Below are 144,179 nucleotides of genomic sequence, written 5' to 3' on the forward strand. Positions count from 1 at the left end.
GCAGTAGTTGCATTAAACAAGCAGTAATTAGGAAAAAGCCCAAAGCAGTTATACATGTTCTCTGATTGCCACAGCAATTCCCAGTAGTGCTAAGACCTGCAAGAAAACAAAAATTCAAGACTTGCTTCTGTTTTTTTAATTCCCAACAGAGTTACTCAGTGGCATAAAGGCTAAAATAACGCTTGATTCAGCGTACTGTTTTCTACGTATTTTATAGAAAATGTAACACGTTATACAACTTTTTACTGATTTCTTTTTTCTTCTTTCTCTGCTCTGGAAGCGATGTGAAGAATTACATGCCAGGGTGTGCGAAGCAGTAAAGAAACGCACATACAGTATCTCTGTGGCTTTAACGGTGCATGTTGGGAGCACAACATGCTGGAACTGAATTTCCAGTTTCACTGGAAACCACACATCTTTTTTTTAAAGTTCATTCTCGTTTCATACTAAATGTTGGCTGCCTTCCTCATGCAGGCATTACAGTCCTTTCACATGTTTGGGGTTTCTTTAGAAGCAAACTATTTCTTTAAACTTAAGGGAATACAGGTGCAGAATCTGTGTCAAGGTCCTGTAGGAAATACACTTAATGGCACTCTAAATGTTCAAACTAAGCTCTGAATATGTGAAGGAACAGCATCAACAGTGCACGACAGTACTGAACAGAGTCACTGTATTATCACTGAAATAAAAAAAAAAATAACTGTCCAACCTTTGAAATAGTTGCATGTCCCATCTGGAAAACTTGGCTCCTTAATCCATCGGGGTTTAAACTCATCTGGTTTAGTGACCCACTCTATTGCTTCCTTTACTTCCCACTGTTGGTTTGCATCCAGCATCTGGGGACAAGGAAAATAAGAAACAAATATCCTGAATACTGAAGGATTCCATTAACTTTTTTCTGTCAAACTCTCATAAAAAGAGCAGAAAAATTCATATGAAGTGGTAGAAATTCAGGAAATAAAAAGGAAATGAAAAGCTGGAATTGCCATTCTGTATGTTTTGTGTTTTCGGCCACTCTTAACACTGAGTTGCAATGGCTATAGAAGTATCCAGACTAAGTTTGAACCAAGCAGATCAGGAGCTGTAGGAAGCAGAGCAGAGTCTTCTGTGTGAATGAGTATATATTGGCAGCAGATACTTGAGTAAAGCATCCTAAACCATGGACATGGCTGCCTGAAATTTTCTGCAGGAAAACTTCTTGACAAAAAAGTACAGTAGTTTAAATAAGATGAGTTTCTCAAGCATCAGTTCTTTCCCACACATGGGAGAATTCTTGCCCCTACAAAAAGTGAAACATCTGAAAAGGACACTGCCATTCCACTGCAGGCTCTTGCCATCCTGCATTCACAGAGACGGTTTGGCAGCTCACGATATATGGCATCCCATGAAAGCTCCGTGCTGCACTGCCATACCCAGAGTAGGTTGGCAGCTGTGGCCATGTCAGGGAACACATGGGGCAAAACATCCAGCCCATAGAAGTAACATTTCCAAATCAGAATGTATGACTTCCAATTAACTATTCCTTTTCATTCAAATATTTTAGTTTGAAAAACTTCTTTTCCAGTTTATTTTTGGCCAAACACCAGAGTAAAATATTAACAGGCCTCCCTCTGGAAACCTCCCTGGACATTAGAGGCACTTAAAATTTTCTAGAAGACAATCCTGGAAGTGGGGTTCCCCCAAAGACTTACATGGAGGCCTGGCACAGAAATATAGGATAAAATTCTTAGTAATGCATCTACTTGGGTCATGTCTATACTGCTTTTGTTGGCATATGTCAACATTTGTTGCCATCATTATTTAGGATTTGAAAAAGGAAGAAGAAAGTATTTGCCAAGAAATTTATATAATGATACTTCATCTAATAGTTTTAAATAGAAAATAACATAGTACAATAGCAAAAAGTGATATTCACCGTTATTTTCTATAAATCTGCATCTGCAAATATCATCCTACAGATCTGCACCCACCTTTACTTTGAACCTAGATGCATATTTGGAACAAGATATAGATCTCTTCTGAATGATTAATGCAGCAGTAAACTGGAATCCATCCACTGGATTGTAAACTAGAATATACAACTTCAGCATCACTGAAAAAATATTATTACTTCTCTTCCCTTGTGAGCAAGCTTCATCCTACACTGAAAATAAAACAGCAGTGTTTGGTGTTTTTTTTTTCATAAATCAATGGAAACATATTTATCTTCATTTATGATCAGCCCTCAGCTTTGCCATACCATTACTGCTTTCCTGCAATGCAGCATTATGCAGTAGTAGAAAGGGAAGTGTCTGAAAGAGAGATGGAAGCGAAGTCATCACTGTCCATATCATAGACCTGGAAAAGTTTGACTAGGTCTAGTCCATCTGTTCAAAGCATAAAACATAGAAGAATAACACTCAATACAAGTGCTTACTATACATTGCCCAGCCTTCTCTCAAGGCCTATGTGTGCAACAGCAAGCCAAGTTACATCAGTGATACATCTCCAAATAACTACCACACTGTATCTAGAATAATATTAATTTGCACATTTTCACAGTAAGAATAATCTTTTTTATTTCTTCCTAGGAGGTTGCAGAAAACCATCAGAAAATTGTATCAGGTATATCAATAATATCCAGCTGAACCAAACTCCTCAACCCAACTAACTGTAGCATATGATCAATTTTTCTAGTGCAGGTATATCCCATGACTTGGCAACACTATTTCTAGATAAACCAAGATATATATTTCCCAGAAGATAAATCCCAGCTGATTTAACTAAATCTGACACCAATAAACTGCCCAAAGCTTTCACAATATTTCACATAAATATTTCCTGGTGGAATACAAAGGGATTGGTGGTGTTATGAATTCTTTTTTGGTTGAAAGCCATAATTCTAATGAAATAGATAAATTTTGCTAAATTGGAGAATTTCCCAAGAGAAACAAGCATAAATATCAAATTACTGAACAACAACTTCTCCTCACCCTCAGATTTCATCATTACGATTGTCCCTCGGTCTTTCAGGCTTGTGGTGTATTCCTGAGTGAGCTACTTCCACTAAAACTAATGAGCCAGTTTAAGGATTAGGAAGATAGAGGGTACCAAAGTCAGATTTGAAGGAAAGAAGACTTACCGTAAACTTCTTCATTTGTTAGCACATCAGTGAATATATCTGAAATCCATGCAGAATACAAATTGTTTGGCATCCTGACTTAAGGAAGATATATAAAATTAAAAAAGAATAACATAATAAAACAGAGTTTAGTCTCTTCTTCCAAGTAACAAGCAATAGGACAAGAGGTAACAGCCTCAAGCTGCGCCAGGGGAGGTTTAGATTGGATTTAGGAACAATTTCTTCACCAAAAGAGTGCTCAGGCATTGAAACAGGCTGCCTAGGGAAGTGGTAGCATCACTGTCCCTGGAAGTGTTCAAAAACCATGTAGATGAGGCCCCCAGTGACATGGCTTAGGGTAGACTTTGCAGTCCTGGGGTGATGGTTGGACTTGATGACCCTGAAGGTCTTTTCCAACCTAGTTGATTCTATGCTTCTATGATGAAAAAAAGACAAAGTAATGCTAGTCACTTGAGGAATGGCTGTCAGTCTTTCTCCTATTTCTCTGAAGCAAGCAGGGATTTGAGAGACTTTGTATTTCTAACCTTTTCCCCTAGCAGCCCGCACTACCAAACTTAGGTGTGCCTGATTTCATTGCTGTAAGTAGTCGATAAGAAATTCTTTTCACCTTCCTTATAAACTCTATCCAAGCAGGAGTAAAAGATTAAACAGGAAAGCCAAGTCACACTTTTCAGCTGTCAAATTAAGACAGAGAAGCACCCCTGTTGTCACACCTCCTGCTCTCAGGAAAGGAAAAAACAGGTTATTTTAGAACAGGCTCTTTTAGATCTTAAACCGAATAGAATTCTCTTCAAATGACTCATCACTTCAGCAAGGAGATCAACACATAAGGCCTAAGCATTTGCTAGCAGACAATGGTAACATATACAGTTCAATTGCTGAGATTTTAACTGATTAAGGAGTTATTTTTGAGAAAAAGCCCCCAGCGACTGAAAAAAAAAACAAACCCAACCCCAAAAAACCAAACCCTCAGTTATACAGATTTAAAGGAAAGCAGCTCCTTGGCCAAATCATAAGCCTACAGATGAAAGCAAAATCTTTAAGTACACAGCTTCCTATTAGCAGTAGACATCGGTTCCCACTGTCCTCTGTGACATTAGAGCCAGACAAGACAAACAGTACAACTTCTCCAGAAGTTCATGTGGGATTCTACCAGGAAGGTCTCAGAAAGAGAGAGGCTCCATTTCAGATAAAAACTAAGTCGTTTTTATATCACAGACATTGGAGGAAGTAGGACATTGAGAGCAGCTAGAATATGCTATTAATTTCTGCTTTTCATCTGTAACAGACAATAGATGATGCTGTTTTCTGTTCCTTCAGGGCAGGGTTGGTTTTTTTTCAGACTGTTTTCCACCTTCTCAGGTGATAAATTGCTGTTACAGTCTGTTGTTTTGCACTTATCAGTGGTATCTGGATGCCTCTAGTTTCTAGGTACCCTGGCTGTACTTCAGAGAGGCCACCTGCACTTTTCAGGGATGTTTTCTTTATGGTTCACAGGGCTAGTTCCCAGCCTCACAGTTCCAAGGCAGCAGCCCTTTCTCTCTCAGTATTTTTGAGCAGACAATATCTTTTGCTCAGTAATTTCGCATTCTAACCAGGCCACCTTTGTGGCTGCTCACATCACTGCATAAATCAGTTATTTTTAATATCCAGTAACGTGTTAAGTGTATAAGATTTGGCTCCCAGATCAACAGCATGTTTGGTAAGGAAATGGTTAGAAGATTAAAAGCTCAGGTTAAAACCTCCAAGTCAGAAAGATGAAATCAAGAGAAGGACATACAGAGAAACATCAGATAGGCAAGGCTAGACAAAAATCTTTTCTTTCAGAAGTGCCATAACTCCAACAAAATGACTCTGAAAGGTTCCGACGAATTCCAAGCACTGTGCAGTTGCTACAATTTTTCATCCTGCAAAAATGAAGTGTATGCAGCATGTCCAAGAACTCCGCAATGCCTGTGCTTTATTTGATACTTTAAAGCTAAACATATGTATAAATTACTGAAAAATCAAGACCAGATGTGCAAATGGGAGCAACCAGGAGAGGGAATCATTCACTTTGCACCCAGGTCTGGGTGGTGACTGTCAGTTTAGTTGCATTACCATCTATGTTTCATCTTATACTTTCCTGTTTCCAGATGCTGATCCCTTCCTCAAAAAAAAAGAATTAGAATGGGTTTTCAAAATGAAGAGTTGCTCCTGCATCACCTCCGACTCCCTAGAGGAAATAAAAAGCCACCCTAGACCAACAGCCCAGAACACTGTCAAAGATCAGCAGCCATCAGATCACATCTCCTCTGCAGAAAAGAGCATTTCTATAAATGAGAGAGCCTCTGCATACTACTCCTTTCAAGCAACTGCTCTGTCTCCCGGAGTTGTTTTGGTACCTGAAATCATGTTCAGGTTCTCATTACCTCCGGCAGGGAGGTAAGCACTTGTGGTCCAGCTGTTTAAAGTCCCCAAGACTCAGGGCTGAGGCTAAATTCTGCTGCATACCACTTACTACCAAACATGAACATATAGTCCCAGCAAGGGTTTTTGTTAGGGTAAACCATACGCACATCATGTCCAGCAAACTGCAGAGTGCCAGAAAGAGGACAGACACAGTATGAAACCCCATGCCAATTGTGATTTTTTTTTAGTAACATGGAATAAAGAGAGTCTTCAGAAATATGAGACCATGAGTGCAGTTCTGTGAGGTCTCCCCTGCGCAGGGTATTTGCTTGAGATCTGAGAAACCAGTGTCTGAGCCTCAGTTTTGTAAGAACTTTTTTTGTATGATTCTAGCTAAGACACTTGCCTGTGTCTCAGGTCCTCTGCTGTTCCTAGCTACACTGGGTAAGAAATTCCATCCCACTTTCCTTGGATGTCATAAATCACATACTGGAGCGGCTGAGGTTAATTGTGTATCTAGGCAGGCTGGACCAAGCACATTTCAATCATGACAACAGAAGGGCATTCAGCATCTTATAACAGACCAGGTGATACACAGACTCCAGTCTTAGGGTGACTAAAGATAATGGCTTATGCTTAGAATAACTGAGTATGTAATTTCTGGATTGCCAAGTGATATAAAAAAAAAAAAAAGGAGAAAGAAAAAAGTAGAGCTTTCTGTGAGAAGCACTTGCAAAGGTAGATAAAAGGAGGAAAAAGCATGATATCAAGTCACCAGTTTTGTGCGTGTTCAGTTGACTGCTAGAGGGTTTTGACATATTCAGTTGCCTTGAATGGCAAAGAAGGAATTGCTCATTCTGTGGTCTAGGGCACTGGCTGGCTGAAAGGGCACTATAAAGCCGGTCTGCAAATGTATGGAAGTTACATCTGGTATGAGAAGGGAGCGATGAGAACCACAGAGGAACTCGTGCATGTGCTCACTGAGCGCTGCTCGTAGAACACCATCACAGCCACATCCTGCCATGACAAACGGCTTTGCCTAACAAAACGCTCCTCCCTGCAAGGCCGGTGTGTGCCATAGTGCCTGAGATGCAGCTGTCCGGCGAGCTGAGAAGGTGGATGCTGCTAACAGTTCCTGCCATCCTTAGAGGCCGAGGTCAAGCACTTACCCACACGTGTCTGCGTGGTGTCTAGCTGCACTCCTGGGCAACCTGGGCTAGCCCCAGGCTGAGCACGGTTTCCCAACTCAAGCTCCACACTGTCTGCACATAATGGTTGACACAGCAGTTTTGTGGGCCCACGGGTTTTATCCATGTTTTTACATTTTTTGGAGTAGCTCAGAGGTGGCCATTGTGTGACATAAGAGGAAATAACTGCTGACTTTTCTTCGGAAATCATGTAGACCAGGAGTTGAGGTTGCTAAGCAATTCTAAAAGCTGCCCATCCAAAAAGAAATTTCAGAAAAGATTCTGGCTATGGCTTGGTTATGGTCTTCCATTTCATCCTTAATGAGTCAAAATACCTCTTCTCCTCTTGCCTTAATTTGCGATCCAGAGATAATGAAACTGATCTCATTTGTGAGGAATTTGAGAGTGAGAAATGCTATATATTAGGCAAAACGAATTGTTAGGTAAGACAGCAGATGCCTTGGGAACCCCAAAGAGAGATGCTGTGCATCAGCAGGTTTCTGCCTATTGTCTGGCATAAGAATGTCTGTCTTGGGACTCAGAAGACATTGAGCTATTTTGTCGATAAATCAAGAGCACTTGCACAAGGCAGGCTGGCCTGTCGAGGTGGGTATGTATCCCACTACCTTCCTGAATGCCATTTGTCATTCCCAAGCTAGGGAGGGTTTTCCTTCTTACCTTAACAATCAGTTGACCTCAGGGAGCGTATCTATTGCTAAGTATACATACACTTGCTTCTCAAAACACTTAGTAGTAGTCTGAAAAGGCTCAGCCATTCTAATGGCAGTGGCGCCAGAGATTATATTTAGCCTATTAGTAATCTACTTATTATAACCTTAAACCACTGAAGCTATTGATTGAGATTCAGGTTCATATTGGAAAAAAATTTACCCTTGCAAGTGGCAGTCCTTAGATAAAGGCAGCATGATTAAATGCACAGACTTTGATGCAGTCACCTTAATAAATAACATTAAAGTGTAAATGATGGAAACTATTTCTATTATACTTGCAGTCTTTCAGCACAAAAGAATATACATTTTATGCTAGTCATAAGCCAAGAAAGACAGAGCCATTCCAGAAGTGAAGACAGTAATACAGAAGGAAATCAAAACTCCAGTGGAAGCATATGGTATGCATCTCACCTTGCCCTAATAAGGCTGCTCTGCTAGGAACCAGTTAGGGTGAGCTGACCAGAACCACCACAGAGAACACTGTAGCAGCGCTTGGCATTAGCCTTGCTCCATTTCCACTGTTCCACAAGGGAACAGATGTTCCTCGGTTCCCCTGCATTCCTACCTCCTTTTCAAACTATGACAGAGAGAACAGATGACACATGCTATGCCACATCCCACCTCACCACCTGCTTCCCTCTGCCCAGTGTTAGCACCTCAGCTGTTTACCTCCATACTCCTGTCTTTACGCTAAGGGAGAAGCAATGAAGTTGTTTATGTTTCTCCAGCTAATGCTCTCTCTGTGTCAGTAGGGAAAAGTGCAGAGGAACCCCAAAACACAGCCCTCAACCAAATGCTTAAGCCTTTGTCCTGCAATGGGTTCTGTTGCCCACTCTCAACAACCTCTTAAGGGTCTCTCACAGATGAGAACTGCCTGTGTAAGACCCACCAGCTATTCAGGATTTTTGATCAGAGCCCAGATTTTACACCAAAGGCCGCTGTAACAAAACCAGATAAAACCACCCCATTGCCATCTCCTGACTCTTCCCACCCTGCCCTGAAAAGGCACAGAGATGTGCATCATGGGGGTTCCCAGCCCTGCACTGACCTCCAGGCTCCTGCCATGCCAGGAAGCACAATGTCAGTCTCATTCCTGCATTAGGATGAGGCTGAAGGAGAAGCAAGGTGTGTGATTAGGAAGGCACTTGCACTTCTGGGCACTTAACACAAGGAGTCTAAGTACCTACTGCACAACACAATAGCTATTGGATGAATCACAATTCTGGACTCAGGCAGTTACCCACCCAGACCGCTTATGGCGCCCAAATCAGTTACTCAGATTTAGTCCTAAATTCCTTAGCAAGGTGTGAGAATATGAGTTTCCCATTTGCAATGTACTGTTCAGCTTAAATGAATGCTTCTGTGGTTTAAACCCAACATGACTGTGTAGCTCTAAGCAGTGTCGCATTTTGGAGGCAAGTTGGCACAAACGTCTAGAGCTTCTTCACAGAAAACTTAAAAACTAAGTTTATTGGATTGAACAGATTAAATAAATAACAAAAGTGGGGGCTCATTTAGTTGCTTATATTCATTTATACTCATTTCAGCTATGAATATGCATTTTAAAATAAACAGTATTGTAGGTGACGATGGGTGACATGGCATTCTGGCTTATTTCTACCCATCAGCAAACTCTAGGAGACTGAGGAGAAAAAAACCCCAAAACCTTTCCAAGGCTACTTTTCAGTGGCAAGAGCTGTTCATGAGCCCAGTGGCTGCAAGGGTAAGAACACATAAGGTTCTTTTCATGCTAAAATAGAGATGTATTCTATCTAAACAGTAGGATCATACACATTTTTATGTCTGCAAGGTTACTCAAAAACCAGTATGAAACAATTCTTACAGTACCACAGCTTGAAACAACACAGGACAGAAACAATCTGCAGGCCTAGCATGCAGAATGGGCATCACAGGGCTCTGACGGACACGGGAAGAGCACAGATTACCAGAAATAAAATGACTGTTGCATTAAAAAAATATGTAAAACATTATTACACTACAGGAAATACTAAAAATACAGTAAACTTTGCAGTCTGTAGTAAGAATGGTTTTACTGTTGTACTAGTTATTACTGAAACTCAAACTGTTCTAGCTTCTTAATCTACAGTGGCAACGTATATACACATGAGGATTTGCAGTTCGAGTTGGAGTGGTCACCGAGACAGGTTAACATTCAATGAAGATAAAAAAAATCAGCCATCAGAAGAACAAATGTGTAAAATTCCCTGAAAAACTGCACAGAAAAAGTCAGCAGTGTCTGCTAATGCCAGATAAAGCAAGAGGGAGGAAACGTGTCTGCCCTGCAGCATGGCACCGACTGCCAGCTGAGAGTCTATGTTGGACTTGCTCTCACAAGAATCTCAAGTCTGTGTGTCTGCCTGTCCATCATGGGGGTTAGTTCTAAGTCCAGACAGAATTGTTCTAGCCCATTCCTGCCAAGGACTTCTGCTCTAGAAAATGTCTCCCTTTTCACAGCAATAATACACCACAAACTCAGCATCTTGTATGGAAGTACATTAAAATAGTTTACAGAGGATAAAACCACACCCCAAACTCATGAAGGTTTAATTTCCCCCCTTTCCCCCTCAATATGAAAGCTACTCTGCTTTTGTCCCCCTCCCATCTCCCTCCTCCACCCCTCAAATAAGCAGATGCAATCAAGGAGAAATTTATTTTGAACCAATTCTGCAAAACAGTTCAACAATGCCATACTTTATAAAAATACTTAGTTACATAATTAAACTTATTACTATTTATATAAAAAGTGTGAATGTGAATTTTAAACTCTGTTAGGGTAAGAACCACATCAAGGTCTTCAGGTGAAACAAATTTTCATAAACATACAAACTCATTTGGAGCAGTTCTATAATACACAACCATTTACAATGAACACGTTCATTAAGTTAGTGTTTTATTCCTTTGCTATACAAGTGTTATTACAATGAACTGTTCCATTCATTAATTAAAAATCCAAACAATGCCAGTGTCATTTTTGGCATTTTTTGTTATAACTGTATTAATACATAAACTCATATGAATGTGTTATTAATTTTAAAATATTTAGAAAAATTAAAATTCCATCGTATTTTTGGGTTGATTTTTTTGGTGGGGTTTTTTTTTTGTTTGTTTTTCTTACATAAAGCCCTTTGAAAATGTGATAACCACAGATGTACAGGTGATGAGAGATGATGAAGGAAAATGACAAACGATGGCACTGTTCTCACAAAGATCTGTTTGGTAGTTGGATTCCACATAGTGTAAACCCATGAAGAATGTTAAGTTTAGTACCAGAACTATATTACCAGCTTTTCTGAAATTCATTTGTAGGATAGCTTTACGATGATAATATGAATTCCAACCTGGTAGCTAAGTAAGAGTTTAGTGTTTCAAAATTAAAGTACTTAAGCTTGATCAGAAATTCAAGAACCTCATGCAAATCATTGAGTAAAAGACATGATGTTATTGCTTGATATGTCAGTAGCCAAGGAAAATAAATCTAGATGTAGTGTTAGCTGGGCTGAATACCAGCAAATTTCAATGTCAGTATATTTGGACAATATTAAATACATTTTATCCCTTTAGTTTTTAAACTTTCACATTTTCTTTTGCTTGTTTTTATTTAAATAATTCCGTAGGAAGGGCAGAAGTGGGAAGAGCAACTGTGTGTAAGTGTGTCTTAATAGTCAAGAAAAGCAAAAGTGCAATCAAATCCCTGAACTTGTGACAGCTAGCATTTATGGCACCCACCCTTGTTAACACACATAAGCCACTTAAAACAGTACCAAACCTGTCTGAAAAAGGACCTTAAAGTGGCTGTTTACCAGCTTCAATCTTGCTTCCCTGGTGAGCTTTGTTCAGGTAGTCTTCCCATACAAAAGCTCGCTGTTGGACTGGAGCTTAAAAGTGAAAGGCTTTCCCCCCCTGATTGTATTACATAGCTTCAAATATCATCATACTTTATCAACACAATTTTATAAAATATTACCTCATTTTCTAGTTACCTTCATTATTCTTAATTAGCTATGCAGAAAGAATAAAAGAATATGCTACTTTCCAGTTACATTAATACAAGTATTAACACAGTGCATTATGCTCTCTAATTTCACTATTGAGGTCTACCATTTAGATCAAGTTCGTCATTCACTGTTCCAATTTCTCTTTTAACCTGCCTACCCTAATTAAGTCCATGCAAGAGGAAGCTTAAAGATCAAGACTATGTATCAAATACAGTGGTACCATCTTTTCCTGGGGGGTGGGGGGCACATATGTGTAATTTGAGCACAGGGGGTTTTACGGAACTGGAATAGAATTGCTTGGTCCCACAAAGTTCTTCTGCTTTAAAAATGTCTTACCCCAAGACGACCCATTCCAGACAATTCCCTCTTTAGTAGGATGATTATCAAATGTCAGCAACATAAAGGATTTGAAACACTGTTTTTTCTGCTATTGTTCACACCAACACTGGTTTTTCTACCCCGTATTTTCAGTAAGCTTCCTTTGGACCCTGAAAATAAGTTGGGAAAGAGGAAAAAATAAAAACATGTCATTGGTAAATTAGATTATAACACTTTAAAAGTGGTTTTGTGCAACTGCATTATGAAATTCCAGTTTGCCATTAAGAGCATGCAAAGTAGCGAAGATTTTCTTTCCTTTGATTCCTTATAGATGTCAGGAATTCTTTGCAAGTCTTTTACATTTGGCAGATTTGTGCATGTTATGTAGACTGTTGGCTTATAAATTGTCTCCAGGCTGGTACTGTGGTTCTGTAGCAGTAAAGTAGTCCTCCAAGAAAGACTGTATATATTCAAATGTTGGTCTCTCATCAGGGTCCTTCTTCCAACACAGTTTCATTAACTCATGGAGAGACTCTGGGCAGCCTTGTGGGCAAGGCATCCTATATCCACGTTCCACTTGTTCAAGAACTTCCCGATTTACCATCCCTAAAAGAAAAGCATTTTAGCTCTGAATGACATCATGCAAAGAACAGTTTCCCAAAGTAATGCAATGCACATGAATCTACCAGAACAGAACCTTTAATGAACGCACCTTATAGCAAATTAATTTTTCACATTTTGCATTAAATACATTTCTGAAAATTATTTTATCACACTGGTAATGCTTCAATACCTGATCCTTTGTCCATTTGTATGTTACCTCATTCATTTACTTTCCCACTGCCTTGGGCCTGTCCTTTCGAAAAGCAGACTCAAACAGAAATAACCTTCTGCCTGCCTCAGGTCCCATTCAAGGACTACTTAATTTGAAATCAGGCCCAGAAAAAGGCATTATATGAGCCTATCAGGACTGCCCTACAAATTCCATCACAGCAAAATATTTGACAAGATAGGCTACGTATGTTTAGTTCAAAATCCGGTCTAGCAGGTTCACTCTACTGATGCTCACTGTAGTCTGGGAAAATATCAAAAGCAGAAATTTCAGGGAAAGACAGATAGGAAAACATAAGGATACTTAATGACTTGAAGTGAATTATCAGTCACATTTACAAAGCTATTATCTTAAAACACTTATAAAAATATATATAATAGTTAATCTGTAAATAAACCAAGTAGCTTTGTGAACAAAGGAACCAGTGAAGCATGACTAAGTTTTTGTCTCTGCCTGTCAACTGTGGGCTCTGAATGAAGGCAAGAAGCACAAAAGGTAACCTCAGAAGCATAGAATACGACAAAGAGAAGGAAAAGCTATTACATTTGCTTCTTACCTGGATATGGCACTCTCCCTTTTGTCACCAGCTCTGTCAGTAAAATTCCAAATGACCACACATCCGACTTGATTGTAAACCGACCATACAACGCTGCTTCTGGAGCTGTCCATTTAATTGGAAATTTAGCTCCTACAAACATTGGAAAGACAGATACTTAATTTTCCCTTGCTTACGCTTCAAAATATTTCGAGAATACTGCACTCAAAAACTTCTTACATTTTGCTTTGTTGATAAAATTCAAGGTGGTTTAGTATTTTAATATTTCAAACTGGAAAGATGTTTCCAACTAGGGCAGCAACTACTGGCTACAATTTATGGAAGCACTTAAGCCATCTGGGATTCATAATTAAATATGTTTTAAAGTGGGATGACCTTCATAATGAGCAACCTCTCTGGAATCTGAGCTCTCTTCAAACTGTAGCAAGTTTTACCCTCCCAAAATACCTGATAACATTTTCTGAAAACATAAGCATAATTTTGACCTTTAAAAAGTTTACTAAAATTTCACTTAGGTGAGGGTGGCACCTAACTATAGCTGTAAAAGCAGTTTTATGCATAATCTTTATTCATGCCGCCAGAATACAGACACTTTCTGCTAAATGTAATAATTCTAAGTAATCTGAAGGTAACTGGTCATATTTATTCAGTAAATAAATAGGTCTTACCTTGTCTTGCAGTATACTCATTGTCCTCTATTAACCTTGCTAAACCAAAGTCTGCTATTTTACACACAAGATTGTCTCCTACGAGAATGTTAGCTGCCCGGAGATCCCTGTGGATGTAGTTCATTCTTTCAATGTAAGCCATGCCATCAGCAATCTTAAAAATAAAGTTTTATTAAAGATTACTTTTCATCACTATATCAATTTCTCCCAAGCATTAAGCTGTACCCCTTTATTTTAGCTCTATTCTCACTGTATAAGTATAGGATGTATAGCACAGCAAGAGCTTGTGACAGCAATGATTAGAGTGCAGGTGGCTATACAGTATCTCTAATTGGGAACTATACTGTTTCTTTTTGACAAATTCCAAACCTACAACAGAAAATGTTAGTCAGAACAGCACCCAATAGCCAGAGCATTCAGTATTTACATTTAGTTGATGTCTGATATAGTTTTAAATCTCTCCTCTAAGGACAAAATAAAGTTTTCTTGGTTTATACAATGTACCTGAGCAGCCATGTCGACCAGCTGTGGGAGTTTTAAGTATTTCCCTTCTCCTTCTTTAAGGAAGTCTAGCAAGCTGCCTGTAAAAGAGAACACATTTTGGGAGAAAAAAGAAAAAAAAAAAAAAGATGTGATCTGAAAACATGAATGAGATTTCTTTTCTTCGTAGACGTATGATTTACATATTCATCTCTCAAAGACTGTATTTGAAAAATCAGTCATTTACCAGAATACATGACTCAACGACTCCTGGTAGTTGTCTCTGTCCTGTAACTGTAGTGACTGTAACTAGTCAGTGCAAGTTTTATCCAAGTACTTTGAAATCCATTCCAATAATTCAGATAACTAAATACTAATGAAACAGACTGCTGCTTGATGACTATATGGCAATATGTAAGGATTGTTCCCAGTAGTCTTGGTATCAGTGCTTTTCCTAGCTGAATTTCTTTCCACAGTGAAATTTATAATTAAAGAACAAATAAACCTCCTATCTGTGATTTATTTCATTTCCTGACAGTTCCAATTATACAATAGGAAAATTATTCTTAAATTGTTGCTTTTATTTTATTGCAAGTGTATTCCATTCTTTATGATATATTATCTTTTCCCATTTATATAATGCAATCATGTCCAGAATGTTACAACATAAGCAGTACTTGAAATCAGTTCCAAGGATCTGCACTTCTTTCAAGACAGTAAAACTTTGATGTAATAGCTTTCTCTACAGGTGCTATTCTGCTATAAGGGTATAGGAACATGATCTCTTTCTTAGGAAACTGATGAAGAGTGGTAACTAATTAGTCTCATCTCAGTCATAATTACAATGACAAAAGTTACAAGTGTGATGCTGGGGAAAAAAAACTGATCTGCATACCGTGCACTGGATTCATAGCTGTAGCTGTGAATTGGATACCTCTGATGTGGTTACAGTCACTTGCTGTATTTTTGCAATGAAAGTTAAAGTATGGCAGGCCAGACCAACACTGATGCTGCTGTTTGACATGCGTGTTTGCACAGACTTTTCCCCATCTTGGCTCATGAGTTCAAAGGAACAAAGATTTCAAACTCATCTCTAGTAACCTGTTTATACCAGAAAAAGATTTTGGGTGCTGTGCAGTTTTCACCTCTTTTCCTCGTAAAAGCAGAAAGAAAGACAAAGAAAATACTTGTTCTACTAGCTTTCAAGTATGAACCACCAAAGAACCAAAGAGGTTTTGATCTTTGGTAAAATGTGAGAAGTTTTTCAAATTAAAACAGAGGCTTCCAATGACATTCTGAATTCATCATTTAGACAAACACTCAACTATTTCTCCAATTTTTCACTTCTGCTTTCGGAAGGTAACGTCCTGGTTCTGGTTTCAAACTTTATTTTTTCTTAGACAGAAATCTATAAAGCTTTTAATTATTTTTTATTTTTCTGATTGTCCTGCCAAACTTGATTTACGGACAATGAAAACTGATTTTACATTGCAGCTTTTAAGAGCTGACAGAAAAAGACTGTCTAGTGTTATTCAGGAATACCACCACCACAGAAGGAACTTCTTGGAACTTCTATTCTTTTCTACCTTTTCAAAAGTATACAACACCTAAAAAACCCCATGCAAACAGGACACCACCCCAGATAATTTTGGCAGAATACTGAACAAAAGTAGCCACTCTCTTTGGACTTTAATATTGCTTCTATTTCTTACCAGGATAGCAGAACTTCTCTGTGAGGTGAACAGAAGTCTGCATTTTTTAAAAACTGGAATAATTGACTTGAAAGTCTGCTGTTTCTTAACACGAATATGTTTATGTTTATTTCTACATTAAGTCTAAATCTCTGCATCTGTTTCAGCAGTGATGGGAGAGGGAAACAATACAGAGCAAGGAAAGAAGGATGAAAGACTAAAACCAAGGAAATAAATGAGGTAGTCTGGGAAAACCCCTCCACCTTCTTAAAATTTACTATTACACTGATGGAAAAGGAAAATTAAAACCAACAACAAACAAACAAAAAAACCAAACCCTACTGATTCTGCCATGGTGAGCTTGACCTTTCTACAGGCAGGCATATTCTCATATTACCAGCTATACCATCCAATTTAAATGTAACAGCGCACACTAAAATTGAGGACAGAAAAAGCCCAATCTTGTAAGATTAGCAAGGGTGACACAGATGTGCAAAAAAATCATGCCTCTACCCATGATCTAAATCAGATCTGCTTCAAGTAGGTCAAGCGTTGCTCATTTTAATTTAATCAAAATTACCACTTATACTCCAGTCAGCTTAAACCTAACATTAATTAAACATTTAATTTGCATCTGGTATCTTAAATAATATTTTAAATGTAGTATCTTCAAACTATTCTGTCACACACCTTTTGTCATGAATTCAGTGACGATGTAGATTGGTTCCTCGGAAACAACTGCATAGAGTGGAACAAGCTTGTCATGTCGTAATTTCTTCATTATCTGAGCCTCCTGCAGGAAAGCTTCTGGCATCATTGTACCAGGTTTTAGTGTCTTGATTGCTACTTTTGTGGTTCCATTCCATGTTCCTAGGGAAAAAAAAATCATATTCTAGTCTTCAGTATAATACCGAAGAGATTTTCTACTGAAACGTTTGCTTTTATTTTCTTAGCTAACGAAGTAATTACAATTATTTAATTATAATAACAGAATTATAATAACAGAATAAACTAGAACTATATTGAAAATTAATTTTACCTTTACATCTCTGATCATAAGCATCTGCCCCCTCCTCAATTCTTTATCAGATTATCTTAGAATGATAGATTCATAGAATAGTTAGGGCTGGAAAGGACCTTAAGATCATCTGGTTCCAACCCCCTTGCCATGGGCAAGGACACCTCACGCTAAACCATATCACCCAAGGCCTCATCCAACCTGGCCTTGAACACCGCCAGGGATGGAGCATTCACAACTTCCTTGGGCAACCCATTCCAGTACCTCACCACCCTCACAGGAAAGAATTTCCTTCTTATATCCAATCTAAACTTCCCCTGTTTAAGTTTTAACCCGTTACCCCTTGTCCTATCACTACAGTCTCTAATGAAGAGTGCCTCTCCAGCATCCCTATAGGCCCCCTTCAGATACTGGAAGGCTGCTATGAGGTCTCCACGCAGCCTTCTCTTCTCCAGGTTGAACAGCCCCAACTCCCTCAGCCTGTCTTCATATGGGAGGTGCTCCAGTCCCCTGATCATCCTTGTGGCCCTCCTCTGGACTTGTTCCAACAGTTCCATGTTCTTTTTATGTTGAGGACACCAGAACTGCACACAATACTCCAGGTGAAGTCTCACAAGAGCAGAGTAGAGGGGCAGGATCACCTCCTTCGACCTGCTGGTCACACTCCTTTTGATGCAGCCCAGGATACGGTTGGCTTTCTGGGCTGTGAGCGCACACTGAAGCTGGCTCATGTTCATTTTCTCATCAACCAACACCCCCAAGTCCTTCTTCCGCAGGGCTGCTCTGAATCTCTTCTCTGCCCAACCTGTAGCTGTGCCTGGGATTGCTCTGACCCAGGTGTAGGACCTTGCACTTGCCATGGTTAAACTTCATAAGGTTGGCATCAGCCCACCTCACAAGTGTGTTGAGGTCCCTCTGGATGGCATTCGTTCCCTCCAGCGTGTCAACTGAACCACACAGCTTGGTGTCATCGGCAAACTTGCTGAGGGCGCACTCAATCCCACTGTCCATGTCAGCGATGAAGATGTTAAAACAAGACCGGTCCCAAGATCTTCTCAGATCCTGATACTGATTTACTTAAAATACTACTACTGTGACATGTGCATCAACAACTGAAATGTGTTAAGCTCTTACCCATCCATACTTCACCAAAACATCCTTGGCCCAGCTTAACTTCCAGCCTCAAAGATTCTCTAGGGATTTCCCAGGCATCTTTTGCTAGTCCCTGTGTTTGTGGTTTCACAGTGGGACACACAGTTGTTAGCTTATGACACAGCCCATCAGCATGTTCTGGAAAACAGAAAAAAGCAGCTTAATTGTAAAAGAGGGGTAAGACCGTGACAAAACTAATATCCTAATGCTGATAAACAGAATTAGTCCATTTACTGTTTGTCAAAAATCAAGAGAAATATTATAGTTGTGAATTCTAAAAATAAGCTATGTACAGTTTTTCTTCCTTTCAATAGGCACAAGGTAGCATTAGGACACTAGAACTTGGGCTTACCTCTGTAGTGTTTCACAAGCTTCTGCAGAGATTCAAATTGTGCTCTGGTTGTGATATAGTATCCACCATTGTCAAGTTTTCTGATTTTGTAGTGTTTCACATTATCACCTCTGACCTCATCCCAGTCACGTATAGAAAGGGAGTAAGCACCTAGGAATCAAGTCATACTTGGTTCTTCACCAAAAATTTACAGATCTATTTAACATATCATAGAATCACAGAATGGTTTGGGTTGGAAGGGACCTTAAAGATCATCCAGTTCCACCCCCCCACCACAGGCAGGGACACCTTCCACTAGACCAGGTTGCTCAAAGCCCCATCCATCCTAGCCTATTACAAATACTTCTTTCATTAACCTAAATTAAACCCCATAAAAAATCATACCCCCCCCCCCCCCACTGTCATGATACACATACGTGTGTGCACATGCATACGTATAACGTGACAGACATAAAAATCATCATTACGTCCATCTTGGTGGTAGCGGAAACTGGAGAGAGCAGACACATACGTAAGTAGACTTACCTTTAGTGGTTTCACTCTCTCTTACTAAGAAAATACCACGCTGGTTCCCAGGATTTAAAAGTAGCCTTTCTGCATCCTTCCTGCCCATCTTACCAAAATACCACCTAAAAATGTCAAAGGAAACGTGTAAGTAAAAGCCTCCTACACTTTGGTAATCATATAAATACAAGATTCAGAAATCTCAAGCATTGACTGGACTACTAATATCCCAAAGCAGTTACAGATCAACAAAGGTAATGACAGCCAAATACTCAAAAGATGACCTAGCACTAAACGGCTTTCATTTCTGTTGTTTGTAAAATACATGTAAAGAGGCCTCTATCTATGGAATACCATGATTTTCTGATGGTTTAACAATGGACCTCAACAGTACTTAACATTGAAAGTAACACCCTCCTGGTTAAGAAGTTCACAGGTCAAGCACACTCAAACAGCACACTCAAAACACTGCAGCTGCTGAAACCACCTTCTATGTGTTAGAAAACAATATTTAGTACAAAGTGGGTGTGCATAAATATCATTCGATCATGGGTTCCTTCAAGTTGAAAAAGGCCCTCAGAAGGTCTTTGGTCCAGCCTCCTGCTGCAAGTAGGGTCAGGTGTGAGATCAGATCTGTTTGCTCAGGGCCTTGTCCACTCTGGTCCTGAAAACCTTGAAGGATGTATCCTGCACAGCCAATCTGGGGAACCTGTGCCACTGCCTAGCTGTCCTCAGGATAGAAAGGTTGCTTCTTACATACATGCAACTCTTATTGCATCCTATCCTTCTCTACCTCAGTAGACAGAGCACTTTTTTCTAGTGATCGTTTAGAAACAACCAGGTATCATTTACTTCTCCATCAGTAACACTCCACCTTTGTTGCATCATTCTGATACCAAAAAAGAATCTGCATTTTTTCTTGCCTTCAGTTCTCTCACAAAAAGGATTTCTTCTTTGACGTGCCCACAGAGCGCTCACCCTGATGAGCAGCCTGCACACAGTTCTGTCTTGAGCCAGTGATAACTTTAAGGTCCATCTCCCGGTGAATCCCCAGACTTTGGAATAACAGTTACTTCTAACTACATTTTATTTTGACTGCATGCCTCAGAAGTGTAAATTTCAAGAATTTCCATTTGGCACTGTCATAGTATCAAGTAAATCTGTCCTTCATGAATGCTGGGAGAAGAAAAGTAGCACTGGAAACTGCTACAACAATGGTTTTGTGGGAGAAATGTTTTGTGGGGGGAAAGTATAAGTACGAAGAAGGTCTGTGAAAAGAATGGCCTGTGTAACCACTTGGGAATTTGAAACTTACTCTTTATTGTATTTGCAGTTTGACTGCTTATGTAGATGTGCAAAGTTAGAACTGGAGAAAGTCTGGATGTAACCTATAATTTTACTGACGCAAACTTGAACCCTGCTTAATTACCTCACATCCTCCCCAGACTACTACAATTTACAAACTATATTGTAAAGTGCCATTTTATTTCATTACCTGTAAAATAACAGTAGGGGTTACTTGGGTTTTTTAATGAGTATTAAACATCTCTATTATGGTATCATTTAAAAGGCACATGGATAATATGGATCTTGTCACAAGCAGTTTGTGATATAAAATACCTTCAGGATTAGAAAAAAATCACTTAAAGAAAATCCTAGCAACTTGGGGCTGTGTATTGCTTTTGCTCTTGTAACTGCAACCCCAAAACAAAACCCGCAAACCCTATCAAGGCCTAGGGCTAACAAATGAACTCTAAACCAAATGAAATCTATTCCAAATGCAGTAGTCATGCTTTGCCAATCTTTAGGAGCCATACTTGCTTTGCAGAAACTTTGTGTTCTTAGTTTGCAAAGGGCTATCATTTCCATTTTACCACCATGCAGCTGTAATGGCAATATGCTTTTATTGCATAATTTAAAATAAAACAAAACCCCAACAAACCTCAACTTCTCTTCAAAAAACTCTGAAGTCAGTACGTTTAAAAGCAGGTGAAATTCAAGGGCATAAAAATAACAGTACATCTTTGATACCATCACTTATTAATAGCAAAGAGCCAGGTGAGAGCAGCAGCAACATGCTAGTCTCAGCTTGAGATTCAGCAAAAAACTTTGAAATCAGGCACTCTTCCCAGAAGTGCAGTAGCAAACATAGAATTGCGCATGTCAAGGAGCTGCTCATTGGCAGTACCATGCCTGTATATTGAAGCAAGAGGTGCAGAGGTTTATATTTCTAGTACAACAAATACAGTTAACCCCTTGGAACAAGTATAACCTGAAACTGTACTCCAAGTCACAACTCCCACACGAACTCTATGCAATTCTGCAAGTGCTCTGGGATCTTTGTAAATAAATGCAGGAAGTAGTGGTATCAAAAGCAAGACAATTTTCCCAATTCATAGTAGTCCAAAGAGTGCCTAACAACTTTGTCACCATGAAGTTATTACAGATTAGCAATAACCCAAATGGGTATTTTTAAAATATAATATTAGATGCTGCCAAGGATATAGTTGAACTTGAATTAGGTTTGGCAGTGTGTGCTTGCAGCCCAGAAAGCCAACCGTATCCTGGGCTGCATCAAAAGGAGCGTGACCAGCAGGCTGAAGCAGGTGATCCTGCCCCTCTACTCTGCTCTTGTGAGATCCCACCTGGAGTACTGTGTGCAGTTCTGGTGTCCTCAACATAAAAAGGACATGGAACTGTTGGAACAAGTCCAGAGGAGGGCCATGAGGATGATCAGGGGACTGGAGCACCTCCTGTATAAAGACAGGCTGAGAAAGTTGGGGCTGTTCAGCCTGGAGAAGAGAAGGCTGCACAGAGACCTCATAGCAGCCTTCCAGTACCTGAAGGGGGCCTACAAGGATGCCAGAAAGGGACTCTTCATCAGGGACTGTAGTAAGGGGTCATGGGTTCAAACTTAAACAGGGGAAGTTCAGGTTAGCAATAAGGAAGAAGTTCTTTACTGTGAGGGTGGTGAGGCACTGGAATTGGCTGCTCAAAGAAGTGGTAAATGCTCCATCCCTGGCAGTGTTCAAGGCCAGGTTAGACAGAGCCTTGGGCAACATGGTCTTGTGTGAGGCATCCCTCATGATGATGATCTTAAGGTCCTTTCAAACCCTAACCATTCTATGATTCTATAAGCAAAAATAAGAATAAAAACCTAGAGCTGGTGGTGTGTGAACTCTTTAACCCATTATTTTTGTGTTATATGAATCACAATGTTATGTTCCCCAATTCTCACCTTCATTATTGTATTCTCCTGTCCTTTTTCCTTTAGCCCATATATAGCAACAGGCATAAAACATTTGCATGAGTGTATCTCACACTTACTACTAATTACACCTTTGACATTATCCAAGTAGCATTGCTATCCTTTAATTAGTAGTATTACCCTACCTTACGCTTGCATGTTACACATACTGAATTAAGGGAATAGTGTCACCACAGGGCACAAAGGATAGAATGGATAAGAAGAGACTGAAAGGATGTGATGTCTTACTCTTCTGCTTGAATGGAGTCTGCAGGAGCTACATAATTGCTTGGGATGTAGCCTGTTTTTCCCGTAGCAATGGATCTTGCTTCCCACCAGTCTCCTTCTCTGCAATGAAATATCAGTTATTTCTTCCACATATAAATAATGCATCATTCCCTAGCACCTATAACATCCTCACATATGAGAAGTTAAATTTAGGTAACATGTTATTTTAATTATGAATGTACCTAAAGTAAGTTTGTCTGCACCTAAACACATTTTTCTTTTCATTGTAAGCAACACAAACGTCTCTTAGTGGAATTCTTAATTTTAAGGGTTTGGATTTTGGTTTTGTTGCTTTTTTTGTTTGTGTTATTTTTTTTGTTTCTAATATAAAAATAATTTATCAATATATGCAAAATGTAAATCTACAACAAAACATCTTATGGCAGACAAGTGTAAACAAACTTCCCCGTTCTCTGGTCTTCATCTGCCCCTCCCACATCATTCTGCCTGTATGCTGACAGTGAGCCATAAAGGAAGCAGGAGATCAGCTAATAAAATTAAGAGACCTGGACAAATCAAAACTTCTGCATGTATGAATTAGAACTATTACTGCAGCCCAAAGATGAGTGCAAAGAAATCTCCAAGGTGAACAAATTATTTCATTATCAGGAGACTTCTAGAAACCAGGCTGTAGTACTGTAACACTGCTGGAATCGAACTAGAACAGCAAACTACTCATAAACTATCTGAGCGTGGATTTACTGCAGAGGCCAGCTGGACCCACTTCCATGGTGAGATGTCCCTGCCTACAGGCTGCACGCTTGCCTCCAATGAATGTACTTGCTCCCCCAGAAGATACAGAAAACTGTCAGGTGCAGAGCCTGGGATGGGACAGTATGTGTCTCTGTATCTGCTGCCTGAAGTGGGTAGCTGTGTCTTGCTGGAGCAGGAAGTGGAAGGATACCACCTAACCCACTGCAGAGAGGAGGCTTGGGGCCACCCCAGTCACTACAGTTCTACACTTACATCCAAACCCTGACTTCAGCCTGAAGAGTATTGTCTTACCAGTACCGATATTTTAACCCCATGCTTGTTAGAGCACCATGTGCATCCAAGAAAAGAAAAAAACAACAAAAAACAATCTGCTCTTCACTGAACTAGGATACACAGATTTCAAGAAGAGGTGAGGATCTACTTATACCCAACAACCATCAAATGAAGTCTGTGAATGAGAACACTTACGTGTTATTTATTATCTGGAACCGTTCACCTTTCTTAAATGAAAGGTCATCTGTAGTTCTGGCTTCATAATCATATAAGGCCACAAATACAGTAACACCACCTTGGGAAAAAGAGAAAAAAAAAAAAGATATAGCAATAATGTTGCAACACTTGATTTAAGGACTTGTCTGTGAAACAGCTCATCAATTTTGAGTGGGAAGCAACTAAACACTCCAGGTTGCATCTCATTTTGAAAGCCGGACCAATAATCAGCTCATTTCTTAAAACAGAAGAAAGCCTGTAAATAAACACTCTAAAAATATGCTTTCACGCCACAAAAGGCAACTAAATACATCACTGGAAGTACATTAATATTTAGAGCAGTTATATACAGAAACCTGAACAGCACATCAGCAGTAAAAAAAGCCAGCTTCTTGGTAAGAAATGCAATTCTAGAAGATCCTACAACACCATAAGGGTGAACCGTGAGCCACTGATTTTTACAGAACTAGTTTCCTGTTGAACATAGTTATGACTGATTTATTCCTAACTTTCTGAGGTTAAATACATCAGATCCACTCAAGGAATTGAGCCAGAAATAAAAGTATTCTGCTGGGGACAAAGACATTTCTCTGGTTTAGGACTAATAATTCCATCAAGTTTCCCCATCAGCAAAGCAGACCCTTGATGAGGATAATCCAACAGCAGAAAACAAGGATCGAGATGACGTTACAGGACAAGCAGCTCCACTCCACCAACTCCAAGGGATTTGCTTCTCCATCCCACTTCTGGTACAGGGCATGTTGTTGAGCATGTCTGTGCTGGACTTGGCTGGGATAAAGTTAATTTTCTTCATAGTAGCTGGAACTATGTTTTGGATTTGTGCTGGAAACAGTCTTGATAATACAGAGATGTTTTTGTTATTGCTGAATGGTGCTTACAGAGTCAAGGCTTTTTCTGCTCCTCACACCACCAAACCATTGAGCAGGCTGTGGGTGCACAAGAAGTTGAGGGGGGGACACAGCCAGGACAGCTGACCCCAACTGACCACAGGGATATTCCACACCATATGGTGTCATGGTCGGCATACAGAACTGGGGGTAGAAGGAAGGGAGGATGTTGGGAGTGATGCTGCTTGTCTTCCCAGTAACCATTACATATGATGGAGTGCTGCTGTCCTAGAGATGGCTGAACACCTGCCTGACCATGGGAAGTGGTAAATGAACTCCTTATTGTGCACGCATGGCTTTTGCTCTACCTGTTAAACTGTCTTTCTTTATCTCAACCCATAAGTTTTCTCACTTTCACCCTTCTGATTCTCTCCCCCATTCCACTGTGAGGTGAATGAGCGAGCAGCTGTGTAGGGCTTAGTTGTCAGCTGGGGTTAAACCACAACAGTGTCCCACAAACGTGTGTGAGATGGATGGTAGGGAAGCTCCTATACTTATGATAGAAAAACTTACACTGTAGTTAAAAGGACTAATCTATGAAACTGGGCTAAAAGACAAAGAGGGAAAGGAAAGCAGGCTATATGAGACGTAAAAGATACAAGTGAAAATAAAGAAGTACGTACCATAACTAGGAGAAAGTTAAAATAGAAAACTGCAGACAGGCAATCCAGAAAGACTTTTTAAGCTCTAGAAATGCTATTTCACAGTCTAATGGACTTTTAGGAAGCATAATGATAATCTAAGCAATAACTTATTTTTAAATGTATGATATTACATCTCTAACATGTGCATATATGTACCAGAATATACACAGAAGACCAGCAACAGAAACATGCTGCATCTAGTTTCAGATTGCTTCTAATTTTAGATCTTATAATTAACATGACAGTGATCAGAAAGGAAGAATACATAATGAAATGGATATTGTCTACATCTAATATTCTTTTGCAATGTACACTTTCTGACATAAGAGCTTCTAATCATTTAAATATGTTAATTTGATTTAGAGTTGTCGTCTGATTACAGTCTCTCACTCAGCAGGTATCAGCCAGAAATGAATTTACAGTTCCTCTAGGAAAAACAGAACAAAAAATCCCTACAGGTGGTCAGAGTAATTAAGGGGGAGACGGGTTGAAGTGTGATTTACAAACTGAAAGTTAATTAGAATATTCCCAGAAGCTAACAGTTTCTAATCCAAGTTAAAAAAAAAAAAAAAAAAAAAAATCAATACAGTTCTATCGATTTTTGCCTGCATTACTACATCACTGTGTTATTTTGATGACACAAACTGCTACACAGAGCAAGAAAATTGTGGGGATACATACTACATTCGCACAAACAGAAATCAAGTGTTGTGGAAATAAACCATCTTCACAGAGTTGTTCAGCAGATGAAGAAAGTAAATACTCTTATGTCACAATATCACAAAAGTTTTTAACTGTATATAAAGAAACTGGGAGACTTCATGAACTTGGAAACAAACTGTACAACATCTAGAAAGATACTAACATGGGCACAAGAGAGAGAATAATTCTTCTAGAGTGTGTAGCACTAGCCAAAAGTAATGGATTCTAATGTAAACCATGCAACAGGAGAATTATCAGTAATTATCAATATTTGTGTACTCTTAATTATTTTAAAGAGATAATTGGAAAAGCTACCTTACAATACTTGGGAAGTTTTGATTTCAACACTTCAGCTATCATAAAATCTCTTATTATCCTCACACACAAGTGTTACCTATTTCATAGCAAATAATAAAGTACTTACAGAAAACAGCAACAGCACGGAGAGTTTTAAACAAACAGATACTGTTGAAATGATTTTGAAGTCTCTTGCAGCTGTTTTGTGATTTAGTTCAGCTGTTCAAACCATTTGTGGTCATAACATTTTCCCTTAAAGGTTATCCTTTCATTAGGTCAGTATTCCCATCCTCTTATCTGGAGGTAATTTTGGAGAGACTTTGCTTTTTTGTTCAGCATGAGGATTACAGAGTGTTAGTGTTTACATACCTTCCTAGAAGGCAAGAACAGTGGTCCAGTTTTGTCTGATTTTTCAGTAATATTCTATGAATTCAAAGTATCTGATGGTTGAGAATGTGTAATACAGGGGCAGTGTTGACTAACTCGGATTTATTTTCCTTTTCTGCTCTAGAGGAATAAAAGACGGCTCAACTCTTTTCAGCCTCACTACAGGCCACAATGACAACCATATCATCTTTCTGTCAGACATCACTGAAGGACTAAGTACTACTGACACTTATGTCCTGTTCAACAAGCCCATCTATTCTCCTCTCTTGCAAATCAAAGGGCCACAGAATGCAACCCAGTGTTTTATGTGTCACAAATACAAAAAGCTTACAGCCAGATGAAGTTTGTCATCTTACTCATTCACAAAACCACCCAATTTTGATTGATCTCAAAATTGGTACTGAATGTAACAAGCAATTGCTGGTGTATTTCTTATTTATCTACTTATTTTTCAAGTGTGTGTGTTTGTGGATAGGCTGGTTTTACAAACTGAGAAGGCATAATTACATATGCAGTATCATTTTACCTGATTGCAAAATGATGTCTGCTGATAACTGATTTCACACTGATGAGATATTAGACTATCTTTTTCCATGCAAAATCTCTCCTGTTGACTCTGGTCCAAGATGTAACATGCTTAACTACCAGTAGGAATACGAACAGGCAAGAGAACATCCCTTCTGGTCTCTACAGAGCAGGTTTGTGGTACCTGGTGGGGGGCTACTTCCCTGATGTCTGTTAATGCCCAGGAGTGCCTGCACACACTGCTGGAGACTCCCATGTAAATAAGGAACGAGATCTAGTAAGAAGACATGCACAGAGATTCTTGGGGGAGGTGAAGCCAAATAAATTTTCCTCAGTGGAGATAATGAATGTAAATAAATGCTGCCCTTATTTCATTTCTGTGTATGTTCATCCAAAACAGGGATTCTGAGCAGAGTCAAAATTCTGAGACAGGACAGATGCTCATTTTAATTATTTGATTTTTACTGGATTCCCAAACTGGGAATATGAGGTGATCATTACCTGTCAACTTATATTTAGTTTCCTGAATTACTTATTGTCAAGGTCACAGTAGGTTTTCATGGATCTCAAATTTCTTGTATTTAAAAGATTTTAAATGCCACTGTAATGAGACATTTAAGCACTGTAATTGTGCTACCATTAAAGGTCTGTGGGAAAACTAGAAATAGACTAATAAGAAATTATTTGCTGTTTTTTGTGAAGTGTCTGTGCAAATCTTCTAGAATAAATTACTCTTCTCTCTCAAAGCTTCCTCTCAAAAATATCTAGCAAAACTACCGAAATTAGCCATGTGCACAAAATCAGTATTTTTGTAATGAAGTTTTAAGACTCTGCTATAAAGGTAGGTTTATAACATCAAACTTGTATGTTGCTTATAAACTCTCTGAAGATACAGTATTTTAATCTTAGCTAAGGTCTCTGCACCTTGTAAATTCTATTTTTACATTTTCAACTCTGGATTTAATATGACCACCAACAATGAGAATTCTGATATTTGTTTCACACATATTGTTCATACAGTAAAATACACAGAATATACTGCATAATCTGTTTACCTTTATAAATGAAGAGATTCAATGCTACATTAATATAGGTAATTTACAGCTAATCAAGTAAATCTGAAATCGGTTAAAATCCCCCAATTTTTTGAATTTGAAGTTTTTTTCACTTTGCGCCTCTCTCCAAAAGTTAATGGCCATTATCCCATGTGCATTCCTTCAACAACCTAGAGCTTTCAACACAATTTGATCAACTATTCCCATTATTACTTTTAATAAGTCTTAAATTTCTCTGTGCTGTGATTGTAATCCCCCTCCAAACCAAAAGCCAGTCACTGCCGAATATGGGCTGAATTATTACCTGAGTAATAAAGATACTGAAAATCAGAAATCCCAAAAAGGTAATTTATTTTAAACTTGCAATTTATTTCTGTGTGGCAAGGGATCATATTATTTTTTAACATGACTGTCAAGCTTTAATAATAAATTATAATAACACCATTTTATGTAACACTCACCTGTTAAAGTACTAGGATATGGACTTGGCACAGCTGAAAATGAAGATGACGCTCCTCCAAAGGGTGTCATTCCTGAGGGCCCTCCAAAAGGAGTCATGGAATGACTATTAAAATTAACTGCTGATCCCTTTATTGATGGTGACTGTGTTGCTTGGCTGGAGTCTGATCCATAATGGCTGACATGGGAAATAACAGGTTCTGGAGTATTATCAGTTCTGTATTTCATGGCTGGACCTTTATCTTCTTTGCTTTTGATGCACCCCATGTTTGCTCCTGTAAGAAGGGAAAAAAAAACAAAAAAGAATTCACCTCCATGTTGTGTCGTTTGATAATCAACACAGAGGATTCCCAAAAGGTTACTAAAAATGCTGATTTATTACTGTTTAAAAAAGCACCAAACAACCCACAGCAATTGCTAATGCATGCAGACTATAAACTCCAATGAGTGATCTGGAACAAAATCTAAACCATTCCCAGAATAGAGACGACCCCATTATTTTCCCTTACAGCTTCACATACTAGCAGCACATTTGGATTATTCTTCATCCCAGTTCTTTGGTGGACTGCAAGTGGTAAAAGAGAAAAGAGGGGGAAGGGGGGAGAAAGAGGGAACTGGGCAACAGATGAGGTGAGGAAAAGACACTGAAGACTTCAATAGCAGGGTGAAGGGGGAACAGATGTGACAAATCCAGTCAATTATCCAAAGCAATTAAAGAAAAGAAGTGGGGCATTCCCACTTTCTTTTTTAAGCACCTGTACCATCAGGTCCTGACCAGCTGGTGGTATTACAACTAGGGCATCTGAAGATGCAGAGAAAAGTTTTCAGGTACTGCCAGCCCCCCAAAACGAAGCTCAAAACCAAACCTGGCATATTCATGACCACAGGAGAGCGTCACGCTTTAGTCTAATCCGAATTAGAAAAATAATTTAGAAAAGTAATTACAACATCCACAGTGGTTTAGAAACTGAACTCTACCAGGACAGGTGACAATTTATAGCTGACAACCCAAGACTGCCACCAGCTCCCACTGTGCCAGAGCTGTCTACTAGGGGGACACCTATTCCCTGCTGATGCAACTGATCAGAGAAGAGACATATCACCAACAATTAGAATTACTGAGTCTTAAGAAATCACCACCTGCCATTCATCAGCTGGTGACAATGGATGGCAGGCATTCTCTGGCTTATCTCAGACGGGAAACAAATCAGGAAGTAAGCAGGAGTCTCTATTAGATGCAGTGCTAGTGTGGCATGAAATTATTGTATTCTTGCAGGGGGAAAAGTTAAAACTCTAACTCTGAAAGGAGAACCCTCCACAAAACCAGGAAATCAGCTGCTCCACATTATCTAATGAAACAGACAAGAAAACCACAATTAAAACCAACCAACCACCACCAAAAACCAGTCTGAAAGCAATAAAACAAGTGTTCTGGTAACTATAACAACAGTTTCACATGGTCTAAATAACAATAAGGGAAACAGTGTTTCCCACTGTGTGTTTAACTATTTTTTTCCTTTTCAATTCCCTCTTACCTTGTTAACTATTACGCACACAAAAAAATGGAAGAAAGTAAATCTTTCTGAACAAATACTATCTTAACATTAAGTCACACTGAGAGAAATTAATACCCTTGTATAACCAACTGTTACAACAGAAAAGATACTCTAATTTCCTCAAGAACTGTGAATCAGAGTTACTGGAAAGAAGGAGGCCCATAGCTGGTGAAACATCATATGAAATTTACTGCTCATAAAGATTAAGAATATTCACTCTGCCAAGTCAGCCCCTAATGCTGCAATATAAAACCATTACTGGTGCTGAAACAAGCACGAACAAAGTCAAATAAAGGCATTTTTACAAATTTCACCTGAGAGTTTTACACAGAATAATGAATCATCACAAAAATAACACTTTTTTTTTTTTTCCACTTCTGATGCTACTATTGCCCATTTACTAATTGTGCAAAAACATCAATGGAACAAGACTCAACTGCATGCATGAAGAATGTAATGTGTCTAAATATCTTACAAAAGGCACCCTACACTCTACAGTAGAAAAGCCAGTTATCAATTCACGATACAAGTCGATCAAATGCCCAGTCACATGCTTTTAATCTCTCTACCACTACAAATAGATTCTGTAATTTGAGCCACTTCTTTTTCTTGCCATGTAGTTGCCTATGCTGAATGCTTGCTTCACTCAGAGGCCCATTTCTTTGGCTCTGTAAAACTGCCAAGTTTTCTGCTAACACTGAGTAAAAGTCCAATCACCTTTGCAAAAATGTCTTCGATAACAGCACCTACTCATTGCCTTTGGCTGAAACTTTAGCATCATGCATGACTGGGAAGTCCAGTACACTATTTATATTAATAAAGTAGATTAAAAGGGAAATGTATGGATATTTGTATGATTAAATGTTCATCACAAATATTTTTCCTCCCCTAGTTCTGGCATTTGGTTAACCTGTAACAGGCTGATAAGACTTCAAGATTAAAAATAAATAAATGAATGAATGAATGAAACCGTTTCCCAAGTCCAGTAAAACTGCTGGATTCTGCCCACGGTATTGCTTATTTGGCCAAATGGCCAATATCAAAGCTACCCTGCACTGCAATTACAACTGCTATTGACAGTTATGTGCTCACCCACACAAGCTGTGATTAGCAGCAAGAAGTTAGCATTGGTACACTTGAGTGCCACACAAAAAAGCCCTTACTGAAGACCTGAATTCATTCTACAGAAATAGCCTCTCCCTTGCTTCTCCCCTCCCCAGCCACTTCACTGTTAAAGTAATCTTCTTTCAGGGGTTAATGAGATTAACAACAGAGATTTAATCAGCACTTCAAAGAGAAAGACATTCAGAAATCCACAGAGAAAAATTTAAAAGCTCTACTTTTATAGCCACATACCCACAAAACAAAATTAAGGAAGCAAACTCCTTCGCTTTTAAAAGGAAAAAAAGTAGGTGGAATTACTACAAAATACTGCGTATGCATTTATAAAGAGAAATTAGAAGAATGAGGGGAGGGAAGATGACATAAACCAAACAAGACTGATTGGTAGGGAAGGGAAAAATGATTGCCCACCCTATGGGGGGAAAAACCCAAAGACTTATTACTGTTTAGTCTTGTAATACATTACTGGATAAGGAAAAAAAAATAATCCCTAAGCAGCTGGTATGGAATGTTGGATTTGATTATTCTGGTACTGCATTTGTTACGAAAAAATGTATGTAACTGAAATAAGTTTGTAACTATTTTTATCACCCTTTGTTTGACCAGCAACAAAATATAAATAATACATTTCTGTCATTTAATTTCATGGCACTCTTTCTAGAAACAGATACATATGACAAGCTCCTCTTTGCTCTGTAGAAGTCCATCTATTCAAAGAAACACTGGCCCAAGGTAAATTATTCCCAAGCCACTGATTTCCCATTAGTTAAGTCATTATTTTAGACCAGACTGGTGCCTGAATAAAACTACCTGATTAACTTCAGCACCTTGTTCTTTCTTTGAAACAAATACTCTTCTACTGATTCTCATCAGCATGTCTATGCGTTTGGTGAAGGGATTAGGAGTCAGCCTGCTTGAGGTCTACCAGGAAACCACGTTCAGAAAGCCATGGACTAAAAAGCACAGATCTTTTGTTCTGCTTTCTAGATGAAAACAATCACGTTAGAAGATTTTCAAGAAGAAACAGTAGTTGAAAGACTACTGGAAGGACATCTGAAGGTTAGCAGATTGCCCACAAAAATCAATGAAAGAATGACAGTACTCCAGGAAACAGTCATCAAATGAGACATCTAATTTGACTTGGGCTTTTTGGAAAAGTCATACAAAGGGCAAAAGTTCATTGTTGTTCAATACTCTACAAACACCTGAGACAATGCCAGAGGATACTTAATAAACCTTCTGCCAAACAAGAGATCTCCAAGAAAGTCAATGCTGCCCTCGTATCTTCCCAACTCCTTTTTTAGCAGTGCTACATCACATGAAAAGCTTTGTTCAGCAACAATTGAAAAGTGTACCCAGTAAAGTCTGTGTTTGTTTTTCTTTTCTCTTTCCTTTTAGAAGGATGACCTACCAGCCCACGAAAGTTAAGTTTTTCCTCAAGAGCCATCATATCCCAGGATACCAAAAACTCGGGGTGTCTGCAGACTCAGCCACCAAGGTCTGAGAGGTGGGTGTCACAAAGGAACCACTTGTTCATTCAGTGTGTGCTTGCTCTTTCCAGTCGATAGTTACAGAAGTTACCTACTCATTGGTTCTCCTTGGGACACAAAGAAAGATCTCCCACTGGCGTGAAGGAAGATGCTAGAGCTTTCTTTGAAAGAGGTGATTTTAACACAGGTGGATAAACTGGCAATCTGTAACAGCCACCTGCCTCAGAGCAAAGCAGTCTGCAAATGCCTCTAAACACCATATTCATTTCCTTACCTTACTCTACCCACCAGCATCAAGATTTTGAGGGCTAGATTTTAGCCACTGAAACTCTGAAGACCAAAAGCTGTGAGAGCCTCACATTTGTTTCACTTGCTGCAATTAATTTGGTAATAAAACCCCTTCACTAGGAAAACAAAACAAAACAAAAAGCCCCACAAACAAACAAAACCTACCAAAAACCCAACAAGCAAACCACCAAAAACAACACAAGAAAAATGAGGACTTTCCACTTGGGGCCAGCTGGAGATACTCTTTTGATCTTTCACTTCTGTCATGATAAAACATGTGCCCAGATGCTTCTGGAGACTTGGTCATGATGTAAGGCCAGAAACGGTGACCGCATGTAGCCATTCTGATATGCCATAAAGAGAAAGACACTCTAGGCAGTTGTTCTCCTTTCAGCCTCCAAACTAAACCAGGTACTAAAACTGTACATGAACTAAATGCAAGAGGAAGGGCAAAAGAAAAATCACTAAGGGGAAGGATGGGTTGCAACATTTTTTTTTTCCATTCCTTCTGACTACTGAAATTGTACACATATGGCCAAAAAGAGCACACAAGTAATTTTTCAGTATGATGAGTCGAGTTAAAAGAACAAGCAAGTCAAGTCTTTCTAGACAGATAAAGCAAGACTGCAAATATTCTCCTGCCTAAAAAAAAACAACAAAAAGCCAACCCTCCACGCTACATAATACAAAAAAGAATTTGAGAGTCAAAATTGATAATAAAAAGACAAAAAAAAAAAAAATTCAAGATTTCCACTACTCTACCTTCACTTCTCAGCATTAGCAAAAGTAAGTATTTCTTTTTTTCTGTCAAGAAAAGAGGCATCCTCACTTCTCAAGTGTGAAACGAATGTCTTCAAAAACTTTCAACTGAAGTCATGATAGAAAGTTATTAAAATTTCATGTAATGATGAGGACAGGATATCTGTGGAAAGTTAGCTAATGGATCCATTAGCCAACAGCTGACTACTTGCTCAAACAAGTGCGAGCTGACTCCATATGTCACTGGAGACATGCAACCTATATACCAGCTTTTTGAACACTAGGCAAACAATGCAGAGCATCTGCCAAACAGCTGGTTTCAGGCTGTGGTATTGGAAACTCATTTATTAAAAGTGACATAGACTGAAAGAAATTAAGATAACCAGAAAAGAGGCCAACAACCCCTCTGGCCAATACCATAATATACAGCTAATTCAGTCCATCTTTAACAGGTCACTGCTTTGGTATAAAAATATGGGTGAGCTTTCTTATCTACAAGGCAACCCAGCATGTTTTTAAAAGAAAATAAAGAATTGCCTTGTGTTCTCTGCAAAGCATATGCAATTTTAAAAAATGATGCAGTTTTTATCATGTGATATAATTTCAGAGCTGCCAAATTATAAAGTTTGCTTATTTTACCATGAACAACCTATGGCATTTCAAAGAATGATGTTCTACTGGATTCAGTTTTATACTTAGCGATAACATTAGTGTAATGAGACCTTAGAGAGTCTGTATCATTATGCATTTAAAGTGCAGCTGACATGACCTTGTAATCAATGATCTAGTAAGGAGCAAAAAAGTGAAGGAAGAAGCATTGAAAAAAAAAGCAAAAAACAAAGACACTGAAGCAAGGATTTAGGCCACCAGAATTTCAACATTTACCACACATCTTCAGTTCAACCCAGAAAAATATCTTCATCACCGACTAATGCAATCTGAGATTTTTGATCCCAATGTTTCTATAGACCAAACCATACTTTTATCATGACTATAGAAACATATTTAAGGAAAAATTCTGTGGCTGCTGTGGTAATGCTTTTCATTTCATAGAAGCATCACAAACCCCAGAATGTTTGCTAATCAAGCTACAGCTAGCAAACCCAGAGGACTCTGTACAAAGAGAAAAACGAGTATAAAATTGCTTTTCTAGTTGGACGTTTTGCATTTCAGAGTTAAAAGCTGTTGGAAAGATTACGAATTTCTGTTCAAGTTTTATACAGGAAACAGAATTTTAAATTGGCATTAGATTAGACATTGAGACTGATCTTTCAACTGAAGGAGCTAGCTACCTGGCTGACAAAATCAGTACAACTGTGCTCTGTAGGAACATCAGACCTCAAAACACTACCTGGAAAACAGGGTTAGCAGGAACTGCATTTAAGTGGTTAGTGGCAAATGGTAAGGAAAGACAGACTCCTACTACAGCAAGCGTACTGTAATTTTAAAGACTCTTCTAACCAAAGATGTTCTAGTTCAGTATCCTGTCTTTCAGAGTGGCCTTTGCCTATAAACAGGAGCTCTTCCGTCACCATTGGCATGAACTCTGACAATGAGTAAGGTTGTCTCTCTGTAGAATAAGTAACCAGCAGGAAATGCCTTAGAAGATGAGAGGAGCAGGATGAGCACAGATAGCTCCGACTTCCACCAATCTGTAGCTCAAAGTCCACAGCCAAATGGAGACTAAGGACTCAGTTGCTCAACACCAGCAATCTCCACCTCAGCTTGAAACTGCCTTCCCTGTGTGCAAGGCAACAGAAAACACAAAAGAAAAGTGATGCTGGGTAGAAAACAACCCCAAACCAGAACATTTTGCTCCCCACCAAAACCCTACACCCCAAACCCAACTGCAGTAGGCACAGCGCCTGCTGGGGGTACCTGACTGACAGCCGAAGGGAGCTGCTTCGAACTTCCAAAGCAGAACAGAGAAGATGAAATATGTAAAATTTAAATGGTTACACTTATTTTTTTTAAAAAAACCCTATCAATGGCTAAATAGAACTTCTATTTTAAGAAAGTTTGTTTTCGGGATCTGCTCTGGATTTTCAGTGAAGTTGGCACACTGTTCACATCCACAAAGAGTGAAAAATAATTTGTGCTTTTGTATATCCAAGAAAAACCCCACTGATGAATCTAAGGCAGATGATGCAAGATATACAACACTGATAAGATACACAACCTGATGGATTAATTTTCTTTATTCCAGCAATCAAGGTCACAAGGGAGGGATTAACTAAAATATCAGACTTGCAAAAGCAATTTTATGTGCTTATAATATATAATACATACACGTGAGACCATTTTTAAAGTTAGAGTTACAATGTCTAGCCATACAATTTCAAGCCTTTACCACACAAAGACATTTTCTCTGACAACAGATGATATCACAGACAAACAACCGATATATTGTCTAGACAGCATTACTGGTGCTCCATTGTCCTGAACAGTTTAGTACAGAGTCAATAAATAAATGTAAGCAGAAAAGGACAATTCTGGGTTTTTGTTTCAGTGTAATAGCCATTTTTAGTATTTTATAAATAATAATTATATTGAAAACTAAAAGGCTCATATATTCAAGAAGTCTTATACATTCAAGATTGTTTCAGATGACAGTAAGATGCATGTCATACCTTGCCAAAACTATCTAGCCCATTTCAGACAGGATTTAGGAACTAATTTATAAATAGAAAAATTTTGTTTCCATTAAATCCTATTAGGGAAACAACAAAATGTATGCTTGGTACCACAGAACATTTTCATACATTCAGCTTTCAACTGTTCTATTTCAGTGTATTATTTCCAAGAAAAGATAACTCCAAAAGTTATTCAAAGAGCAACTTCTATGTTCTGTTTTCTGGGTCTCACAGCAGCAGGAAGCATGCAAACTGCCTTCCCAAGGGACATCTGCATTACAGAAAAAGTGAAGTAAAACTTATATGGTAAAAGAAGAATTTGCTGCAATTTTTGTTCTGAAAAATTCTATGATAATTTAGGAAGCAATTTCTTTCAAAGTTCATCTGTGAAAACATATATGAAAAATGGACTACAACATCTGCCAACTTTCCAAAATTCAGAGATACTGAAATTAATATGAAACTATAGTATTTTTCATCTTTTCAGCTGGGGACAGAGCTGAAGTAGCAATTACATTTTAAGATGACAGAGGAATTCAGTATCAGCAAGAAACCAGTTGCAAATTCATTTAATCAACTCAGAAACACAAAGGAAAGGAACAGTCACAGGAATTGGGACGATTAATCAAAAAAAGACCTATAATAGATGATTTATATCCACCCACATTATAGCACAGGAATACTGCTAGGGAATCTCATGGAACTTCGAAGTAATTTATTTGGTGTTTGACATGCTGTTACTTAACATTCGCACATACCTGCTTTGTTGAGATGAATTTTCTCAGCTACTGTTTGCCAAATGTCACACTAAGTTGAAAGCAAATTCCCCTTTATTCTCAATGCTTTTTTTATCCGAATATAATTGACATTATTAGCAAGTAAAGAAAAATCAGTAATTAAAGTATTTAAATCCAATTACTGACAAAATGCTGCCACTCATTTATTCAAAGGCCACATACCCAGATCTCCTTCAGCAATTAGCTCTTTGCTGAACAACAGGAATTTCAAGAAGCCAGCTGGAAAATACCAGCTTTTTGACTAAAATAAAAAGTCAAAGTATGTATAAACAATTACAACCACACATGTACACTGTTCTTCACGATTCAATAGCTTGTGTTTTCCTTTTTACATAAAAAAACAAGTGAAAAGTACAATTAAATTGTAAAGAAATTCAAAACTAAACAAAAAAAAACCAAGTAAGACAACTGTTAAATAACATCCTTATTAAAATGGAAGAGCTGGATGATGTTTTAACTAAACAAGAATTATTACCCTAACAGCTATCATTACTGCTATTGCACTGCTTTCCATACTGACAGATATAATAGCATTCATAGACAAGAAGACCAGGAGAAATTACCTTAATTAGCTTGTCAGGCATCTTGCACAATAGAGGCCATATGGCTGCACTAAATTAATTTTTCTTTTCATGGTTTTGAATGTATGCACATGCTCAAATTCGTTCAAAGTGACCTGTATGAAAAGTTCACCCACACTGGGCAAGTCCACAGTAGCCACTAAAAGTACATGCCTTGTGTCCCATCTGAATTTAATGCAAATATCCAGCCAGCAGTCTTGTTACACCCTTGCCTTGGAGCCCTGACACCACCCTGTTTCTATTCCCTGTGTAAGCAGACCATGGGCATGGCCAGGGACATCTTTCACTGATCAGGTTGCTCAAAGTCCTGTCCAACTTGACCCTGAACACTTCCAATGACAGGGTATCCACAACTTCTCTGGCCTGTTCTGGGGCCTCACCACTCTCATCATAAAACATTTCTTCCTCATACCTAATGTAAATCTATTCTTTCAGTTTAGAACTATTACACTTGTCCTGTTACTACAGGCCCTGATAAAAGGTCTCTCTCCACCTCTTATGTGCTCTCTTTATATATTCAAAGGCCATAGTAAGTCTCCCTGGTGCCTCTTCTTCTCTAGGCTCTAGCAATCCAAGTTCTCTCAGCCTTTCTTCATACAAGGGGTGTTCTATCCCTCTGGTAATTTTTGTGGCCCTCTTCTGGATGTGCTCTAACATGTCCATGCCTTTCTTATACTGTGGACACTAGAGCTTTTGCAGTACTCCAGGTGGCATCTCCCAAGCAGAGGGGCTGCACCTCCCTGAACCTGGTGGCCACACTTCTTTTTATGTTCCCAGGATGCAGTTGGCTTTCTGGGCTGCAAGCGTACAGTTCTGGGTCAGGTCCGATTTTCCATCCACCAGTACCCACACTCCAGGTCCTCCTCTGCAGGGCTGATCTCAATTTGTTTCTCCTCCAGCCTGTATTGATACCTGGGATTGCTGTGACCCAGGTACAGAAGCTTGCCCTTTACCTTTTTCAACTTCATGATGTTCACATGGGCCCATCTGAACCTCTAGTATTTATTTTGGCAGCAGCCACTGTCCCTAGAACAGAAATTCCTACATCCTGAAAGCACAGTCCACATCCTTCTTGCTAGGAGTACAATAATTTCGCTGTATTAAGCAGGCATGACTTAACTAATCCAAATTAATCCAACAGTGGAGCTGTGAGACAAATTTTTGGGGGAAAAAAGCACCCCAACAGATCTATTGTTCATCTGAAAATAGAAACAACAGGACACAGTAACAGTCTCACCATTACCCTACCCAGGGTATAATTATCTCCAATACTCCATTCCCTGTTCATCATCTATGCTGCAAGCACTTGGCACTGTGTTTTGCAACATACACGGAGCAGCAGCTCTACCTACCAAGGTCATCTGCTTCTGCAGGAAAGAGACATTTCTGCTGCACCTCAGCAAACACATTGCAGAGGGAAAGCACCTGCTTTCTTCTTGTCTTGGGAAGCAAAACTGGCTTATTTGTAGGTTACAGTCAGAAAACTTTTGTTCTGAAGGTGGACATTTTGCAAGTGATTTTGTAAGCCTGCTTCTAAAAAAACCCCAAAAGTCAAGCCCAAACTAAATTTCATTATTTTTTTTCCAAAGCAAGGTGTTACTTTCTCTCACATTCCTGTTGTCTCATTTGCCTAAGGAATCATAAGACTGAACTCTTTCCAGTTCCAGACTAGCAATTAAAAGTGACATGTACTGGGTGTACCAAACCTGCAGTGATGGCATGTAATGGAAAACCACACTGCATTCCCTTCCTAGTGGCTTTCCTTTAGATTCTTCTTCCCTTGATTTTTCCTCTACCACTTAAAACTGCTGAAAGGGATTTAACCACAGCTCATAAAAGCATTCCTGAAAAAGAGGTGAAAGACAAACTTTTCCTGACGGATGGAGTGAAACAAAAGGGAACTATCTCAGCATTCCCTGTGATGGGAGGTTTATTAAATACAGCTTGAAAAACATCGAGGTCTTCAGACATCTACATTAAGGATGACATAATTTTTCTGTTCACCTTTTTTAAAGGTTTTCCATATTTGGCAATGGGCCTTCCCTCTGATTTAGCATTTTCTAGCTCATATTACTTCTTACCATACACACAATGCAATTCAAGCACGAATGAGCCAGCGGCATGTAAAACACATTATCAGTCACTACTCTCCACACAATCACACAACCAGTGAACACAACCAATAGCTTTGATAGTTAAGTCCCTCTACAGGATACAAAATAAAACATGAATAGATGAGAGAAGGGTGTGAAGAGGAAAGTGAAGAGATGCTAAGACAACAACTAGAGTGCTACAAGTTCTCTTTAAAGAAGGATCAGAATATCAAAGACCAAAGAAAAGAGCAACAGTTTTGTCATATTTCATGTAGGTAAAAACTGTTAACCTACAACAGGGTACAACCCAGTACAAAGACATCCTGCAGTTCTCATCGACAGGTTCAGATAATGCTGATGAAATAGGTATGCAAAATGCCTTGGCCGGTTCGTGTTCTCAATCATTCCGGTACTTTATTTTGAGGAGTACACAGTGTATACTTAAAGACTCTCTCTGGGGTAAATAACTGCCGTTTAGTAGCAGATCTTCTTGTTCCTGACCAGTAAGAGGAGCTTTTAGTAATACTCTTTTGACTCCAAAAGTATTGCCAGAAGGAAGCACAATTTCCATTTTAATTAAATGTTAAATTGAAGGGTGGGGGAAGATACTAGGGATTGAGCAGCAGTGTGCATATCAAACAACCTATTCTTCAGTAACTTCCACGAGTTATTCAAATTTTGGTCACATGTCAGAAGAATTTAGGTTATGAGTAATAATGAAAGAAACAACAAATTAACAATACTTAAATAGAATTGATGCTGCCTGATAGAACCATTACAATGGCAGAACTTATCTACAAAAATAAGCAGCATGCTTAAGCCAGCTAAAATACATACTTTGCTGAAGATCTGACAGTTCCAACTGAAAATTTCAATAAACCCAACTATTCACTGAAAACAAACTAAAAAAAAAAAAAAAAAAAAAAAAAAAAAATTATTTTACCATGTTGCCATAAAACAAGAGAAAGGGGAGAAAGCCTGGCTCCGCGTTTCTCCTGGAGGGTGGGGAGAGGTCTTTTAAGTCCTTTCACGTGGTTTTCCTATTCATTTGTGCTCTGGTTCATCTTATACTATCTAAACCAATGGTTTACAAACATGTTAAAACTCCTACTTCTCACTTTGCATAGGCTTAAATAGGAAGCTGTATCTGAGAGAAAGTTAAAGGTGCTCCCTATCTACCAGAAATTGGATTCCTTTGCTAATCTTCTAAACTTTAAAATTGCTCCAAGTCCTCACCAGTTTTATAAACTTAATGCTTCCAAATGTCATCTTTCCAGAAGGAAGCAATTCAATACGATCATCCCACAGGTTAGCTTTAAGAATCAATTTCGCATATTTTTAAACATTATTTTCTAGACTAAACACAAAATGAATCTGCTGAAAACCAGTTTCTGTTGTTTGGAGTAATTTGTGGACTCCTTGCTGCCAGAATCCACTGCTATCCACAAATAATACTACTAAGAGTGACAGCCACAAGGGTGAGTACAATTAGAATAAATACCTTTACCTTCGGCTACCAGAGTAAGGCAGAGTCCACCGGTGACTGGTGTAAAGACAGGTAAGATGTGCACAATACACAGTATATCCCAAATACACAGTAAAAAGACAAGAAAAAACAGCGGCAAGTAACTTCCTTGGGACAATCTTACAGGGAAGGAGTAGGTAGCACTTCATATTTCTACCAAATACTAGTTGTAACTAGTTGAACAAAGGGTATTGTCCCCAGGCAATGTTCAGTATCAAGTGTAGGGCTCAGCAATAGCTCCTTAACTCACAACCTGACAGGTTTGCATTTCCTGCTCCTACAATACCCAGCATTAAACTGTCAGAATAGCGGTGGGGAGAATTATTCAGCCATTCCCAACTGGTAAAAGACTCATAGGGTTCTTTATGTTCCTCTCTTGCAGGCAGGTGTTTTTTCTAGGAGTGCCTGGCAATTTCTATTTGACAAATGCTCTGCCAGTGTTAAGGGCTGACAATGTGCTTCATCCATCCTCCTGTCTTCCTGCAGCATGTCACAGCTGTGACTTCTGACTTTTACTGGTTTTGTTAGAGAGCTGAGAACTGTTTACATCCTTTTTGGAACAAGTGAAGAGTCCAAACAGTATCTGTACAGCATTCTCCCAGTTAGAAATCCCAGTTCCAAGTTTGCAACCATTGATTTCCCCGAAATTCCTAATGAGGAACTCCTTCTTATGTTTGTATCTGGTGGAGGAAAATGTTTGAAGGATACAGGTTTCTATGACACACATAACCTTGTTATTTTCTAATTCCATGCTATTTTTCCAGAATGTTCAGGCTGATATAGGAAATAAAAAAAATACTTTAATGTTTAAAAAAATCAGCCTTTGATATATAACTGAACATAAGCATAACAGGATAGAAAATAGGATAGAAAATACAGACAATATACAATACAATATGATACAAGAGAATTGGGATTGTAATAATTTCTTATTTTTAATTCAGGTGTAAGGATAGAGTCTGATAGCGGGATTTGATCAGTGTTATCAAGAGAATAATGTTGCCATGTATTATGACAAAAAAAGCAGAGTTCCCAAAAGAAAGAGGAAAGAGGAGGAGATTGCCACTGACAGGAATCAAAAACTATAAACAGGAAAAAGGGGGTGAGGGGGCTGGTGTGTGAAGCGTTTTCAAGCATGGCAGAGTGAGGAAGCATGGCACAGCATGGAAAGTACTTAAAAAGGATATCAGCCACTCCAAGTGCCTGCTCCAGACAAACAGAAGCAAAAATTAAGGAAGGTATCTAAACTGGTTGCCTTTTGGTCCTGAAAATGTGAAGGCTGGACCACCTTACACAGGTTTGCTGTACAACCAGTGGAAAGCCACAGGCTCCTCTAGAGGAGCAATGATTTTAAGGACACCAAAATTATATTTTTTATCCCTAACATTTAACAGAAAGTTAAGAGCAGAAAAAAAAATTGTGTTATATGCCCTGCTCTTCTCATTACACTAGTCTCTGTCGTCATCCCTGCATCCCAAAAATCAAACCAGTTGGCAACAAGACTAGTCAGCCTCACAGAGCTAGATGCTTGGAAATTGGGTAATGTGAATATATCCTACTTGTTAAGTTTCAAATCTGCTGTAAAAGAGCAACTTCAAACAACACAAAATATGAAACAGGCTAGAGTGCTGATTTTCAATGTCTGAAATACAACTTGTGGAAATAAAAAGTAGACTTCTACTCAACTGCTGTGCCAGTCAAGCTAGCGTCCTTTTAAATAATTCCCTAGTTTAAACTAATGACATTTATAGTTGGTAATGGACTTCAGGTGGAATTAATCTTCCAAATTTAGACATCCATCTGGGGGTGAGATGAATCATGCAGTGAAAGTGCTTATTTCTCTCCACTGACTATAAAGGGAGCCTACAGAACTAGCTCATGTATAGGCAGCCAAAGCTGCTAATGTTCAAGTTTACTTTGCATGGCATGCTTAATAGTTGTCATCTTCTATGACTGAATCAACAACAACAACAACAAAAAAAACTAGTAAAGTTTTCCTTCAACAAGGTGAGAAGCAGCACTGTTCTAAATCAGCATCTGGAATTAGCTTAAGTTGTGTGTGCAATCACTAGCACAGTTACTGTTTTCCCCTTGCACGACATTAGAAATGTTCATGGAAAAATAAGCACACCTTTTAAATACGCCCCCCCCCCCCCATCTTACATCTTTGTACAAATCTTAACAATGCAACCACACACAGAAAGCTATCCAGAATCCAATATTTTCATAAAATGATGCGTAACTGGATGAAAATATATTACTAAGTCTACTAACTGCCTATACTCAGCCTAAACTCTAATAATATTTCTACATAAAGAGGGGACTTAGAATTCAAAAATCAGTGACACAGTAAAGCATACTGCTAAATCAAAGTAATTATTAAGATTAAATCAAACAGTAAAACTTCCTCTGACTTGCACAGCTGACACCTTAAAAAAAAGGAGCAGGGCAGCAACATTAAATAGCAGCCTCTTGTTTCAAATAGCATGAATCTTCTCAAACACAGTATTTGTCCAGCACAATGTCCTCTTAATGTTACTTTCCATTTACAAGTAGAGAGGTATCCTGATTATTTCAATAATCTTACAGACACAAAGAAGTATATTTTAACCAATAATCTCGTCACATACAACAGAGAGATACAGGGTCTTAGATTGTCTGGGGTAGGGAAAGGCAATACAAAAATCACCTCAAAGGAGTCTGAAGGAAAAGCAGAAATTACCAGCCTACAGACAACCCAAACCATGCATTTGTTTGATAAAAATTCACTGAAAAAAACCTCTTTCCCTAAAGGCACTGTATTGCGTGAGGAGCACATGAGAGAAAGGCGATTGGAAATGCATCCATTACACGACCAAAAAAATACTATACATCAGTAAGAGGATGAGGTAATACAAAATTAAACCATCGACTTACACGTACCTGCAGTCCTATCCCTGCTCTGAACACAATCCTTTCCTCATGGATATTTTATACTTTGGTTTCATACACCAGCTCACAGAAAGAAAAGAATATGTAACCAGTGGATTTAAACACCCTCTAAATAGGTTAGCACCCCATTTGGGGCCAAAGTTTAAGTGCTACTGCTAGAAAGGATTCTGGAAAATGAGAAACAGAGAAATAAATTTAAAAAAGGGATGGGATTTACAACAAAGTAATGTCTGTAGTGAGCAAGACCCAAAGCTCCAAGTCCATTCAAATACCCTCTCACCAACAGCACCCAATAATAGATACCAAGTGAAGCATGTAAGAACACAATAAACATGTAGGAATATTTCCCCAGAATACTCCCTTAGCCCCCAACAGTTTGCAGAAGCAGGATTTCCTGAACAAGAAGAGGTATTTTCCTTTGATGATTCTTCTACCATGCAACAGCAGTTTCCCTCTGCACTGATGTAATGTTTAGCTTCCTTAAATTCCTGAGGCAAGAAATTCTATAGCTTAATAACATGTTCTGTCAAGAAACACCTTTTTTTGTCTGTTTTCAATTCATCAGCTGCTGTTTCATTAGATACCTCGTAGTGCGTGTGCACTAAAAAAAAGTGAATAAACACTTCCTATTTATGTCCCATTGACCTGCTGAACACTTTACAGGATTCTGTGACACTACTTCTTGGTCACTTTTTCTACAATAATGAATTCAGCTGCTTTTCTTACAGATAATTGCCACAGATTTACTCTTCCTTAAAACTTCAACTACATTCTTTTTGAGATGATGACAGGGAGAGGAGGGATCAGGGCAGAACTACATAAGATAATTCGAGTATAATCATTATTCTTTCTTTCATTCCTAACCAATTCTAGTGGAAACAGTCAGCTTCAAGCTCATTATTTTTTAGATGAGAAGGCAAGCTTGCTCCTCTGCACCTCAAAATATATCATGTGAAGCAATTTATGAGAAATTTCATCTGCCATTTTAACGACATTGCTCAGCAACTGGCCAAGTCCATGCGCAGTGGTCTGCCTTGCATCTGCTACCCATCACAGTAAAGGCTATGAGCTCACTTTTATTTAATATCCTTTATTAACTTGAACGTTCTCCACTAATATAACTCTGGAGAATTGTTACCCTCCACCCCTCTCTACTCTATTTACTCCAATTCACCCTTTCTTGCATTTTAGTCATTAATGTAACCACATGAAGTCCTCTTCCTCTATCCTATGGCTGCTTAGTTTCTCCAAAATTCTCTGGTGGGGGCTATTGTCAAATGCCTGTTGGACATCCAAGTAAACTATTTCTGTCAGATCTTAGTTAATTCATGTGCTTGCCTTCAAAAAAACCTCCAGCGAATTTGCAAAACGTGACATCCCTTCACAGCAGGCTCTTAAGTTTTCCTCAATACATCTTGTTTATCCACGTCATCTTCATTATTATTTTGACTGATTTACTTGGAACAGATGTCAGGCTTACTGATCTGTAGTTCCCCAGATATCTCCTGATGCCTTTTTTGTTTTAAATAAAAATAAAATCAGTGTCACATTCAAATTAAGACATTACAGACCATACCAAATGATTTTTTATCTTAGCTAGATGTTGCATTTGTTGCTTAGTATCTATGGTACAATAATCCTTACTTGCTATTTGTAAAGCCGTACTTCTTCATAAGTGCAAAAGCAAGCCTCTCTAAGTAAGTGGGTTTTGTTTCATTTCCCTAGAAGGTTTAAGCTGTGTCTTTGGGAAGATCAATAAATGATAAAGATTTACCACAAGAGTAATACTACAAATATTTAGTTGTAGTAAAAGAACTCTCTTATCTTTCCACTCAGTTCCACATATATATGCTCCTACGCAGTAGTAGCCATTCAACTGTTTAACAGCTGTCCTAATTACCAGAAAACACAAATGAGCTTGTGACAACATAGTTATTCATTTGCAAATGAGACAGTATTCAAAGGGAAGTATAACTTTTAACATCTTGCTAGACAACTGGAATTGATAACTTCTGTGGAAACTACAACCAGTGAGCAGACAACTTGAGACATGGACTAAATCAAACCAATTTTCAATATACATAGGTATTTTTATCCTCACCAATTGTATGAAGTTGCAGGCTTGTTTCACAAGGTTTCTAAGTGACCTGTAAATTTCATGTTCAAGTTCACACACTTTTTCCTCAGCACAGGACTGACTTTCATCTTATTTTTTACTCACAAGTCCAAAGACAAAGAGCTGAAAATGAGTCCTACCTTAGTAAACTGATCAGATGCTTTTCTGTGACACAAGCTCAAATTCTAGGTTTCATTATGACTATATTTCTATTGGTAAGATGTTAAACATAATAATGTGTTTAAATCCATAATCAACTGTTTCAGCTCCTTTTTCTCTTCTGTATTTTGTATTAGTCTAATGGAAGTCCTTATTTCTAACACCAACAGAACAGCATGAACTCATCAATTCAGTATGCTTAGTCAAACGTATGAGAGAAAAAAAAAAAAAACAACCAAAACACACCACCTTATCACCATTACTAAACAGACCATTGAAGCAAACATAGAGTTCACATCCTCAGGTTTTACAGCACTGAGAAAAAATGATCCTATTGCAGATGTTGAAAAAATATCTTTCCAAATAAGAAATTAAAACATTTCCTTGACTTAAAAGGCTCTGGTGCTGTTCAGTCTTCCAGGCAGCAGAGAACAGTATCCTCACCACTGCTGCCATGGGAGTGGGGAGAAGATGCAGCAGACAATAAAGCCAAACACATACTTGATATTAATAGCAGAAAGCTAGGAAACCAAGAGAACAATGCAGCTGGCTAAGAGTCATCTCCCCCCTTCCCAAGCTGTCATAAGAAAGCTGACAGAAAAAAAAAAATAAAACTCTGGCTGCCAAAACAAACATACAAAAATATTCTGCTTTTCATCACCTGTGTTTTGTTTCATTTCAAGTACCACGCTTACTGTAGTGGCCCTCTTAAATCCTTTCATGAAAATCACACAACAGCTGAAGTTGGAAAGGACTTCTGAAGGATGCCTACCTACTCCAACCCCCCTGTTCAAAGGCAAGTCAATGACAAAGTTGCTTAGGGCTGTGTCCAGTTTTTAGTTATTGCCAGGGACGGAAATTCCACAATGCTTTTGGATCACCTGTTCCAGCATCGTATCACCCTTACAATAAAAAACTCAACGCTTTCTCTTCTTATGTATTACAATTTGTACTCACTGCCTCTTGTCCTGTCAGCTGACAGTCCTGAGAGGAGCCTGGCTCTGTCCTCTTTATTCTACCCCATCAGGTATTTATACACGTAACATCCCCCTGACCCTTCTCTTTCCCAGGCTTAGCAGTTCCAGCTCTCTCAGGCTTTCCTCATAGAAGAGATGCTACAGACCTTTCAGTCTTCTTTGCAGCCCTCTGTTGGACTCTCCAGTATGTCCACTGTCTCTCATGTACTGGGAAGTAGAGAAGCAGACGCAGTAATGCAGGTGTGGCCTCACCAGGGGTGAGCAGAAGGATCACTTCCTAGACCTGCTGGTAACTCTTTTCCTAATGCACCTAGGACTTCTCTGGCCTTATTCATTGCAAACACACATTGCTGGTTCTTTTACATCTTTTCCACCAGAACCCCCAGGTCCTTTTCTCCAGAGCTGCTTTTCAGTTGGTTGGACACTATCACATTCTGGAGCCTCGGGCTGTTCCTCCCCAGGAACAGCACCAGGCTTTTTCCCTTTACCGAAATTCACGAGTTTCCCATCAATTTCTCCAGTCTGCTGAGGTCTGTGTGGATTGCAGCACAACCCTCTGGTCTATCAATCACTCTACAGTTTTGTATCCTCTGCAAACTTGCTGAGGGTGCACCTCTGTGTAACCACCTAGGTCAGTAATGAATGTGTTAAGCAGGACGGACACTAGTATTGAGCCCTGGGGTACACTAGTAGTGACTGGCCTCCAGCTGGACTATGTGCCACGGATGACAGCCTTTTGAGCCCAGCAGCTCAGCCCATTTCCAGCCACTCTCAGTGTTCAATCACCTGGCATGTACTTCATCAGTCTACGAGGATGGTACGGGAGAACATGCTGAAAGCCTTACCAAAATCAAGATAGCCAGTGCTCTGCTCCCATCCACCCAGCCAGTCACCTCATCACAGAAAGCCATTGAGCATGATTTCCTCCTCATAAATCCATGTTATGCTGACAGCTCCCAATCAACACCTAGTTTTTCATATTTGGAAATTATTCTAGCTCCTGCTCTTCACTTTTTCCAATATACTTACTCATTAATAACTGCACATCTACCAATTGGGATAGCCTTAAAACAACTAACAATTCCATGGCACTGCTTAACAAACTATTGATTCCAGCCAGGCACTGAAATAACAATGCTCCTCTTTTCTCCACAAATGTATCTAAACTAGTAGCAATGCTGTTGCAGCTGTAATAGCCTAATGATGTCAGAGAAGCAAGGAAAACACCCTCCTCCCCACCCCCAAATATACCCGCTACTTACTGTTGGCTGTGAAAATACAAGTTCACCAGACATACCATGTAACCATCTAGCCTATAAGAATTTTTCTCAGTTAAACTAAGCATTTTGTTAACAGCATCCTTTCTATGCATCTATTATAATCCCAGTATTTTGTCAGACTCTTGACAGAAGCAGCTCCTTCTCTCAGATTTCCCACCCTCCCTGGAACAGAGACAACAGGAACTTCAGGGAGCATCTTTTACTTAACTTTTTTCACTTTCTCTCTTCCTTTCAGAAGTGCAGTGAAGACTCATCAGATGCCAAACTATGCTAAGAAAAGGCCTGGGCTTACACTATTGCAGAAGAAAGAATACACAGCACCAAATCCTCTGCATTCAAGTGATCGTGTACCTAGAAGCCAGGGACCCTTTCAATCTCCATTAAAACCAGAAATGCATCAAAACATTTTGGCTAGCAAAGAAGTGATACAGCTTACCTGAATTCTGTTCGGTTCTAAACATTCCCAGGTAGTAGATAATCCAGTAGCTGGTTTGGCTAAATGGTTGTTCAGCTCTGTAAGTCTTACAGTAATGGCAGGTTGCAGTTGTGGTTTTACACTGTTTTATACATCTAAGTGCTTCAAACACACACTAGCATTAAACTGAACCGAAAGAGCACATTACAACAAGAATCCCATATTCTTTCACCAATTTAGTCATGTACTGCCAAAAAAAGAGTCCATTTTAAAAGCAGTTTTGTGCATTTGGCCAGGACACGTCCACTGTAGTTCCAACAGACCAAGGACAATCATCTGACAACAGTTTCTTGGATACTAATGCTCTCTGCAGCCAAGTGATTGACTAAAATACTTTAAACAAATTTGGACATACTCCCAATAAGATTATAACAATTTCCAGGCAGCTGAAGCCCTGGGCCAATGTTAGTCGACAGCATCCGTTTAAAAACTCTTTCACACTTGTGCAAAGTTAAATCAACTTGGCACTCTCTCTGGTAGGCAATTGTCTCCTTAAAGTATGAGCACTATTCATCCAAGTGAATTGCTGCATTAAGGGGACAGTTGGCTGGCATGGAGAGGACAGGACTGATTGACAATGCGCCTTAGTCACAAAGAAGTTGCAGCAAGACTTTCTAAAAACCAAAAAGCAGTTAAAACCATGATCAGACGAAGCTAGCTGAAGATGACAAAAGTACAGGATGTTTCCAGGAAGATGCTGGTGGTTCAATAAGCTTCCTAACTATGACTAATCTTAAAAAGTTCTTGCGTCTTGTTTTGTAAATTTAGCACCTCAAGTGTTTTGGAGAATTTCAGTTTAGTACTTAACCCGCCAACACCAGCTAAATACTGCAGTAGCAGTTATTTGTGGAGGGGATTTTTGCACAGCTATGTATGCTAAACAGCTAGGAGCTCTGTGGATCTGCATTCTTCCCAGGGAGAGGATTTTATTTCACATGCGAAATGTTAATAAAGAAACGTGGAGCAGCATTTAAGGACTCATTCTCAAATCATTCTAAGGAGATTACAATGTTCCAGCCCCACTTCCCTTTGTGAGAGTTCAAAGAGAAAGTACAAGAAAGCCATACAGTGCTTAGGTCAAAATAATCACAGGCTTGAATTACTTCATGATTCCAATACATATCAGGAGCACTGAAAGAAACATATGCTAGAGTGACAAATGATACGTTTTAAAGAAATACAGCAGACTATTATGTAAGTAATCACTGTATTTGAGTTAATTTTTCAAATACTATTTTTTCATCGTTTGTGTACACAGTACCACTGTGTAGAGCTTAAAAAAAAAGATGCCAAAGGAACTACTGTCTACTGTGGAGATCACTGGGATTACTCCAGGAGCAAACACACAGGATAAAATCCAGTCCAACTTCTGGTGTAAATGAATTGCCCTCTTCCACCTCAGCAAGGCTACAAAAAGCCACAGAGGATGCCAGCCTGATGCTGAAAATACAAAGACGTCCAAGCCCCATGCAATTTGTCATGTAAAGCCTAGTAAAATTTAAACTGCTTGTTGACCCCTTTCAGCTACTTAAGGATAAACTGCTTTAACATTTCTAACAGTGTATAAGGTGTTTGAGTTTTCTAATTCTTATGCCACAGACAAGAGAGTTTATAAACAGATTCGAGGTTCTGTAAAATATCTGTAGTAAAAAATAATCAACATCTTACTCCCTGTTCAATGCAGTGAATTAGTATAACTATACTATTGAGTTGGAAGAAGGGAAAAGTCTTTGATTCAACTAAACTACCCTAGCTGTTTGAGCTAACAGATCCAATTTCATCGCCTGTAAAGGCAAGCAACACTTCTTTGTCTTCATTTTATACTCTAATGAAGTCTACTTCAATAGAGTTGCCTCCCCTTATCCCAGAGGACAATTTGGTCTTTTTGTGTAAAACTAATCCAGCTCTCCCTGAAGTCAAGGGGAATTTTGCACTTGACTTTAGTGTGAAAAAGGATCAGGTCCTAGAACAGAAATGCTACAACTTCTGTGAATAAAAATAGGTTCTGATTTTCCACATCCTAGTTAGCTAAAAAAGAAAAAACAACAACAACAAAAAAACACACACCCCCACCCCCCCCAAACAATTTGATGAAACAAACATTTTTTAAAAATGGAAGTATAATTTCCATTTCAGGATAAAGCATGTGAAAAATTGTTTTATGTGGCAATTTTTCTAAAAATGATAATACAATTCTATTCAAATACTGTGACTGTAAAACTACACTATCTGTGGCATCTGTCTCATCTTTTCAGTTTCAGAGGAACTGAGGGGGAAAAGTATCAACTCCTCAGGTCTAGGAAATACTTTTAAGAGAAGCAACAGTATCGTTGCACGGTTTCCAAGCTGTAGAAATCATGTAGCAGTAACACAAACTTTTCAACTCTCCATCAGTGCTGTTAGGGTTCCCTCAAGAATTTCTTATTCTATGATCACTCCACTAGCTCAAAAGTTTTGGCAGGTTACTATGCCTAAATACAATTTGATTCTGTAACTGAAATTAACTGGTTACCTGGCTATAATATACTACCTATAGTGCAGTAAACAACATTTACTTCTAAGCTGTATAACAGCAAAAATAAAATACAGACCGGCACAGACTAATCATATGTTGACTGACCACGTGCATGTTACAATTGAAAATTACCCCTCTGATGGCGCTTTTTTTTAATATTTAAAGCGGGGGGGAGGGGGGGGAAACACCTATATATTGTTACATCAATTTTTATTTAGATCCAAATTTACTGTTTGTATAACCTATACTAAGACAAAAACCTATTCAAACTACATTGTTAGCTATGAAAATTTTAAACAAATTCAAATCGCCAAACAAGGAGAGCTCATTCAGAAACACCAGGAATCAGAATTTGAACACCAGAATACATAAAGAAATATAAGCTGTTACAAGTGTAGAGGATTGCCTTGCCCCCACTTAATATTATTTCTTATCTGTTCACTAGAATATGAGAAACATTTGGAGAATAAAAGACTAAAACACAGAGGATACGCATCGAGTGTCGTGCTTGTTAGTGTAAGTCACTTTGTATTAACTTGGCTATGGTTTCACAATGTATGCACTGAATTTCAATAGTCTTCTGAACCTAAGCTAAAGGGGGGATGAAGGAGCCCTAGATTCAATAGGCAATGCAAATTAATTCCAGAATATTTAAATACACCTACTTAGTATGAACAAGTCAAACGTTTCCAGGGAAATAACTTCTCATCTATAAACTACCACTTGTCTCATTTTACGTACATCACGATAGCCTGAATCAATTTGTTCTACAGGTTTCTACAGCACACAAGCTAAGAAATACTTCCTAAAATGAAAGGATCGATATCTTTGGCAAATTACATAATATATATAATTATCCAGTAAGCTATTTTGAAAGCTTATCACTTTAAATAACCTCAACCACTACGATTCATAAACTGTGTTTTAAGTGTATAACTGTACTTAAAATACAGTACAAAACTGTACCTGAGAGTAAAAAAAAAATTACTATTGCACCTTTGCTTCTAAAGCCATATAAAAATCAGCATTTATTATGTCTTCTGAAGTTGAGAATTTCGTACTTGCATTTTGCTCATTCATGTGAAAACCAAGGAACTAAAAAAATAAAAATCCCCATAAAACAAAACCAAACAAAACCCGAAAACATCCCAAACACATAACCCTTTTTTCAGCTCCTACAGAATATTATTACAATTCTGACTTTTCAGGCTTAAAAAAGTGTGGCTGCTGAGAAAGGGAATTTACTCAGGAAAATTTCCCCAACTGGTTAGTAGTAACAGCTCAGGAATTATCCTGGTTATCCCTTCGCTTTCCTTCATGAGTAATTGTATTCAAAATGAACAGTATATCTCTCCATGCTGTGTTTCTGAACAGTGTGTTTAACTTTACTATGAAACAGAATTAAACATGGATGTCCACAGTGAGACTAGTATACACTTTTTCTCTCTCCAATGCATGTTTTTCAGTTAGTTACAGATGAGCTGATCTGGCCAATACTATTAGAACCTTTAATAATATTTAATAACTTTTAATATTTATCGTTGGTATCAGTTAAACATCTCCCTCTCTCTGCTTTCAGGACTTGTCATTCTATTAATGTATCTTCTACCTAGAATTTATGGCAGGGGGAGGCTTAGGGGGATGAGCCCAGAAAAACCAAAATAAGGAACACATATTGGCAAAAATCCCAGATATCACACGCCTCAGAAACCAGAGAGCACACTTACATTTTCAGGTACTACTGCTGGAAGAAAACCTCAACACTTTTTATTTAAAACAAGCAGAATCAGAACTGCCATCTGTTGCTGAAAGAACCCATTCTGATACTTTCACTAGACTTCAAAAAACTTTTACTTCAGACATTAAAAATTTCTCCTGGATGGAGGGAGAAAAGAAGTCCTAGATGGACTTCTGGTCTGATTTACTACAGTTGTTCTTTTAGTAGGCTTTATTTAATGAACATGTGCATCAAACAGGAGAAGCCCTGTTAACATTTATGAGGAAAAACCTCAAACAAACAAGAAACCCACAAGCCTTCCATCTCCATGCAGTATGGGACAGCCTTCTCACAAGAATGATACACAGCTCACCTGGGTTAGTCACCACGAAAAGCAGAGAACGGCCTTTGCCCTACGGATCTTACCCAAGCCTTGCACAAATTTGCATTAGGAAAAAGAAAAAAAAACTTTATTTTTTTTTTCAGGTTCACTTATCACTGAAATATTGCAAGATTTTCTATTAAGAGAAATTAGCTACAAGTGTGTACACTGCACTATTATTACATGTTTTCAGCTTCATCATAGCGCCAATGTTAAGTTCATATCTCTAAGGATATGTGGAATGCTTCAGATGAACTACTGAAATCAGGGCTAATCACAAATACCAAATAAACACTATGTATCAACAAAAAGACCAGCAGCAGTAAAATATTCTGCTGGTACATTGTGTTTTCAGTGAGAGAAGTTAAGGGAAAGGGGACATAAACCACTCACTTTTATCACCATAAGCTTTCCTCCCATTTCATCGCACCCTTGCTTAGTCCTCACATGAATATAAATGTCATGTCCTTACAGATTTACAAAATGTGAAGTTTACTATTAGGTTTGGGCAGATTTTTAATTTTTAAGATGTTTTTAATTTTTTTTACCCGAAACACTACAAATTTTGGCTGTTAATATGCTTCTGAAGATCTTGGTTTGGAAATCAGTAAGGTAAGGTTTCAATCTCAAACTGCACTCATGCAGAAAACCAGAATCAGAATCAAGACAAAGAAAGGAGATACAAGAGAACTGAAAAAATAACTTGGAAGATGCACTACTAAACTTATTGGTTTATGTTACACACTTCACAATGAAATACAGATCTTTGTATTTATGTTTAAATTTCCTTCCTCAACCAGCTCTTTGTATAACATTTTCTTTCCCACAGTTTGGCAAATGAATGCTAGTTTCCAATAAATGTAATTTTGAAAACAAGAATACTTTTTAGACATTAATTCTACATTAATTTTTCAGTGAAGCATACTTTGACCAAAACCTTGATAGTGTTGTGCATCTCTGAGGCACATGTTCAGTAAGTTAAGCCTACTGGAAGACCAGTTGTTAAGAACTGGAGCAGAAGTCCATCTAACCCAAATACCTCTGAGTCAGAACAGAGGTTCACCACTGGTCCCTGCCATCCAAGATGCTGGGTAATACTCAATCCTCAGGAAGGGAGCCTAATAATTAGGAAAGCCTATGGCCACAGCCCTTGGCACAGTCTTCTGGACTTTGAAGTACTGTTGCTGACAAAATAGAGTATTTATGTTGAACAAACCAAGCTGGTAAAAACCAACCAGAAACAGGAAGAGTGTGGAAAGGAAGAACACAGTATACAGAAGGACTTTAGAGGTTTTTTGAGGTTTTTTATTCTTCTGTGGTTACAAGTGTTGGTCATGATTTTACTTTCCAGTAAAACATTCTTGAAAAGCAAGAAGGTACAACTCAGACCTGTTCTTCTTTTATCACATTTTAAGCATAAATATTAATTTTGTTATCTAACCATACTTAAAATAACTTATTAAAACTGGATTGTTCACTATTAATTTGTTTTAAGTCTTCTTTTCCTGGCTGACTGCCAAAGTAGCTATAACCATATACAACTGAAAGGCCCAAGAGAATCATAGTACTCTCTAATTACTCTTTAAATACCTCACATAAGTCCTGCCATTTCTTACAATCACGAGGGCATTAAGTAGGGTTGAAAATTTCAAAACCTTTAGTCCAGATACTGTGTTTTTCTTCCTGAAGCTGAACTTTATGCCTGCCATCAATGGGTTTGACTGAATCATGGGCAAACATTTGGAACGGGACTGAACATGAACACCACCTTCCACTCTGACCCTTCTTTTGCTACAGGGCCTTCAGTCCTGGTAAGCATACCCGAGACCTGGCTGCATATATGCTCTGTCATTCACATCATGAATAAAGCATTATTACTGTCTCAGTTTTGCAAGATTAAAAGGTGCTTTGGGCATGTGCAAACAAAGGAAATTCACCTCACTGAACCAAAGTCTTCCAATATGAAGACTGACTTTCCATGTCTGATTAATGCCACAAAATGCTCCTGAAAGTTTTCCCAAAACAAAGTTAAAGACCCTGATCTACAAAGATTTACTTATGTGTGTTTACTCAACTCCACTGTCAATGGAAGTAAATGAAGTTATTTGCTTTTGTAAGCCTCATCTAGTTGATCTTAATGTCTGAACTGAAGGGATGTTTCAACATTTCTGACAAATCATTTCTTTTTCCTAGACTTCTTTAGACTTCTGGTGTGAAGAAAGCCACAGAAACATGTATCTTAAGCCACAGTTGTTCATCCCCCTGAAGTACCAATTTGAAAGACAAATGAGTTTAAGTTCAGTAGCACCATCAGAATTCAAAATTTTTAAGATACAGATGTAGTCAACATAGATATTTACTAGTTTCATGTAACACTATTATAATAGCATTTGCCTTCCAAAAGTACAAAGATAAAATACAGCCAGGTTAACAAAAAAAGTTGTCTTATGTACTATGTAACATCTTAAAGCACCCAAGTAGTTGAAATATAGATGATGCCAGTCTGAGGTTTTAGTGGCCATTACTTCCTGGGCACTCTCCTGTAACATTACCTAACACTACAGTCAAGAAAAACTGAAACAAAACTACAGTCTCAGCTGTAACAGTCAGTGCGGCCTTGGATCCACTTAATGTTGATCCCTATGGCAGTATCCTGCTGGGCTGTGGAGCCTGGATAAGCCAGAGCTAACAGTCCTTGCAGGAGACTCCTCAGCTCGAGGCTTCCTTTCAGCAGAGCACAACTTTGACCCACTGACACTTGAGACACAGTGTGAAACCAGGTGCTCTATGCAGGTGCCTACCCAATGTGACAACAGAAAAAGCATCTCCCATCCTATTTTCAGTTATTCTTTACATTTTTAAAGAATATGTGTTTAAATCTAAACAGAACAAAACTCATGCATAAGTAACAGCATTTACTTACTAAATTTCTGACATTAATGTTACTGTCATTGTGACCTCTGGTCCTGCAATCAGCCATGCATGTTCACTTTACCTCCGGGTGCAGTCCTGCTTATTTCAGTAACTTGCTTTTGTGACAGCTTCTGCTTTGATGCATGGGCATCAGTATGGATAAACCTTACAGGTGGAAAAGGCAGTAAGAATGACCTCTTATTAAACTTGCCCTACAGTTAGTTGACAGCATCTTTGCAATATGACTTTTTCCCTAGTAAATCCAGCATACACACGGGAATCTATTGAGGTTTGCCTTCAAAACCTGGCAATTGATACCACAATCCTGAACCCCAAGGCCCTAAGTCATTGGTTTGAACACAGCTGGGGACTGTAGTGATTGAAAGAAGTCAACATATTGCAACCATAAAGCAGTTTGGATCAAAAAAAAATAAAAAAATAGTGGCTACCACATTATAAAATCCATCACTATAAACCAGTATCCTACTGGCATTCTCAAGGAGAACAAAAATGAAATAAATTCTGAGAATGTGCTATCTACTTGGAGGTGGTTCCTCCAAGACAACAACTAAACCATTCTGTTACAGAAGTTTGAGAAACTACATTTCTCACTAATCAATCCGTTCCATCAACTAGCAGAGGACATCCAGTACTACAAGCTCAAAACCTTTCATGAAGGCTTCACAAACCACAGATTCACAGGTGTCTTGTCTGAAAAGGGCTGCTTGATGTGATGCAGCACAATAAGGACATGTTCCTAAAGCTGTCTAATACTAGCTGTGCTAATACTGACACCAATTTTTAAATTAACATCAAGGTAGCTTACTCAAACTGTGATCAAAGCATGAGGCAAAAGAGTTGGATCCAAGTAGGGAATACAGATGAAAGAATGTACTTCTTTTAACTAACAGATTGCACTAAGGAATTATCTATTGAAAATATACAGCTTTTGCCTCCAGACAGCGCAGAAAGAAAAGTAAAACCATGCAGCTACTTTGTTCATAACATAAACTTTGACCACATAAACTGACAACTGCCACAGCACAGATTTTCATATCACTGTCACATGACAGACATAATTTATTGGAGCAAACTGAGTGCTGATTTCATTCTTCAGGTGCAGCAGAAGTATGCAAAGCTCAAAATAAAGAATATTCCTCTGGTGCAGAAGTGCAGGTCTCTGCTCTGTTACACGAATATTGATAAAAACCCTAAATTGTGAATTGCAGGCTTTCAATAAATCTGTTACACAGTACACAGCACACCAAATATTTATGAAGTATTTTTCTAGCCATTTCAAATAACCTAGCAACTTAAATTTTCTTTCAATTTTGTTCATTTCTTTCACAGCCAAAAATGCTATTGTTAGGCAATAAATATTCCCCTGAAAATCTATCTTTATAATACAAAATACAGATTCAAGCTACTTTGTGTTCACTACTCTCATTCCAAATTAAGTTTTTCAGATTTCAAAGAGCAGTATTGGTGTCCAGATATTAAAAACTTATCAAAAACTGGACCAGTAGCTCTCTGGGCAGCAAGACCAGGGAGGCCCCACTTCCTGCATCAATTTCCAGCTCGAGATAAGTGTTGGCATGAACTCTCCAGTGTGCCGGTTACGAGTTCTCTCCCACCTGGCTTCCTTACTTTCACAAAATTTGTAGAAACTGCTCACCTGGGAGACCACTGCTGCCAAATTTGTCTGAAATGGGCTAACAGTCCGAAGAGTTACTAGAGGGGCTGAGGGCACAGAGACACTGCAATTGAGCTGACCCTCTTGAGGAAATAAAGCTGCAGCACCTCCTGAGGAAATAACAAAACTTGTGGAATAATCACTGGTGATCCCTGCTAACTATTGTCACCCTTTCACGTGCCTGCTATCGCTGGATCTTTTTGCTTGAAATTTAACAGAGCACCAATGCTGCTCTCCTGTTGCCATCACAAATGCTATTTTGTCCCAAAATTAACCCCAACACCCTGGCTGTGCAAAACACCCCCATAAACCTCTGCTCCATGCCCATGTTCAGCAAGAACCTCCTAGACCTGAATTTACAAACAGGCATGCAAAACTCGAGTGGAAGTACAAGATTTTGTTGTTTGGAAAGGAACAGTTCTTACAGCTATGAAGCCTGCAGAAACATACAAGTTATAGCAAAACTGTTCTATCCACTGACAGAGAAACTGAAGGTGCAACTGACAGGGCCATTTTATTAGAAATCCCTCCTCAAAGGCCAATGTCCAAAAAAAGAAAGAAAAAGACTCTGAGGCAAGCTTTCGTATCTTGCTTCCCTGAGTAAAGGTCAATTTTGCCTGAAATTTCATTCAGCTATGAATTATCAACAGAAAGACAATACACTGTCCTTGGCAACATACTCCAAGTTTTACTCTAGTCTTGGAACATTTTGCCAGTTCAAGTAAATCCAAACATTCACTTTTAAATTAACGACTAGCCTCTGCTTAGGGTTTACTTCAGCAGGTACATCTGAATATGCCTCCTTAATCACAGGCGGTTCGAAATACTTCTACCCCAGTTTTCCCAGTGTGAAGTGGTCTTTACCCACATACATAGCAGATATTTGTCTGGTATGGCCCAATTTGAAATTAAGTCAATAAACTTGTATATTTATAATACTGTATAATAGAGGAGAAGACACCCTAACCCGTGGCCTGCAGGATGCACGTAACTTCCCACACAGCAAGCCTGCAGGTCCACACAGCGCAGAAAGTTACGTGCAGTCCCCACAGGAACAGGGGCCTCTGTGCATGTCCAATACATTTTGGTTTAGCCGTATTAAGACGAAGAGGCATGATGAACCGTGATTGAACATTTAAATTAATGACTCAGAAATTTAAAGCAGTCGTGTTCCTGCACGACGCAGGGATACAAACCAGCACAGTGAGGGGAAAAAAAAACAATAAAAAAACAGTAGTAAAAGAATAGGAAATAATTCCACGCAGGCCAAGCTACAGCGACTCGAAAATCTGTTTCCCGAATTTTGCCCCTTCACGCCCCCGCTGCCCCGGCCGCCGGCCCCCGGAGCCGAGCCAGGACAGGAGCACCAGAGCGGGCGGTGAACGCCAGCACCGGGGAACGAGCAGCCGCCCCGCGATCGCGCCAGCCAGGCGGGAAGGGGCCGCGGAGGGAGCCCGGCAGCGGCAGCCTCCCCTCACAAACTTACTTCCACGCCGCCCGCCCCCCGCGGCCAACCCAACCCAGCCCAGCCCCGGGCGGCGCGGAACGCCGCGGCTCCCGCCCGACCCCTCAGCCCCGCGGGCGGGGGTTCGGGCCCGGAAGAAAGTTGCTTGAGAAACTTTCTGCGGAGGAAGGGGCCGGGGGTGCGGGACTCTCCCCCCCCACACCACCACCCCCTCCCGGGGGGCCGCCCAACGGGGAAAGGCCGGGGCCAGGCGGCCGGGGCCTAGCGCCTCGGCGGGCGCCGCTGCCGCCGCCATCGCGGCCGCCTCTCCCGCGGGGTGGAGAAGCGGGGACGCGGCCGGGTCCTCACCTGCCTCTCCTCGGCGTGGCGGGTGGGAGAAGGAGGGGGGGAGGGAAGGAAGCGGGGCCCCCCCGCTCCTCCCGGAGCCGCGGCGACCCGGGGAGGGAAGGGGGGAGGAGGGGAAGGGAGGAGGGACGAGGAGCAGGAGGAGGGAGCCGGTTGCTCCGGTGCGTGCGGGAAGCCAGAGCCTCGCTGCGGGAGGAGGAGGAGACTTCCCCGCCCCTACGGTCGGGCTCCCTGGCGGGCACTACGGCTCCTCCTCTGTGGTGTGCTTCCCCCCGCAGCCGTCCCATGCGCCCGGGGGCAGGCTCGCCGCGCCTCCCGGCTGGGGCGGCAGCTTCACTCCCGATCCGGGGGCCGCGGGGAGGAGCCGGACTGCCCTCGCGGAGCCGGGCTGGCGGTGGCTCCCTCTTTCTCCGGCTCATCTTACTCCTTCTCCTCCGCGCCGCGGCGCACGGAGCCAACATGGTGGAGACGCACGGTGCGGGGTGGCGGGGAGCGGGGCTAGGTCGTGAGACTCTTGTCGGGTTAAATACGGGGGGGCTCGGTGAGCCTCTCGACAGAGAAGCTACACCTGAAGGATCCCAGCAGCGGAGCCCTTCGGCGTGGCGTGGTATGGGAAAAGCGATGAAAAATAATCAGGTGGGCTACGGCTTAGGCTTGGTGAATTTCATTTCTCTGGGTCAAACATGCAGAAGGATCCTCCCGAGGCGTGGGGACCGAGGGGCTGGAGGGGCGGGCGAGAGCGGCGCTTGCGGCTCGGGAAAGCCCGGTGCTGTCCCGCGGGACAAACCTGTGGTCGTGACACAGAGCATAGACAAAGCCTAGGAGTAACGCCCCAGTAATTCCGTGGTATTTTGTCTTACGGGTTTCCCACTCGTCGCCATTCCAGAAGTCAGCGTTTAGCGATTTAAGAAATAAAAATCGGGATTTATGTCAAGGTGGGCTTCACGGAGAAAGGTCGTTCAAATGCAGTCTAGCTTTCACAACTGCGGACTGCAAGAAGCGAAAGGAAAGGAAAAAACCCTAAAGAACCAAATACTGAAGTTTACATGGGCAAATCAGCAGTTCTTATTCGTCATTATCCTTTACTGTTCCAGTGCTCTAATAGTCAAATTTGGCACTGGAGTAGCGTTTGTCTCTTGCCTCTTTATTTGGTGCAAAGAATATAAAGCAGTAATTGTATTGCTCGCTAATGATAATGTATTTTATTCTTTAAAACATTGAAACAGGATATCCAGTTTATCCTTCAGGCAGTGGTGTAAAGCCATTCTGTGTTTTTTGATTTAAGACAAAGCAAATAGACATATTTACCTTTATGGGACCATAAATATAGAAGCACTCAACAAAATACAGAAAAGCAAAACTGTTTTAGATATAGAGACTCCTTACCATAAATTGCACTTACGTAATCTTGTTTGGTGGAGTTTATCATATTCCTGTTATGTCAGGGGCCTAAATCACATTATACAGAATTGATTTTTAATTTAGAAATCAAAAGCGAGTTTTGCAGATTGTCCTGGGCGATGAATTATTTAACTGAGGAGTGTTTGCAGACTGGTTGGAGCTCTGGGTGTGCCATGGCTTCACAGCACTGGCTGGGCTTAATAGTAATCATGAGTGAGGGCAAGGTTTGACCTCCACTATTGATGGTGATTTTACATGTAGGCAAACATTGCTGCATGCTTAATTTTACAGTGCAACATGTACATATCTGAAAAGCAGAATGGGCTCTGTCATCATCTTCATTATGCTTCAAAGTTACTAATTTTTCTTAAGAAAATTTTCAGCATTGGGTTACAGCTTCATAGTTGAAGCAAATTGGCTGTTGCCAGCTGTCCCTGTAATTTGGCTTCCAGGTTTCAGGCCTGGGGGCAATGGATAGGGTTACATAGCTGTCCTTTCTCCCAGCGCCTGGCTATGCCTGTGTGGCGCTAAATGCTTTGTTGGGATTCTTGGTCCATCACACCTCTCCCATTGCTTTCCCTCCTTAGTACTGCTGTAAGGAATGACTTGGTGGGTTTCTGAAAGACTGAGCCATTACCCATGGCCCTCACTTGCTGTTTTACATGTACATGTTCTGCCAGCTGCCACGGATAGTACTGGGGCCACACCAGTGATTGAATTTGGTCAATAGAGAGACTGGCATGCTTAGTTTCAAGCACAGTGTGATTAAAATAGCAGACCAGTTCCATAACTGACAGCAAGCTCAGACCCATACCATATGGGTGTAAAAGAATAGATGGGAGTTTGAGTCAGGAGTCTTGGAGGCTAGACATGCTTTTACTGCAGTGGAAAAATCGGCTGCTGCTTAAATTGTCTTGCACTTGTCACTGGTAGTCTGAGTGTTCCACATATTTATAAGAAAATGTTGAACAGGTGACTTAAAACCATCGAACTGCTGGTGGTTCAGTATGTGTTCATGTACTGGAGGGGACTTGGGGTGTCATTGCCACTTTTGGCTTGTGAGCCAGCCTGCAGCGTGTCACCACATTTTACCTAGGTAAAGCTCCCTCATGCTGCTGCACTGCTGTTCCAGAATGAGGTCTCAAATCTGTGGCAGTGCTGTGAGTGCTATGAGCTATGCAAGTTGTGGCGCTGCTCGGTACTTGTTCAGGAGGCATCATCTGAAACTGGCACGAGTCTCAGCTGCAGGTCAGCCGAGGCCAGTGCCTGATTTTAGGAATTTCCCCTCCATTTTTGGTTTAAATTAATATTTTTGACTTTCTCAAATGGGGAAGGGAAGGGAGGAGCTGCCCTCATAAGCTTCAGCATTGCATTTGTTGGATACAGTTAACAAATAGCCCTTCAAATAGGCTCAGCATTCAGTAACTCTGCAACTGTGCTGTATTTTTAGATGGCATTAACATAATCTTAAGAGATTTGTGCAAATACATGGACAATGCCTTTGTAAAGGCAGGCTATCTTTGAAAAGATACCTTTTTTTTTTCCTCGTGTATTTGAATTAATTCCTACAAAAGGTGATCATTTATAAAATCATTAATGTTTCTTTTTTTTTTTCCTCAAATTACTCAGTTGGTAGGATCAAGTGAACATTATGCCAAATGAAATATTTTTTAACGTTATAAGGAGGAATACAGGTGTGAGAGCAGAAAGAAGGAACAGAGGTGCAGTAAGGCAGAGTAAGATATTTCAGGCATAGGTGTGGGTTCAGTGATTTGTGTTTGGGGAATACAGGACTTGTATCCTGAGATTTTGAAGGAGATGAGCAGATTGATTTCCTGAAGAGCTTTAACAGTACTTAGCAAAGGTTACTTTTTAGTAACTTGAAAACATTGAGACATTCTTGAAAACGGTGGGATGGTTTTACAATAAATTGGAATAAACAGAAAAATATTGTACTGGTTCATGGTCTCCTGCAAACGTTTCTCTTTTAAGAGAAAAAAACTTTTTGCTGGACCTAAATTCATTCCTTTATTTTGAGAAGTAAGTATGGTAGTCAAGGTCTCATCCTACCCATTTTCTCTTTAAAGGTGTGGGAAGCAATGATATCTTATAGCAGCATCTCCTAAAATTCATGTGCCAAGTTCCCATTGCTCATTGTACTGTGTAATCATATTACAAAAGGCATTTTTTCTTTGAATTAATTATTATTAGTAACATGCTTACTTTTAAGCACTTGCATCAATATTTTTAAGAATAAGGAGTTTAGCAAAGCTTAGGTACTTCTTTTGAATCTGAATATTCTAATTGTTAGTTAAATGGGTAGTTTTTTGTTTTGTTATGTTAATTTCTTCAGGTGAAGCTATTAATAAAATAACTGATTTTTAAAAGTGAAACACCTTCCTTGGATGTAATGTGAATTACACAGTAGTAGTTCAGTAAGGAAATGGAGTGCTCAGTCGCTGTGTGATGGACCTGTTGTTGTTTCCTATTCCAAAGCTTTATGTTAAACTTCAAAATGTTTTTGTCACAAATGTCCCATTTTACCTTAAAATGCTTTTGCATTCTCCAGATGGCTGGGGTTTTTGTGTTTTGGTTCTCACATCTATTTGCAAGGTTAAATATTCCATTCTTTCTCAAATAGCATTTCTGTTTGATCTTGTGTAACATGAATAATTACTTACACATATTACACTTTTAGCAAGTATGTGGAGGGTTCTTCTTTGAAAAACATTGATTCAAACAATGTATTTGGAATTATTTAAAGTTATTTTTGAAAGCATGCTAGACTTCATCTTGGTAACTCATCTTGGTACTTCCAAACCTGTTGCTATTTACATTTGTGTCACATCCAGTTATATCAGACACACTGGATTACACTGTGTAATGAAAGCCTTATTGCTGTACTCTAATCTTTATCTCTTTATATCCAATCTCCTTTGAATTGCACATGAGTATTGCTTATGGTTACTTAAAATAACTACTGTTTTTGTTTCAAGGGCAGTACACTTGAAAGTGCACTATGATGAGCACTTAACGCTCAGCCCTCCTTTGGCAGCACTACACATCCTGTATCTTTGGTTGTCACATGATTTAATTTGGAAGCTGCACCAATACATTCATTTTTTTTATTTAAATTTCATATTTGAAAATTCTGAAATGTGTGAAATCATACATGTCCAGAAAGATTTAATGCATTTACCTAGTCCATTGAGAGATTTCGAACATGTGCTCTCCTCCTCACGGAGGTACAATGTGGCCCTGTGGGACTAGTCTTTCCTAAGTGGCCCTGTGGGACTAGTCTTTCCTAATCAGCCTCTCTTCCATTCACTCCATCATTCTTGTCCTTGCTGTATCTCCATCTTTTGTCCTCCTCATCATCAGTGTTTAGTTCTTACGCTCAGCCTTGCTCAAGGCTCTGTCCTTTCCTCTGAGCTCCCAACCTGACTAAAGATGGCCAAGTTCCTCAGACAAATGTGTTGGTGCCCTTTATTATGCATTACTGCTTAACAGATCTTCTGAATTTTCCATGACAGGTTGTTGCTTTTGCCATAATGTTTTGAGGACAATAGTCTCTCACAGCCCAGGGCACCAGGAAGCCTTCTTTCTTAATGTAGAAATGAACATGATGAATTTAATTATTTTGGTAATGATTGCAGGAACAAAGTCATCCCTGCAGTCTGGGATTACAGAGAAATCCTTAGAGTGGAGCTTCAATCCGGATGGGGCTGTTTGTTGTTGTAGTGTTTCAGGTGGACATGACTGTTGTGCACCATTTAGAGATCTCAGAAAACTGGACAGTTGTCAGATGTTTAATTTTTTTTTCTCAGCATACTGTGTATCTCTGTTGTTTCTCTCCCATCTTCCATTTTCTCATCACCATTCCTTCAATGGGAGGTTACAGTCCTTTCAGGTCTGCTGGCATAACTGCAACTATATTTTTTTTTTTTCTGTAGCTTTGCCGTCATGATCTTGGTCAGTTTAAGTCTCAAAATATTTTTTTAAAATATGAAATTGTGTTGATGCAGTTTTGCCAGGGAGTGACATATATACAGTTGTGCTCACTGACATGAGGAGAGAGGTAACACTAATTAAGGAGAGACCAGTTATTTCTTATCCCACCTCAGCTGCAGTTAGAACAGGCTGAATTTTCAGAACCTGGGAAACACCAATGTGGTTGCATTGATAGATGGGGAGTGGTGGTGGTGAATAGGAAAGAATAGATGGCTCTGTTTTCCTGAGGTGTAACTCCTGATGTGGCTCTGCATGCATGTTTCTTAGTTCCCACCGCACTCCAGATAAATACCCTTTGGTTTCCTTATCACTATCTGCTTTGCTCCCCTGAGGCAGCCGTAGTCTTTTCCTTTCTTCCTTGAGAATCTATGTCAGGGCAAATGAGAGTCATGAACAAGGCAGCCAAGGTAACAACCTCTCAAGAAGAGGCAATTGAGGAAAAGCTAATTTTTAAAATCTGAAAAACTCATTAAGGGCTGCAGGAAGCCTGGATTTATTAAAAGCAGAGCCAGTAGCCTTTCCTGTGGTTGGTTGCTAGTACAGTTTGTAAGAGCTTTCAGTTGCCTGTAGTCACCCAACTTCAGCTTCTGAGGCTAATATTCTTCTTGGTGATTGCCTGCCTCGCTGCTCTGACACTTGCAGCATGAAAATCTGCTGCTTTCTCATGTTAGAAGGAAGCAACTTTGCCAGCTGAGTTGTAGAGAAGCACCTCTACTTCCAAAGTGGGTGGAGTCATTTGAAATTTAACGAGTCTGCCATGCAGGTGTCAGGGATATGCCTTTTGTGTTAATATGTTAATAAGACATCCACAGCTGACCTGATGGTAAGTAAACCTCTGCAGTCTCACTTTGCTTAGGGGTTTAGTAGATCTAAGGTGAGTTCTCCCAAAACGCTATCTGCATATCCTCCCACAAGCCCTACTTGCCAAGGAGGCTGGAGATGCGCCATTCCAAGGCTTCAAAGGTTAAGCCAGCATTTCTTTGCAATTAGGTAGGAACGCAGAGCTGTAATGGACCTCCCACCATGCAACAGCTATTGTGGGAAAATGGTAGAGGCTCTTCCCTTTTCCACCTCTGGCTTAAAAAGAAAAAGCATACAGGAATGAATAAATAAAGAAACCTACTTCCAAGTTGCTCCTCTTTTTGTTCTGCAAGCTCCTGATTTGTCATGCTGTTTTATCACCATGTCTCTTGAGCATCTGGCTCTAAGGGGAGGAAAGGAGCAGAAAAGAACCCAACCTGAGCTCCTCCTCCACAAGTGCTGAAGCTGGTGATTGTAAGTCATGGGTGCTCAGAACCTTTTTTTTTTGTTCATATTCTTCAAAAGGGGAAAAAAAAGCTACTATAAAGGTTGAGGAGAACTAAGTAAATGCCACGAATTCACAACTGGTAGCTATAAAAAAAGACAATTTTATTTTTTTATATATGCATATATATAAAGGAGAGTTTTTACCAACATCCATTTCTCCAAATTTTAAGTTATTCCAAGAAAGGGAGCTGGCAAATATTCCTCCCCACCCTCCTTATTTGAATGTGCAAGTAATTGGTCCTGTTGTTTCAGAGAATTGTGAAACTTTAGAGGGACTATAAAAATCTTTGAATTTTTGAAAAAAGTGGCATTGTATTTTCACTGTTCTATTTCCTACATTTCGTTAAACAATTGTGGAAGCCAGATAAAACTGCATATCTGGTATTTCATTTCTCATGGAATAAATTGTAAGTGATGGGATGAGAAGATACGTTTCTCATTCTCATAATAATGGGGCAATAGTAGTTAATAATATGCAGACAAATGTAGCTAAAGAAAAGAAGAAAAATATAAGCTAAAGAAAAATACATAGCATTAAATGTTACATTAGTGTGGCTTACACGCTGCTTCCTTCTGCTTGTTTTTCCTTTCACTTTTGGTTAAAGTGGGATTTTCCAAAGCACAAGAATTTGCTTATCCTACTCTTCATTCTTTCAAAACAGAGTCTATTGAAAATCAGACTGTGTGTTCTACATTGTCTCCCATATTTTTGCTTTTGTTTTCTAATTGGGAAGAAAAATAGACCATGGAAACTTCACAAATACTTTGGTTTTAAAATGTGGGCCTGGGACATCTTTGATGCATCATCATAACCCAGCTAGAAGGGACTCTATTGTTCTTGATGGAAAATGTAATCCATTCAAGAACCCCAGATGACAGGAGAAACGAGGGACCTAAACCATGACAAACTCATGATGAGTAATGACAAACCATCCTGAAGCAAAACATTTATATTTGCTTGGACAGTTCAAAACACTTTGGATTCTTTTTTATTTTCCCAATTACATTGTTTTGGCATAACCAACTTTTTCCTGTGGAAAAAAGTCAGTATTGCAGAAACCACTTTTATATTAAAAGCCATGAACAGAAAATTCTGGAGCAGCAATAGAGGGAAGCAGTCAAACCAAAACCAAGAACGTTTGAAAATGTCATCCCTGGAGAATCATATGGCAACTCCAACCTAGCAATAAGAATTTAACGTGAAGGTATGTACATTTCATAGGCACCAAAAATAATGTGATGAAATCTATGTGGCGTGACTTAGTGTATTTCAGCATGTTTAAAATGTGATGTTTCACAAGGACACTTGAAAACTCTGTTTAAAAATGTGAAAGGACTCTGGTGGAAGGCTTGGGCCTTTGAGGTGAAAAATCACATCTGAGATTTCAGAACTGTTTTCCTAGAACTAGGCATTTTTAAAAACCTGAAAACTGCTTTTTTTTTAAAAAAAAAATCTCTGTCCATCAAGCAAAAGCTTGTATGTTTAAACCGTACTTTTAGCTTTAGAAACATAGAGCAAAATTCATTATTTAATGTTTAGAAACATACTGCTAAATTTGGTACTAAAAAATGGGCACAAACCTCTTTTTAACAACAGCAAAGTATTTGGGGGAAAGGTAGGATGCAGTATTCTTCCTGAGTTTTTAGTTAGGATAACCTGCCATGAGGTTATCCAGGCTGTGAGTCACTGACTTTCTAGAACTGGTGGTCATATCAATGTCTGTTTTTCAGGGCAACTTATGCTTTAAATGTGGCAAGGTTTGTCTTGGCTTCATTTGAATCAAGGCATGTTTCGTCTTGACAGTAGTGGGCAGAAGGCGCAGCCTGTTTTTTCCCATTACACAAGTAAATCACATGCTCTTCTGAGTATAATAAACAGGTGATTCACTGAGTTTCAGAGCAGAGGTGACCAACAGACCAGCCAGTATCAAATGTTCTGAATATCTACCACCACTGTTCATATTTCACCCACACTTGAGCCCAGTCTCTTGTGCCAGACCAAAGTATTCCAATAGTGGTAGAAGGCAATGAGAGATGTGGAGTGCACAGCGCTGAGTGCACAAGCTTATGGGACCAATGAGGAAGAAAAGCAAGCAAGAAACTGAATTTGGAGGTGAAACTGGACTAGACAGGTATTTGAAGAAGACTGTTGGTATCATGCCTGTTGGCACATGGATTGTTTGGTTGGCTATGTTATACAATCGTTCACCTGGTTCTTGCAGGCATATATAATTATTTTTGTCCTTTGTGTGTATAGGTTTCACAATGGGATGCTAGTCCCCATGGTGGGTCTGTTGGATACTTTCATAATAAAAAGTACAGTAATTTAAACAACTCTTGCTAGTCCCATATGCAAAATAGCCACAAGCAGCTCTGAGCTTCATCACACTGCAGGGAATGTGGGTGAGCTAGTGAAGGGCTCAGGGTCATTGCAAATTTATGCTGGCAAAATCAGGAAATACTCTACTTTGCTGCATGATGTTTCTGGGAATGTCTGGGAAGTCAAATTAAAATGGAAGTGTGGATTTCATAGCTGAGGGCTTCCCTTTGGAGCACTTGCAGCTCTCCACTAGCTCAAAGCAAAGAAATTACAAATGGATCCTGCAGAGGTTTGAAAGGTATTTTAAGTAATTAGGTTTTTTAGTCAACATTACCTGACAGACAGTGCTGTTTATTAATACATTCAGTGTGTTTCAATACATTTCTCGTCTTTTACTGCTCTTGGTTAGATCTGGGTTGGTATTTTCCCCCTGTGATTGTTTTGTTAGCCATTTCTGTAGGCAGCTAGGCAGCTGTTGCTGCAATCTTTCTTAGGGGCGGTTGGCTCGGGATTTAACAGTGCAAGTGCACCCTCTTGTGGAAGCTAGTACTTACGTGATTTTGGTTTCCTGGTACCACCTGGTTTATGTTTTTCTGAACAAGTCAAATAAAACCAAATAGCAGAAGTGCCCTGGAGAACTTAAAAAGCTGCAACTTTGAAATGTCTGAACTCGGATAGCCTTTGAAGACAAACTTCTGCGGGGAAGACTTTCAAAGTCACCCTGGAAGACCTTCCTGTCCTTAGCTGTATTGGGGATCCCTATCATAATATATTCTTCAAGAGAAACAGAGTTGACATGGCTATATACGTAGAAAGTGTACATTTACAACTAAATCTAAGGACAGTAATTCAAGATGAATATCCATCCTGGACCTGAAAACAGTTGCTGTTCATTCTCTACATGTGTAATATGGCATGTTCTTGAAGGCAAATCTGCTGTAAAAGGGAGCAGGTTAGGCTCCACATTAAAGGTTTAACTTGGAACGCTTGTAAATCTCAGCATGTTGGGTTTATTCTGCGACTCCTGTGGACACTTTATTCACAATAAGTGCATTTGAACTCATGAACACATTTATATGCTGGTCTCTGAGAACTCCTTCAGCTGGTGAAGCAAGTCTGTTGGCATGTCCAACTCCCACTGTGCAGTATATGAGCTCACAGAGAGAGGGTCTTACAATATTTCCCTTGCAAAAAAAAAACAAACAAAACAGCCCACAAAAAAAACCTAAGAAAACAAGAAATGAATTTTGCTGCAAAAAATAAGTCTCAAACTTGGTTGTTTTTTTTTTCACAGTTAGTGTGAACACAAAGACTTCCTGACTAAGATAAAATGAAGAAAATACAGATTTAAAAAAATGGAATTCATTATGTTCGCCATAAACAGAGGGACTGATAAATGCCCCTAAAGTAACAAGATACTTATAAAGATACCACTTTCCATAAGTAAAATGTAAAACAGTGCTGAAAAATTATACATAGGTTTAATTCAAAGACATTGAACTCACGTGTAAGCAGCAGCTGGTTTTTATGGGCCACAGCACTGCTATTCTTTCTCAGAGCAAAGAATTAACCCAGAACTTGCCCTGATATAAATTAGAAAGCTGGAAGAATTCATCTTGCCTCTCTGTAAACGCTTGATTAAAAAGAAGAGTAACAAAGTAACTGTTATACAGCATTTGATCCCCTGTGTAGAATTTAATGAGGTGAGTTGATTTGCATTTTTATGTCTGAACATGTTCTTGGACTGCCAGCATGGCTCACTGAGCGGTGAAATGTGACCTATCGACAGCTCTGGGTGGGGTAATAGAATTCAAGATGCTGGTCTGAAAGTTGCATTTAAGGAGTCCTGGTCCCATGCTAAAATTGCCTTACCTGTGACAGAGCTTCTGTGCTTTCTGGAATTCCACAGCAATCATCACACTGTTTAAAATTCCTTTTTCTGCTTGCTTTTCCTTTGTGCTTTTGCTCTGTGCTTTAATGGGCCCTTCGCCATCCTCAGATGATACATGTTTCTGCAGTCAGTAACGCGGCAATTTACCCCGGATGAGGATATGAGCCTTATTTTAATATCTCTGTTGGATATTTGCACTCTGTTCTTTGTGTATTTCTGGCAGAACAGCAGTAAGCCTGGCACTGTGCCGGCTGACCCAGGAGGAGCAGCTATGGTTGTAGGTCTTCGTAGGGGGTGGCTCACACAGCCTGGCCAGCTTTGTGCTCCATGGGCTGTCATAAAGGGAAAGAAACAGGTCAAGTACTCTCATGACTGTTGACATTATAATTTTGTTACATCTTTCCATGGAGCATGCAAGTACACACAGATGGATGGCAAAAAGAGTTATGATCACCCTCATATATGGAAAAGCCGCTTGTTGGATCTCAGCGTGCATCACTTCATACTGCCAAACTCAGAAGGGCTCATTTTATCACGCTTCAATCATGGGAGCTTGCTCCTTCTCTAGAGTGAGTAGGGATGTGAAGTTCATGCAGCTGCATCCCTCTTTCAAGTTAATTATATCACTCCAAGCACTTCAGCTATGATCCCACACTGCAGTGCCTTGCGCTTGAACCAGCCTGCCTGTTTCCCTGGGCGCCTGCCACAGAGGTTACCTCCCTGCTGAAATCTTGGCACATTACCTAGTCCTCTGTAATCCGACTTTCTTTCAAGCTCACGTACCCAGAATTCGCCACTGTAGCCATGCTTCATGTCTCTGCATGATTTCAGCTGATTTCCCAGTCTCCCCTGGGGAAAGGAGCATGTCCAGTCTCATTTAAAAAAAAAAACCCATTGCTGAAAGCCAAGGATCTACAAGCAGATTCAACTACCTAAAACAGTTCCCACATGGCGCATAAATAATGAAAAGCCATTTTCAACTCCTAGTATTGATCCCCTACTTCATAATCCTGAGCATCTCTTATCAGATACAACCCCATATCCCTGGTACCAGCTCCTTGTCCCATACTCCAAATGTAGTGCTATTTCCAAACCTAGCTTTAAACAGAGGTTGACTTTAGGATGTACTAGGCTTGCAAGATGCAAGAAGCACAAATTTTCTGTCCTTCCCACCCAGAATCTGTGATCCCAGTCCTAGAATTGTGACAAAGCAGTGTCCCCCATTTCTCCCATCTCATCTTAATCAAAGTAAATGTGGCCATGACTCTCTTCTTCACCAGCCTTCTGGCCTTGGAAAGTCCACAAAGAAACCCAGCTCACTCTTTATAGGTGACCTAAGTCCTACCGAATATCCTGTCCCTCCTTCCAGCTTAAACATTATCCGTGAATCCCCACTTGTGCTCCAGTGTGCTGGTTTTGACTGGGGTAGTTAATTTTTTTCGTAGGAGCTAGTATGGGGCTGTGTTTTAGATTGCATAGTGTGAGGTGTCCCTGCCCATGGCAAGGGGGTTGGAACTAGATGACCTTAAGGTCTTTTCCAACCCAAACCAGTCTATGAGTCTATGATTTATGCTGGAAACAGTGTCAATATTTCAGGGATGTTTTTATTGTTACTGAATGGTGCTTACACAGAGCCAAGGCCTTTTCTGCTCTCCACACCACCCCACCAGCAAGCAGGCTGGGGGAGCACAAGAAGTTGGCTGGGGGGGACACAGCCAAGACAGCTGACCCTAACTGACCACAGGGATGTTCCACACCGTATGCCATCATGATCGGCATATAAAGCTGGGAGGAGAAGGAGGAGGGCATTTGGAGTGATGACATTTGTTTTCCAAAGTAACCACTGCACATGATAGAGCCCTGCTTTCCTGGAGGTGGCTGAACGCTTACCTGACCATGGGAAGAGGTGAATGAATTCCTCATTGTGATTTGCTTGCACAAAAGTGTGGCTTTTGCTTTACCTATTAAACTGTCTTTATCTCAACCCATGAGTTTTACCCTTCTAACCCTCTCCCCAGTACCACTTGGCAGAGGGAGTGAGTGAGCGGCTGTGTGGGGCTTAGTTGTCAGCTGAGGTTAAGTCATGACATCCAGTTAAGATAATTGGGTGGCTCTGACATTAGGCTTTGCAAAACTAACAGTCAGCAAAACTCCTTCTCAGCTCATTTCTTTTGAAACCCTAACTTGAATATTAGCCATCCTCTGCTAGAAGAAGCCTCCCCAAATCTTGCTGTCACCTCTTCTCACATGGATGCTGCAGGATCTTGCTGAATTTCTTCATTCCTTGCTGTTCCACTGAAATGGGACAATGGCTGGAGGTGACAGGAGTGAACAGAGAAGAGTCAATTCTAAGCCTAGTTTGAGGGTTGGAGTAAAGATTTGGGTTTTGAAAGCAAAGCATGAAAATCTGTCTTTATTGTCTATTTCTACAAGAACATTAAAGCTAGAATAGGGACTACTGCTGGTAGGGTAGCAGGACAGGATAGGATGTGGGTCCTTGGAGTAAACTGCAGCTAGAGTTTCAAATGGAAAGGTCTGATCCGGAAAGGTCTGATCCAGAAAGGTAGCAGGGGGTGGGAAATGCTAGTCGCAACTGCAGATTAAACTCTGAGCTCTGATTAAAGCTAGGGTTAGGGTCTGGCCCTTACTCAGGGCTTAAGAGGGCAGTCAGATGACTGTTGGATCCAAGACATGCATGGGGTTAAGCTGTGGACTGACCCTTGTAGGGGAAAATAGCTCACTGTTTGGGCTAGTGTTGGAGGGGATTAGCAAGATATATGTAAACCATGTAGTTTGGTTCGCAGGTATCTGAGGAATCCAGGAAAATTCCTAGGATCTTCTGAGACCCATAGGAGGAGAAATTAATCAAGGGTAGGCTGAATTTAAGTTCAGGGTAACAAAAGCTGGACAGCTTGATCTGTTCTGGGGTACAATGGACTTAGTCTTATATCAAGGATCTGAAATTGTGTTTGAGTTCAAGAAAACAAGAACTGAAGGGTTCAGTTTACTGCTGAATTCTGCAAGATGTACATGAAAAACAGTTGGTGCTGGCAAATAATTTACATCTCCTTCAGAGTTAATTAGGAGTTTCTGGTTGATGGTAAGGATTAAGACAGGAGGGCTAAAGCATTCTGTTTATTTCAGGTTAAGTGCAGCAGCTGATTTCAAGCAAAGGAATGATTTACACTTAATTACATTTGAAGTTAAGTGCAGCAGGGGTTAATTTCTTGCTGCTTTTGTACAAAGATTTTGGTTTCTTGCTGAACCTGGTAAATTTAGATGCTAAGATGCAGAGAAGCATTAGTCTAGTTTAAGGTTATTTTAGTTAGTGTTTGCTTCTTTCTGTATTAGCTTTGCCAAGGGAGCCAGAGACCTCCTAATGGGAGTTCAGCTATTCCATTTTTGGGGAAGGAGAAAAGAGATTAGGTCGGACAAAGCCAATTTTGATTATTTTAAAGCTAAAGCTGGTTCTAAGCGAACATAATTTGTGACTTGACCAATAAATAATAGCTAAGTATTCAAAGGTTTTAGTCAGATGTCAGGTATGCTGGCTAAAATGAGCAGGAAACACAAGCACACCTGTATAAAAAGCATTTGTGCAAATCAAACATTAACCAGTGTTCTCAAAGTCCCATACAGGAAATGCACACATACATACGTTTGCACACACAAACATATGTGGTTGATTGTGTGAGCTCTAAGAAAATCAAGGAACTGATTTCAGGAAATCAGAATACTTTAGCTCAAGGCCTAGCTACCAATTTTAGCAAAGACAGTGGCCACCACTCAATTAAATTCTCATTAAGTCTCAAATTCTCACCATCATAGAACTCAGTAGTAATTAGAAATTTATTTATACATTTTCCACAGTTTATTTGAAATTAAAACACATTCAAACATCTTTCTGAATATTCTGAGTTACATCGTTTTAACAATGATTCATGTTGGATTAGAAACATCATGCATAAATAATAAATTGCATAATGCATATTGTATAAAGGAATGCAGTAGCCTACACACTTATAAAAAAAAAGAAAAACAAAATGGCTAAATAGGTTTGGTATTTATAGAAAATCCTAGTGGCCCTGTAAATTTGTTTAATATTTCAATAACAGAAATTTACTTAAGTGCTTAGAGCGTTCCTTCATACCATAATATTTAATAGTACACTTTGGAGCTGTATATTCAATTTCACATGAAGACCACAAGTCAGTTTATGTATTATACCTCAGAACAGCCCCTGGTATCAGTTAGATTTCTTATAAAAACTTAATTCAAAAGCCAGAAGGTTTTTTAATCTTGCCTTTGGGGGGGGGGGGGGGTAGTTACTTGTATTCACCGGCAGGTAAATCCTACAGCCTGTAAAGAAGTCTCACCCACATCAGTGGTGTTCTTGAGGGTTGAGAGCTGTTGAGAGCATACCCATTAAGAAAAAAGAATGTAATTTCCAAGGTACCAGTGTGAAGTTATACCCTTACATGTATTGCATATGCTTGTCCTGTAGAGCTAAATGGCAGACAAATGCATAAAATAGAGGGAGCCCTTTCACATCTTTAAATGTGGAACAAGAAGCAGCTTATTGCTGGGAAAGGTGCTCTAATAGTAGAGTAGAGAGCTTGTGAGGGAGAGGGAACAATCCAGCCTCCTGTCTATCCGTAATGGCTCTATTTTTAAACACAGCCTTTGGGAGTTACACTGCAGGCTACAGTTCCCAAAATCTGCTTATTCCTTAAGGCTGTTTTTCCACAGAGCTTGCTGCCTGGGGAACTGCCACCACAACCACCCTGACACTGATTTCAGGTGGGAAGCCTGATTCAGATACCTGTGCAGGTCTGTTGATGTGGTACGGCATTGGTAATCCTGAGAGCAGGGTTTCCTCCCTGCCTCCATCTTTGTGATTTCCCCAAATCATGGGAATTTTCCTGTCAATCTGAAGGATGCCATTAATATGACTTAATTTTTTTTGCATGCCTCTGTGCCTTACAAGCTGCAATTATAAATTATAAATATCAATTGAATGACACACTTACAAGAGTATGTAATTTAATATAAAAGACACTTTCAATTTTAAGAACTCATTTCAATCGCAGTTTCCTCCAGCAAAAGATAATTAATGAAGACAAAAATATGCATTTTATCAGAATATCTCTAAAGATTTGCCCAGTTTCTTTTAAAAATCCCCCAAACTTCAAGCTGCAAAAATACCAGTGAATTGTTTTTTTTTTAATAAATGTGCTGAATTTCTAAATACAGTGGGTTTCTTCACATTCTTTTTTAATGGAAAGTTTTAGAAACAAATATTCTCAAGCATCCCAACTAGCTTGTACTTCAAAGTGGACAGTCCAGTTACATTACAAGTTAGAGCCAAATACATTCCCAAAAGGAGAACCTGCAGTAGAAAAAGAGCAGTCAAAGGTCAAGCCTGCTTTTTAATGTAGCATTAGAGTGTGGAGGAAGAAATGCATTAACTAAAGCATTGTTTACATGCTGAGAGCCTCACTGGACATGAATGGAAACAATGAATGCAGGCTACACGCACAGCTGCTTCACTGTGGACCAGGACAATAACCAGCACTGGACAAGCTTAAAAATAACTCTGCTAAAAGTAAAGCCTAATAATACTTGCTCTGTCTGCACAAACCAACTTGTGCCTATTCTTGAAGATTTTGTCCTGGAGATGTTGCAGTTCAAGGAAGTTCTTGGTTTTGTGTGTATTGTTGTATTTCACAGCTGTTTCTCAGCACCTTGTGTCTGTCAGTCTTTTGGTCCCTTATTGTGCATAGGGCATTTAGAATCTGTCTCTGTGAATGCTTACAGATTGTTTCAGTTAGTCTGACCCTCCAAGAAGTTTCTTTTTCAAAAGCTAACCATTGCTTGTTGGGAGGCTGTTCTCTTGAGTGGAAGATGGCCCATGCATTGTGAAGGTCCTCTCAGGCGGTTTCCTGGAGGCTTCTTGGTCTGACAAGCTCTCTTTTTACCACTACTGCACAGGGACTGAAATTTTAACTTTTATAAGAAACTAGTATGAAAGTTAAAATGAAATTTAAAATTCCCTTTCCATGATTCAGAATTCATGTTGTTGGAATTGCTGGAACAAGCGGGATGAATCTGCGTCAATTTTCATATATAGGCAGGTGTAAGGCAAACTGAGCCCAAGTGCCAAGTGTCTGACAGCCTTTTGCCATTTCCGTGGTTTGTAGGAGACATCTTGTGGTCAAAAAGCAAAATCACAGAGCGTGCAGAGCGTAGTCTTTCTTCTGCGAAGCCTGAGGAGAATGAGCCGAATTCCACTGCATCCCAAGCATTTCGTTTGCTTTTTCACCGCCAGGGAATAAAGGAAATAGAAGTTATCCATCTGTCTGAAGGGGCTTTTTGAACTAGGGCAGAATGGCTGAGCTAGAGCTGAAAGGAGCTTTGAAGCTAAGAAGTGAATGTGACCTTGTCAGCCTTCTGTGCAGGGAGGACCCATGACATCTGCTGCAGCTTGCTTGGAGTCAGACATTTCTTAGATGAGGTGATGATCTTGCTAGCAATGTGTCTGCCTGCTTGCAGCCATCTCTCTCCAGCATGGAGCACTGACTCAGAGTGCTGCAGAGCATGGGAAACAAGGCAAAACACAGCGAGAGTGCATTCATATTTAACTTCAGCACACATTTTTTTCTGTGACACCATGAAGATGGACATCATTCAGCCAGTCACCTAAATCTCACTTTGTCCTGGGACACACTTACAGCTATCTGTGGAATTGGGATGCTACACAGCATTCACATCAGATAAACACAGAGGGGACAGTTCCACTGAGGAAGCCTGTTATTTAAAGATATCTGTTTAGAAAAAAATGATTTAGATTAAAAAGCATAAAAAAGAAGAATCAGGAAAATAAGACCACCGCAGGGAAGCAGAAAGACAATGCAATTCCAGATGTCTTTATGATTAGTAATAGGTATCTGTCTCTGATAATAATTACAATTATTGCACAATTATGTAATAGCATTTTTCAGCTGGCTTTCCTTGTGGTAGGTGCCCTTCAGACACTCACAGAAAATGACAATACTTGACTCAAAAGAGAGTACCAGCTATGAGACAAGATAGAGCAGATGAATGAGAAAAATAAATGAATTGTGTGATAGGAGACGTGGTAGCAGTAATAAAATGATGGGTGCAATTCTAAACTTACCACCATACCAGACTGTGCTATTAAAACCTTGTGAGAAAGCAGAGAGTGAGTGTCCATGCCAGGTGAGTTGGGAATAATAGCAGCAGCAAAAGGTAACTCCTCAAAGATGTGTAAGGAAAGCTGACTACAGAAACCATTCAGTAGAAGCTGTATCAGGCAAAGCAGTCTGGTAATGGGACCGTATATAATGGGATCACATTTGTCCCTGAGCTGCTATTATGCATGGTGAGCAAATCTGATTCTTGCAAGTGTGCAATAAAAAAAAAGCATGACCTTATAGACCCCATTTTTTATTAAAAGAGCCTTGCAGAAGATGGAAATTCCATTTGGCCACTTGTTCTCGTTAGATATGGCACCTTTAACTTCACAAATTCTACACAGTAGGGTATTTCATAAAGGATTAGTGTCAGGTCAACCTGGCTATTTCATTTTGAGATATGGAAATTTTAGATTCTATAATGAAATATAAAATTAAATGAATGGTCCTTTTGGGAAAAAAAAGAAGGAAAAAAAAAAAAAAGAAAAAGAAAAAGAGGAAAAGAAAAAAAGCCCAAACCTCAGAATATTTGACAAAAGGGCATTTTGCAAAAATTTCACAACTTGTCTCCTTTTTCTTTCCCCTTTGTTGAATGAAATTACTGAGGAAATTATGCTGTTTTGCAAATGTGTCAATGATAATGAAACTGAATTCTCTATTCCAACATTGTTTTCCCAACAAGCTCTAGTAACCAGCTCTCACTTGTCTTTCAGAGCTGAATTTGGTCCCTTTCCTTGAAAACTGAAACAAATAATACTTGGCACAACAGTATACAGCTGTACCAGCTCTGCACACAACCGCCTCAGAAGAGAGTAGCCCTTCTGCAATTGACATATGAGATCCAGTGCATCTCTGGCAAGATCTCCTCTTGGCACAAGACTGGGGAAATGGCACAAACACAGTCTGGTCCTTCTCTCCTTGGAGCTTGCTGTGGCCTTACATGCAGGGCAAGCCTGCCCTGATTAAAATCATAGAATCAACAACCTAGGTTGGAAGGGACTTTGAGAAGTCATCTGACCTAACCTGTTGTGGGAAGGAGAGCCTAGATGAGATTATCTAGCACCCCTCCAACAGTGGGGATTCTACCACATCCCTGAGGAGGCAGTTTCAATGAATGATTGTTCTCGCTGTTTAAAGTTTATTTCTTAGATTAGGACAAAACTTTTATCAGTGTAACTTGTGAAGAGAGAGCTTCTGTCCTCTTTGTAGCTCCCTTTAAGTACTGGAATACTGCCATGAGGTCCACCCTGAGTCTTCTCCATGGAGAAAAGACCCCATGAGTCTTTCCTCATGGGGCAGGTTCTCCATCCTTTGATCATCTTTGTGGCCCTCCTTTGGATCCTCTCTAGTCTGTCCATGTCTTTCTTGAATTGTGGGGACCAGAACTGGACACAGTACTCCAGGTGTGGCCTGATCTGTACTGAGTGGGTTGATCATGTCTCTATCTCTGCTAGTAATGATACAGTCCAGGATGCAACTTGCCTCTGTTGCTGCAGCAGTGCTCTGCTGTATCAGCTTGTTCCCATGTTCAGCTTGTCCACCAAAATCCACAAGCCCCTTTCAGCAAGACTGCACTCCAGCCACGTAAATCAGAGCCTGTATTGGGCATTTTAGTTGTTTTAAATCTCTGCTACATTTGCCTCTCTCAGTTGCAGAAACAGCTGAGAATGTCTGACGTAAGAGAAAGACCTGTAGAACTCCAGATTTGCCTCTTCTGAAATATTCCTAGTGCTAGGGGTCCCAGCAGAGGATGACCTGTGGCCTGAGGGCTTTTCTTTAGATTCATTTCATGTGTCTTAGGTGAATGTTGTATAGTACTTAAGTGGAATAACAATAGTCCTATTTTTCACAGCAGTAATGAATGTGTAAATTGATAATTTGTAAAGATTCATATGTAAATATGACCAGCTACAATACTGACTGAATTTTGCTTATAAACAGCCGTTGCTAACACCGTATTAACTGAGAATGCTAAACCTGATAAAAAAATTAACTTATATCTTCCTCTTGCCTGGTAAGAGATGTCTAGCCAACATCAGTTTGAAAAGCCTGGACATTATCTGCTGTTACTTCTCATTTGCCTCAGTAGCAAAACTGTAGTCTGAGTTAATTATGCTTGGCAGTGAGTTTTGAGTATGGCTTCAGGCCCCTGCAGGGAGCTTGGAACCAGCTTTTGGAGACTGCCCCATGGACTCTGGTTATGTATGAGGGACTAGTCACTAATGCTAATAATATGCAGATGAAGAATTCAATTACAATCCACAGAGGACAATTTTGTATTGCCCTGTATACCGGAGCATCACAGCAAGGGAATGGAATGGAAAAAAGCTTTGGTTTATGAAAAGTACTGAACTTTGAAATTCTAGTCACATTAAAGATGCTTTTGAAATAAGATGGGGGGAAGGGGGTGGGGGAGGGAGGGGTGGAGGGGGACACAGTGTGAATCTGAATCCAATCCAGAGTAGACACTTGATTAGGCACAACTCCCAATTACTTGTTTTGCATATCTAATGCAAGTCAAAAGTACAAAACAGTTCAAAATGCAATTAGACACATTCAAAGGGAAAAGTGAAATAAGGACAGAACATTAGAGTGAGGATACACTTGATATCTCAATAATTGCTTAAGTCGCAGACACCCAGAAACAGTAAGTGCATGAGGAAAAAGCATCAATATAGGCATGCACTGTTCTTGTCTTTCCTAAGCATTTGCTAGCAACTGCTGTTGAAGGTAGTCAATATGGGGTTGTATGTATTTTCATGCAAGTATCCTAAGTGCAGCATTCAGAGCAAAACACAGGAAGTTATAGCATTTGTATAGCATTTTGTGCAACTCCTCCAAGCAAATACCAGGGTGCTCCTAGAAATCAGAGCAGGGTATCAAACTTACATCTTAGCCAACTGAGATGTAAGTGTTTCTGAGATAAATTTCTCTCAACAAAACTTTGTCTTTGAGTAGGGGAAAGCCTAGATTTTGACAGCTGCCATTTTCGGTTGATGAATTACAAATGCACCTATCAAATAGAGCTATCACATGAGAACAGTAAAATTTCTGCGCAAAAGCTTGCTCACAGGAGACCTGTTGCTAATGTAGCATAAATGCTGCTAAAACTGAAGACCTGGGGTCACGTAGATTGTACTTATCTTGCTGGAAATTCATTTTATGGTCTTATGTGTATTAACACCAACAAGTGTGTGAATCCAAAAATGGGAAAACTGCTAAATACAAACTCTACAAAGTAACAGCAATATTGTATGAACTGGTGTATGGAAAAGAAGCCAACTGATTACTGATATTTTGCTTGAAAAGAGACTATTGAGGGACTAATTTCTGGTAATAATAAACATAGTTTAAGTAGATTTGACCCCTACAGATCAATTGCTGTTTTCAGGAACCGAATGCCACATGACATAAAAGCATTCCCACAGGAAATCTATTCTTCTCTACCCAAATGTCATTATCTAAAAGTGGATAAAGGTTATTTGCATACAGAATGTGAAGAAGATATTTTTCAGCTATTACAATGCCACTGGGATTAGCGCTTTCAGAAGAGATGATTTCTTCTTCCTTTTATTTTTCTTTTAAATGGAAGAATAAGTCAAACTCTCACTGTGGATTTTATTTTGTTTTTCTGTAGGCAAGCACCACCAACATTTTCTACTTTCCACAATTTTGTTTTAATGCAAAGGTATCAAAGACAATCTTTCTTTTAGGAGTGGCAGAAGCAAAATGGGGTTTTGTTTTTCTTTCTTCTGGACTGCCATTGGGGGCTTATGCTGCCGAATACACATGTAGTTAGATACTGTGTAAGATATATGGATAAGATACTGTTCATAGCTCTACAGTGCAAAAATATCTTGCTTTTAGCAGCAGTAGATATAGAAATCACAGAAATCTAATGTGTTAAGGACCTCAGTAAATCATCTAATCTAATGCTTTGGTGAAAGGCATCAAGTATATCTAGGCCACTGGCAAAGATGCTTGTCAAATTATTCATAAATGCCTTGAATAAAGGAGATCCCTCAGCATTTCTCTGCCCCTTGGTTCTGAGACTCACTGTCTTTCCAGTTAGAAAGCCCCTTACATATTTAACAGGTAATCAAAATGATGTCTCGTTGACCTTCTTTCACTGGTCAACAGCACTCTTGTTTGACCCAACAGCAGTTCACAGCCTGCCCCATACTCTGCCTGTGAATGCAGTCTTCCTTCTCAGTAAAGTCAGTAAGTCCAGAAATAAGGCTCTGCTGTCCCCTTACATTGACATGCTGACGCTGCCCCAGTGCCGCAGCACCATGAAGGGCTTGTCAGTCAGAGCAGGCTTCAGCCCTTGCAGAAGCACCCATGGGGACCAGAGGAGCTCCCTGAACTCCTGTGGCTGCTTCCCACTCTTGCTGTAGCCTCAGGGTTCCTATGTGTTCATTTTAATCAAACAAATTGTTTAAGAAGCCCTTGCAGAGACGAGAAAAAGCTCAAAATTATCTTGCTCAGGTGGGACTGGAAATGTGGGAGGAGCAGGACTAGGCTTGGAGGGTCTCAAGCTGTGGCAAATGTTGCGCTGCTGATGCATTACTGAAGTGGCAGCATTGGGACCTCTCAAAAGCGTTTACCTCAGGGGTATATTGCAGCTTTCCTCAGGGAAAACTTTTGGAAAATCCAATGGGATTTGTACATATTGGAAATCCCAACTCATCTTCATGAAGCTGTTTATCTCCCTTCTCATCAGGTGCCGCAGGGGCCAGGGGCCCCTTGGGGACCATGGGAGCTCCCTGCAGGGTTCACCAGGGCAGGTCCTGGCAGCCGGTGCCTGTCCCACTGCCCCAGTTGGGAGCAGGGCAGCTGGGGAGCACTGGGGCAGCCCCAGGCCTGGGCATTGGGCACCTCCCTGGAGCTGGGGACAGGCCAAGACTGGGCCAGGACATGGCCCTGAAGGTAGGCTCGGCTTGGCCGGGCCCATAGCCAGGCAGGGCAGGGCTCTGGGGAGCTACAGACTGACCCTGCTAAGGTGTTGCTGTTGTAGGGACTCATGGCCTTAGGGAACTGACATGGATGGGGTCCTGGGCTGTGGGCAGGGTGGGGGGACTCCTGGGGGTGGGGCAAGGCCAGAAAGGGGTGGCAGTGCCTTAGGGCCATGGCACTGATTGAATTTTCAAGCTTTCCCACCTCTCCATTCTTCTCAATTAGTTGCACTTCTGGCACAAAAATCTGGTGAGCATGGGGGGCTGACCATAAGGCTCTTGAGATTAATCAGTTCAATACTGATCCTTTGGCATGAGTGCCATGACTAGTGAACAATTTCTACCTATGTTTTGTGAGGCAGAAAGCTCAATTTCCATGGAGAGGAAACATGTTCCTTTCAGTGCAGAGTTCTCTATGACTCAATCCAACTTTGAAAAACGTGAGGGATACTTTTCAAAACTTCTTTCTGTGTGTCACAAGAGATGGAAAGCAGAAAAGTGCAGGCTGGTAAAATGTCTTTATAGCCATGTTTTGCCTGAGATGGGTCACATTTCAGTAGCATGCAAAATGCCTCAGCAGCAGTTACAAGTTGCTCAGCAGCACATGTCCTAAGCGCACCTGAAGGCATGAAACTCACCTTTGTCTGAAAATTGTATGTGTGCTGCTCAGCTGTTGTCTCCTCCCCATGTCTTTCCATGAAAAACTGCTGAAACTAATGTCAAATGAGGAGTTCTGCATGTAGTAAGAAATGAATGCCATCACATTTCTCTTCATTGCCTAGGTAATTTTTAGGTTGTGTCAGATTTCTGTCAAGGTTTTGCCAGGATTTTTGCCATGACAAAGAGATGAGTTTTATGTTCCTGAATGTCTTCACACCAAACACAGGGGCATATCTGTTTCTTTGGCCAAGCGAAGTGAGGTTTGGTCAACTCGTAACTTATTAGGTTCAGTATTTGGCTAAGTGAGACTGAGGAAGTGAAACTGAACAACTGGCCCCTCTGGCGTGAAACAAAAGATATTAAAAAACGTGGATCAGAGCTGTCAAGAGCAACACTGCAGTTCCTCCTGCCCACTCGTGTGGGTATGAATCACAGTCCTTCTCTCTCTTACAAAGCAGGGGCTGAAGAAAGCCACTCGTGACTGCAGGGAAACAGCCCTCTGGGGGGGGAGAGCAGAACATCTCTCAAACCTCAGTCCTCAAATTTCTGAAGTTACAGCTCAAGGTGAGACACGGTATACTGTCAGCTGACAATTACTATTTTTTGGTCTCATCTCTGGCTTTTTTAGCTGAAATGAACTGGGAAACATCGAAACTCTAAACTTGTTGTTTACATTTACTTGAAAATAAATATCTTTCCTTTAGAGACTATTATATGTCTGCAAAGAAGTCTATTTTTTTTCCTGATGTTGCAAAAGTAATTTACCAGAATAAGATTCCTTTTTGTTTCCCGGAATGTGCTTAATCGTTTTAAGCAAATGTGGGAAAGAACTGTCATATGTCCTTTGCTTTGTAAAGAACCATTAAGCTTTGGACCATTAGCTTGTCTTTGGAGGTTTCATTTGTCGCTCTTTGTAGTTATATAATGAAATATTTATTGAAAAAGAAGGAGTAACCGTTAACTCCCTTCCATCAGTAAACAAGTGTCTCCTTCACCTTGTGAAAAAGGAGGATGCATGGTTCTTCAATTGAACAACAGTGAATACACGGGTTTGCTGAACACATTTATCTGAAAAGCAGAACATCTGTTCTGCCTCTCAGATTTCCTCAAGGAATTCCTCTTTCAAGCTATCACAGTTTTACATTCTGCCAAGGATTTTATTTATCACTCTGATACATTCAAAATTGCTAACCTGAGGTCCATCCAAACTATACCAAAGTAACCATGGTAGCTAAGGGATTTTATACTTGGTTTTCTACCTTAAATTTTGTAAGCATCTGTTTTCCCATGAGTATGTACACAACTTAAGTAATTCTCTTGTGCCCTTTTTTGTCAGACCCATACAGAATTCATTTGTTAATAGTGTCTGATTTCCTTTTAGGCATTTCTGTTTTATGATTCTTTATATGTAGCTTCCATTCCAACTAACTGACACTGCAGTGTCAGTCTTATAGGCTTTTATTGTGAAATCAAAATTAAACACTAAAAAAAAAGGAATGCTAACTTCTGACACTTCAGATGCTTAAGAGCCTTTCAGCACATGCCCATGTCAAAATATTTCCCTAATAATGTGTTATGATTTATCTTTTCTGACATACTGTTTCTTCTGTATGCCGTTGAACATACTGGTTTTCAACTACTTACTAAGAGACAGATTATCAAGAGGATTCAGCACCCCCTTGCAAAAAGGTAATGATTTTCAAGACCTTACAAACTCACCTTTGCAGTGCTTTAGTCCAGATTTTCAAATAAATCTGCCACCCAATTCCAAGTGAGTAAAAATCTGGGTACCTTTTCTGTTGCCCAAGTGGGAGATGGGTATTCCTGAGAGTCTAATAATGTGCACCTTTTTCTTTGACATCAGGCTCCTAAAATACAATGTGTAGTCCTGGGTGAAAGTTAACTTACAATGTTCAATTAAACTCAGTCAAAATAATCCTGGATTCCATTTAAAAAAAAATCTGTTCCCATCCATGGGAATCACCTAAAGCTTCGATGTCTAAGCCTATATTACATCTGACTGATTTCTGATACAGAAGTTAATAGCGCTAACCTTTCACTAGACATGGCAAATGAGTCTGTTGTGTAAACTCCAACTCCGGCAACACACCTGAGCCTGACCTTTAAAACACCTACCCTTTGAGCTGTGGCTCCTTCTCAGTGTTACCATCAGTCTCACTATTTGCCTTTCTAAATTTCATCATCTATCTTCATTGCAAATGTTTTTGGTTGGGGTGGGGAGGGGGATGGGAATTGAAAGTTGAGCTGGTTGGGGATTGAAGAAGTGTCTCAACTAGAGATACTTCTGATAATTCTAGGGAACAATAGCACCAACAGCACCAAGTTACATTCCTTTCTTTGCCTACAAAGAAAACTACTTGCTGCATCTGATGTCTAAGAACTTCGCTGTATTGTTTTTAGGTCATACATCTTGGCTAATCTTTCAAGGCATGAAATATGCGTAGGCAATTCAGCATATTAAGATTTTTTCTTTCTAATGTTTTAGAATCTCAAGCAGATTCTAGATGGTCTAAATGTGGGAACTGCGACCTCTTCATTTGGAAAGCACATGGAGGAAAATATCGATATGCTCGATTCTGATGTTAAAGAGAAAATTTTGCAATTCTGCTTCCTTAGTTGTTTTCTCTTCCCCTCTCTATCTTCTGTCAGTAATGACATTAAATGCAAATTAAAGAATATGTCTGAGTTTTGAAGCACAGTGACATAAAGAAAAACCTTTTAAACGAGAATGTACTGCACGGTCAACCCTTCCTCCTCTTCCATCATGTTTAAGGACAGCTAATTTCAAGCTGCCTCAATCTGTAGTCTTTAAACAATAATTTTCTCAGGAGAACAGGGAAATGGTGAGTGGTATAATGATATTCATTATTGTGGTGGTATTGGTTAAATAGGATTTCTGTCTTATTCATCAGAAATCTTCAAATTGGAGGACAGCACCAGATATTTATAGCTTCATAAACATTGTTTCGCTTTCTGATCTCTTTCACTGCTGAGCCTGATCTTTTCTTTTGTCACCTTCCACCTGTGCTCTGGGTATAGCTACCTATAAGAAAGGCCATTCAGCTCCCAAACTTAGTTTCATATGTCAATTAACCGCGCTTTTTGATTTGGCCAAACCACCATGCACTGCCATTCTGAAGTGAACCATGAGGAGCTGGATAAATGCAATTTGGAATAGGATTTTAGTTGTGCTGAGTTCATCCCCCTGTACTTACACAGCCACCTCTAAAGTCTCCAAAAGTAAACGATCAATTGGCTGAAAAATGTCAAGCTTTTATGACAGCATAAACAGGAACATTGAGAAAGAATCATTGATGCTGTCATTCATATATCTGCAAATGCGTTCCCTTCCTAATTTTACTCATACACAGCTGCATGTTCTCCCTAATTAATGAATTGCCCTCAGGTTACTCACTCAGACACATCTAATCTATCTCTGTCCAAAATGACTAAACTCTGTCCTGCATTAAAGATGTAAAAGGCCACAAATTACTTTCTTGGTCTTTCCAACTAGAAAATCACTGCTTACTGAATGGCATTCTCTCCGTGTGGCATTCAGGATGATTTCATCACCTCAGGGCTGAAGCTTTCAGTAGAAGTGAAGAAGATCTACTGCTAAAAAGTTTCTCAGTTCAGATTCCAGTTCAACAGAAGAAATGTTCACTTCAGGTTTAAGCTTATAATAATGCCATGAATGCAATAAAATGTGTAAGTACGCAGTTCTTTCATCTTTAAAGCATTTTAACCAGTCTTTCCTGAGAACAGTTTCCAACGTAAGTTATGTGATTAGGATGAAGGTTCAACACATTGTTACAGAAGGGTATTTTTTGCCAGACTTTGCAGTAAAGAAGTGTGTGTAATTAGAATATAAAGTGAAATATGGATCAGTATATGTCATCTTTAATACCAGCTGACCTTCACTGCAGTTGTAAAAATAAGGATATATGCAATTTTCCTGTGAACTTTTCCATTTTTTTTCTTTCGTAGCTTGATATTGTTTCTTCCTTAAGGCCTCTGAGAAGATTTACCAGCTCTGAGGTAAAAAAATCACTTCATGCTCTTCTGTCAGCTATGAAATAAAACGTCAACAGTACTCAATAGGCTGAGGAATTTGAAATTATAATGCTGAATGTGAATTCCCCACAGGAGTGCAAGCAGCAGGAATGCTTGTTTATCAAAGTTGAAGGGGAAAAAATGTCTATACAATCCAACCTCTGTTTCAGGTGTGAACACCTCAAGCACAGTAGTTAGCACCACAGAAGTATTGCTGGTTAGCTGGTAGGCACAAATTTGGCCAGAGACATTGGACTTGCATTTAATAAACATTCCCTGTGATCTCCAGCTGGGATTTGCCAATGATCCCAAGCCTTATTAAACCCCCAAATTATAAAAAAATAGAAGAGAAAGAAAAACCCCAGCCCAGTTGTATAGGGCAAAGTAGCATGCTGAAAGAGACAGAACAGCAGACTAGGAAATGTGGAGTTTATCTCCTACTTTAAGACCAATTTTATGCTATAATCACAGGAAAAGCAATCTCTCTTGTGCCTACAGTTTCTTGTTTATGCCCGTCTTCTCTGTTTTGTTGTGAAGCCTTTGGATGAGAGCCGTTTCCAACAGGTGCGTACAGTGCCTGGCATAATACACTGCCTGCACTAGCTGGTACATTGTGATTTGATCCTAATAAGAATAAAATGTGAGGGGAACATTGAGAAACTCTCTGTCAGTGTAATAAGCTAATATTGGAAGAACATTTGTTGTTCTTCATTTATTTTAGAGTAATGTAAGGTAGAAATGTGAATGGAACAAACCCATCACCTATTTAGAATGCTTAAGGGCTTTTGCTGATTTCAGAGGATAAGTTTTCAAGCATTCTTTGATCAAATCCTGTGCGCAAGATAAAACTAGAACTTCTTAAAAATAGATTAGAAGAGAATGTGTTCTGGTGAATGGTACTTCAAGAATATGTGGATTTTTTGCATTGGAAATAATGCTGAAAATTGCCTATTTGAGAGAAACAGATGTGATACTGCAGTGCTTTTCTAAGTTCTAAACTACTTTCCTGCTCCTTTTGTAAAAGGTGCCTTGAAAATCATAAACTCCACAGCTGGCATGCTGGTAGCCTTGTTTTGTCACCCCTCCTGATTGGCAGTTCTGAACAGTGGGTTCTGTATGCCTTACTGTATACTGTCTGCCACCATATATTTCTGCTTTTCTAATCATGTTTGGATTTCTGAGGAATAACTACAGTGGAAAGAATTCTGGACCTCAAGCAGTCACCCCCAATAAGGACAGTGCAATCAATCCCCTGGGAAGATAATACAGGAAAGCTTGACTGCTGGTGCCGCAGGGTTTGTTTTCCAGGGCTCTGCACAGGGTGGGGCCTGGAAGATGGATATTTCCCGTTTTGTTTCTTTTTCTAGTGATTAAAGAGGCCAGCTTAGTCATGTCCTTATTTTAGACTTTTCCACACAATCCAGAGTTACTGTTCTTCAAATACAGAATGTTCCATATGGCTCCTCTTCAAAGGTTAGTATGTTGCAGTCCTTGTACAGTTCTTTAGTATGGTACCAATTGAGGGGGTTTTGCTTATTCCTTGACCTTAAAAAACTCTAACCCAAACCTAACCAAAACCAAACCCCCCAAAACCCAACCCAAATCCCACTAGAGTTGAATTTTATATTTAGCATTTTGCATTTTTCATAGCTATGTCTTAATGAAAGGATATTCCCCAGGGATTTCCTCTAAATTCATGATACTAGGTCAAAACGATAAAGCCATTTTGGGATCCATTACTGCATAATATTGCAAAGTAACTGTTACTGACACGTGTCAGTGATGGCTGTCAACCTGAGCTCCAAAGTTTTTAGAGGATGAATTAGTTCTGAACATCTGAAATGTCATTTTAACGCTGTCCAGCCAGGCTGGCTACTCTCTGCTTGCCAAGGTATTGATGTAAGCTGTGGATTGCCCTCTTGGTAAAGATTAAAATCTCTTTGCAAAGCAACAGCTGACCCATGGTTTTATCACTTTCATGATTATTTCTGGAAGCAGGATGATTAATTTTTAGCTCTTAACATCTTCGATGCTTCCTATTGAATGAACAAATAGAAACCTTTTTAAACACAAAATAAGCTGGTCATTGGTACTATTAAGAAAACAGTGGGTTCTTCCTACTGTAATACCACAATTCTTTCTCAGCAGTACCAACACTAAGATCTTCTAGTTTATTCTTTCTTACCTGCATGCTGCAGTATCCAGAGCTGTAAGTAATCTCCAAAATATGGAAAACTGGTAATTTATAAACTAATTGTCTGGTTTGACTTGCAAATTCCTGTGATGAAATTGCTCGATAGGCAGCATTTATGTAAGTTTTACGGTAATGAGATTAGCAGAATGCGTGCCAAGGGAGAAGTTTCTGGAGACAGAGCTTTGAGTGCCTACCCCTTCTTAAGAAAAATTACTGCTCTAATTGCTGAGAAAGAGGTGAAAGTAGTGGCCCATCCATATGTTTTCCCAGAGATAGCAATGGTAGCACTGTGCTTGAAGTATATGATAGGCACATTGCTCTCTGTGAGGCAACTTGCCTCTTAATATCATCAGAAGTGGAGGAAAATCTGTTACAAAAATCAGCTTTGTGTCTCTTATCATCCAGTGCCAGGATGCTGACACATGGGGATGAAGGCTAAGGAAGAAGAGGAAGAAAATACAGCAGAGAGCATTGACCACTTGGTGACGTGACCTGGGCCATGGGCATCACGTGTTAATGGGACTCATAGTTCTCTCAGTATCTCTGTTAATTTTTCACTACAGCTATTTTATATTATTACTGAGGCAAAGATTCGTGCATTTGAATATCCATTTTGTGAAGAATATGTTTACAGATTGTTTTAAAAATTGTTATGGGAATTAATCTCATGATACATTTTCTTAGTCATGCAATTAAAGAAAATATTTCTCTGAAGCCTCAGAAAAGAGAAGTCTGGAAAATGAAAAAAAGAAAAAAAGGGGGGGGGGGGGGGAAGGAGTGCCTTTAGGAGTTTGAAGGCTCAAGTAATTTTAAAGGCAACTGTTGTCAATGTTGCTTTTGTGTTGACAGAATCCTTTTAAAAGGTTTTGTGGTGCGAAAAGCTCCTTTTAGTGGGTTTTCATAATGCACTGGGAGAGAACAAGAAAATGTTTTTCTCACCATGGCCAGCCATGGAGCTCACTTAGAACACCATGTACCAAACCCGAGAGGCGATTTTCCATGCGGTTTGCGGGTAGTGCCGGCGGGATCGGCACTTGCGCCTGCCCCCGCTCACCCTGGAGACCGCTTACTTCTTCCTAGCGCTCCTCAGGATGACTCAGGCCCCTTAATGTGCCTGAAGGAGATACTCGGGGCGAGGGGTCACACCCGCCCGATAGTGGTAGATTGACGTCCCCACGGCTTGCGGGAGGCAAAGTGGTTTGATTCGAAGAGCCTGCCTGTGGAGGAGGAGAGGGATGGCATCCCCTGTGCCAGCTGCAGCGCAGCAGCCACAAGGTGGCACGGTGGCTTTGTGCTTCCTCTGCGGAATGAAGCAGCATCTGGCCGTGTTCTCATCCCCCCACTGCTCATCTCTCCCAGCCCACAGACCTGTTCGTGGGATCTCTGAGGATTGTTGTGTGCAAAAGCCAGGGCTTCTATGTCCCTGGGGCTGCTATTCCTCAGTTTGTTTACATGAAGACCGGCCAGGGTGTATGCCTACTCCTGCACAAATGCTTCTTTCCTGTTGTCATTCAGATGCCCTATGAGAGGGCCACCACTTTCTGTTTTATACGGTCAGTGGTGTCTCAAGATGCCTCACAACCTCTGTAAAACATCAAGCCCTTGGCTGTGTTAAACAGAGCCTGGTGTCTGCCAGGGCAAGCCTACCCTGTGTGCCCACAGCACTCATGTAGCTGCATCACATCTCACAGAGTGGGGACATGAGAGCCCAAGTGAGCAGCAGATGTTCCCAGATCAGCTCTTCTACTATTGCTGCTCTCAACCTAATCTGTAACATATCTAACAGCTGGCAAAATGAGAAAATCCCTGACACAGAAGGCTGCAACAGTCTTCTGCATTGACACTTTGGTGATGCTACGATGGGAGTAAAACTGTTTTTTCCCCTCACAGATAAACCCCTCTTTGGTTTATACCTCAGTTGCATATGATGCATCTGTGACATTTAGCAGGTTATGGCTGGTTGGGAGTGGACAAGACAGAATGGGATGGGATAGGACAGATGGATGCATCTTGTACTGCTGCAGCTTTTGCCAAAGCAAAAACAAGTGGTGAAGATGTGACGGAAAGAGAGGGAATCCGGGTTACAAAAGGCTTTGTCACAAGGCTTCTTTGAAATACATCTGTATGAATTTTACTGTTTCCTGTGCAGTACTGCTTCATTCACAGTGTTTTCCTAAAAACATGCTTTCAGGTGCTTTGTAGAAGTGACAATTAGGAGTTTTTGGTGGAGGTACAGTTTCTGCTGGTCCCCTTGAAAGAGCAGTGCAAAGCTCTTACCCCCAGAAAGTTTTCCTTGTACCCCTGCCTGAACATTTCACTTAGAAAATAACCTGAAAGTATAAGATAATGTGAAATAAACAGTTCCTACACCTGGTACTATGCAGCTGCCATTAACAGCCCAGTCCCGAGGAAGGCAAACATTTAACACTCTCGTTCCTTGTATTTACATATTTAAAAGTTGCTGCATTTCTAAACAGGACTCGAGGCCATGTAAGGACATTAGTGACATCTAGTAGTTCATTGGGAGTTACAGGTATGCAGCACTTGGCAAAAGTAAGGCAGTAGCTGTGAGTTAAGGCAACAGTAAGTGCTTTGTTTACAGATCTGTGGAATTAGAGCCATACCTGACTTTACTGCGTTGCTCCTTCCACAAAAACGTCTGAAAAGAGAAACCTGCAACCCCCTTGCATTTTCTCCATTTCTTACTAGTTCAAAAAAAATTGAGTTTAATATCTCTGTGACCTTTCAGTTTTATAGCACCTAACTGGAGCACAGAAGCTATTTTCTTCTTCAATATGAGCTTTCCTTTCATTGCAGGCTCATTTAGGCTTAGGACTAATGTAGCACAGCACAGAATACTACATGGATTTGATGTTTTGCAGCTCTGTTTCCAGTTAACTATTCCTAAATTTTATAGCCATGAATCATGCATTCTGGGGTTTTTTGTCTCCCATCATGTGGTGTCTATAGAAATGGGGAGGAATGATCCTGAGAGATTATTTAATATAAAAGTATTTAATATAGGTTTAACTACGTTAGCTATGTGTATAACCTTTACTATAGGTTTAACTAACTACCAAATGCAGACTTTGAAGACAGGAAGAATCTTTGGGCATTACGCTCCACATCCTAAGAGCAAATTTATGCTTTTAGCCTGTGGATCAACACTTCGGAACTTTCATCATCTTTCTAATACACTCCAGTGACTGTGCTGACACTACCTGGTGTGTTCCAGAACAGCAGTGCACACTATTGTTCATTAAGAAAAAGATATGAAGAAAACTCTCCTTACTGCCTCTTCTTCCCCCACAAAAATCAAGGAAGGACACCAATTATACTGAGTGTAATGACTAGCAGTATTGTTAACTAATCAACACGGGAAGATGGGGAAAGATTTCTTTTGAAGGACATCTTTTCCTCAGTTGCAAAGTCCCCTTTGATTACCTTGTTCTCTGAGGATGAGTAATGTGCTTTTAATTTTTAGTTTAGTTCAAGGTTATTAATCATCTTCAAACTAACAAAAACTACATGAATTCACTAGAGTTTCGTGACATTCACTGTACATTTTCTTTTTTGGAGGCATAGTTTTCTTTGCAATTGATGTCATGCTGATTTCTACAGGCACTGTTGGAGACCATCACCCAACAATTACTGTTTGGGGGGGGATGACACAGGGATTTCTTCAACTGAAATCACTTTTCATAGAGACTAAATACTACACTCCCCTGAATCCATGACAGAGTGCATCAGCAGGTATTTACTTTATAGCTTAATGGCATTAAATGTTTGGAGACACGTGAGGTGTTACTCCTGAGCAGTAAACCTTCACCACTGGCAAAAAAATGGAGTCAGATTAACAAAAGTGATGGTCTGACCCCACTAAAGACGTTAGGATCTTTGCCTTTGACATCAGTAGGGTGAGATATTTATTTTAGAGCTATTCTGGTTCTTACCTATGTGCTCCCGAGGGACTCACTAGATTTGCGGTTTTTCATACTGTAAATGTAATACATTAACAAGTACATGACTTATAAGAGCATTGTGAAATTAGTAGTAATGCTTTTGGATGAAAGTTATTGCATAATTGCAGCATATTTTATAAATATGAAAAACCTACAATAAGTACAGGGATATCATCGTCAGACCACATGCAGATCATCTTTCATCTAGAAAAAAAGGTAACTTTTTTTTTTCCTAAATCTACGGCATGGGGTTTTTAGCATAATTTTCTCAGTACTGAACAAATATTTGCCCCTTTCACAAACAGAATTCTGTGCCCATATACCCAGTATTTACGTTGTAATTCAGGCTCTGGGATAATTACATAAAGATATTCCAGATTAGGAATGGGAGGAAAGAAACAGGATATGCGGACATGAACAGTACATCAGAAGCAATCCGTGGCTCAGAACAGATCTTGTAGAACTGGTATGAGGAGATAAGGTTGGGAGATATATTCAAAACAGAGTTTTTCACTTTCCATAGAAGAGAAGTTTAAATAAATAATGCTCTTGACAATAGCTTTCTTTTGCATGTGATTAAATTATTTTCCCCCAGAGAGGTGATAGATAAAAAGGTATCTCACTTTGGCATCCTTATTAAAAATGAAAAAAAACCAAACCAAAACCCATAAACCAAAAGCCAAGCCACCTTTAATTGCTAGCATTGGATTATAAAATGGTACTTCTGTAATTTCTTGCTCATACTTTTTGTCTATTGTGTTTCAGAGCAAATTCCTGTCACCGTCTGATTTTAAATAAGAGAAGCTAAATAAGTTCATTATCCAGTGGTCAAACATAAATTTCAGATAGTTAAATAAAAGGAATATACACATTCTAAACCAATCTCAACTGTTGTGGAGACTTAGAAGAGAATTTTTTGTTGCAGAGTAAAATATGTCAGACAACCACCCCAACTCATATGCAATTAACTACTTTTTCCGCAGGTTTACTTTTAACTACAAAATCAATAATATAGTTGCATCAGGAAGGGGAATTTCAATACAGTGAAAAATATATTGAAGTTTCAGGATTTTAAACATTTCTACAGACTATCATAGTTATATTATTTTGTTGTTCTGTTGACAAAGACAGGCACCTCTGGGGATTTAACACAGATTGGGGGGTGAAAAGATATGGTTCAGTCTTGCAATGTCCTGGTAACTTCTGGTTGTTTTGAGTTCTGTAAATTCCTATGAAATTCAAAGAGGACCAAAGACAGCAGTATTTACATAATGAGCTTAATAGACACGTACCTGGTGTTAGGAAATCAGATAGGAGTTTCTGCAGACAATCTTCATTCCTAATGAGAAAGGTCAAAAAATCTAGTGCAGTTCTGTCTGAAATCAGTGAAAGTCTTTCCTGTGGCATTACAAGGGTCAGAGACCAATTTTTGACATTACAAGAGGCCATTACCAACATACAGCCTGACCTTTGAATAAAGGAGGGCAAAGAATGGCTCGATAGCTTGGAATCTTTTAGAAAGACAGCAAGCCTGACTTTAAAGATGTTTAAGTAATGGAGATGGTAATCCAATTCTGTTTAAGTGATTAATTGCCTCAGCTGTTGCAGAAATACATTTTATTAGAGGATAGAGATGGATCAGGCCATAAGGCCACACATAAAAAATTCTTTGTGCCATCCTTAAATATAAGAACTAAGAATTGCCCATTTCCTTTAGGCTAAGTAGACCCAAGTACTTTATTGAACTTAAACAAATAAAAAAATGTTTAAAAACAATGATGCTGCCTTATGATTGGAGGCTTTGGCCCTTAAAGATCCTCCAGTGCGTCATGTATGCAGTTAGAGATTCATTTCATGCTGTTTGATTGTGGCATGTTTCAGAGCCCGGGAAGCCCAGAAACTGACAGTTAAAGGCAACCAGGTGCTAAAATAGCCCCTGGTCTCACACAGCCAGAGAAGTGGCTGTCAGTGCACGCTGCTGATGGAGAAATCCAACCTGTGACCTCTCTGGGGACAGCCACTGTCCAAATGTCCCCGTGCTTTCTGCGAGCTTAGTTATGGCCGCAGCCAAAAAGAGTGTGCTGGCTCCTGGCTCTGGTGTCTGGCTCACAGCCTTCATGTCTGCTGTCCAGTCAACTCCTGGCACAGAGGCAAACTCAGAACCCTGATCTCATCCGACATGCTTTGTCTTTCTGGAGCTATGCCTCTGGCCAAGCAGGGCCCCTCCTGCCCTGCAAAGGGATGTGGGAGCTCTCACCGTTGCTCACTGTGCACAAAATGAGGAGCTAAGCTGTATGAAGGACTCCCACACTCAGTGCAATTTTGGCTGTGTCCAGCATGGACTACAGCCCAACAAGGCAGACACTGCACTACAGGGTGCACGAGCCACTGAGGACAGGCTTCGATGCCCACCCACATGTCTTTTTTTCCTTAATGAGACAGAATTCGTTATCCTCTCATCACAATATGCGGACTTGATTGATGTTTACTGTGCTCTGTGTGACCTGTCTCTGTTGTCTTTAGCGTGGTTAATTGGAACTATTGAGCTCTGGCAATCTGGGATTTACCCCTGTTGGGATGGTCCTCACCTGCCCACCCTGGCCTGCTTCTGCACAGCCTTGCTCCCATCAGACTGAATTAAGCAGCGCTGTCAGGAGCCAGGGACCCTTCAACAGTTTTCCAGCACAAGCAACACAAAATTAGTGTTTGGTAATAGGCTGCACACTGTTTTGTAATAAGAAAATATGGATGATTCTATTTATTCCCTCTTGCTCCTGTGATGATAAGAAATGTTCTAATTCATTATTAATTTGTTCCAACTATTTCTGGTAAATCTAAACTATGAATAACTTTAGCTCTGCCATTAGCAATACCTCAGAACTACAGATGGGTTTTAGTTTTGGATACAGGCATGTGACAGTCCCACTGTTTCTAAAGGTGTACCCCAAACTCTGTTACATTTGGGTACAAAACCAGTACTTACCATTCATACTGGGTTACAGCTGCATCTAAAGCCACCTGGAACACAAAGATATTGTGGTCATTCTTTGTCCAGTATAAATTTACTGTAGCTTGGCAGCACTCTGTGAAACTTTGCATGTTCAATCTGCTTAAGGATTTACCCTTCCCTGAACACCAGACCAAATGGAAGTGAGAGTGGGAATAGACCTAGACCTGCTGCCAGTGCTAAAGTCTTTTATTCTCCCCTGTGGACTAGCAAGATCTTTAGTGGCATTTTGTAGCTTGCTGGCTTTAGTGTAGAAAAGGCCTTTGTAATATTAAATCTTCAAAAGGTGATTTTTTTTTGTGTTGTTTGCCTTTCGTAATTAGGAAACTTATAATTTTCATATAAATGATTGATCAAAGAGCCATTGTCAAAAAACGTCAAGGATTTTCTTTTGTTTGTTTTCTTATAGAATATGAATTTACTTTGGTGAAAGACGGGAGATTATAAATGTATCTATTGATCAGCCAAGAAAATTATCTGTCACATGCATAGCATGGTGGTACCTCCTTGTGGAACCGAGTTCACTGTTTGGTCTTTCATTCCTCTAGAAGTGCTTTTCTTGCCTTTGTGTTCGGATGTGAATGACTCTTCCTTTGCTTTTGTGTTGTCGTAGTCATCTGGCTTCATTTACTGAAGAGGGGGAGGAGGACGCCCACCATGTAAGATTGAACACCAAGTTTCTATGTTGGCAACCCACTGACCTTGTCTCTCACCGTGAGCACTAAGCTGGATGACTGCACTCCTTGTGCTCCTACACTGCTGTCTTGGGAAACACTGTTCTGCCTCCTCACTTCAGAAAATAAAAGAAATAAAAAATCCCAGCCCTTTTCCTCAGAGTGCATTTACTTGAGAATGTTTATTAATTGTTTGCATGGAAATATAATTGAGGTGATAAAAGGAAACAAAGAATTATCTGTGATATCCTTTGAGACTTTACTAAGATCTGGTGGTCACCTGCGAAGACACTGGCAAGGGCCCCAGCCACCAGGCAAGGCTTGTCTCTCTCATGTCTTGAGAGAGCTGTCCCTGGTTGGTACTCTCCATTTTTCCCATGGTTTGTACCTGCTGCATCGAAGGTCCCTGGGTAAGCAACCTGTTTGGATTACAGCTTTGCTCTTTTGGTCTCTGATAGACATGAGGAAGCACACAGATGTATGTGCTTTCCAGAGTGTGCCTAAACATTTTGCTGCTTTTACTTAGAGAAGGCTCAAGAGGGGATGGTTTAATAAAAGAAAAAACAACCCTGAATGAAACGCTTCAGTGCTCTCTCTCCCTGAGTTGATTGCTGCCTAGCCTCAATGAGGAAAGTGGGGCTTTCCCACTTCTGTCAGGGCTGCCATGTACCAGCTGGAAGTGCTGAAATGTCCGCCAAGCCCTGGCTTCGCCTGCTTGAGCTTTAATAACTTCTGTTCTTCTGCCAGGCAATCCTTTAATTAGCCATTATCAGATGACCATAGCTACACCAGTGACTTCGTGGATGAGTACATCTCCCCTCTGACAAGTCCATCCTTCCCAGGAGATGGTTTTCAGGGAGGAGGAGGCTGGAAAGCCAAGAAAAGATGAAGCCTGGCATGATGCTCATAAAGCTGATGCAGTCATGTACTCGTCGGCAGACTGGTCTGCGGTGGGTTTCCCAAGCCAATGCAGCAAGAAAGAAGGCTTGGGGAGAAACAGTAACAAGGCACAATAAACCCATAGTGTGTATGTGAGAGAGACAGCTAGGTTGGCAGGATTGTCTGCTTTTGAGAAAGAAGAATTCATCCTTTTCTATATTGGCAGAAAAATGCGTGCTTTTTCATGGTAAAATTATGTATTCCTTGTCCAACAGTTTTCCAGGTTCCTCTTAAAATACATGGCTGAAGTGGGACATACTGAGAAAACAGGAATATAGTGGCTGGACATTCAACAAGTGTGCATGGGGGTATCATATGGCTTTATGGACCAATAGAGTTCCTGACAATTTGATAGATCACTAGTGGTATTTTTTTATGAAATAGACATAAATAGGAAAAATAAAAGAAAAGAAAAAAAAAAGAAAAGGAGTTTTCTGAGAAGGAGTTTTCTGAGAAGTGGTGAAGGAAAGATACCCATTATGGGACATGATGAAATAAGTTCCCTGGGATTAAACTGATGGCAATATGTTTTAGAGCAGTCAGTCCTGATCAGGTTTAAAAAGGCTTAGTGGATGTAAGCTCCTCTAGAAATACCGATAGAATTGCAATGTTCTAGTTAATAAAATAGATATTTAAAATATTATAGTCAGGTAAATTAAAAAGAATAACTTAAGCTGGTAGGAGAAAAATGAAGGAAATACTGCCAATGAAAAAAACCCTACTTTTCTTCAGTTGCCACCTTAGAGAAAACTATTTTAAACCTTAAATCCCTCTCAGCCTTGAAATGACAGAGTTAACTGGAAATTTACTTGTACACTGCAACCAGATTTAAGCCTTCACTTATTCAGTCTAAATCGCAATCGAGTCATATGTACATTCGCTTTGTCCATGCACACCTGTGAAATAGATAGAGATGCCCTGAGAATTTTATTGGCATGAATCGTGTGAGTTACTCACCCTACATGAGAGCATAGAAGTTGTGCTTTTTGCAAACCATCCTGATATTGCTCCTGCATCCGCAGCAGTACGTGGGTGACACTGGGGGTCTGTTTCATGGCAGCTGTATCTGTGTGCTGCTGATGCACAGTATTTCAGGCATGCTGCAGGTACTTTCTGTATGTGGGGGATCTGGGGAGGGAGGAGGGGAAATGAAGCGATGTAAACAAAGCGTAGCTGAAAGGACCTTTTCGAGAGTGGAATCAGCCACAGGTTTAAAACGTATTGCTCCTGATTCCAGTCTCTTCGGCTTTCATAGCAGGGTCCGGGAGACCTAAGGGGACCCGCGAGGGCTGTCTCGTGCTACCTCCACCCTCACAACCCGGGGGATCGGGGCACCCCCGGCCCGCCCGACGGCCGCAGGAGCGCCGCTGCCCGCGCGGTGGCGCCCTCCGCTCACGGACCGTCCGCGCTGGCTCAGCCCCGCAGCTCCCCGCGCTCCGCGATCCGTTCTGAGGGGGAGTGCGCCCGCGCCCGTCGATGGGGAAGCCCACCGTTGGGGTGTCCCCTTCCCCAGTCCATTCTCTCCCGGGAACCCTTCGCGTTCCTATATGGGGACAGCGGAGTCCCTGCTGCTGCGTGCCCCCTCCGGCCCCGGCATTTCGTCGATGGCCGTTTCACAAGACCAATTTCATTCACGTAAATTTCCTTTATGTCCGGAAAAAGATTTTGAAACCTTAAATGACCATAATAAGAATGTAATTGTATGGGTGTGTTTTTTGTTGTTGTTATTTTTGAGAAATCGATTCGGGCTCGAATAACTCATTCAAGCGTCTAACACCGAACGCATTCAAATAGGAAACAGGAGAACTATATTATTGCTGCTTCCTGAACTCTCTGCTTATGATCCCAGTAATTAAAATGTGCAGTAATGGCAGCCTGTGTTTCTTTGGGTCATTCTCGGAAACGAAGAGCTGATTTTCGGCGGCCGAGGGAGGAGAGCGCGGAGACGAGCGCAATCCCAGCGGATGGCAGCCCGTCGGTGGTCCGCGCCCGGCGCTCCGCATCACCTGGGGGAAAATAATCCCGGCGGCGGGAAAGTCCCTAGAGAAGGGATTTCCCTTCCAGTCCCTCCTGCTAATCAACTTTTTTTTCTTCCTTTTCCTTTTCTTTTTTATCCCCCCCCCCCCCCCCCCCCCCCATCCGTCCCAGTCCCCTCCCGCTCTTCCAAGCGCTGTGATGCGCACCTCTATCTCATTACAAGGAGGTGCGGGGCAAGGGAAGGGGGGGAAGCCTCCCCCATCGCCACAGACAGCCGCAATCGCCCAGCGTGGGACCTTCCCACAGGGCGCCCTTGGGGACCGTCCCCCCCGCCCCTTTGCTGCACCGGCACACGCGGAGCGGTTACGGCGCTGCTGGTTTGCCCCGCGGAAGGGGGGGCCTTGCGTAATGAGAATAATACCAAGATTCCTTCAAAAGAAAGAAAACCAAAAGGCAATAAAAAGAAGTAAGAAGGGGGGGAGATCGACGAAAAAAAGGCACTCCTATTCCCAAATCTCCGTGGCAGTACGGGTTCCGTGCCGGGGCCGCTCCGCCTGCGCTCTCACAGCGGCGGGCAGCTCCGCGGGGGCCTGAGCCCAGCAGCTGGGCCCCGAGAGGAGTGAGCTGGCTCCTCGTCTCCCCGCGGAGGTAAGCCGCGGGGGAAGCCCCCCTGGTCCGGGGACCCCCAGCCCACCCCAAAAGGCCCTCCTCCGCCTCCCTGGTCCCTTTCCACGTCAGGTAAAAGTTGACCGTGGCGATCATCCATTTAGGTTTGTGGGATAGGTAGCGGGGTTTTGCAGGTGTTGCTGTTTGGTTGTTAGGTTTGGGTTTCTTTTTTTCTTTTCCTATTTTTTTTTGTTTGTTCTTGGTGGGGGGGGGGGGTGGAAGGAGGTGGGGTGTGAGTTGGTGTTTATGAGAAGCTTTATGACTCCTGATAAGCTCATCTTTGAGGACGACACAGAACTGTGTTCCTTGAGGAATTGGGGTGGTGACGTCTTTTCTGATACCCGATTATTACGTGACTGGGGGAGAAAAAAAAAAAAAGGCATTTGATTCATGAATAAAAATCCGGACACCACCACGGGGGCAACAAACAATATTGCCCGTCCTCTAAGGTAACAAGCAGGCAAATGTTTACGAAGAGGGCTCTTGCTGAAGCGGGGTGTTTGCAAAGATTTTGTTGCTAATTGCGTATCAGACGGAAGGCTGCGGAAGGCTGGTCAAGTTTGGAGCCACCGAGCAGGAAGAGAAGAAGAGGAGAAGGCTGAAGGCGCTCAGTGAGGAGAGAGAGCCGGGGAAGAGCGCACCGCCCGCAGCCAGCCCGCCGCTCCCGGCTCCGTTCCCTCTTTTCCCTGCGCTCCCTTCGCAGGCGACATCTCCCTCCATCCCTCTCTTCCCCTTCCCTTGCAGCCTCCTGTCCAGATCTGTGCTGCTACCTGCAAACTTTTTCCCATTTATATATTTTCCTCTCTATTTTTTTCTCTCTTTCTTTTCGGAGTGGATTCCCCTAAAACCAGCAAACAACTCACTGCTGCCTTCGCGTCTTCTTCATCCCGCGGTTCCTTCGCCCATCGGAAAGGCGATGCCACGAGGGTTTTAACTCTTTTCGGCCGCAACTTGGGAGACACCTGAATTTTCCCCCACCCCCATTTGGGGTCTTTTTTCTTTTTTTTAAAGCCTTTCTTTTTTTTTTTTTTTTGTCTTCCCTTAAAGACCTGCCCTTTTTGTTTTCGCAGCCAAACGCTCTTACTGCCGGGTGTTTAGAGTTTCATGGTAAGGACACAAGGCAGCTTGCCGGGCCTTCCAACAGTGATCCCGGGGCGGGCGGGCTTGCGGGCATCGACGGGGCAGGCAGCGGCAGCAGCGCTCTGCGTTGGGCACCTCCGCGCCTCTCCGCGCAACTCTGCTGCCCAGGGCTCCTTCCCCCACAGGCTGCGCTGCGCCTCTTCCCCGCACGCTCGCCTGGGGGCTCGGTGTATCGTGGGGTGGTGTTTTTATCCTCCTTTTTCTTTTTTTTTTATTTTTTGACAGCGGTTTTCCTTTCCCTCCCGCACAGAGTGGCAATGTGTAGCAAAGCGCTCCTAGCACTCCTGATCTATGGCATAATAATGCACTGCAGCGTCTACTGCTCACCTGCAGCCGGACTTCAGTACCCGGCTCTCAGGTAGGTCTGTCCCCCGCCCGGGATCTCCGCTAGGACACCTTCACCCACCCCCAACTGCCCTGTCTTTGCTACCGGCTTTGCTATGGGCAGAGGGTTCTTGCCGGGGAGCAAAGTGGAAGGGGATGAGGAGTCACCAAACGAACACCCCCCCGCCCCCCGTCGGCTGTGTGCCCACCCCCTGCTCCCCGCGATAGAAACCGCTGCGAGGGTCGGTCATGGAGGAGGGTCTCCTTCGGCTGCAGCGCAGGCTTTCCCCGCCCGCCCCCTGTCCCGCACAGGCCCCGAACGCTTTCGGGTGCCGAGGGTGAAGGGCGAGCACCGCAGGACCGGACGGGGGGAGCGGGGCGGGAGGGGCGGGTGCGCCGTTGGCTTTGAGCTTGTGAAAGATGCCCTGGTTCGTGTGGGAGCTGACAGGGATTCAGCCTGCTCCCGTGTTTACCTGTCTGTGTACGACCTCCTTACTCAAAAAGTGAAGGAAGGGGCCTGGCACAAGGCTGTTTTGTTTTCTGTGTCGGTTCGGAGTTGTCTTGCTGGGCTCCTGTGCTGCCCCTTTCCACCCGGCAGCCGGAGGGGAGGGTTGCCCCCCACTGTGTTTGAGGCAGAAGTAGGGGACCCCTTGGGCCATCGGCAAGGGAGCGTTTCCCGTGCCGGGCCGTGGCTGAGGGCAGGGGCAGCCCGTCCGGGGAGGCCGCTGTCAGCCTGCTCCCGAGCTGCTTGCCGTCTGCTCGAGAGACCGGTGCTGCTTGACTTGGGGAGTTTGGGACTGGGTGCTGTTGTTCCGCCCCGCGGCCGTTGGCTCAATTCCGGGGTGCCCAGCGAGGGTCACCGCTGTGCGGCTCAGCTGTGAGCGGGGGGCGGTGCTGGGAGCGCCAAGCTGTCAGGAGGCTGTGCTTTTGGGGGCTCCGAGGTGTCCTTGTACGAACCGGCAGCCCGTCGGGGCTGGCTGACAGCAGCCCCTTTCTTTTCTCCGGGCAGAGCTGCTGCGGGGAAGGGGCTCCGTGGTCTGCGGGGCCATTAGCCAGCAGCAACCTGGCTCTCCTCGTTCAAGCTCCTGAATTAGCAGGAGTGAAACACTTTAGCGGCATCTATTATTAATACCTCCGCTAAAGCTCACAGACAAAAATAGCTGCCTGTAACGTACAATGACCTACATCGTACTGCAGAGAGGGAGGCAGAGAGCGGGGGGTGGGGATCGGGAGGTGGGGGGAGAACAAAACTGGCGAGATCTCAAAGGGCAGAGGCACCATTCAACGAAAGACAACTACAAGTGAATCCTCCCCCCGGCCCCGCGGGGGCTTGCGGGGAGGAGCGGGACCCGGCCCCCGGCTCCAGCCCCGGGGGCTGCCGCTCACCGCCCCGGCTCCGCGGGGAGGCTGCTCGGCTCCTGCCCAGCCCTTGGCACACAAACGCGTGTGTGTATGCGTGCGGCAGGGTGCGTGCGCTACGCTCGGGAACCACAAGCGGCAGCTTGCGGTGGAAAGGGGCTGATTCTCGGCCCGGGGGAGTCGGGGATAGGCGTGATGTTTGGGGCTTTTCTCGGAGCGCGTCTGACAGCGGTGTGTTCCCTCCCCCGTGGTCCTGCCCCGCAGAGGCGGCGGAGGGCGGGGATGGGGGACGGGCGGGCTCAGGGAGGGGTCGGGGCAGTCGGACGGGGTTCCCTGGGAGCCCGGGTAGGTTCCGCGGAAGGGTGGCCACCAAGGCACCGCGACCGGAGCGCCCCGCGGAGCCCGGCTGACTCCTTCCCCTTGGTGCTCTCGTTGCCAGGCTGGAGGATGAGGTCTACGACGAGGATGGGAACACCCTGCCGGACTTCGCGTATGATCACGAGCCCCTTGGTATAGCGAATCCGTCCTCCATGATCGGCGAGATGTACACCTTGTATTACCCACCGGAAAAGAGGTGACTGCAACTCGCGGGGTGTCAGGCGTGAATTTTGAGGCGGGAGTAAAACGGGTCTTACCGATCGGGGAGGTGGAAATAATAATAATAATAATCATCATCATCAAATAGCCCACAGCAATAGCAACCTCCCTAACACTCACAAAAAAAAATATCCTGAACCCAAACCACCCTGTCTAGGTCACGATGCCCAGTTTAAAGCCTAGAACAGGAAAAGCCGCCTTACCTCCAGCAGCCAGGGGGAGGGAGCGGGGCGGCAGCCGCGCCGGAGACGGCTAAAGATGCTCCCGCAAATGGAAGAGAAATCCCCAGCCGGGCCGGAGTCGACCAAGTGCAGTGAAAAGGGCTCTGGGTGGGGAAGAGGGTCCCCGAGGAAACGGGGAGCTGCCACCTGCCCTCCCCTCGCCGGTGGGGACAGGCGGTCATAGCCACCGCCCCGGCTTCCGCACCCCGCAGCGGCCACTCACGGGCCTCGCCGCTCATCCGCGGGCTCTTTCCTCCGCACAGGCACGCCGATGGGATCTTCAACAAAGCCTACAGGAAACTCCTGGGCCAGCTATCCGCCAGGAAATATCTGCACTCCCTGATGGCTAAGCGGGTCGGGTAAGGGTTTCTGCTCGTTCTTTCCCGCGGTGGGCGTTGGTGCTGCTGCCGCGGAGGCGCGGAAAAGGCCGCGGCTGGAAGGAACAAAGCTGCCGGGCTGGGCCTGGGAATGTGCTGCGGCGGCTCCGGCGCTGGGGGACTCCGGCTTCCCAAACCTCAGCATCCCCCGGGACCTGCGGCAGGCACAGGGGGAGCCTGGCTGTCAGCGCAGGCGTTCGCGGAGGTTGCTTTGGTTTAGCACTCTCGGGCATATATATATGTACGTATGTATATGTATACGTGCATTTATATGTATATGTCTCTGCAGTTCTTTGCAACCATCTGATTTAAGATTATAAATTGGGCAGCTTCCCCCTTTTGCTGTGGGGGGACAGTCTGTCGGAAGCGATGCCCGAGGGCTCGGCTGAAGCGGGGGGGGCCTGGGCCTGGCTGCAGACCCGCGCACCCCTCCGAGGCGGGCGGGGCTCCCCGCGGCCGGCGGGGCAGGGGTGAGCCCGGTGCCACCCGCCGCCCTTTGGCAGAAGGTAACATGTTAATAAAGCCCCGGGGAAAAGCCCAGCTTTCCCTGCCTTTATGAATAATTCATGGGAGGAGATATTGTCTTGCCACTTGTGCGCACGACGTCGGGAGATGGGTTTCGGCGCGGCCTTTGTCTCCCAGCGCATCTTCCGCGCAGCGTGTGGCGGCGGGGTAGCGCAGGGCCGGGGGAGGCGCGGAGGGGTGCGGAGCTGCCCCGGCTGATGCAGCTGTGCTTCTCGGTGCTTGCAGCGGTGGCAGCGGCGGCCCGGGGGACGAGACGGAACCGCTGACCAAGCGGCACATAGACGGCATCTTCACGGACAGCTACAGCCGCTACCGGAAACAAATGGCTGTCAAGAAATACTTAGCAGCCGTCCTGGGGAAAAGGTATAAACAAAGAGTTAAAAACAAAGGACGCCGAGTAGCGTATTTGTAGCGATGAGTAACCAGCCACTCCTGTGTATACAAAGTCCTAAGAGAGAGAGAGAGAGAAAGAGAGAGAGAGAGACCCAACAACAACAAAAAATCTAAACAAAAACAAAAGTAATTTCCAAACTGACTGAACAATCACCGCTCCTGTGTTACCTAAACATGTATTTATGTATGAAGTAAAGCCATTAAATGAATATTTTGATAATAATATTGTTTTTCTTTTGTACAAAAGCACTAGAGAAACGCACAGTTCTACTTTGTGGACCAATCATTAAGTTATATATAATATATAAATATATATATATAAATACTACTAAGAATACTAAAGAACAATTCTTCATATAAAGCCTGCACAAAAACAAAAATTCGCCTGAGCTGTTTATGTTTTTATAGAAAATAAATAGGAAAAAAAAAAAGGACAATCATTGTTTTGAATATTATTCCTATTTTTGTAACGGAAATTAAAAGGATAGTATTTTTATCCGCGACAGGGTCGAAGACATTAATTTTCACCATTTGCTACTGTACATAGAGAAGGATGCCCTGCTCCCAGGGGATTATGAGGAAAATGATTTGGGAAAATTGGCGAAGCAGATTCTTCCCCCGGTGAGTCCCAAGGCAGGCTCCTTTGCCACTAGCCTCTCTGGAGAGGCAACTTCCCTTTTCCTCTAGATTTCGATATTTATTTTTTCTCCTCCTGCTATCTTTGATTCAAGTTGTATCTATATTAGTGTCTCCTCAAACAATGAGCTTAGAAGATAATTCTCTTGTGAAAAACAACAGCTCGATCCAAATTGTTCATCTTAGTTGCCTATTGGAGGGAGAAATAGTTAAAAACGAAAACAAAACCAAAATAGCAAAAAAGAAAATTCAAAACAAAAAAATAAGCCAAAGCCAACCCCCACCCCCTAGATCCCGAACCAGCAGCAAAGATAGTAAGTACTAAGCCCCGTGCACTGCTCTTCTGGCTGGCTGGGCAGAGTTGCAGAACAAAGCGAAAGCGGAGATAGGACCCGTGTGGAAAGAGCGGGGAAGTGAGCGGCGGCGGCCCCCGGCGTCCCCCGAGGCACCCGGGGCCGGCTCTGGTACCGATGTCGGTGCCAGAGCCGGTGCCGCAAGGTGTAGGGAAGACGAGGCAACCCCACCTCCGATCCGCTACCCAACTGCCCCGAGCAGCTCGGTACTGGACCTGGATGCAAAGTACAGTGTGTTACTCTCCAGTGCTGTCCATGCTTTTCATCATGTGTAACAAGCAGGGTTCTCGCCTTTGCAGTTTTTTTTTCTGTCGGACTTGCTCTTTTCTTTGACTGTTTTATCTTGTAGACCCTCCTGCCTCTCATCCTCTCTTCGTACTTTTCCGAGCTCTGTTTAACCCACCTGAGTAACCTTTTCGGGTTATGTTCTTTTGAGGAACAAAAAGTAAAAAAAAAAAAGATAAAAAAAAAAAAAAGATTGTGAACGCTCTCTCACTCCTTTGTTCTGTTTTATGCAAGCTCTTGTTGTACAAGTTTAGGAACCCCTGTTGTAGCTACCACTAAAGACTTATGCACTACTATGAAAGTTTTTGTTCCTTGTTTATTGAGTTTGGAGGTAAAATGTATTTTTCTACATTCTGGCTTATTGCTTAGTAAAATTTATTTCATAAAACAAACTTTTGTCATAAAAGAATGTGTAGTGTTCACCTGTGGTCCGGTTTCTAACGAGATAAACCATTTCCACCTCATCTCTCTATGTACGGACTCCTATCTTACCTTCCGCCGGGGGCTGGCCCCATCCCTCAGCTCGGGCAGGGGTCGAAGGAGGACGCGGAGGCTCCCGCCTCCCCCCGGCTCACCACACCAACCTTTCAGGAGTCTTTCCAAAGACACAAAGCGAGCCCCGCATTCAAGACGCCGGAAAGCAGTCCCTCACCCCCCCAGACCAAATAAGTCGCGGGTAAAAACCTCCTTCCCTGGCCGGGGAGGAGGGAAGCGGGCAGACCCTGGCGGGGCGGCCAGACGCTGCCGGCACTGCTTATCCGCACTGCCAGCAGTGCCGACACCTTTAACCGGGCTGCCTGGCCCCTCCGGGGCTCGCCCGTGCTGCCAGCAGTGCCGGTAGCGCCTGCCCGTGCTGGCCCGGCAGCTCCCCTGCCCGTCCTGCCAGCACCGGCGCGGGCTCCCGAGGCGGAGGAAGGCGGGGGGGAGGGAGCAGTTTGCAGCTTTCGTGCCTTCTCTTCACCTTGTAAATCGCCACGAGTTCACAGATGGCTATTTAGTGGCCCTACGATGCTGCAACACATCGGCTTGCGTTTTAGTCGTACTTCTCTGTTCTGTGGCAATGGGCAGAGTTCTCTGTGTTTGTGTCGGCTGTGGTATAATTGACATAGGGCTCTCTTGACGTTTTATTTATGACCTTATCAGTTAGAGTTCAGTGGCTAGTCGCAAGCATTATGAAATGATCACCTAGGTTATTATCCTTTGTATGACTTGTCTATTTTTAGAAACGCCAACAGCCTTACCAAAATCTGAGAAGATTTCAGATACAGTCATAGTAGGTAGATGTTAGTCTTGGAGAACTTATTTTGTGTGCAAATGAATATAAAAAGAACTTAAACAAAGTATTATTACACACATGATATCTATAACTAGGACTTTGATAACTGTTATACAAAGTGTGTAAAGTTTGTATTAATAAATTTTTGTAAACAATGCAATTTCGTCTAATGTTTGGGGGAGAGAAATCTAGAACCTCAGTGAAAGCTGCATTTCATTCAATATTTTTCTTTCTTTTTTTTTTTTTTCCCAATTAGTTCCTATTTAACTTTTCATGTTTTTCATATATTTTTATTAAGTCTCCACGTTTTACCATCAGATAACCTCTGACACTTTAGCTGGTGGTTACTCCTCTGTTCGAGTAAACTAAACAGAAGTAAAAAGCCTGGTTACACACTCACCAGCTCAATAATACTCTCTAAAATATGCGAACAGAACCAGTCTGTGCCTATCGCCCATCCTTCTAACAATTCCTGTGCTTAGAAGCCGTTTATTTTAAGCGGAATAGGCATGTTTGATCAGATCTTCACCTAATCCTCTTTTAATGAACATTCTGCATGTGATAATGTTCTTCCCAGAGTCACCCGGCTTGGGCATCTTTCTTTGGATTAAAAAAGATCTTGGGCTGTCCTACAAAATGGTCCTGAAGCGCCAGAAAGAGTTACTTAAGCTTTGCAGGGTGATATGTGGCTACAACGAAAAAGCACAGACAGGATGGTTTGTTGGCACCATCAAAGCAGAAGTTGGGGTATCTGACCTTTAATCTTCACTATAGTTTAGCAATAGCTGTTTATGCTTATTATTTTTATTGTAGCTCAGGGACTTTACCCAAGCATATTGGAAAGTTACAGCAATTTATTTTAAACTAAACCCTATTTCCTTCTAAGATCATAAAATTAAAAACCAAAGCACAGGAATTAAATGACAATTTCCTAGCAATTTATTTTTCAAAACTCTTAAGTCCAGGATTTAAGACAGACTGGTCATACCCCCTCTGCCAAGAATTCACCTCCTAGGCTAGTTTCAGCAACAGTGTTTTACTGACTAATTTGAAAACACTGAGAGAACTTAAAAGGCTGGTGATATCAGAAGTATGGGTCAGGAGCTGGTGGAAAGCAAGATTAACGTTCTGATTAAGTGCAGATTGGGTCAGAGAAGAATGTAAAAGAAGTAACTATTGAGGGAAGGGGAGAGGGCAGTGATTTCTCAGACTTTCACAAGAAAATCAAGTCACTGTTTCTCAAAGGCAGCATACAGTGAAAAACTGCTGTTAGGTTTATTTAGTAATTATGCAGTACTCATAATCACACTGCATTTCCTGCTCATCTAAACTGAAGATGTGCTTACAAGATCCAAGCTGAAGACCTTCATGGTATTGGTATCTAGGGACTGAAACTTGGGACTGGTCCACCTGGAAAATAAGGTCCTCTCCATCAAGTCCTGGCACTTTTTGAAAATGTGCAGGAGATGGAAATTGTGCTGGAAATGACATAGAGATGGTCCTAGCCTCACTCTACTGAAATTCCTCTTTACTGAAACAAGTATGATTTAATGAAGAAACTCAGTTCTATTCCCAGTGATATAAACTGCCATCTGAAACGATACACTTGGAAAATGTGTGATGTTGAATCTTATAGCATGAGTTTTGTGGGGATTGCTGATGTTCTGTATCCTGCTATCTGACTAGCAGCAGAAATGGAGAAAGCCAGCTGAGGAAATGAGAATGACTAAACAAGACATGATTTTTGGAACCTTGCATTGTAAAAACCTCCTGACATTCAGCCAAAATGACAAACTCCCTTTAGTTAGTAAAGGAGGCTGAACAGAGCAGGATATACTGCTTCAAATTCCAGCCCTCAGGAACATAGTGCAACACCATATCTGTCACAGAGGTCATCAAAACCCAAAGAGCTTGAAAAAAACCTGTTTCTGTAGATCCCTGGTGTAAACCTGGCTATGGGCAGCATCTGCCTCACAAGATTTGCTTGTAAGGGTGCTGACCTCCTCTCCATGTGCCTCCAGAGCCTTTCAGCCTTCTTCGTCATCTTCCAAAAACAATAATTAAATCACTGTATATCTTTCACCTAGAGTTAAGAAAATAGAAAATCAGGAGGAAGTTTGATCTTTGGGGGGCTTGTTACTTGATACTTCAGCAGCTTGGTTTCAAATTCTACTATAAATCACTTAGTCTTTCTCCAAGAAAAACCTCCAGGGAAAGCATATCCCTGAAAACTTTAAGGACCTCATGCTTAGCCTCTAGAAGTACATGTCCCCTTAAATACACTCATAGATTTTTAAGACCCAAGGGTACTCTTATGATCATCTATGCCATCTTGTATAATACAGGGCATAGGATTTCATGGAGTCCTTCATTTAGCATTTAATATCTGAGTGAGCTATTCTGTATGACAGCAGTATGGATTGCAAGACTTGCAGGAATGGCAAATTTTCTGGATAAGTTGTTCCAAATGTAGCAGTTTAGCATTCTGTTCCTTGTTTCTGTTTGTCTCATTTTTTGAGTCCAACAGATTTGTAGTCTGCTGAAGAATCTCTAATGCCTGTAGATTTTTCTCTCCATGTAGGTAGTCTTAGGCAGAGATTTACTCTCCTCTCTACCTTGTCTTTGAGATAGCAAGTTTGATCTTCAAGTGCTCACTGTGAGGGAGGCTTTCCACAGATGGTATTATTTCTGAACCATTTGTATTTATTAACACCTTGCTGAAGTGTTGAAACTAGACATGGTTACAGGACCTGGCAGTGACCACCTCAAGCATGTGGCAAAAAGCAGTAACTTTCCTCTTCTTCCCCAGGTGCTGAACATTGCTAACAAGGGTTGCATTTGCTCTCCTGTCCATTTCCTTATGCTGGGAGATCGTGATCTGTTCACAGTCCTCTCCCACACCTATCTTCTTTCCAGATGGTTACTTTACATGCACAGAAGCCATGGTCCCAAAGTGACACTATTGCTGTTGATTCATATTTTGTACTACTTTGTGTTAAGTTGTACTAAAGCACTTATTCGAGAGACTTTACCTTACTATCTTCTATTCTGGGAGGCATTCAATTTTTTTTCACAACCACCATGCTTTATCATCTCAGCTGTCTCCTGGCACCCATTACTGCCACCTTTAGCAGGTGTAGACACGTTCCACCAATGCCAATTGTGTATCTGTGTATTGTGTGTGATACATGACCCCAGCCCAGCTCTGGTGCAGATCTTTTTCTTTCAGAGAAGGACTGATCCCAGTCTAAGTGCAAATCCTGGGAGAGAGCAAGTCAGAGTGACTTGTAACAGGCTGCTGTCAAATCTCCTTCTTTTGCACTTGGGTTCCTAGAGGCAATCCCACCCTGGCATAGCTGAGGTCCTATTCGCTGTAAACCCATATGACACATCTGGAAATGCTTTTGCTAAAACAGACCGTGGCTCAGTTACTTACCTGGAATACACAGAGAAGTAGTACATGATGCATCTATGGTAATGTGGTTGAACTGCTAAGGCAGAATAAGTGCAAAACAAAGCATCTTTTGCAATAATTGGTTAATTGACTGTCAGTGGGATTTATCCAAGCCTAAAAATGCGATTTAGTTTTGAACATGGATATTTGAGGATCAGAAATATGCCAGCTTACAAACAGTGGAGATAAGCATCGTATGTTTCCCATTTATACAAGGGTGTTTGTTTCACAATTTCAGTAATGAAATATCTAAGATAGATATATTGATCTCTGAAACAGTATTGTTTCTCTACGTGAATCACAGAGAGAAAATCTCTTTCTCTTCAGGCTCTGAGATGAGTTTCAGATATTCCATTTCAAAAAGAACCTCATGAAGATTTATGGTAGTATGAAGTAGAGAAGTTGCACAGAACAGTGGCAGTCCCTTCTGGTTCTTCTGTAGTGCTCCCCAGCACCTCAGTATCAGAAGACGGGGAACCATAGAGGTATAACTGGATGAGAAAGCATACAGCACAAACAAATGCCTCCAAGCTGACATCCCCAGAATGGAAATGTGAACTGAAAAAAGGAGAGTGACATTGAGAATTAACAGTTTTATGAGAAATGGAATTTTCATTGCCATCTTCCACAGATCATTCAAAACAGGCATCCAGGTTGGGGCCTGTGTTTCTCATTTGCTGGGTCGACCATTTGAGAATGAAGGGCCTGCTGATTTCAGACAGGTGTTAAAGGAGAGAGACACTTAAACAAAAATTATCATTTTTTCCTCTGTTACACATTTCTGGAAGTCTTGTGTTCTGTCCTCTAATGGCTCATATCAGAAAGGTTGGTCAGCCTTGTAACCTGCCCAGTTTTTGCAGGGTTAATATGCTTCTCTGGTACTGTATACCCAATGTGGTAAGTATATTTATAGGTGGAGAGGGCAGACTTGGAAAACAGTTGCCCAGGCTAAAGGGTTTAGCATTCAAGATCTGACAACAGATCTAAATATATATTCATTTTGGACAGATTAGATTAGACTCAGCCTATGGCTGATCTCTGTTTTGACATATATCTCCATGGTGAGAAGAATGGTTACTTTTGAGGGGTATAGTTATGAATAAATGACTGTCTTTCCCTCAGGAATGAAGATTAGTGTCACAAGAAATCAGCTATTATGTATGTTATCTGCCGAACGTGTACTCTCTCAGCTCCCACTGCTTGGATGGGATTGAAACTTCCCTGACAGTTCAAGAGAATGAAGAGTGCTTGGGTGGTGTGGGAATCAGGCTGCTCTGAAAATGGTTAAACTTTTAATCAGTTGTGAGCTCTTATGTCACCAGCAAAATAACAATATATGTAAATTAAATCGTAAAAATAGCACAAAGAGATCTTTCTCTCCCTTGCCATGTATATATATGCATATGTGTATGTATACGCACATATTTCAAAATCAGACAAAAATGATAACACATTAAAGTTCCAATATTTATGTATCAGACATAGCTAAACTTAGACACAACATCTAATTTACACTGACGTCTTTCTTTAACAAGTTTTGTGAAAGGAATGATTTAAGTTCAAGGAAGTGCACTGAGTCATCTGCTCGGTGGGCCAGTGGCTGAGCTAAGTTTAGAATCAAGGGGAAGTTTAGATCTTCTGGCTCCAAGTTTCTCCCTTTACATCGCTGCTTTTCTCAGACATTCTCAGGGCTTCAAAGAAACACCAACTTTCTTCATGATTTCTTTTCATTTTTACGTACCCTTAGTTCTCTGGTCTTGTATGGTAAATCAGCGAGTTCAGTTTAATGAGCTGATCCAAGTTTACCTGATGACCTTGCAAATACCACCTGGTGACATCCCTGTTTAAAGATTAGAAAGGATGAATGAAAAACTTGAGGCCTGTTCAGGTGGTGCCTGAGCAAACAGGTGGTCCCCAGTTGCAAGGAAACAAACCGGACAAAGGCGAGCAAGGCCTGTCCAACCCAGCCCAACCTCTGTTGCAACCTGCCTGCTATAAAAATACATGTAACCATTCTCTTCAGCTCTCTTTTCTCCCAAGGCTTTCTGTGGGTCAATAAGTTTCCTGCCAGACCAAGGAGTACCATAGCCTGTGTGAGATCCACCTCCTTCCGTCTCCGAGAGGCGCCTGTGAAAACAAACTCACAGCCAGAATGAGAGAAGAGCAGAGCACTTGCTCCATAAGTGGCCAGGCCATTCCCAGCAGGTTACAAGCCCATCTCTTCTGTGACAGACCTGGGATGCTTTTCTTGTGCCATGTGGGTTAGAGCCTTGTATGTTCCTCTCCATTCTGTGCATCTCTCCCAGCACAGACTGACAGATAGATAGTACAAGACACAGCCCATCTCTGATACAAACCTAATGATTAATCTGCTTTTGCACATCTTCTATAAATTTAATCTGTTTTTCATCTGGGCCATTAAATACACAAAACCTAAGGAAGACTGGTTGGACTCTTTAAGACTATGCTTGTTTAATGATTTCTGTTTTCCCTAGCTGGTTTGGTGCATTGCTGTGTTTTGCATCAGGAAAGAGTCATGACACAGCTAAGAGGTGATTAAACTGGGGACTTTGCGTAGCACACTGCATGCAGACAGGTGGAACATTTATACGGAAAGGAAGCATTTTCTCATTGCGTTTGACTTTGCTATAATAATATGCAGTTATGTTTTATAACAGTTTCATTTTACTCTAGTTATACTGCAATGACAGCCTTATTACACCACTGTTTATGATTTTTGCTAAGCTTAGTCATTGTTTAATCTTATAAACAGAGAGCCAGCTTCATGCCTGATAGTTGTTGCAGCTCACACTCCTGAGCCCTAACACAGCTGGAAGCACCATGGGACAGGGGTGTAAAATCTACTAGATAACCTGGTATTTATAAGAGTCGTGCCAGGGGAACCTTATACTGTTGTTATAGTCCAGCAGAGATGGGTACGCTGAAAAATACTGAAATCTGTTGACATCTATTAATAATCAATTATCAGCACTCAAAAGGAGAGCAACTGCAGTTGCACTTTACTCAGCCTTATTTTACCAGTAATGATGATGGTAATGTCAACAGAGGCACGAGAAGGAAAATGCCACTCAATATGAGTGAGCTTCATCACAATCTGACCCTGTCTTATTACAGATGACTTTTTCAGCATATGCAGCTTTTTCATATTCTTGATCACTGGTTCCTAAACTGTGGGCTTCAGAGTCAGAAAATCACAATACTTCCCTGTAACTTCACAGCGAGCAGCTGTCACTCTTTTAAGATAAATGCCACCTTTATAGACTGCAGATACTCTTCACTCTTCTCCACTTTCCTTCTCCCTCTGCTGTGACCTAGTCTGAGTCATTCTCTGCATGGGAAATGTTTCTTCCTGTGGGCATACATTATGACTGGGGTTGCGTACTGATAAAAAGGGTATAACGTATCCTCTGACTCTGCAGCAAAGTGCTTCTGACTGGAATTAGGATGCTTGGTAACACAGTGAAGACACAAATCAGCTGGAGTTTGTTAGATTTCCCTGCTATAAGTAGATGTCAGGTAGATAAAATAGCCTTTAAATGGCAAGAAATGCCTTGCCCCTGCACCTGTGTGTTGACCAGGTGGGCACAATGTGAGGAATGTGAGGGAGAAGCAGAGGGTGTCTGAAGCCTCACAGTAACCACTGTGCAGAGACCTTGAGAAGGCACCAAAGGGGAACTTGGTTCCTCCACATTTAAATTATGAGAAATAGGAACTGACTACTTTCCAGCCAAGTTCTAATGGCAAGACCTTGGAGCATCCATACGGACCAGGCCAAAGGCTAGCCCAGCAGCCTATTTCTGGTGGTCACCAACAGTTTACGAAAAATCTGGTAATTAAGCAAGTTAAAGTGGGTGGTTGGGCCATCTTTGCCAAAATGAGCAACTGGCCATCAGTAAATTAAAAACTTGCTACTCTGCAAGCTGCCTTTAAATGACGGTTTAACAGACCAGGTGAACCTATACCGATTTGGTGGCTCCCTTTTTAAACTCACTTTCATTTTTAACTTAACTTTAGCTATGAATTTCCCATTTTAATTATGCACTATATGCTCTTGTTATTTGATAAATTACACTGTTACATACATAACTACTACTGAAGACTCTGAGTATCTATAGTCAGAGTACCATTTCTTGTATATTCCTAGGCAGGATCCATACTGGCAGTTGCTGGAAGTTATGGAAAAATCACAGCTCATTAAAATCCCCCAAATCTTAGCTGAGCTATTCTTTCCTGTCTGTTCTTCCTCTCTTGTTTTCTTGTTTACAATTTAGAGCTTTTAAAAAGTTCTTGTCATGATTTACAAGTTATTTCACTTTCTGTTTATACCCAGTGCAGCTACTTTTTATATAACAGGCACATTCTGACTTCTGTTTCTCTAACAATGCCTCTAGAACAAGCATTATGAAAAAGCACTGTACCATAACTTCATTAGGCTTTCCATACTGCTCCAAAGCCTGAGTTGGAAATTTAGGAGTGAATTTTTGCAAGTAAACCACAAGTAAATCCAGCAGTGTTTCAGTGTCCTTTTGTGATACAAAGCCATGTATATGAATACCAGCTTCAGCTGTTTCAGCAACTTGCCAAACACCTTGCAAGGATTACAGTAAACACTAAAGAAATCACGTAATTTTCCACTCAGACCACCTGAGACTTTGTTTTTTTGAATAGCTTTTGAATGACTTATACTTCTTTGTATGTATACACACCCAGTTGTAGAGAAACTATAGTATAACTGCCTGAGCAAGAAGAAATACTGCTAAAATACCTGACAACATTCAGAACAGCAAAAGAACGTCATATTCCTTTGAAGCTCACTGAGAACTGCTGTTGGTGCTTGCTGCATTTCATGGCTGAAACCTTTTCAAGTACAGAATTCCCTCTGGCTTTCGATGACTTTCTGCATGCAGAGCAATCAGCCCAGGCTCATTGCTGTAAGAATATGAAAGGGGTAGGAAAATGCTGCTGTCTTTCTCCGACCACTTGGAATTAAGATGCTCCACATCACAGTAAAAGACATAAGCCAGCAGGAGTTTGTTAGAGTCTGGCTGCATGAATCAGAAAAAAAATCTGGTGAGCTGAAGATGTCCAGATGGGTTTATAAAGATAAAAATAACAGGCTGTGTCCTTCCCCCCTGTCCAGGACACCCCCATGATCAGAAATAATTCTATGTTGGTGATGCCTCCATAACACACCTATGCTGCCACTGGGGCGCGTTCCATGGCAGAGTCTCCAATGATCACAAGCAAAGGTGAGCAGGACTCTGTGAATTCAGCAGGAGCCCTATTCTGTAGCTCAATGAGGGAAATAATATTACAGATTGAGAAGATATGTCCAGGAAAGTGGACTCAATCCAACCAGCAAAATCTCTTGGTGCCAGCATGCAGGCAACACAGCCAGGGAAAACTTCAGGTAATGGTTTGGACTGGCAATGAGCCGTCTTTCAGCACTGAGGTCCATTCTGATGGGGATGAGCACAAATCAAATTGTTTTGTGTTGATGATCCATCCATGGATCTGGTATAAGTACTTTGTTGAGTAACTTGTACCAGAGGTCATGGGAAAACTCAAACTGGCTACAGAGTGGACTTCCTTCTGTAACAAGTGTATAATCCTGGGTGGAAGAGAAGGTTGAATTCATATCAGATGAATCAAAAGTCCCATATAAACTGAGGATAGATTGGGTGCTGGGGTTTTGTTACGTTTCCAAGTCAACATAGTTTTTAAGGAGCTGTGGAGCATTTCCTCAAGAGAAAATTGGGAATTATGAGTCCCAGTTCTGCTGGAAATAATTGTAGGGATGACTGTGAGTTCCAAACCAGGTGCCTTTCCCCAGTGCCAGCAGTTACTTGCACCCTGCCACCAGCCTCACAGAAACGGGGCCCTTGGCTCTCCTCACCTACAGTAAAGTTTTTCAACAAATGTTTTGCCAAGCCCACAGTTTTGCAGTTTAATCTTCATGGTCAGTGGAAGAGAGCAGAGGGCTCACAAGGGTTTCCCTGTTGTGTTGCTGCCCACTGGGGTCTGCAAGCTACATGCAAATGCAGCAGATGCTCACTTGCAGGCAGTACTTTAGTGTGGGCATTGATGTAGACTAATATTGAGCACAAATGCTATTCTGTTTAATGAAGATGTGAGAGGGAAACCTGTCAACCTTCTTGATGTATCATCACTGCAGGGGTGGCCCAATGTCTTTGCCAGTGATAGAGAGAGAGGGTGAGTCCTTTTGGTAAGCTATGCTCTGCTCACTGGAAAAACAAAGTAACCAGACTTAGCCTTAAATTTCAGGTTATACTCTACATAAAGCTAATGCAGAACACACTGGTATTGATCATTCTAACTCTGTACAGGCTGTGCAGATCCTATTTTAGATCTCGATTTTTTTGCTTAATAAGTACAAGTGACACAGGTTTGCTCTTGCACATTAAGCTTGCCACTACTTATCTTTTAAAAATTTAGCTGCCCAACCAACAGCCTTTCCTGTTGATTTGGTGTCTTTCCAAATGTCTTTCCACCTCTAGAAGATAAGGGTATGGAGAAGTATTAGGCTTCTCTTTCACCAGACCTTATTAATTAATTTCTTCCCCCAGATTTTGGATTTGGAATACACTAGAAGACTCTCACTTTTGGGTAAAAGTTGTCATTAAAAGTATGCATCAGGTTACTGCTGTCAACAAGCAACTTGTCTCTTTGATCTAAGTGAAAGCAGAGACAAGTTGCTGGGCAGCTGTTGCTCCTGGATCATTGAGCTTGTCATGATAAATTTGCTTTGTAAGTCAGTGAAAGGTGTATCCTAAGGTTTGACACTGAGGGCTGGCGCCACTGGGAGGAAGAGATGGCTTGGTGCCTGGGACAGCACTGTATTCGTGTACCTCCCACTCAGCAGTAGAGATGTTTGAAGTTCTCTGGTGTCTCTCTTTCTCCCGGTAATATACATCAGTTTTCTGTAGTCAGACATCCACTTGATTGCCTGAAGTCCTGACATAACCAAACATTTGTCTGTTTGGCAGGATCCACAAACCAGATGTTACCTTAAGTACTTACTGTTCAGGGTGTCATCTGCTAGGCATGCTTAGGAAAAATGTCACCTCAGCAGGACATGGCGTCAGGCAGAAGCCAGTGATTAAGCTTCAAGAAATGGAGGTCACATCCAAGTGCTCTCCATTTTGCATGTTTGACCACTTGCTTTCCCAAGAGAAAGTCAGAGTGATCTTTACCTGCTGTCCTTGAAGGAGCAGAAGAGCAGAATGTTGCTCTGCTGTGTTTGAACTGCAAGTTAACTTTTGTCCCATGTAATGTCTTCATTCAAAGGATATTTGTGATGTTGTAAAGTCATATTACACTCTATCTGTATGAAGAAGTAAGTTGAAGGAAAGAGTCTTCTTTAACTGGAGGATTTGGAAAAAAGTAGAAAAAGAAAGAAAAAAAAGAATTCCAATCTTTTACAGCTGATGCCTGTTGTTAAAAACAAAAGAAGTTTGGGATAAAGCTGAAAAAAGCCGTTTGTTTTGATGTTGTTACAGCTGTGCTTCAGTTCTTCAGATGTGCTTTCTGTAGCTAATAACTATTTTAGAAGTCATTTTATTCTACAACTTGCAGCAGTAGTAAGAAACTGCAGTTCCAACGTGCTATTGGCTGTGCTACTGCTGGTCCTTAATCCTATGTAATTAAATATATTGCAATGAAGATGCATAGAGCTATCAACTTAATTTTTCAGGGCTTGTCCTTAGAAACATGAGCTTATTTTATATATGCACAGATTCATCAGGTCTTTGGATTATCTCTGAGCATTGTAGATTTAACCTTCCTTTTTGTTTGCTAATCAATCATGTTTATATTTTATATTTTTAAACATTTAATTCTTCACCTATTTTGGAAATGTGTCGACAGGCAAAAGTATACTTAAGCATTTCAATGACCAGTGGTGCTGCTGAATATTACCAGGTATATCTGTCACTGTTCAAGAATGAAGGTTTATACTTCCTTACTTTATAAATGTACCTATCAGCAGTTTATGTGTATTCAATACACATGCACACGCACATATCTCTAACTTTATCTGACCTTATGTATACTTTTATAGGAGTAAATATAATTTTGTTTCAATAAAGAAGCAAACGTGCAGACACTTCAGATTTCACCAATATTTGTTATCTTCCCTGCAAAACAGGAAGAAAACCAGTTATTTTTCTGCATGTTTTCAATTTCTAGAGCTCATGTCCATCTACAATGGAAATATAAATTAATACATATTCAGAAAAAAAGAGAAAAATCTCATAATTTTGAGATTGTTCAGGAAGCATCAGTTCTGCAGCCCTTTCAAATATGACTTGTTCCACAGCTTTATGTTTCAAGATTGTATCTTGGGTAGATGAGCTTAATTCTTCTTTGTATGATAAATAAATAAATGAAATTCTTTAAAGTGAGTGTAAACATAAATTAGAGCTTTTTTTGTGGCCTTCTTGCACAACCTGAGAAGTATAAAGGGATTTTCATCTGAACAAGAGTGGGCACATTATGGTATTGTTGAGAAACAGAAGCCCATGAGGTTGCTGCTTGTCCTTCATATTTGCAAGCTCGCCAGTTTGGACATGCCTGACTCTGGCGTATGCATACATGTGCACACACACACAAACATATCTTCTCCTAGATACACCTCTGATGACAGAGAATTGAAGCCTTGACCAGTACTGCCAAAAAGCTCCAGCAGTATTTGGTAGAGCTCCATTACCTTTTCATAGCATGTACAGAGCATGATAACATTAACAAGTGGTTTGGGCCACCCTAATAGTGAAATACTGCTCAGGAACATTAAACTGTAGGAAGTTCTGTTATTACTATTCTAGAAAGCATGCTTACAAAATCAGAATACTTTATACCAATGTATTATTTTTACTATTTATTTATTACTTGTATTGCCATAGCAACTAGGAGCTCAGACGCAGATAAAACCCCCACTCTGCTAGGAACTGCACAAACAAGAAATACAGAGCTCATATTCACATTAATAAAGTGTTCTTAATTTTAAAAGGTCTCTGAGGTCATGATACAACTGCAGACAATAAATGTAAAGCCAGTTCCAATATAAACAGGTAAATAAAATGGCAATTAGATCCTCAGTGATAACTTGGCTGTCCACTGAAACTTATCAGCAGACCTTCAACCATGCCCTTAATAAATTCAAGCTCTATCAAGCCAAGAAGGAAGGGCCAGCCAAGGACCTCACACTGCAGCACCCCCGCATTTACTGGGTGGATGGTTAGTGGGAACATCTCCATTGATCCAGATGAGCATGACCTCCTTGTGAGAGGAAAGCTGTGCAGCATTATTTGGTACAGATTTCAGGCTTTAATGAACCTGAGATCTGGAAATGTTCATTTCCCCATTATCTTTTCATTGACCTGAGAGAAACTTCCTATTTTTTAAGAAGAAAAGTTGTCAACCCACTATAAGAAACTATCAACCTGTGAATCCCATGGGGAGGAACGACCGACAGGACTACCATTACACAAAACAACGACCTTCTTAAACTCTGCTGCATTTCAGACAATATTGATTCCTAGCATGGTATTGAGCTGTGTAATACGAATGCTATTTTACATTCCTGAAATGCTAGCTCTAGTAATGCCTTGAAATCTTCCTGCATTTTTTAGTGCCTGAAAACTGATTAACTCCTTCCCTTCCTTCAGTATCTCTTTATTTTGGTTTTCCATTTGTATTTTTGTTCTTTTGTTTTCAACCTTTTATCCTGCAGTATGTTACCATCACAACTTGCTGCCTGAGTGAAGAAGCAATTTATTTTGTCATTTTAATACAGGGAGTTTGCATGATGCATGTAGTTTTGTATGATTTCAAAATAAATGCAGCACAATATGTATGTGCTAATTAAACACACCATATTAATAATGTAGCAGCATGTGGCGTTCATAACTCTGGCAGCCATAGGAAGAGTCCCAAGGGAGGCATATTTCTTCAGACTCAATTGCTGTAAGGATCTTTGCACGGAGGCCCTCTGTTTTTTTCCCGAAGGCGCTGTGCTTGTGGGGGTTGTGTTCTTGTCTAACAGTCAGTGCACTGCCCCTGCCCCTTTTCTCTCCACACTAAATTGCTGATAAATCTTCCTGGTCGCTGTAAAGTAGAAGACAGAACTAAACCCACAGTGTTTCGAAACAGCAAGACCTTAGAAAACAGAAGTGCCTCCAATACTGTTGCAGAAGGGGAATTCAGCTGGTGTGAAGTCCTGCTGTTGGCAAGCCATTTCACTCATCACCACAGAGAAACGGGAAGGCAGGGGGCTTGTCTCATCCATCCGGTGTGAGCAGCAGTGCTTGGAGCCTGTCTTTGTTCATGGGCACAACTGGGCAGAGCTGGAGGCTGAACCCGAGGTTCTAGGTACAAACAAGTAGAAATCTGTTAAAGCCACCTTTTGAAGCTGGTGAGGGGCCTAAGCTTTCTCTGAAGACATAGGGAGATTTGCTTGTTTTGCCCTTTTTCACAACTATGGACTTATAAGCAACTTAATTTGGAATTTGGATTGGAAACAGGGTTTACAAGCATGTATTGGGCTCTTCTGCTTGAAAAGCATGGCCCTTTGGATACCATAAGAACAATCCTAGTTTTTGTCCATTCTGTTTTATGGTAAAAATATACATACCAGAAAGAAATGAAGTGAATGAAAAAACATAGCAAGTGAAGGAGAGCAAACCGTTGAGGTTTGTTCAGTCTCCATTTGGATGACGTGTTTCTGTGTATGAGGCTTTTTAAGCCAAATACCCAGACAGTTTGCTATTAATGGACTAACCAATGGGAAACCAGTTCAGATTTGATGCTTTTTTCAAGGTCAGATTTTCAAGGTCAAATGATGTTATTTAGCTCTCGTAGTATCTGAGTGCGTCTACAGATTAGGTATCTGAAGTTTCAAATACTGTCGTTTATTGGTATAAAAGCTTCACATGCAGCCTAGAGGATGAGGGGAAGGTGCTCTTAAAATGGGACCTTAAAATGTCCCCAGATGTGCCGCAGAGACTGAAGTCCAGGCAGGTGAATAGCACTGATCTGAGTAAGGAGGGATGAATGGCTGGACAGGCTGCATTCATTGCACAGTTCGGCTCTAATGGAGTGGAATGCACAGAGTCTCTTTTCTTTCAGCTACCTCACATATCCATGCCTCCTATTTAGGAGGACAGTTCAAAAGGATGACTAGGATGCTGACGTGCTAACTGCTTTGGATATTACTTTTTGTAAGACCCCTTTTATTGTCGGCATTGACTTAACTGTGCCTCTGAAAATAGATTGGCCTGCTAGCTGTACCTAGCTGTTATGTTTGAGTATTTGGGGACTGTTTTGTATACTCTGTTACCTGAGCTCCCCGCTATCCATCAACACGTTTGCATTTCAGTCATTTACATCTTTAGCTTTTTAGGGATACTTCTGATCGCTGATGGATGTTTTATGACTGGGCACAGACCAAAGCTGCCAACATCAGACCAATCACTCTTTTTCTCTGGCTCCTGGACTCTGTCTTCACTGTACCCTACAACCTGCTGAGGGGCTGATTGAGGAGTGAGGCCTCTTCCCACTTTATCTTGCATGAATTAAGCTTTCTTTTGCTCCCCAGGCTACAGATGAGTAAATTCCCTTCCTTATCAGCAAAGATATGATAAAGTGGCTCTGTTGGCACTTGGGCATACCCCGTTGGCTTCATACAAGGGATGTTAATTCACCTCTTCTCTGGTTTTGGCCCTGAATGACTGTTCCTGCCAAGTGTGCTGTGGGAATGGGTGTTAAATGTTACTGTCACTTATAGTATATGAAAGATGATAAATACTGTGGAGACAAGCTGTGAAGAATGAAGACAAGAAGCTGATGTTTGGTGTGAATGAAGAGGGGGAAGGCTGTGAAAAGTAAAATCACATGCTCAGAGCAAAAGGCTAGAAAAGTTTTCTTCACTGTAATGTTATGAATGGAAATAGGTAGCAATGTTATATTTGACAAATCTGTAGAAGATTATGTTAGTCAAGACAGGAGATGGTGAGAGCCTGGAGGAGTGTTTTAGGTTACGAATGAGAGTAAAATTTTGTAGCTTATAACTGTAATGTAAAAAGAGGGAGTAAGAATCAAGTGGGGATTCAGCTAAAGGCTATGCCAAGGCTATGGACCTGAGGAGCTGGAGAAGAGGCAGGATGGTGGTGGTACTTCCATAGTGGCAGAGAAAAGGGAATGTCTCTCTTTGTCAAAGGGAAAGATGAAGAGCACTACTCTAACCATGCCACTCTTAAGCAGATGGATGAAACATGGAGCATGTACTTTATTTATTTATTTTGCAGATGAAATTATCTGGAATACAATTAGCGGTATAATTATCTGTAAATGAATTATCTGGAGATAACATGAAAAGAAACAGAGCCCAGGTGTAGAAGGCTTCTGTAGAAAACTGGAGGGAAGAATGAAGAAAATCCATCCTTTGAAACGTATGCTGAAAGTGCAGTTAGAGGGAGAAGAAGAGAATCAAGACACAGATGGTCAAAGTCCATGGACAGTGACTTTCCAAGAGGAAGAGTCTTACAGGCAGGTTGTAAAGGGCGACAAAGTGCGTTTGTTCTGACTTTTGGAGGAAAGAATTCATAAGGGACTTTGGTGAAAATGTGGTTTCTTCACCGGAGGGCAAAGGAAAGAAGTTACAAAAAAGAGCGCTTAAGACTGAACTTGATTGGAAGAGCTCCAGAATACACTTGCAAGCAAAAAACATGGATGGGATGGCTTGTAGAGAGGAAAGTGGAGTCAAAGAGGGTCTATTTTTAAAAAGATGATATCATGAGGTGAAGAATCCTGAGGAAATTGAGAAGGAATAATAGGAAGAATAGGAATAATAAAGAAGAAGTGGAAGAGTGACCGCTGGATTAAAAGACAAGCTTGGAAGAAACTAATGCGATCTGTGTCTGCTTAGAATTAATATTGTGGATTATATGTCCTGTATATCCTGCAGAAGAAGAAAAAAGTCTTGGAAGGAGTATTGAAAAACCTGATAATTTAAACTAAAAATAAGCTGTTGAAATTATATGCAGCAGGAGAAGCGTATGGATGGGAAGGGTGAAACAGAGAAGGAAAAGACATCTGAAGGAGTGAATCGAAGGTGGTGGTAAGGTGTCAGCTCTGGAATCATGGGATTCAGTCAAAGTATAGCAGTATAGAGAACTTTTTTTTTTGCCTAGGTGGGTTGAAACTAGATGATATTAAGGTCCTTTCCAACTGTAAGTATTCTATGATTCTAAAAGGAAGAAAAGGGAATGAATTTAGAGTGGAGAGTGTTGCCCAGGCTAGGCAGAGGAGAAACAGGAAACAGGAGGTGGGGGTGTGCTGTGATTGAGGGAGACAGACCTTCCAATGGGAAAGTGGGAAAAATGAAGTGTAAGTAGAGACAGGCAAGGTCTGGAGAACTTCATGAGCATGTGATAAGAGAATAAAGGGGGAGCAGGAAACACTGAAGAGCTGAAGAAATTATTATGCTTGTGATCTGGGCATGGGAACAAGGTAAACTAAAGAGATAGATGATTGGTGCTCATTTGTCAAGACAGCGTGAAGAATTTTCAAAGCAGGCTGGCAAATGAAATGGAAAACCAAAGCTGATCTATGGCAACAGGAATTAGGTGTACTATCAAGATAGTACTTGAAGATTTAGAGCATAGGTGAAGAAAGTTATTATACGATTCTCTGAAAGCTGGGAAGAGAGGAGGAGAGAGACAGGAGACTAAAATTGTTAGAAACAGTGAAAAAGATTGTAATTTGTAACTCTTGTAATTGGGAGTTCTTTTTTTTTTTCTTTTTTTTTTTTCTTTATAATAAAATTGCACCTTCTGATACTTCGGATAATGTTGTTGCCCTTATAATCATAGAGTCACAGAATGGTTTGGGTTGGATGGGACCTTAAACATCATTCAGTTCAAATCCCCGCCACAGGCAGAAACACCTTCCACTAGACCAGGTTGCTCAAAGCCCCATCCAACCTGGCCTTGAATGCTGCCAGGGATGGGGCAGTCACAGCTTTTCTAGGCAACCTGTGCCAGTGTCTCACCGCACTCTTAGAGAAGAATTTCTTCCTAATGTCTAATCTAAATCTACCTTTGATAAAAATGGCTTGCTTTTTAATGTTAAGCTTAATGTTACTCATTAGTTTTTTATGTTTCCTTCCAAAATTCAAATTGTTCATACATAATACATAAAAGTGATTTTCTATGGCGGTCCCATTAACATTCTCCCCAGAATGCCATCTCCTTAGTGCAGAGCCTGTGATATACTAATTTATATCTAGAAGCTCCTTAGAATTTAAAAATATTAAGCTTACTCAATGATATATTAACTTAAATCATTAGTCAATGGCCAAGAAATAATGAAGTGCTTCCTAGATCAATAGGTACTGTAAATTAATAGGAAAACTTGTACTGAAGGAATGTCTAAATGCCAGAGTAATGATGATGAAGGTCAACACTGAACTAGGTATCTCTCTTATTTTCTCTTATTTTAATTTGTAGAGCTGCATGTAGAAGATAAAGAACAAATGTGTAGCGCCTCAGACACACATACATGTGTGTATATATATATATCAAATATAGCAAATATACCTATGTATTTGAATAAATATACCTATATATTTGGAAGTAGGAGCTTCATGGTTTCCCAGCAGGTTAGGAATTTTTGCTGTGATCCTGGAAAACTCTGAATTGCATTCTTATTCTGAATTTACTGGTCTGCTGATGTAGCTGAAATCAACAAATTACTTGCTAAGCCAGACACTTTATATGTAACAAGTGTCACTGTCATTTCCCAATTAAAAGGGTTATTTTTCTCCATTAAAAGCACAAGATTTTATTTCCATTGAAATGGATTCCCTTAGTCATCTAATGTGTTCTTGTAATCTAGCAATTTCACTCCAAAACTGGCTTTCAATTTTGTTAGAGGATCAAGTGTCTTACTTTGATGTTTACTCTTCTGTATTTTTCATGGACAGCTGCTAACAACTCTTGTGAATGTGATCTTTATTTAAGAAGGATTGCTTGACAATGCTATATCACCTCAACTGAGAAATAAATCTCATGTATAGTACTGCTAGCCCTTTCTTCATATGCAGAAAGCTGGGTAAACTGGATTGATTGTAGATGAGAATTCAAAGCACAGTGTCAGGTCTGTGAGCTGTGATGTCTCTTTTTCTGCTTTTCAGTGTTGTTCTGACTCAAAAGGTCCTTAATATCTTTTTATCTTAGAGAATGTCAGCAGAAGCACAATGAGATGGAGTTACTGTAGATTAGAGAGTTAACACTTGTCAGCTGAACTGCATTTGAACACCTCATGGAAGCATTTAGTCCTCCCCACCACTGAATTAGAATGCATTAACAACTAATGGTATTCAACTGCTGTGTTTTGTTTTGTGCTTGACACAGGTGAGGGGGAATCCCAGAGATAGTTTTTGCAGGTCATCTGACAAGCCTAGCCACCAGCTGGTGGTAAACTGGTCACTGGTAGGCATGTGTAACACCATAGCTATAATCATGCCGCCCCTGGGTCTCTGTTTTCCTGGGTTTAGTGCTCCTTGTCCAGTGGTGGAGACCGTGCTCAGACCTGTTACTTTTGGTAGTCCCTCATTGTGCCTTGCTTTAAAACTCTTGAAGCTGTTAAAAGATCAAATAAGTAACTATCTCAACCACTCATATTCCTGTTTATACCTAAAAATAATGCCCTTATTTACCAGGTAGGAAGATTTGTCCTTACAGGTGATCAGGGTTGGGAAGCTGATTTTCAGAGGTCCAAAAAGTTGGTGAACTTGGGCTGGGCTGAGCAAATGGCTGCACCTAGTGGTGCTAGGGCAGGCTCCAGGCCACAGGTCTATGTTATTGCTGCAACAGCCCATGAGCAGCACACTTGTGACCCGCATTTAATAACAGCTTGCAGCCAACTCATGGAGTGATTCAAGAGCTGCAACTCCCAAAACGCAGTCTGGCCTCTTGGAGGCTAGGAGAGTTTAATGGTATGAACAGGGCTAGTCTGTGCTTGTGGGTCTCAGTGCCAGACTCCAGACCAATTAATTTAATTAACTAACGTTAAAAGCCTTACAGCATTATATATTACATGTGTCAGGAAAATCTAGAAGAGGTCTTAAGTGGTCTGTTGGTTGCCCACCAGTGAAAAGGTGAGCTGAGTCAGTCGGTAGTGGAGGTAGGGACAGTGCTCTTCACAAAGGGATCCATATTAGGGCAGATATAATTTCTTGAATCTTCTTTTATGTCCAAACATTTGTTCTAGAGATGAATCATCATCCTTATTGAGCTTCATACAAGCTATAAACTTCTTCATTTTACAGTTCCTGCAGTACGAAAATATTAAATAAATAGGCTTGTGGGTAAAATATAACAACAGATTAATGCCATTTTTCTATTTATTTCCTATGGCTAGCTATCTCTAGGAAACAAGCTAAGGGAAGAGGAGGGTCTGCGATTCCCAATGTGATATTTTACAGACTTATTAGTTTATAAGAACACTTTCATCCTTCCTAAGTGATGGTTATAACTGTTAGAAGTTTGCATTGCCTTTGTTTATTTATTTGTTTAGTTTTAAATCTTAATGAACTCTTAAGAAGTGCTTGAGAGATAGGTGAATTGACCTGAATTTTCTCCTCAAACTTGGACAAACCCTTAATGGGGCCTTAAAACATTCAGTTTATTTTTTCTGTTGTCTGAATAGGTAGGAAGAACAGAACTTCTTTGGCTTTAGCATGGCTGATACCGCCACTGCATATTGATCGGTGGCCTCATGGTACAAAAAAGACCCTCAAGCAGACCTGAAGCAAAGTGGCCCTCTGTTTATGTACAGGAGGAAAAGGATTTCTAAAATACAAAGGGACAGGTTGTTCTAACAGTTCTGATACAATTGTTGCTTGTTATATATTGACTAGAGAGTACAGTCTGGAGTATTATATCCAAGCACAAATCTGTACATCTGCACACGCAAAAATAGTTCTCAGGCTTAAGAAAAGAACATTGTGATGAAGGTATTGGAAAACTACTTTGGTTTTGAGGGCTTCTATCTGTGAATTTCAAAATAGAGATTTTCATTCATAAAACAGGAATTCATCAGGACCTCTGGAGATGTCTCAGTCTGGACAAAACATTAAAACTCCCAAACCTTTTGAGAACCTGAGTCTTGTAATTTTTCCAGCCTACAAAGCTTGTTGGTTTTATACTCTTGCACATACTGCATCATAAGAGAGCTCAGCTACAGCTCCATTGCAGTCCATTTCTGAGGGCTACTAGTGAAAGGGATGGGTCTGTGTCTGGACTCACCTTGGTTCTGCACCTTTGCCATCCCACCAATACCAATGAGACCAATACCACTAGTGGTAATGAGAGTGCTCCTGATTTGTAGCTCTGAAGCAATAGCAAGCCTCCCTTCCTCCTGGTAGCAGAGTTTCAGACCTCTTTTACTGCTAACACTCAGGGCAGCATATCTGAAATTCTTGCCTGCTTTGTGTCAAAGTTGCATCTGCTAGGAGAGCCTTATCTATGAAAAAGTGAATATGGTTTCAGATAACCTTTGTGACAGACTCTTAAACTGTGTGTAGGTTCACAGTGTTAGGAGGCTGTGAGGTAAATTTAGATAAGTGTGGACTAAATATAAATATACTTCTCACTTCCCTGAGCAGTTGATGTGAAGGGGTTAGACTCCTGCCAGAAATACGAGCATTAAATCCCTGCTCTGCACTGATTTTCTATGGAGGGTGGGGTAAATCATGGAGACATCCAGACTCAAAGCTTGTGGGATGGGACCCTTAACCTTCACTTTCCATTTGTAACATAAAATAATAATATTCCAGTACTGAACAGGGACAAAGAAGTCTGAATCAGTTTGATGGCTAGAAAGGTTTTAGCCACAGTACCAGTAATATAAAAGTCCAGCAGTTACCCTAGCATGCAGAGACAAGTTTCAGTGGCATGACCTTTGCTCCAATACATGCCTATTCTATCAGCTGCTTACAAGATAAGAATGTATTGATTTAGATGTTTGGAGTTCAAGAGGGTTACAAACACTAAAGTAACAAGGAAAATTAATAATTATGGAACTAACAGTTTTTGAAGGTCAATCTATGGAGGCCTTGGATGAAAGGTGTTTTATGCTCCTCCAGCATATATCATAAAAGTGAAGGCTTTATATCAGCAGAGTAAAGCACCACCTCTTTATTTCTTTAGCCTTTCTGAGGAATATAGAGGAACGGGGAATTCTTCATAAAAAACGATGCTGCAGTTTGGTTCACAGGGTCTGCTGACTGAGCTGACAGTATTCATTTAAACCCTCAGTCAGGCGATGCTTTTAAGCCCACATCAAACCCACATCTGTTCAGGAAAGCACTGAATCACATACCCACAGACCAATATCATTTAAGTGCTGTTGACTTCAGCGGGACCTGAGTGTCTGTGGTTGCACCCTTCTTAAACAGGGTTAGTCAGAGTAGGACTTGAAGGCTAATTTTCCCTGAAGATGACAAAACTCTGTAGCATTCATTGGTACAGGAGCAAACTCGGAGTTTGGTTGGCTTTTATAATATTTCATCAAATAATGTGCTTTGTTGCATTTGTGTATTTGCAAAGATTTTCTAATAAGTCCTTAGTTATCAAAGCCTATTTGGGGAGTATTTTTCTGCATTAACTAGATTTCATTTGATTAAATTCAGTGTCTAAAGGTATATAAGAATTTCAGTGCTGCTATTTAAATCATCTAGGGAAGGAAGTCTTCTGCAGTGTTAATTAAAAGATGGCTTAAACAAGTAACTATACTTTTCCTTTTATATATATATATATATATATTTAATTTACAAGCTAGGAAGAAACCAAACAAACATCCCACCATATTCATAATAGAATGCCACACAGGGAACAACTTGTTCAGAACCGAAAGGCAAATCAGACTTCGTATGTCTGTCCAAAGAAATTGCAATAACATAAAATCATTTTCTTTGACGTTAGCTTTGGCAATGCAAGTACAGAAAAACAAAAGACCCCTGCTTCCCCAAATATCTGGGGATATGTCAGTGAGGGCTTTTCCCTAGTTTTAACCCAGGGGCTCATGTCAGCACATTTGTGTTTTAGGGAAGGTGAGAATTCAAAGTTGAGTCTGGGTGTTTCTGAGTTTTAATGAAAGTGAATACTTCATTCAGCTGACAAACCTGAGTATAGGCTTCCAGGCTATTTTTCATCCCCTGCTACCCTTGCTATAATGAAAGAAAACAGCTCTGGTTTGGCTTTTTTGTGCAGATAACAAGAAAGGCAACAGAGAAGCCTTAAGAGCCTCTCTCAGGGGGCTAAAGCTTTCAGCACACCTATAAAACACAGCACGGCTGTTCCCTGTAAATACGGATGTAGAGACTGAAAACACAGAGTAGCATCGTTCTGTGCTCCAGCCATCCCTGCAGGCTCCAGCTTAGCAAGTTGTTCCCCTCATGGTGGCCCAGAGTTGTGGGGCATGTGTGTTCTGCAGCTGTATGCCCAGGGCAGGGCTCCCCCACACCTCCTGGCCCCACAGGAGCTGCTCTGTAAGGACCAGGCATGCGGTTAGAAGATGGTCAGGGCCTCAGGAGGTCTGCAGAGATGGGAGCAGCGTGGTCCCCAGGTGCTGAGAAAGGGATGGGCAGGAGCACAGGAGGGGGGATACACTCATCTAAGGTTGCCTTGATTGAGCTAAAACAAGTGTAGGCAAAAGGAGCAAGCACTTGCTCATGGTTTTATTTAGCAGCATTGGTACAGACATAGAGACTCTGGGACATCCAATCTACAGCTAATTATTTCTTGTTGCTCCTCTGGCAAGCAACAAGCTAGTTTCTGGTTTCTTTTGTCTTTACAGCATATTTAACCATATCAGCTCCTAAGTACGCTCCTAAATATGTTGCTAGTTCGGCTATGGCCTTTGAGGTGAATTGTAGATCACAAATATATGCTCCACTGCAAGACAAAACAAACCTAATTTTGTGCCTCAGGTGGCAAAGCTGCCAGTGCAGAGCATCACTGAATATTACAACCTATGTTGTAACATGAGCATTGAAAGGGCAGCTTGAGCATGGAAAGTGGGAATGTGCTGCCAACTCCCTCCACTGGCCATCTTGAAAGATAAGGAAATGTTAAAACAGGAAAACTGCTAAAAGGTTAGAGAAGATAAGAAGGTTACTCTCCTGGCAAAATGTGAGAGGGTTTTTGTTGCTAGTTCAGCAACAGTTGTAGATTGCTTATAGATTGCTCATGAGAGATAAATTGTGTTTAAGGATAACTTTGTTTATCCATAGCCTGTCTGAAGAAGCATAGGATGTGTCATCTGGGTAACACAGACAAGAAGATATTAAACCCAGCCTTTAAACTACCCACCTACATATTATTATCACAGTGAAATATAAACAACATTATAGTAAGATGAATAGTTAAGTAAGGAAAAAACAACCCACAGGCGTGGTCAGTGCAGCCAGTGCAAAAAGTTCCTGCGGATAGTGGTCTTAAACCTGCGCTGAGAGTCTCTTTTAAGAGAAATATTCAGTACTAGGATGAAAATCAATGGGCTGCAGCTCCACAAGTTAAGTGTGTGTGCTCAGTTTTACCTTTTTCAATTTCTTGTCATGTCTCCATCTCTCCAGTCTTCGCTGGTATAAAACCAGACAGTGGCCAGGCTTTCTTTAGTTGCATGTTGGGTGATACAGATCTACATGTCCACACCCAGGAGAGCTCACCCACAAGGCTTAGCCTAGTTGACTGTTGCAGGTATACTTTTTCCAGTTGCTGCCAATGAATTTCAATGAATGTTGCATGTCTCGCATGACAGAAATGATTTATTACCCGCATATTCTTATGTAAATTAAAAGATAGGAACTATCAGTTTTAAGATGGACTGAAGCACTCAATAAAATACAAATAGCACCTTTGGTGCCTTCCAAACTCAACCAAACTGTTTTGTGATCTGGTAGTAAGAATTCTATCCTTACTGCCTAAAGGAATTGAAATTCTACTATGCAAAACCCAATACTTACAAAGGTGGATTTTATGACTCCAAATATGTGGATAAAAATGAGTTAGCTGGATCAAACCCTCCTCACAGCTAAAACATGAAATTGTTGCCTTACTTTAGATGTAGAATTGCTTAATCTTAATTTTTACTGAGGATTGTTTGTGCAGGAAGAACAAGTGGGAGAGCTCTAAATTACGTGTCCCTAAATCTGTCCTAGAGTGATTTGGAGAGGGCTCCAGACAGCATCTCTGCATCCAAAACTCACACAACCAAGCTCCAGGAATTACATTGTTCTGCAGAGACTGTCTTCTTATGAATGGTGTATGAGATAAATGACCATAGACACTAGCACAAGGCTGTGAGTCTGATGTTTAATGTGCCCATAGGTAACATAATTAAATTATTCTATGGATTTTGGACAACAGTATGGCAGTATTGATGTTTTTGTATTATGAGGCCTCCAATAAAAAACAGTTGCAGCATTAGAGAGTTTAGAGTTACAGTACTAAGGATTGTCTGCAAACTATGTAGATCAAAAGGTCAAATGATGTGGTAAAGAAAGAGAAGTGTGAAAAAAGCAAAGCAAAGCCTCACTTTGAGAGCTTTAATATGTGCAACTATGGCTCAACTTAAACAAACAATTTTTTATTTTTTTCAGTTAGATAGGAATGAACAATATATGTACTGTTCGGAAAAGGAAGCAGATAAAGCACAACATTTCAAAAAAAACAGCTGTTCAAATATGAATTTCCTCTATTGCAATTTCAATTGTATCAGAGTGAAGGTCTCAGGGTGGCTGGGCAAGTCAATCATTATACACCTTGTTAGTGTGACAGCCTCAGACACCCCAAACCCCTACTGTGCCTGCTTCATGGTGCATAAATCTATTGTGTGTCATGTCACTTAGAGTTTTGATAGCAGGCTACCAAATGGCAGAGGAAAACACATGATCAAGCCTTCATTTTCATAAATGAAATTAAAGTACACACAGGAAATATAGAACAGAAGTGTTTTCATTAGTGGTATTTCAAGGGTCCATCACTCAAAATGGAGACTTTTGCAAGCCTCACAGAACATTTGATTACATATGTAAATAAGTGAGTTTCCCAAGAATATATTATTTTCTGATGGTCTTTTTGTAATAATAAACCTGTGCCAAATTATTTTCCTTGGCATTGCGTCTTGCAACTGGTTAGACTGACAATAACAGAGCCCTTGGGCTCTGCCCGCATTGCCTTGTTTGTGCTCCAAGGACTTCCTTCACAGAAGCCTCCTTGGAGGTGTACCTATGTTAGATATGTTTAAACACCGTAATCTGTGGCCTCCAAAGTCAACAATATAACCAGAATGAGTGCCAAAATGAAGTTTGGGTGAGCTGCTGTCTTCAAGTCCAATGTTTTCTTTACCCAGTTACTTGCACTTAGGAAATACTTAAAAATAATTGACTTAATTTTGTTGGGCATTAAACAGAGTGAAAACAAAAAGAAGGTTCTTAACCCTGAACTTTGTGATCTAAACTGGCTTGTACACTGTGCTAGGTAAACTGCCAAATTTTGGGCAAAAGAATAAGTAAACGCGTGCCCTAAAGGTAGTAGTTCCCCCTTCCTCACCTGCATCACTTTGAGATCTAAGAAAAAAAACAGGTAACAGAATTAGATTTTGTGACTAGACTTGGAGGAAAATGAATCTGGTAGTGTGTAGTAGAAAAAGTTTGCTAGTAATCACTAGATTAAGCTGGATCTTATCAGCATTATCCCTCTCTATTTCCACTGTTGTATTCCTTTCTAAACTTGAAACATCTGTTTGTTTTATTCCATTGAGCCTAGGGGGTCCCATGACTGAAATCATGCCTAACTTAGGAAAGCTAGGCCCCAAAGAGGGTTCCCTGCAACATTGCTGAAAATAAGAGGAAAAGAAAACATCTCAATGAAAGAAATGATGTGTGGTATTCAGTCTGCTGAATCTGAGCACTGATCTTGTTTTGAAATGTCAGGTGCGTGGTAAGAAAGTCTTGGAGCAAGTGACAAGTTTCCTGTCTTGTCTGCAGCAGGTCTCCAAGGGAAGCTCCCATCTGAATAATGTAGATGTTAACCATCTTCACAAAGTTTTATCTCATTACAGGCATTTTTCCCCTTTGCTGCAGATCAGCTCTATAAGAGAATATTATAAAAGCAACTGGGACAAGCACGGATGCATATCTGCGTGTTCAGGCTTTGTGCTAAATGATATGTGACCATCAAAAAATGCCCTCTTCTGAGGCTCCAGCAGTACAATGGTAAAGTCAACACCACCTTATGGGACTTTCACAGTTACCTGGAAGACATTCACATCCTGCTGCTGTCTAGCAGGAGTGCAAAGCTTAATTCCTTTAAATGTCTTGGGGAAAATCTCAGCTGTCATTCTCACTTGAGAGAGAAAGTAAAAATTCTCAAAGCCACAGTGAAAGCATAAATGAAAGTTGCTGGTGTTGTGGTTTTATGTGTACATTCTGTCAGGTAAGCCAGTTTGGAGAAAAAAATGGCTTTTCATTAATTAACATTCTACGCAGATAAAAGCATTTTCCCTCCATGTTGTTTTCTCCTAACAGTCCCATTAGAAGTGGGAGCTCCAGCAGACAGCACAATGATTTTGAGTCCAAATTTCATGGCAAGATTGGACATTAGAATGTTTTTTTTTCAGCATGAAAAAAAAAAGAAAAAGGAGTTAGCTAGACCTTTAAAGGGCTGGAGCAGTGGATATGGATGGTAGAATGTCTTGCTGAATGCTTATTCTGGTCAGATTAATGTTTTCTGCTGCAGCTTGCTTTATGTCATGAACATTGATCTGGGTATTTATTATGAATAATCTTTTTCTAGTCAGTAGTTGCTTTCTTCTGACCTAAACCATTCAATGACAAACAGGTAATGGTCCAGACCTCCAAGAGATATAACCTCCTGTAACACTGCTGTATTGACTATACTGAGTGTTACTCATCTAAATCAGCTGACCCAGTTTCTTATCACAGCTTGAGCACGGTACACTACAAAAAGCTACAGATGTGATATGATAAAAGTCCTGAAAATACTAATACTTCTCCTTTACTGGAGGAAAAAACTCTATATTGCCTGTTTTCACCATTCACTTTACTCTGTGGTTCTCAACACTGCACAATCATTTGCAGAATTAAACTTTTGATGGCAAAAATCCCAAGAGTAAGCTGTCTGTCAAAACCTGCTTTCTCCTCTCTTTTATTCTACTTTCAGCTCCTGATCGCAGCTCTCAGGAAGCCATAGAAGGGCATTCATTATGGTCAGCACCTCTGAGATTGAGCTCTCAGGTACTCATGCTCCACTGGAGCTCCTCCTTCTCACATTCCCCCCAGCATCTCCCTTCTTCAGGCTAAATGAGGCCTGGATTTCTTTGAAGTTAAATTCTTTAAAAAAAAAAAAAAATCACACCATAATTAAACAGTCAAATGGAAAAGAACCTCTTTCTTCAATTTATTTCAAAGGCTGAAAGTGAATTCTCCTCCCTCAACCCTGGTTACATCTTTTGCTCTTTTTTACAACCAGCAGAATGTAAAAGAAGCAAACGCATACAGTGAGCTCCAAATTAGTGAATCTAAACATTTTCCCGGAATCTGCTGCTGTGACTACAGTTTTGCTTCTTACATAGAAAAGTGGGCCTCAGATATGACCTCACAAACAATATAAAGCAAAACTGCGCAACTTCATTATTCACTACGTCTCAGGAGGATGGCATAATTATCTATCTCAAGAAAATGAACAGCAGATGGTACACTGCAGATTTGCATGTTTGCACCACTTATTAGTTTATAGAATTAAGAAAGCAGATTTTAAGATTTTAAAAAATATTTTCCCTAGAAGTGATAATGAAGTGTTTTTTGTATCATATTGTTATGCATAGATTTCTCTATGTGATTGTAGTGCAAAGTCCCCTTCTGAGTTGACAGTTCATTTTTCAATATTTAACACCAATAGTTACTTATTCATATGTAAATACCTAATTCTCTCTCTGATGACTGTAGTTCTTAATTAGTTCTTATATAATCAAGAAAGAATTGTGAAAATATAAATTCATACTTTATGTGTTTAAGTACTTAGTATCACCAGCCATGCAAAAGATTCTTTAGTGAAGTACTTATTTTAACTGTGCTGTGTTCATTATATGTTTTTAGAAAGAGTCAGATTATGAGAGCTACTTCAGGAACGTTGGTGCTGCTGACAGAAGATCCCAAAAGAGGGAGTTTGGGTTTTCAGCTATTTATTCTTGCCTCTATTTCTGTTTTTCTGGACATGTGATTTTCCCATACACAATTTGAAAGTCTATTTCTGGTTGACTATACTGATGCATTTGATCCCATTTCACTTGAGAAGAGACACTAGAATTTGTTCTAGTGTGGACATGTGTATTCTTAAGATAGAAAAAAATGATCTGTGAAAGATGAGATTGACAGCTCTGGGAACTGAAGGCTTGTACTCATCCATTCAACTGAACACAAACTGTAACTGTGCAGTCTTCCCTGTCTTTACCCCATTAAGATGCTCCAATTCTTTATTAGAGAAATCTCTACAGGTTAGAATTTGTGCCAGGTTGGTGCTTGACTTCTCTGAGGAGCAGCCCAACAGTGGTTGAGAGTATGTGGAAATCTGGAAGGAAATGACTTGTGGGAGTTTGACCAGCAGAACACGGATTTGGTGTTACTGCATGGCCTGAGCTTCTCTGGACAAGCAGGGGCTGGGGGTTTGTATCTCAGTATAGATCCCAAGGTATCATCACCGAATCTTTTAAAAATTCTCCTCCTCACCACACCATGACACACGAAGGTGTTTAAGCTTCACATATAGAGGAATATTGAATTCTTAAGCATTGTGAATTAAGACATAAATTCTATATACCTATTTTAAGAGATTATCAGTCCTCCAGAACTTACTTTTGAACAAATCTGTTGACTTAGATAAAGCACTGCTGACCAAAAAAGAAATTGACATTGGTATTTTTTGTTTTGTAGGGCTTTCTTTAAAGCAAAAGGAAACATCAACTTTGGAACATTAAGGCACTCCAGCCATCTTTTAGTTGCTATAAATACGAAATTGTACTATAGACTTAATTTCGGTTAGGTCAGTAGTGGCAGGAAACTATCAACACTTCTGTTCTCAAAGTAATCAGTGATAATTTACAGCTAGGGAGATCAATCAATATGCGGGAACTGCCCTCATTTTGGGTAAATTGAAATCTTTGACCTGGCAAGAACTGATGCCTTGCTTTAAACTAGACTAGAATTTCCTATGGTAGAAGGGGTAGTCCAAATTATTGCATTAATTTACCTAAAAGTAATAAGTACATGGACATGTCAATGTCTGGGAAACATATACTGGGAAAGACTTCACTTTTTTTCCTACCTATTTTTTAATGACCAGCCTGAACAACTTACATGTGTAGTATTTGTATGCTACAGATATTATGGCACCCAAGATAATGGCATCCTGGACATCCTGCATCACATAAACACCAGGTGATAGGAACAACCACAAATTGAAAACCTTCCCTGAAAAGCCTTGTTTGTCAAATCACTTATACTTTTCCCATGTTTGGCTGGATTGGTTGGATCTTTAGCTCTGACTAAATGTTTAAAGGAAATTCAAGTGATTGTGAACTTAAAGCTGTAAGTTCTTTCTACTCATTAGAAAAGCTTTGCAATTTGAAGGTAAGCTTTCAAATTCAGGTATTTCTGTCTCTCTCCCAACATATATGTCATAGTAGTCCTCACTGGGAATATCACAAGGAGGCATTTCATGATAACTTCTTAAAAATCCTCTAAACATATTTGAACAGAGAATTTGTACTCCAATAATTCCAAATTTTGAACAGAACGTCCTATGTTCCCAAAGATCATTTTGTTGAACAAAATACATAATCACCCCTTGGCTTGTCCAGCCCTTCAGCTGCACGCAGGAGCTGGCAGCATCAGGCAGCCCAAAACACATGGTGGCCCCATCCCTCACCAGTGTGCCTCGGTGACACTGCTCTTGCACCTCCACAGCCCTTCAGAGATGGAGACAGGCTCCCCACAGATGTCTCATGATAGTCTGCATTTATCAATGATTAGGGTTCATCAAGTCACACTTGCAAACCAGAGAAGAGGCTTTGCCCTGAAAAGTTCTATAACTGTGAAGAGGTTTATACTCAGCCCATCTCAGTTTCTATCATTTCTGCTACTCTTTTTCTTTTTTTTTCTTTTTTTTTTTTTTTTTGTTTTTTGTTTTTTGCTACTTGGCACATTATTTGTAATGGCATTGGATTTTAATATAGGAAATGTATCCTAAACTGACAGAGCAACTCCTTGACAATCTGTATTAGTAAAATAGTATTTTGAGGGCCTCCATTTTCGGCTTAAAGTCCCCTAATTTTAGCTGATTTCAGTTCTCCAGAGCTCTAGAGATCCCTTTTTCTTTCTTTTTTTCTTTTTTTCTTCTTTTCATTTGTACTGGAAAAAATCACAGCCTCCCAGAAAAACAACTTATATAGCTTGTCATGCACTTAGTCCCTGTAGGTAGGTTCTCACTGTGTCAGGGTCTCTGGCTTAATAATAATCCTGGAATTCTATTCTATAAATTTTCTGGTTTGATAGGGGCTTTGCTGATTAATGTTGTCAGAATGAGATGTGCTGAAAAACACCTTCTGATGCATTACATGAAAGGCTCAGTCTAACAGATGGACAAGATCAGTTTATTGTCATGTTCTTTTACCAGGAAAAGTCAAGACTTTGGGCTAAATCAATGGTGCAATTTGTTTAACGTGAAGTTTGATTTTGCTTGAGTCAGACCTCACTGATCTTTTTCTTTCTCTCAGGCATGCTAATAAGCTTCTTTTTAAGTTTTTTATTTCCTTTTTTTTTTTTTTCTCCTAGATTTGCTTCTCCTGCTGTGAGTGAGTTATTTGAAGGATATTTATTCATAAAGTAGGTTCTTTCCTGTCTGGACAGAATGAAAATATCTTGTGGATTCTTCTGTTTCAGAAGTATTTTGATCCTAACACTTTATGTACAGCAAAAATCTCACAACTACTGAGCAGGTGCATTTGCTTTGAAGAAACTTCTAAATTTTGTGTTATGAAATATGGAAATGCTCTGGCATCCAGGTGGAAAATATAAAGATACTTAGATTTAATATGCAAGAATTAAATCTGCAAAACCAACATTACATCCTTGCAGAAAATTGAGCTTTATCTGGAAACATCACATTCCAAGGATCAGGTTTTGAACATGGATTAAAGAGATGTCTATAATAATTTGTATTGAGTTCCTGGTTATTAAGAAATAACGTATGTAATTACATATTCTGGAATGAAAACCACAGCACTATTTTTCTTTTTTGTAAATGCTGCCTGGTTATCCCTGTGCTATTTACAACCAGTTGGAAAGGGGTCTTCATTCTCTGCAATGTTTTACATTGTGTGGCGTAGGTGCTGGCAGTGGTGGGGGGGGCTGCAGGGATAGCTTCTGTGAGGAGAGGCTGAGGCTAACCATGCTGGCTCCAAACCACACACCACAGGGCACAGCCTGGCCCCTCAGGCAAAATACTGGCACCTTGGGGCCCTTTTTTGTCACCGTTTCCCACTACCAAAATCTGTTTTAGCTGGCAATAAATGAAATTAATCCTCCCCAAGACAAGACTTTTGTCCGTGATGGTAACAGGTAAAGGATCCACTTTAACAAGACAGCTTGTTCACTCACTCCCCCCCTCCTTCTTGCCCTCCCCCTACTCCCAGAGGGACGGAGAGGAGAATCCAAAAGAATGCAACTCCCACGGGTTGAGATAAGAACAGTTTAGTAACTAAGGTATAACACAAATCACTACTGCTACCACCAATAATAATAATGATAAAGGAAATAACAAGGGAAGAGAATGCAACACCTCACCACCAGCTGACCAATAACTCGCCCCCCCAGTCCGACCAAGCACCATCCGTTACCTCATCCAAACTCCCCGTCTCCCAGCCCTTCCGGGTCACTCCCATTTACCTCCCTGGGCATGACGTGCTGTGGTATGGAATACCTCTTTGGTCAGTTTGGGTCAGGTGTCCTGTCTCTGCTTCCTCCCGGCTTCCCTTCCTCCCTGGCAGAGCATGAGGCTCACAAAGTCCTTAGCCAAACCAAAACATCAGTGTTATCAGCTCTGTTCCCAGGCTGAAAGTCAAAACACTGCACTGCACCAGCTACCAAGAAGGAGAAAAATGACTGCTACTGCTGAACCCAGGACAAACTGTAAAGGCAATCATTAATGATAAATAGGTCAAATGCATCTCTGAGGTATGTGAGTTTTACTGAGGGAAGCCTACTTTCCCCAGCACTCAGCTCCATGAGGACCCTGCGCCAGTTCCCCAGTGGCAGAGCTGGTTGGTGTTGCTGTCTGGCAAACCTTTGCAGTCAGTCCCTGACTGGATGCTCACTATGTGAACACCATGGGGCACCTGGCACATCCATGAGAATTTGTCTTCCATGGGCTTGAGCAGATGTGAGACATTGCCCTTTACTACAGCTGATGATTGTGGGAACAGAAAGTCATTCTTTCCTTGGCATTACATCACTACCTGCATGAGGCAGTAAGTTCACATTTCTGTGCCTCAGTGTTTTGAGGAGTATTTTACAGATCTCTTTCTCCTGCAGCTCATGGTTTCTTCCCAAACTGAACACTTTTATCTGTCTGCTTTCAGGTCAGGAAGCCAGCTGCAGTACTCACACAGGATCGCCCTACTACAAAAATGCTCAGTTTTTCCACATAGGTTTTGGAGTCTCATTGGCTCCCCTCAGACATTATGATAGTATGAGCTAATATTAAGACCACAGCTTCTTTCCTCTGTTTCCAAACTTTGCCCCTCAATCTTGAAATTTGGGATTTGTTGTTGCCTCAGGTCCGTGGCTGGAGCAACCTTAAACCCTGATGGGGCATCACTGCACCTCACTGATGGGCAGAATGAGGGCAAGTTGTACCTCACCTGACCACAGTTTCATGTAACCCAATGCTTTTTCCTGACCTCCTCAGCTCTCACTGGTTATGTTTAATTCATCAGGAAGCTATGGAAGTGGATCTGCGGTGGGAAATGTGCTGAGGGCCAGCTGTCCACATCATGTGTTTTTCAAGGATTTTTCTTTTGGCTGGCTCTAGCCTGGTCCTGTGCTCTGAATGCCCATTTGTGGCTGGAGCACATCAAATGTTCTCCTGGAGGGTGTCTCTGGGGGTACATCATCTCAGAGGAATGTTGTTCATGTGCTCTGCTGCTGCATCACTGTGTGGAGAGCAGTGATCTTTGAGCAATTCCTAGCTTGAACTAAAACTCTGATGCAAATGCACCATAGTCTGTACATGAACAACTCATCTGAGTTGTCGTAATGAGCTTTTGGGTTTGCTGTGTATGAGCTATGACTCAGTGATGTTTTTATTTTGTGTGTCCTACTTTTACTTTTCTGATACTCATTTTCACAGGCTAGAAGGATGTATCTATTTTCTTCTCAGAGACAATGCAGGCTGTAAAGGAAAGCACATGCTGTTGCAATTTTTGTTCCCTTTTCAAAGCCTGAAAATAGTTGTGTCCTTGTTCTGTGTGGAGGAAAACAAAAAGTGTTCAACAACCAAACAGAATTTAGGAAGACATGTTGTAAGAAGTACTTCGTTGGCCTGGCAAAGATACCTTTATAGACGGCATCTCTTTCCAAATATTTAATAATATCTGGCCATTTTAAGTATTATCACAGGTTAATAATAAAGTTTCTAGTAGGGTAGTATGTGGGGAAAATATGGGGATTACCTACTATTCTATGGATTCATTAGTTAAAAAAAGATCTTTCTGTAGATCACAGAATCATTTCCAAATCAACATTCCTATTTAGAGATTTCACTGCTTTTGAATAATTTTTCATATTTAAAAATCGGACTTTCCCCTTCCCTCCTTAAAAACATTCTTTGAATTTTGTTTCTTATGTCCTGGATGTACTGCTGTAAACTGCAAATCATCTAGCACGTCTCAAAGTAAGGTCAGCAGCGTCTTTGTCAGCACCATGGAGCTGTGTCATCCATCAGTAAATCTAACAGTAAGGAAAGTTTGCAGGACTCAGATGCTTCTCTTCAGCCTGCTGTGCTGGGCGTCTGTCACACGGCCCATTAATGGCAAGATGTAGACACTCTGTCATTTTTCACAAAGTTATAAGTGAGCTATGAGCCAAAAGCAGATAAAAAGACAAATTAACTCATGCAGCATGTAGCACACTGCCCATCATCAGCCTTCCCTGCCTAGACAGAGGCAAGACTGGAGCATTAATTCTAAAAAGTACTCATTATTATTCAAATTTCTCAACACGACAGTTTTGAAGTGTGATTGCACAATATTTGTGCAATGTT

At 40.9% G+C, this 144,179-nt stretch overlaps 2 protein-coding genes across 3 annotated transcripts; one reads left to right on the forward strand and one right to left on the reverse strand.

The window, feature by feature from the left end:
• Positions 1-10,082: 10,082 nt before the first annotated feature.
• Positions 10,083-60,671, reverse strand: YES1 (YES proto-oncogene 1, Src family tyrosine kinase). The gene is made up of 12 exons (XM_061448708.1): positions 60,548-60,671; positions 28,735-29,007; positions 23,735-23,834; positions 22,514-22,612; positions 19,039-19,142; positions 18,514-18,663; positions 18,144-18,299; positions 16,682-16,861; positions 14,325-14,401; positions 13,821-13,974; positions 13,153-13,284; positions 10,083-12,370 (listed from the first exon to the last, which is right to left on the reverse strand). Exons 2-12 carry the CDS (start codon positions 28,997-28,999, stop codon positions 12,162-12,164), a joined length of 1,626 nt encoding a protein of 541 aa, XP_061304692.1. The 5' UTR covers positions 29,000-29,007; positions 60,548-60,671; the 3' UTR covers positions 10,083-12,161.
• Positions 60,672-102,616: 41,945 nt separating this feature from the next.
• On the forward strand, positions 102,617-108,471 carry ADCYAP1 (adenylate cyclase activating polypeptide 1). Of its 2 annotated transcripts, XM_061448676.1 has the most exons (5): positions 102,617-102,904; positions 103,188-103,295; positions 105,060-105,194; positions 105,702-105,797; positions 106,566-108,471. In XM_061448676.1, exons 2-5 carry the CDS (start codon positions 103,195-103,197, stop codon positions 106,750-106,752), a joined length of 519 nt encoding a protein of 172 aa, XP_061304660.1. In that variant the 5' UTR covers positions 102,617-102,904; positions 103,188-103,194; the 3' UTR covers positions 106,753-108,471. The 2 variants fall into 2 exon arrangements, with proteins under 2 accessions (XP_061304660.1, XP_061304661.1); XM_061448677.1 differs by lacking the exons at positions 102,617-102,904; positions 103,188-103,295 and adding an exon at positions 104,574-104,727.
• The last annotated feature ends 35,708 nt before the right edge of the window (positions 108,472-144,179 follow it).

Source organism: Pezoporus flaviventris, unplaced genomic scaffold (genome assembly GCF_033815535.1).
Source record: "Pezoporus flaviventris isolate CSIRO_AGI_PZ_B2104156 unplaced genomic scaffold, CSIRO_AGI_Pfla_v1 ptg000007l, whole genome shotgun sequence".
In the NCBI taxonomy this organism is placed as follows: Eukaryota; Metazoa; Chordata; class Aves; order Psittaciformes; family Psittacidae; genus Pezoporus; species Pezoporus flaviventris.

Coding starts and splice junctions, on each gene's coding strand:
- YES1 (XM_061448708.1), bottom strand. CDS start 28,999: ATGGGGTGCATCAAAAGCAAAGAAGATAAAGGTCCAGCCATGAAATAC. Junction 19,143..22,513: donor GACTCCATTCAAGCAGAAGA/GTAAGACATCAC, acceptor TGACATTTTTAG/GTGGTATTTTGGTAAGATGG. Junction 13,285..13,820: donor TGAGTATACTGCAAGACAAG/GTAAGACCTATT, acceptor CAATGTTTGTAG/GAGCTAAATTTCCAATTAAA.
- ADCYAP1 (XM_061448676.1), top strand. CDS start 103,195: ATGTGTAGCAAAGCGCTCCTAGCACTCCTGATCTATGGCATAATAATG. Junction 105,195..105,701: donor TATTACCCACCGGAAAAGAG/GTGACTGCAACT, acceptor TCCTCCGCACAG/GCACGCCGATGGGATCTTCA. Junction 105,798..106,565: donor CTGATGGCTAAGCGGGTCGG/GTAAGGGTTTCT, acceptor CGGTGCTTGCAG/CGGTGGCAGCGGCGGCCCGG.